The 144,179-nt window shown below is 41.9% G+C and overlaps 5 protein-coding genes and 1 long non-coding RNA gene across 11 annotated transcripts in view; 2 read left to right on the forward strand and 4 right to left on the reverse strand.

Annotated features, from left to right (window-relative positions):
* Positions 1–2,160: 2,160 nt before the first annotated feature.
* On the reverse strand, positions 2,161–11,620 carry usp38 (ubiquitin specific peptidase 38). Of its 3 annotated transcripts, none has more exons than XM_034534490.1 (11): positions 11,430–11,620; positions 8,772–9,462; positions 7,502–7,637; positions 7,283–7,412; positions 6,997–7,098; positions 6,444–6,602; positions 6,101–6,294; positions 5,889–5,982; positions 5,673–5,779; positions 4,059–5,403; positions 2,161–3,423 (listed from the first exon to the last, which is right to left on the reverse strand). In XM_034534490.1, exons 2-11 carry the CDS (start codon positions 9,451–9,453, stop codon positions 3,259–3,261), a joined length of 3,114 nt encoding a protein of 1,037 aa, XP_034390381.1. In that variant the 5' UTR covers positions 9,454–9,462; positions 11,430–11,620; the 3' UTR covers positions 2,161–3,258. The 3 variants fall into 3 exon arrangements, with proteins under 3 accessions (XP_034390381.1, XP_034390399.1, XP_034390392.1); XM_034534508.1 differs by lacking the exon at positions 11,430–11,620 and adding an exon at positions 8,084–8,256 and having other exon boundaries at positions 8,772–8,882; XM_034534501.1 differs by lacking the exons at positions 8,772–9,462; positions 11,430–11,620 and adding an exon at positions 8,084–8,765.
* Positions 11,621–13,023: 1,403 nt separating this feature from the next.
* Positions 13,024–21,233, forward strand: smarca5 (SWI/SNF related, matrix associated, actin dependent regulator of chromatin, subfamily a, member 5). Its single transcript, XM_034531937.1, is given in 26 exon segments — positions 13,024–13,308; positions 14,536–14,643; positions 14,734–14,829; positions 14,831–14,901; positions 14,993–15,093; positions 15,190–15,290; positions 15,411–15,512; positions 15,514–15,591; positions 15,999–16,154; positions 16,251–16,382; positions 16,534–16,602; positions 16,709–16,818; positions 16,943–17,169; positions 17,645–17,766; positions 17,907–18,059; positions 18,202–18,334; positions 18,462–18,610; positions 18,709–18,831; positions 18,922–19,029; positions 19,164–19,277; positions 19,389–19,511; positions 19,642–19,774; positions 19,873–19,991; positions 20,184–20,396; positions 20,481–20,594; positions 20,752–21,233. Coding segments are annotated over 26 exon segments (3,093 nt in total). The 5' UTR covers positions 13,024–13,236; the 3' UTR covers positions 20,818–21,233.
* Positions 21,234–21,273: 40 nt separating this feature from the next.
* Positions 21,274–50,376, reverse strand: frem3 (Fras1 related extracellular matrix 3). The gene is given in 27 exon segments (XM_034531923.1): positions 21,274–22,758; positions 22,847–22,993; positions 23,090–23,277; positions 23,396–23,522; positions 23,773–23,907; positions 24,003–24,130; positions 24,461–24,565; positions 24,654–24,846; positions 25,047–25,378; positions 25,473–25,604; positions 25,689–25,992; positions 26,087–26,245; positions 26,737–26,867; positions 26,962–27,144; positions 27,567–27,731; positions 27,818–28,015; positions 28,386–28,595; positions 28,678–28,827; positions 32,189–32,440; positions 32,780–32,905; positions 33,046–33,276; positions 33,911–34,057; positions 44,381–44,470; positions 45,351–49,298; positions 49,301–50,233; positions 50,236–50,250; positions 50,253–50,376. Coding segments are annotated over 27 exon segments (9,423 nt in total). The 3' UTR covers positions 21,274–22,188.
* Positions 50,377–56,595: 6,219 nt separating this feature from the next.
* Positions 56,596–70,513, reverse strand: LOC117747697. 3 transcript variants are annotated; one of them, XM_034557137.1, is made up of 10 exons: positions 70,308–70,512; positions 69,639–69,842; positions 69,378–69,461; positions 68,730–68,774; positions 68,489–68,568; positions 67,881–67,977; positions 67,635–67,712; positions 64,992–65,210; positions 64,719–64,814; positions 56,596–57,040 (listed from the first exon to the last, which is right to left on the reverse strand). In XM_034557137.1, exons 1-9 carry the CDS (start codon positions 70,414–70,416, stop codon positions 64,762–64,764), a joined length of 969 nt encoding a protein of 322 aa, XP_034413028.1. In that variant the 5' UTR covers positions 70,417–70,512; the 3' UTR covers positions 56,596–57,040; positions 64,719–64,761. The 3 variants fall into 3 exon arrangements, with proteins under 3 accessions (XP_034413028.1, XP_034413192.1, XP_034413106.1); XM_034557215.1 differs by lacking the exon at positions 56,596–57,040 and adding an exon at positions 61,723–62,387; XM_034557301.1 differs by lacking the exon at positions 69,378–69,461 and having other exon boundaries at positions 70,308–70,513.
* A 37,141-nt stretch (positions 70,514–107,654) lies between these two features.
* hhip (hedgehog interacting protein) lies at positions 107,655–139,554 on the forward strand. Of its 2 annotated transcripts, none has more exons than XM_034544328.1 (13): positions 107,655–108,487; positions 112,459–112,651; positions 116,755–116,884; positions 118,301–118,502; positions 124,354–124,505; positions 125,831–126,004; positions 126,413–126,556; positions 126,747–126,865; positions 128,039–128,162; positions 129,250–129,395; positions 130,617–130,698; positions 136,632–136,780; positions 137,020–139,554. In XM_034544328.1, exons 1-13 carry the CDS (start codon positions 108,218–108,220, stop codon positions 137,214–137,216), a joined length of 2,082 nt encoding a protein of 693 aa, XP_034400219.1. In that variant the 5' UTR covers positions 107,655–108,217; the 3' UTR covers positions 137,217–139,554. The 2 variants fall into 2 exon arrangements, with proteins under 2 accessions (XP_034400219.1, XP_034400228.1); XM_034544337.1 differs by lacking the exon at positions 107,655–108,487 and adding an exon at positions 109,088–109,185.
* Positions 112,447–144,179, reverse strand: part of LOC117738053 — a 33,924-nt gene continuing 2,191 nt past the window's right edge. The window contains exons 2-3 of the long non-coding RNA XR_004610072.1: positions 118,278–118,403; positions 112,447–112,631 (exon numbers count right to left, since the gene is read on the reverse strand). This is a non-coding gene — a long non-coding RNA (uncharacterized LOC117738053). The remainder of the gene's footprint in view (positions 112,632–118,277; positions 118,404–144,179) is intronic.

The raw sequence follows: 144,179 nt of genomic DNA on the forward strand, positions 1-144,179 counted from the left end.
TAGTTATGTTTAGAAAGCAAAAAGCACACAAAACATATTCCTTCAACGTTGTCCCTCAACGTTGGGAGATTTGTTTTGAAAATTACTACCGGATGTCACGTTTTTGTAGCTCTGCTCGCTTAATTACTTTAGAGGACGAAATGGGGATGCGGCGGCGTGCAGTGAAAACTATAAAGATTCAACCATGGGACATGTAGTTCAACTATCGTTTGTTTTCTGTCCAAAAACACAACACATGACTATAGGGCGGTGTGATGGAACATGATGTAATAGAGCCACATGCACCTCTGGGTAATTACAGAAAGTGGACCAAGACAGTTGCAGGGAAGACAAAGAAAGGACCCACCTCCGTCTGAGACGAAACGTCCCAAGGAATCATTGCAAGTCTAAACTACATTATCCATAATGCGTGTTTATTCCGTAAAGAAAAATCGTTATAAAATCATGTAAGGAAGGAAGGAACAATGTACTCATTTACGTACCTCGTCTAAGGTGTCAAATAATGGCATCTTCTGTGGTATTAATCTTCATTGGTGTACATACAGTTTAAATCAATATCAAATATTTCTTTATATTAAATGTCTTTTTTTACATTTGTTGTGACTTCTGTTAACAATGCTTTGAAACTACAATTTATAACAGAGATATCTGTTGTCAGCATGTGATTCTTTTTTTAACTGGATTATAAAATAGATAGATCACTAGTTTTCTAGGCAGCTATCCAACACCACAATGGTAGATAAGTAGGAATATTGATTTGGTTTACTCTATCTGATCATTATACCGGACTAAGCATCCACAACTAGTCTAATTCACTTGCAAAGACCCTGTAGACTCAGAATGGTGCCTGATGAATCATATTGGAATGCCATTGTAATGGTAAACACTTCCCCCAAAGGATGTTTCTTGTGAGTCCATGATTAATGACTTTGCCATTGTACATTACCTCTTTCAACAGCCACTGCGGTATTGATGAAGAAATAGGGAACAATTGAAGGATGTAGACACAATATACCAATTCTAGTTAATGAATACTTATCCATATATAGCCTCCCATATATTTAGCACTGCAGTCTTCTTGTTACAACAACAAATAGCTTGTGTACAACGTTCTTGATGCATCATGCTTCATTAATTCAGCATTTGTGTCTGTGAAGCTGTCTTAAGTGTTGTCTCTTGTTGCTGTGCTTTACAGGTGCATACATCTTCAGTTGTTGTCTGCAGTGCATAAGTAAATTGTAATAACACCAGATGAACAGACCGGGCTCACTTTTCAGTACATGCAACATTATATACAACATTTTCTTCCGATTATGACATCCGAATATGACATGAAATTGAACAGAATATTTATCATACCATAAATGGTGAGGTGTCATGCTTTGGTTGATAATAGTCGAGAAACATTTATTCTCCCCCCAATGCCCTTTGAAAGATGTTGTACTACTACAACGTTTTTCTTTCCATATCAATTGCTAATTAGTAATAAATGGCAGCTTTGTAAATCCTTCGCTGTTGCTACATTACAACTGTCATTGGTCCTTTGTCCGTGGGTATATTAAGTGATTGCATGTGATTTCCCAGTTCCTTTTTCAGACACTGCTTGGTCTCAACTCACTTCCATTTATGCAACAAATACTTTGCAGTCAAAGCAAAAAGAAGATACATGTGCTTGTTTTGATGAATTGTGCAACAATGTACACATCGTTTTTTCTTTTTTTTAAATCAACAAAGTTGCTTACACAATAAAAAGCTGCATGCTCTAGAGTGGGGTTATTGGTTAGTATTATCAATAACACACTGAATTTAACTTTATAATTTTGTTATTATTTGCAAATCCATATTGTTACTTAGATCTAGAAGAAAACTGTCTATAGGGTTAAACATGTGTATACATAATGCAAGAAAGTATTATAAATGATGTACAATGGGAGATTATCCCATACAAAAAAGAACACAAGGTTTCAAGAAACCATCTGCTGCTTTGTCTTGCATAGCTCAATTGAGTATTCAATAATCGCCTTTCATATTCATCATTTTTTTTTTTAATACATTTGTATTGTCACGTTAGCCATTACATTTATAGTTAAATCCCCAACTTCTGCCCATCTCTTTTCCAACATACCTCTTTAAATAACATAAATTAAGTAAGACAATATCCAACATACACAGGGTTGTTTTTTACTGTAGGGACAGGTGAAGCCATGATGAATATTAACACAGTACAGCTGAGGCGTGTATCCTGACAAATTCCTCTTCAAAAATCTGCATTAAATATATCAAAAAGGCACATAAAATCAGCATGAACACAAAAGTCTCCCTGAATGATCAACTCAGAGGAATACATTAAAATATGCTGTCAAACAGTTAACTATTAAATATGTTTAAACACAACCCATCAGTCAGCATCAAATATTCATGTTGAAAATGCCTTTATCGTGCAGATTACCCAAATGTAGTATTCGATTTTCTACACAGTTTTGTATTCCATGATTATGATATTTTAAGTCATATTTACATTTATTGCATGGGATATGAAACCTGTAAAACACAGCAACGCACATATCAAAAAAGATCCAAATATCATTCAAATCAGAGAACAGCTCGTGAAGAAAAGCTGCATGCAAATCAGAAGAATACACAAAGGTTGTGAGATGTATGTTCAGAAATATGACAAATCAAAAAAGTCTGTTTATCTTACAGTTGAATGCTTCCTTCTGTACTGTGCACTGCACATGCATGTATTTGCACATGCGTGTGTGTGTGTGGTAATATTATAAACACTGCAACAAGCCAGATAACATGAGCATGTTAGCGACTCAACCAGTATGACATATCTATCAATGTACGCAATGGATTATTGTTATTGTTGTCGCTTTGTTTATTCAAGGGAGAGAATACAGTCGCACCAATACGTTTTTTTTATCTGTTTCAAGATTTGGAAATTTGGAAGTTCAATGAAAGAATGAATGAATGTTGAGATCACAAATAAATAATCTCAATAAATAAAATACAATCAAATAATGAGTGAAACAGTGGTATTCAAAATATTTTAGAAAGAACAAAAATCAACTGTAGTTTCAGAATCTGCACAGACACCGTGTGTGTGTGTGTGTGTGTGTGTGTGTGTGTGTGTGTGTGTGTGTTGTTAGATAATTTCAGTGCTCTTTTCATGAGGTTATATGCACATCTATGGTATGATCAGTTCTCGACTCTCTTAGTGCCCCTTCGTCTGGTTTCCTGCAGCATATTTTTCCTTCAGAAGACCAGTCTACTAATGGTATTGAAGCCACCCCCCCCTCCACCTCCGCCAGATGGGCCGCAGCTCCCCGGTGGGTTATTGTCATCTGAACCGTTGGGCCTGAAAGAGCACGAGGATGACGGGGCCTGGAGAGCCTGGGTCCGAGCATTGAGCTCCTGTTCCTATTGGCAGCATGGAGGAAAGAGAGATGTGTCGCGTTAGATCACTTTTTACGAGTGAAAGGGACTAAATTATATGAGGTGAATTTACCACTGATGGAGTTCAATTTGAGAGTTATTCAGAGTTGTCACTTAACATTATTACAGCACCCTCTAGAGGTGGTTTACTTTACTCGCTTATACAAGTGCACGAGAAAGTCAACTACAACGCAGTTCAATGACTCGTGAAATTACACCTCGCGTCTTGTAACAGGACAGTTCGGATTTGGCTTCACGTTCAGTCAAAAAAATCCAATATTCTCATCGTCTTCTGTAAAAGTATGGTCTGTTTTCACTCAGCCTCTTTCCACATGAGAAAATCTTTTATAGCCCTCGACTTTGGTAATAGCTTCAAGGGGTTAGTGGTTATGATGTAATGTGTCGAATGCATGTAAAGCATGAAAAATAAGCACAGTGGTTTCACCCAAAATATCCAGTGAACCTCTTAGCAGCAGATTAAATACGTGTTCCAAGGCTAATCACTTCCCACTTGGCTAGCATTTATTGGTATAATTTATAGGGAGGGATTTTAAACGGGTAACACAATGCATGTATGTGGGAGAAGTAGTTTTTATTTTTTTGGGTTCACCCCCACATACCTGTAAATACAGCTTGTTGTCCTTGATTATAGCATCCAGTAGTTCTTTCTGCAGGGGAGGCTCAACACTCAATTTCATTCCGTTTGCCAATAGTCCCCCGTTTATGTTCGGCCCTGGTAGCTCCTGCTTCCTGTACATGAGCACATACGCCGTGTCCTTGGGGAAGCGGTTTGTAATGTTCTGCACTGATTGGAAGGACGTGAATGTCACTCTGCTATCATTGAAAAGCAGCCAATCCTTTGCCTCCTGGCCACTATTCGGGAGCGTGTTTCCTTGTACGGGTGCGATTGAGAGAGCCGAGCAAGTGGAGAGGCTGCACTCAGGGTGGCCATTCCCCAAATCATCCTTGAGGTCAAAGTGGTCGGCTGGATGCTGTGCTCCATCTGCTCCATTAATGTTATGACCGTAGGAATAGTAGTGGCCACTCTCCGACGATATCCCAGAATGCATCACCACCGAGCTGAGGACATAGGGCACCGACTGGACTGACATCTCGCCTCCTCTATTGATCTGCTCTGCTCCAACTATTCTCTCCTTCTCCTCTTCCTCCTCGTCTTTTTGAGATGGTTTGAGCTTCTTCGCCAGATTCTCACTGCTCTCAGGAGAATCCACTTGCAGAGGAGAAGAGGTACAAGAGGAACATTGTGACGGCATTAAAGGGGCGTGAACAGGAAGTCTCATGAGTGGCGGGATGGTGACGTTGTCCAATATCTTCCTCCGGACATGGCATTTGGCATCATATGAGAATCGCAGCAGGGTGAGGATCAAGTATTCAGGTGCCGACACCACTTTCATGGTCCTCTCTGCCCGCTGGAGGGAGCTACACTTCTCACAGAAATAGGCATTCTCTTCATCTAGGATCTCTGGAGCCAGGAAATAGTTCACCAAGTCAGGCACAGACAGAGGAGGCTCATTAGTCACTGGCACAAAATGGACATTGCTAGCTTGTGCTTTGGCCGAGCCTGGCTCAGGAATTTCACTGCCGCCATTGACGGATCCCTGACAGAGGACCTTGGGTTCCTCAGAGGGCCCCTCTGGCTGAGAGCTGCCCTGAGAGGCAGAAGGACAGAAAGCCAAAGAGAGGTCTGTAAAAGGCTCCTCTTTCTCAGAGATGCAGTTGCACTGCATACAGCGAATCCCTGTGATCAGCTTCCCACCAAACGCCCTTTCTATCAAAGTCCTCCCGTCATTCTCAGGTTTGATTTCTGCTGGAGTCAAAGACGACTCCTCGCCGTTCTCTGGAGAAGTCCGACCTGTTGGGTCTTTGCTCTTTGTGTCAACGGGGGGGGGAACCTTTGGCTTAACCGACTCCAGGACCTGAAGTGTTTTCTCCTCTTCATGTAACCTTGAGATCAGGAGACAAGGGGCACTCACATTACAGGAGAACTTTTTTTTAAAATTTGTGCCACTAAAAGCGTTATTAATAGCAAAAGCTTTTTTCAACATCAACATCTTTTCCATATGGGGACATAAAAATATGCATTTACTTTTCCTTATTGTTCCGCATGGCAAAGGGGAACAATAAAAGAAAAGTCATTTTGTATTTGAAATGGACACACTAACTGGACACAATCCAATTATGATTCACCTAATCTGATTGGAGCATGACCGTACCTGTCTAGAAGAAATCGGAGGTACTCAGAACAGTCCTGCTGTGAGCCGACATTAAACCAGGGAGGCCGAGATGCTTCCAAGAAGTTTTTGGGAGCATATGCTGCCCTCTGCAGGAAACAGACATAAACCACAGAGTCGCTGTGTCATCAACTGTTGTTTGTAATACTACTCTGGTACATCTATTGTGTATTATCTATTACAGAGGTCAACACTAACCTGAGTGTGTGCAAGGAAAGCAAAGAGCAGCTGGAGCTTTTTCATTAGCGTGTTGGAACCATTTAGATGTAATGACAAAACATGCCGCCTGAAACTGTGAAAAAACAAAAAGGTTAACTACACTCAAGACTGTCCATATTCAATGTATGTTTCAGTATACAAATATTTAAAAAATGAACAAGTGTGCGTGTGTCTTTGCATCCACAACTCACTCTGTGGCCATGAAGAGAGTCTGGATGATGCTGTTCAGGAAGCAGGTGTTCCCCAGGTTGGCCAGGCCAGTCTTGCCGGTCTCAGACTTTCCAACTTGCCTCAAAGGACCTGAGGCGAATGAGTTGGATTGGGACGTCCAGGCACTTTGATTCAACACCAGCTTGATCTTCTCTTCTCCGGGTTTGGGGAGATCCTAAGAAGAGACATTTTAATCATTAGATAAAGTCTAAAAGCTTTTGATTATGTATGCAATGTAAATGTAATCACCATCTAAGTCAACTGGTTAGCAACATTTTCCTGAATAAATATAGACACAAGAACATATTTAGCATACTCTTTTACCTTGATGGCCTCTAGTATGTGGTCATAGAGGTCAGGGAAGCCGGAGTACTGGTACATCATGCAGTGTATGAGCTCAGTGAACTGCAGCAAGAAAGCTTTGCTGGTGGGAAGACCGTCTGTCCTCAAAGACCGGACAAGATGCACCACGTGTGGAACAACCTGGAACGGTGAGGGGTAAAGATAAGAGAAAACCGGTAAGGACACCTGGTGCTGGAATAGTGCTAATATTAAATCATAGAAATACGCAGCACGGTCAGCCAGAGGGCAGTTGCAATTTAGGAACCCCACGGAGGATTCAGTCTCATTTGCTGACTCTTCTTGAGAATATTCACATTTTTAGATACTAATGAATTTGTCCAACGAAAGGACCATTGCTCAACATTTAAGTGCTTCACACATCATTAGCGGGAGAGTGCCGTCGAGCCCGGAGTTCGGGGAAAAGAAGTCTGTGCAGCTTTGATGTCAATTAAGCCAGAAAAGAAGAAGAGGAGAAAACCAATAAAGTGGCTGTATGAGAGGGAAATGGGCTGTGAGGAGGCAGGAGATCCCATACCAGATGGAAGGCTTCAGGAGAGTGCTGGAAACTCAGCAGCATGTGGGAGAGCACCGCTAGCGCTCCCTGCCGCACAATGGGGTACCACAGACGACTGAATACCTATGGATAAAAAACATCTTTATGTCATTAATACATTTATACAGCCCTGGGTAATATAACTTAATGAAACGAAATGCTGCAATCCAGCAACATTATCACTGCAGTTTAACATCTGTGTAGCTTTTTAAAATGCAATTTCGGACATGGATTCCATAAATCAAAATGAGGAGTTTCAACTACAAACCAGTTCAATTTTAAGCAGAGTGACGTCGATGAGGATAGTGAACTTCTGAACTGCAGCCAGTCCCTTCAGTAGAGCAATGACCCAGGTATCAACATGTTGGGCCAGAGGCCAAGAAAGCCAGTCAATCATCCTGGAAAGGGAGAAGTATATGGAGTTAAAAAATAATGTGCAAACATGGTGGTTAACATTGATCCGGGATGATTCAATGTGAGAGCTAACCTGCAGAGTGCTTTAGTCATGTTTGCATCTTTGACATTGTGGTCCGTGGTGAGACTCTTGATGAGCACCGTGATCATCTGGACGGGGATGTGCTGCACCAGGCTGGCCAGAGCAATGGAAGGGTCAAAGGAGGGGTCTGCAAAAGATGAATCACAGTAGGAATAGTACAGAGACACAATGTCAACTTTTCTTTCGGTATCAGTGGAGAGTAGTAGTGTGCGTTTCAAGTGTCAAGTGTTTACTAATGTGAATATTTTAACTTTCGATATAATGTATAGCAACACTACCACTAACTAAGGCTTTATATGTAAGATATTCCTGTTGTTTTGTCCATCTCCTGTAACTTGGAATGAAATCAAGATTTGTTTTGGTTATCTGCTGATATTAAGTAAAATACCTATTTCTCTGGACATAATACAGCTGCACAGAACACACTTAAACTAAAGTAGGCCTATATTGCTCTGCAGCCGAATAGCTTTGCATCAACAAAATATATCATGCATCGCAGCTTTCAGTGTGTGAATCTGCTGAGTTGTTATTGAGACAGGGTTTTGACACCAGCTTTTTAGAAGCACAGCTCACCTGAAAACTGCAACTGAAAATGAGGCGGTGACCTTTTAACCCAAAGCGGCTCTGCTCGCATCGCTCACTGACGCATGCAGTCAGTGTGTCTATATAATTGAAACTGCTGCCTGCTGTTTGTTATTTTGTGCTGCTCACTCGCAACACTTCACAGTCGGCTCAGGAGGACATGCCTAAAAATATACCATCAACAAATGAACGGCAGCTTGAAGTATTCTGAACTACATCATCACAGCAATGTTGTGTGTAAAGTGAGGCCACTACATCGAAAATGAACATAATCTGTGTGCCAAAAATAACGAATGGATGAAGATCCGCCAACCTATACAAATGAGAGAACTAAGCCACCGGGTCAAAGTCAGCTTTTGGCAGGGCCCTGAAAAAACTAAATGAACTGTTCCTAGATGTCCAATCATGTGCAAACAACCCTGGTATTACTGCCAAGATGTATGGACAGAGAGTTATAAGTCATGGTCCCATTGCCAAATACTATTTATTTCATTACTGGTAGAGACATTTATAAATCTAAGAATAAATCAAAATGTGTTCATAACGTAAGCTTCTTAAGAACATCTGTACCTAATTCCAGGTGTCCCTGAACGTACCCTCCAGAAAAGTAATGGTTGTTTTTGCTCAATTTATTATAGAGGATTTAGAAGGAAGAAAGAAAAGACAGAAGTGGCCTTACCTGTAGAAGAGATAATAGCAAACACTTCCTGCAGTGAGGGAAGCAGTGTGGCCGGATCAGCCTTCCAGATGTTTTGCAGCAGTGTGCTAACCTTTGTCACCTGACCTACATACTCCCTCAGCTCCCGTTCTTGGCTGGCAAAGCAGTGGAAGTAACTGATGGTCCTCACCAGCTGCTGGCAGAACAAAATGCCTGACTTCTCCCTCGGGATGCACTGCACAAAGTCTGACAGCAAAGTGCTTAGGTGGGCACAAAGAGCCGGCTCAGGACGCTCACACACCATCCTTAAAACCTCCACCTGAACAACGCTGAAGATCTCAAGCACAGAGGGGCAGCTGATAAGCAGCCGCAGGCAGCAGTGAATGTAGTCTATTATGGCTGGGTCTTTGCGGTCCAGCTGGCCATAGCCCTGCTGGAGAAGACCGAGGACAAAGTCTTTACTGAAGAAACGCTCAAACTCTGGGCGGTGGTAACGTGCGTAGGCTTCCAAAACCTGGAAGCCGATCTGCCTCTGAAAGGCATCTTCACCAAGCAAGATGAGGCGGGTGGTAAGAGTAAACAATGCCTGACACTGCTCCTCGGTCACCTCTTTCTCCGCTGCTTCCACTACCTTCTTCACAATGGCCCTCTTCACAGGAACAGAGTGATCGGAGCTCACAAGGCCCTCCAAAATCTTGTCCATGATGACAGTCTGCAGAAAACATACGAGGAAATGATTAGCTGACACCTAAAAAAGGGTCACACAACTTCTGCACTGAACGGACATAACTGTAAAATAAATGATCGGGCCTCATGTAATAATCACAGTTTGCACTATAGTTCTAATGACTTTACAAATCAAGAGTCCTGTCCGAGGCCTTTTTCCACACAGGATATTTTGATATGTCACAGTAGGAAAAGGAGAGATTAAAATAAAATGAGCTATGGCTGAATTCTATTTAGCTGCTCCAGTTTCAGAGTCCTGGTATTAAAGATGTAGGCGCACTGTCACGGCATAAAGAGGTATTTGATTGGCATTATGATGTCTTTTGTAAAAATAAAGCCTATAAGGGCTTTCTACCAGTCTAGAGTCCACACATTGTCCGCATTCATTGAGGGCAGACTGCGAGCATTCAAAAAGGTAGACAGTGTACTCAGCGTTAATGTGTTGCAACTGAAATGTAGAGCCCGTAGCCTTTACTGGGACGTGACTATTGTCGACGATTTTAAAGTATCAGACAACATAATTGCAGGTTTTTGTGTACAGCTTGCAGAAGACAAGGACATTTTTTAAAGTTCAATACTAGAACGACAACTAATTTTGACTACGAAATAATTAGAAACTAAAAGACCATTTTCTTGTTTTCAAATTAATTTTACACACAGCAACATAGTTTTACAGACCTCCAAGTAGTATTTTTTGTTTTTTATTATTCAGCCACCACACACACACACATACATATTTATATACAATCTAGTATACAATATGACTGAAAAGCCATAGGTAAAAGCATATTAGTTGTTTATGCCTATCCTACATTCTTATCAATAAGGCTACCCTCAAGAAAAGAAAATGTATTTTTTAAAGATAGAAATAAATATATTTAATGAACTTGTAACCCTAAAAATAGCTTTATAAACAATCCTTTTGAAAACCAAAAAATGAGTCAGATTCTTACATTTATGTCAGTATTATTACATAATTTAACCCCAACAATAGAAAAACATCTCCTTTTAATACCTTTGTAGCTATTTGTACAGGGAACTTTAGTTAGTAGTGTTTAAAATCCTATTTACACTTTTGTATTGAATAAAATTTGGTCTGGCAGAGACTTTGTTTTAACATTATTTTATAATATACCAAATCCTTAAAATTCATGACATGATATTTTACAAACAATGGATTTGTGTCATACAGTAACCAGCCTGTCTTCATATCACGTATAACACGTAATTAGTTTTTGTAACAAGACTGTTTACAAATGTGTCATAGGTTGGCCTCCATACCTCCACACAATAACAAATGTAAGGAAGTATGAGTGAGCAATAAATGATATGCTCGGCCTTACAAGTAAATACAGCTCAAGATGTATAACTACAGTATTGCTATTGATAAATTGTACCATGAATATAGCAAATATATTGTCTCCATGTTATTGTATGATCGATAACAGCCATGATCATCGTTTTCTTTTTAACAGAGGTAGCATATAATACGTTTTATTTTTCCTTTCTTTATTTATGTCCTCAGTCCAAAATCCATTCGCCATCTGCCGTAAAACCATTAACGTTATACCACACATAGCGAACATTAAATCACTTCACATCTGATGTTTTTCCTTCTTTCTCGCCGTTTCGGGAGAAAAGCGACCAACCGCTATCTGTGCTCCTTGTGTGGCTACAGGCGGCTAGCTTGCTCCGGCTAGCTGAAACGCTAACGGTTATGTATTTGTGCCCGCCACTTAAAACGTGTCACGACCAGTTCCATGTAAATAGTCGGAGCCCGTTCTGCCCCTCGATAGCAGCAGTTGTTACTAAAAAGCCTTCGACGACAACAAAAAAACCGAACAAAGCAGCCAAACAGGCCTAAACGTTAGCTGGTAGCGTTCGGTTAGTCTGACTTAGCATAAATACGGTCGCTTATTCTCGCGATACGGAAGCCTTGCGATCTGTACTTACCCAAATAAAGCATGTCAACAATGTCCAACCCGAATGTCTTCAGTTGTCGATAGGTGTTAACCGTCTTTTGACAGATAAAACCATATTATTTTGGTTCATTTGATCGCTCAGAATCAGCTGATTACCCTTTCAACGACGTCATTCCTATGGACAGAGAAGTCCGTAGGACCCTCGTGTGAAGCAATTTTCGTCTTAACGTTGCCTGTAACGCCGTTGGTGAATTTTGAGTGGTACAATAATTCGTGGTTCGTGGTGTTGAATCACATATACTATTTTTGTCAAATTCTCTTTCAGAAATGCGGGCACATCTGAACCGTTTCTGTCCAGTTTTCATGTTGCCATCAACTACCCCTCGTCAACCTGAGGTGACAGGCCAAATTGGATTTGCGTCTCAAATGTCTTTCAAATAAGCGCTGCAGTATTTCTTTTGTTGTCCCCGTGTGAGATTGACACTGTCTTTTTCCCCTGAAACATTACTGACTTTTCAGTAATGAATCAGAATAAAAAACGGTTGATTTCCAAACTTACACAAGCAATACATTTAGCTTAGTGATTCGTGCATAACAATAAACACAGTGCAATTCTAAGACATACTTTAAATATATAAAATGTGAACAATTACAATAAAATATGGTAAGATTAATATGTAAAGTATGTGATGTGTATGTATGCATACATGTATGCATATGATCAAGCAGAACATACAATTGATGTACAATTGATCTACCACTTTAACATAATTAGTTTCGTGTTTCCTTTGGTTTAGTTGTAAGTGAAAAAAAGGAAAGTTGTGCACTTCCATTATATAATCATCTAAATATATTTTTTATAGGACATACTGGATGTAATATGTAGGCTTGAAAGACTTGATTTAGAGTATATACATTGTATCCAGAGTAGTGGGCGTTTATGTAAAATAACCAAAAGAGAAGTTGGGATAACATAAGGGAACATAAGATTATTTGGGATATCCCTCCTCATTAAATATGCATATATCAACCTGACAATCAAACATTTGGACGTATCTTCATGACCAGTTTACAGACTGACAATATCCAAAAGGAGAATGGGTTTGAGGTTAATGAATATCTTTATAAAATCAAAGCAGTGTGTTTTGTAATTATTTACAACATTTTTATTATTATACTATTCAAATGTCCTTAGAAAAAAAACGTTATTGGGTAATCACAAGAATACAAAAAGGGAGCCACTCCCTTCGGTATGAGTCAATATACTGTAGCAACTTTGTATGGAAAGGAAACATATCTGTACAATGTATGCAAAAAGTGTAAATGAATGTATTAAAAACAAACATGCTTATTAATTCAGCTGAGGCACGAACAGCAGTACTTTGGATCTAAATGAACCTTCTTGCATGAGATTAATTTGATGATTTATGGAACGGATTTTTTTAAATTTATTTTACATTAGATTGACAATGTGGTCTGGGTTTAATCAAACCAAAGGGTTTTATGTGGTCCACCGGCGATCGAGCAAGCTTTATTTGAAGCTGTAAATAAATCAACTGAGACAAACTTTTACCAGCCACTAAAGGCAGCATGACGAAGTCTCGCGATAGTTACGGGCACAGCGGGTTTTCGCTGTATGAACGCGGGTACCCGACTAAAAGCTTGCTAGCGGGAACGTGCTGCCTGCAACCAACCGGTGTGTCTTTCATATAAACAACAGGATACTTCTCATTTACTGCCAACAAAAAGTTGGGGAAATCGTCAACGTCTCTCATAGCCGATCATTTAAGGCACAACATACGAATATTTCTGAATCGAGGTGGAAATTCGATAAAAACATGTCCGAGATCCTGAGCTCCATGGAACAGCGGGAAGAGCAGACCGAAGTTGAAGAAGCCGGAGGAACCGAGGTAAGACGGTTTAAAAGGGGCAACTGTTTCCTCTCAGCACGGCGTACGTCTCTCACAAACCCGCACGTCTTAAACTCTGAAACAACCCGTGTTTTGCCAACTAGACCGCCAAGTTCGTCTATTTTAACTTGCACGTTGTTAATGGTACCATGGGTGGTTTGAGCTAGTTAGCTCACTCGTTAGCCGTTAGCTCGCCACAACAACAGCTCGGTCCCGTTCACTCTGGACGGAAGCTAACGTTACAGCAACAAGGCCAACCTGTCCCGTAAACGCTCACATAGCTAGCTCAGTCCCGCTAGCAGCCCGTCGATCACGACATTAAAAGCACCAGTGTGTGTTTTTGCCATTTACTCCCAGTCCAGGTTCACTCAGCTCGTGAGATGAACGAGCTGTCCTGCCTTCGTCTTTGTTTTCGGGAGGACGGTGCAGCCACGGCTTTTGTAACCGAGGGGGATGCTGCTGGTGCGCTGCGTGCCCGCACCGTACCCCCCGCTGCACTTTGTGTTAAACTCCTTCAAAAAGATTTCCTTATTCAGGTGTGCGTTACAACATAAAACAAAATGAGATCAAATGAAACACACTTTGTTAATCCCACACTGGGAATCTGCGTGTCGCAGCAATCGAAGTACAGGAACAGAGGAATAGTATAAATAATTGAGTACCGTGGCCAGTTACTGTCACTTAGTTATACTCCGGTAATTACATTGTAGCAACACATTATGAGCACATATACTAAAATGCACTATGCATATCGTCATCAAAGGGCGATACACAGTATATTTAGCATTAATAGTAAATGCAATGTGTATTGAGAATGATGTATTGACAAATAAGGAACAAATAATACACTAAATACAAATATTGCTCTTGAGTGAATCAAATTGATTGGTGGGTGAAGTGTCTTGCTTTGGCAAATAGCAGTGTTGACAGTATGAAAATCAGTTTTTAAAAAAAAATTGTGAACTAAAAATGTGTCTAATACAAAGACCGCATTTCAGCAGCGAGGACAAAAGAGGTCGTGTTCCTTCGAACACAGGGAGTTGCCTCGAGTGTTTACGGTTTCATGTCGGGGAGGTTGGGAGTCCATGATGGCAAGGAGCTTTTCCATCAGATGTCTCTCCTGCTTCCTCTGTGGGGTCCAGAGAGCATCCCAGATTGTTCTCTATTGTTGAACAAATCAGAGGATTGCCAGTAAACAAGACTGTTGGTGTTTTGTTTTTTGCTCAGGAGAAGTCTGAGTCTTCAGATGCTGGAAAAGAGTCATCGTCAGATGTGGGGGCCGATGGACAAGATGCTTCATCATCCACAACAGCTCCGGGATATGAGGAGAAAGTGGTAAGAAACCTTTTAACTATAGTTTTCACCTTGATGCGCACCACTCTGTTTTTGCACAAGTTAACAAGACTGTCTTTCTGTGTATTCTAGCAAACAGACCGGACCAACCGATTCGAGTACCTGTTGAAGCAAACAGAGTTGTTTGCTCATTTCATCCAACCAGCCGCACAAAAGACCCCCACCTCGCACTCTGAAGATGAAGCCGGGGCGTCCTCGCATGAAGAACGATGAGAAACAGAACCTGCTGTCTGCCGGAGAGTGAGTACACGTCCGCTCATATTTATTTCATTTTAGGAAGGTTACTCCCGTTGTGATCATAAATCATTGTTTCTTTTCTGTGCTTTAACAGCAACCGACATCGTCGCACAGAGCAAGAGGAGGATGAAGAGCTTCTGAACGAGAGCACCAAGACAACGAATGTCTGCACTCGCTTTGATGACTCTCCCTCCTGTAAGCAATGGCCTGTTTTTTATTTTGGCTTGAGAGAAAGGTATATTGCAAATGTATATGATGAGCAGAAGTAACGATAATGCGTTTCTCATTTAGATGTCAAATCTGGGAAAATGAGAGACTATCAGGTCCGTGGACTGAACTGGCTCATCTCTTTGTATGAGAATGGCATCAACGGCATCCTTGCTGATGAGATGGTCAGTACTTTCTCAGTCAAACAGTTTACCTCTACATTTAAAATGGTGTGATATATATATATATATATAATATATTTATATTTATTAGTTTTTTACTTACACATTCTGCTGCTTTTTTAGGGTTTGGGGAAGACTCTGCAGACTATTTCCCTGCTGGGTTATATGAAGCACTACAGAACATCCCCTGGTCCCCACATGGTGCTGGTGCCCAAGTCCACCCTCCTACAACTGTATGAATGAGTTTAAGAGATGGGTGCCTTCACTCCGGGCCGTCTGCCTGATCGGAGACAGAGAAGAGAGGGTAGGCCGCGTCTGAATATTATTATTATTATTGTCTGAAAAGCGAAAATACTTGCCATGATTTGATATTTTACTCTGTAATGCTTCCTATTTGATTTTAATGTCCTCGTTTTTAAATGGGAATTAGTTTTTGGCCCCCATACAACATCTTGAATAGTGGTCCTAGTTTTATCCTGAAGTGTAATTGTAAGCATTATTTATAGACACGGTAAATTATTTCATTGGTTTCCCTGATGAAACAAAGTGAGTATATTAAACAAACAGATTTTACGGACTGTGTGTGGGGGTAAGAATGTAGAGCGTGGAGTTATCAACAGCATGCACAAGAGTTCTTTTCATGGAAAGGCAATCTGAAAATAACTTGAGTCTACAATTATATATGGCTGAATGATTTTGCATCAATTTCAGAATGCCCTGGTCAGAGATGTGCTGCTGCCTGGAGAATGGGATGTGTGCGTCACATCCTACGAGATACTCATCATTGAGAAGGCAGTGTTCAAGAAGTTCAACTGGCGGTACCTGGTCATTGACGAAGCTCACAGAATCAAGAATGAGAAATCAAAGGTCAGGCAGCCACTGAAACAAACTGTACATTTTACATATGCCAGAGCCACTTAGCGTTTTTCAAGATTTCCTAACAGCATTTTTTTTATGCCATAGCTATCAGAGATTGTGCGAGAATTTAAAACCACCAATCGTTTGTTGCTGACTGGAACACCCCTTCAAAACAACCTTCACGAGCTGTGGGCTCTTCTGAACTTCCTGCTGCCTGATGTCTTTAACTCAGCTACGGTAATAATTACCTAGAAATGAACAAGATCAACGGGGACTTTCACTAGAAGATAAATGTTCCTTCAAGCGGGAATCCCTAGTTGCACTGATGTGGTTGTGGCCCGTTATTTAAAAGAAAACTGGTACTAATTACATTTTTTTTTTCCCAAAGGACTTTGATTCCTGGTTTGACACAAACAACTGTTTGGGTGACACAAAGTTGGTCGAACGTCTTCACACTGTAAGTATTGACTTTTCCTTATGTCATCTATCTGTACATTTTAGGATGTGTTCCATTTTTATTTGGGTTAAAGCACTCCTTTTGACCTGCCATTTTTTTTGTATAGGTTCTGCGTCCTTTCTTGCTTCGTCGTATAAAAGCCGACGTAGAGAAGACTCTGCTGCCGAAGAAAGAAATCAAGATGTATGTGGGTCTGAGTAAGATGCAGCGAGAGTGGTAAGCATCCTGAGTCCATCTTTTATTTGTCCGTAGCATTTTTTTCAGCTTGAATTAAGTTGCATACTGATATTAAATAGTTGTAGACTTTTATGTAATATTAACTCGTGTCACAAACCATCAGGTACACAAAGATCCTGATGAAGGACATAGACATTCTGAACTCAGCGGGTCGGATGGATAAGATGCGTCTCCTGAACGTTCTCATGCAGCTGAGGAAATGCTGCAACCATCCGTACCTGTTCGATGGCGCCGAGCCCGGCCCCCCATACACAACTGACCTTCACCTGGCGGTGAACAGCGGCAAGATGGTGGTGCTGGAAAAGCTGCTCCCCAAGATGAAGCAGCAGGGTATGTCGATGCCCATGCTGTCATTTCACGAGAATTTCTTGTTTTCATCTCCTAGATGAAGTATTTCTATTACAGAATCTAGAATATTAAGATGCGAAGAGAAGAAGAGCTGCGTTAACCCGTAAAGTGGTGGAAGTAGTACTCTGTTTGACGTATAAATACCGTAAAATATTCCATTCCATAACTCGAGTCAAATCCTACTGTATTCAAAGGTGTATTTATTTTGTGGACTCTTCTCTAACCTTTGCCTTTTATTGTGAAATATATGAATTCTGTACTTACTTTTCGCCACTATCATACACTCAACACAAGTGTTTGGCTAATCTTTTGCATCACTTAGATCAGACTGAATGGAGGAATCACATCTGTAGGACATGCAGCACATTACCATAGTAGATTATTTCAAACTGTGTGAAAGGACGGCTTTTTTTCCGACATTACTTTGACTGATTCTGTCATCTTTCCTCCTTTCCAGGTTCTCGTGTGCTCATCTTCAGTCAGATGACCAGAGTGCTGGACATCTTGGAGGACTACTGCATGTGGAGGAACTACGCCTACTGCCGCCTGGATGGCCAGACGCCGCACGAGGAGAGACAGGTGTGATGCTCGGATCTTGTATAGGAATATGTCATATAAGAGATTTACGTAAATCGTTTACCATGTGTCTTTTTCAGTAAACTATAAGATGTGTTTAATAAAATGCATGCCATTTTTCATGCATCTTTGTGTGGTTTCAGATCTCTATCAACGCATTCAATGAGCCCAACAGTTCCAAGTTCCTCTTCATGTTGAGCACCAGAGCTGGAGGACTGGGTATCAACCTGGCTACAGCAGATGTGGTCATCCTGTACGACTCCGACTGGAACCCCCAAGTTGACCTTCAGGCCATGGTTAGTAATGAACAGCACATTCCTTGTTCAGTAGCAAGGAGTTACAAGATCAGATTTTCTTGTATCTGAAAATAAGAGACAATGCTGTATAAGTTTAATTTCTGATGTAGAGAAATGACTAGTTTTACGTTTTCAATTTCAGGACCGAGCGCACAGGATTGGTCAGCAGAAACAGGTCCGCGTCTTTCGCTTCATCACCGAAAACACGGTGGAGGAGAGGATTGTGGAGAGGGCCGAGATGAAACTGCGCCTGGACTCCATTGTCATCCAGCAAGGTAACTCCTTCTTCCCTGTCTTATTGGAACAGAAAGGATCTCTGAGAAATTGGTACAATACAGAACACGGCAATAGGAGATTAGAGATTTGAGTGAGCCACTAAATTGTCTTCTATTTGTTTCACAGGAAGACTGGTTGACCCAAGCGCAAACAAACTGGGTAAGGATGAAATGCTGTCCATCATCCGACACGGAGCCACGCATGTGTTTGCTTCCAAAGAGAGCGAGATCACAGATGATGACATTGACGCAATCCTGGAGAGAGGTGAACGGAAGGTGAGTCTGGATGCAGTACAGACAAATGCTTCTTCTTTTTTGGTTTCTAGTTTTTAAACTCGTTATAAAATGAACACTCTAATATTGTCATTTGCTAGACTATGGAGATGAAGGAGAAGATGTCTTCTCTGGGTGAGAGCACTCTAAGAAACTTCACCATGGACACAGAGAACAGCAGTGTGTACAAATTTGAAGGAGAAGATTACAGAGAGAAGAAAAAGGTAAAAACACTCAAGGGCTTCGGTCTTTAATTCCAACAACATGAACCTTTTGGGTATTTACCTTGTTTCCGCTCTTGCTTCTTCATTCAGGTCATTACCAACTGGATCGAGCCACCCAAGAGGGAAAGGAAAGCCAATTACGCTGTGGACGCGTACTTCAGAGAGGCTCTGCGAGTCAGTGAGCCCAAAGCACCCAAGGTAGGGAAGGATCACTCTAGAAACACACTGAGGATATCCGGCCTTAATGCAACAGGATATGTATTTAAACTCTATGGATGGCATGTTGCCCTGTTTGAGACATAACATTTGTTTGTTTTGACTACAATTCCCAGGCTCCTCGTCCTCCAAAGCAGCCAAATGTCCAGGACTTCCAGTTTTTCCCTCCACGGCTTTTCGAGCTTCTAGAAAAGGAAATTCTGTTTTACAGGAAAACCATCGGCTACAAGGTACAGAAATGTTTATTTTGATGAAAATGTGATTATTAGTACACATCTGCATTGAGGAGGAAGGTCTTTAGAAATGTCCCTAATTCAGTCTGTGGCTGTGTCTCTTTTTAGGTTCCACGTAATCCAGAAATACCAAATTCGGCTCAGCTCCAGAAAGAAGAGCAGACTAAGATCGATGAGGCCGAGGCTCTCGCAGAGGAGGAACTGGAGGAGAAGGAGAACCTGCTGCAACAGGTGCGGATTTTTCTCCCCAAATGCAATCAATTTATGGATAATATGCTGCAAGTCCTAATTAAACGTGTTATGTTTAGTTCTAGATATATTGTCCATATTTTGATCAACTGTCTCTTTTTGTTTATTGCAGGGATTTACTATCTGGAACAAACGCGACTTCAACCAGTTCATCAAAGCCAACGAGAAGTGGGGAAGAGATGATATTGAGAACATTGCCAGAGAGGTTGAGGGGAAAACGCCAGAGGAAGTCATGGAATATTCTGGTAATGACAACTTTTGTTTTTTATCCTCCATCTATCTCACTGGCAAACTTTAGGTTTCTTTGCATACCGAGTGAATTTGTGCCTGTTTGTTCCTTCAGCTGTATTCTGGGAGCGCTGCAACGAGCTGCAGGATATCGAGAAGATCATGGCCCAGATAGAGAGAGGAGAAGCCAGGATCCAGAGAAGGATTAGCATCAAGAAAGCACTGGACTCAAAGGTAGCTGACTGTCAACCATGCGGCTAATCCTTTGTTGAACAAACTACCTAATTCGCTTCATCTCGTTAAGCGTTGTGTTAAAACACTTTAACTCTTGCTTGGATTCATTGGATGTCTCTTTATCACATTATTGTCTCTTTCTGTTTTTCATTCATTAACAATCCCCTTATTGTTTCTCATCTCCTTGCCCAGATCGGTCGCTATAAAGCTCCCTTCCACCAGCTGCGTATCTCCTATGGCACCAACAAAGGCAAGAACTACACCGAGGAGGAGGACCGCTTCCTTATCTGTATGCTACACAAGCTGGGCTTCGACAAGGAGAGCGTGTATGACGAGCTGCGTCAGTGCATCCGCAACTCGCCTCAGTTCCGCTTCGACTGGTTCCTCAAATCCAGGACTGCCATGGTAAATGTTGGCTTAAAAAAAATCTCTTTTGTTCTTCAGCACTTAGAAATGTTGCTTAAAAATGATGTTCGGTGCTGTGTTTAGGAGCTGCAGAGGCGATGCAACACCCTGATTACACTGATAGAGAGAGAGAACATGGAGCTGGAGGAGAGAGAGAAGGCTGAGAAGAAGAAACGCGGCCCAAAGAATGCTACCTCTGTAAGTTTTAAATCCCATCTCGTATTAAAGGAAGCGAGCCACTTGATGATTGATGCCAACAGTTCACTGAGTCGTCACTTCCCTGACCTCTTAGTCTGGACGGCATTGATGTCACGGCTCTTGGAATCTTTTCTAATAATCTTCTCCTCCTATCCAGGCCCAGAAACGGAAGTCGGAGGCAACCCCAGACGGTCGCGGACGCAGGAAAAAGCTCAAGTTGTGAAGCTGAACTTAAAGCTACTGAGTACAGTGTCAGAACTCGAGGGCGACAGCCAGCTCCGGTATCATTAGTCCTAGTGTCTGTGTTTGTCTGGCGGGCTGTGATAACGTACGGTGTGAAACCCCGATGGACGGATGTCGTTGTATTAGGCTCTAGGAAGTGCTCCTTCACAAGCCTGCCTTGTCACTTGCCTAAACACTGCAGCTGTGCTGGTTTAGCCTTTTGGTTTGCTAGTTATTTTTTTACTAGCACTTAATTGAAATAAATGTATTTATGCCTGTTGGTTGTACCACATTCCATTGCTTCAGGCGATTATGTATCCTTTTTATTTTTAAGAAAACATTAGTTTCTTTTATCTTCCTATGTGAAGTAGAAAATGTCTTTTTGAACATAACGAATAAACTTCCTGTTTTTTTACATATGTGTGTACTCTGGTAAATAAAACACTGGTTCAAAAAAAAAAAAAAGGACATTTATATTTGGCAGTTTAAGTGTACATACATCCAAACTCTTGAAATTGACAAAATCAATAAGCCATTGAAGTTTGCTAACTGGCACATTGAAATATATATGTTCAGAAGAATAATTAAAACTTTTAAACTGCACTTATTTTTTAAGGACTTGACCGACAAACCAGAGACGTATAGTTTATAATTTTTCAAGTTTCACCAGGGTGTAGTAATACCTTTTTTTTTTTTCATAGTCCTACATTGATATGTACACAGATAGTTTTGCCTCTGAATTTGGCCACATTGACCTGAAAAAAATTAAAGAAAACATTTACAATCCCTTTCAATGACACCATATTGGTATTGTTACTCAGCAGTGGGCAGGTATACTGCAGGCTTTTTAAAGCACAACAGGTAAATACCAATACTAAAAATCACTTATCACATCATTCATTAAGGTCAGCTTCAACTAACATTCAGTCCATTTTGCTCTACTCTCCACAAAACCAACACAGTAAATAATAATAAAAAAAATTTAAACAAGTTTGCCTTTTTACTTGTGAAATAGTTGCATTTACTAAATTGGCATGTTCATGCATATATGCAAACGCTGGATAAACAAGATATTTTACAACCAATGAAGCAGATGAATCCTTTTTTGGCGGGGGCTTCTTCGTACATCCGTTATTCAAAATAGGCTGCAAAATCCTGCTGTACATGACAGCCAGAACTAACCATCATCAGAGATCAATAAGTCCTTGAAAACTCATTCTGCATTGTAAACCCCAATCACTGATTTACTGCTAGTCCACAGGTTGCACTGGGCTCTATTCAGTGCTACAAGAGTTGGGCTGTAAAGGCACAATGGTGGAGGAGACTATCATAGTCTTTTTAATAAAAGGCAGGTGTTTGAGGTGGAACACATCTAGACCTCAGAGTTGTCTGAGCTGCTCCACATGCCCGCTGGGCCTTTGCTGTAGCCATTGTAGGCAGAAGAAGAGGAGGTGGTGTAAGGAGGGAACTGGGCCTTCTTCTCACTCTTTTTGCGCCGCAGCAACAGAATGACAACGGTGGCTATGAGGCAGATGAGAAGGATTAGACCCGCAAGGCCCACTAACATCGACAGGGTGGACGTGTCAGCCAGTTCTCTGCCAGAGCTCTCCAGCAGGGGGCGCTCCAGTAGGGGGTCACGGTTAGGGGACCAGGGCTGGCGCTGGCTGACCACCATGCGATCTGCTCGGTCCAGAGCGATGTGTTGGATGTTGGTGCCTCGGTTGTTTTCAACACCGATGTCTTGGGCCACGCCAGGGTCAGAGAAAGCCGGGGCGGCGCGGCGGTGCCGGCGGCCGGCCAGGTCGGAGGTCTCAGGATGTTCAACAGAGGACATGCTGTGTTGCAGGTACTCCACACTGCGCTTGCCAATGTTGCGGTTGGCATTTTCTCGGGAGCGGACTGTGTAAATTGTGTGGATGAACCATTCTCGACCAGCAGCCATCTGCCGGAGAAAACACATATTTCCATCTTTATCTATGTACGTGTTGATACAATGCATGAATGTAATGTATTTGGAAAACTAGACAGACCTGGAAAAGTGGAGATGAGGAGAGTGAGAAGCCATCTGATCCCGGTTGTCTGACCAAAGGCAGACCTCCAGGTGTATCTTGAGCCAGTGTGGCCTTAAAAGCAACATCACCAAATGCTGAAGCCTGAGTCTCTGGCTGTGCCTTGTCCTGCAGAACAACACACACAGAAATAAGACATGACCTCTACTTCTTTTGGCTCCACACTCCCTAAAGTATTGTCCTTGTGGTTTCATTTCATCTTACCAGGATCTTGAATCTGTAAAGCAGAGAGGGAGCGTCTGCCAGGCAGCCATACTCCTTGTTGGTGGGGTTGTACTTGGGAACGTAGCCGTCTGCTCCAGTGCAGAGGAAGACTTTTTCAATGCTGCAGGAGAAGGAGTCGCCCAGGTTCTGGACTGGGTCCACCATCACACGACCGTAGATCATGGAGCCTGAAGCAAAGATGACAGATGAAATGGAAGGTGGGACTATAACATGGGGTTCTCAGAGAGTTAATGGTCCTCAGCTGTAATGTTGACTAAACTCCACTAGGCTACAGTGTTGTGGTACCGTCTGAAAAAGCAGCATCAGTCCCTTCTCCAAAGCCCATGGAGCCGTCAGACAACCACATCTCCCTCTTGGACAGCAGGAACATCTGAGTGTTGAGGCTGAACTCAGCTGCAACCGGGTCACTCACCTGGAGCACAAAACAAGAGTTACCGTACACAAAACAGATTCTAGGTGTGATTGAAGCCATTCTAAACAATACATGTTTGTAGTATTGTTAACTTTTACAGACCAATGTAGTCTTGGAAACTATCAAGTCATTAAAATCTGTGTTTTTTTTGTAGTGTTATCTTTAAATTGGTATTCTTGCTTTGGACCTGACCGTAAAAGATCTAGAACTAAATAACGTTGGGTATTTTTGTCAGGATATCAAGACCAACCTGCTGGAAGCGAATGTCCATGTCGAATGTCAGCGGCTCTCTTGGGTGGCAGATAGGAGGGATGCTGAACTCCCCGTTGGGCGATGCAATGCAGGCGGTCAACTTCACTGTGTAAGTCCCGGAGTAGTCTCGCACCTAGAGGTGACGCAGAAAGACAGAAACAAGCTTAAGACGGTCTCTGAAGTTTATTTCACCACAGCTGGCAACATTTTGATTGCATATCGACTCACAGCAAAGTCAGAGACAAAACTCCACTGCTGCATGGGCTGGTTGTAAGTAGGCTCAGTCCTGACCAGGGCGAGAGTGAATGTCAGCCCGGGGTGGTCCGCACACATCACCATGGATGACACGCTGGTTCCTGAAAACAAAACACATAGACGGTCATAAATCTTTTCATCCAAAACACAACTAGCAACAGTGTCTACGTTTTAAAATGTATTTAAAGAGTGACCGTCTACATTGTTTGTGCCACTTGCTTCATAACTGTAAATGCTGAAGGGTCATTTTGACATTTGCTGAAATGACCTCTGGCAATTTCTCACAGGAAGGACCTCCAATGTGGAAATCCAGCAATAGATGAAGAGAGGATGTCAACCACAGGGTAATCCAATAGGAGGTTGCTGTATAGAATAACCGCACTGGATGGTTTTAGGGTATGCGTGTGTGTGTGTGGTCGCAACGCTCTTACCTGGATGAGACATAACAAACTGTCCCCTGAAGCGAGCCTCCGTCTTGAAGTTAACCACCAGACGTCCCTCCTCATTTATACGCATACTGGTTGGGTACATGGCTCCTATGAGAACAGAGATCAGAGTTTGACAGTGCTTTCCCACGTGGACCAGCAGCACCAGCAGGGAGCAGCATCGGTCTGAGAAACATACCTTGTAGCTCAGCCTCAGGTGGGCTGCCGATGCCGTCCTGCCACAGAATAGCTGTGTCGTACACAAAGGTGAGTTTGAGCTCTGACTGCAGGTCAAAGTGCTGCCAGCCTCCCACAGCCACCGGAGAGTGGAAGACGTAGGACACAAACAGAGGGACGCGCACGGTGACATAGGACTGGACCAGGTTCAGCACCTAAGTCAGAGATAAATCCGTCAATATCAAGGATGATATTTATATTCCAACAGAGGAGTTCAAATAAATGTGAATGATGCAACACAGCTAACAAGCTACAATAGTTTTACTCTCACTGTCAAACTTGGCGTGGATAACATGGGAGTGAATCCATTAATCAATCAATTCTGGTGTTTTTTTCCCCTCTGTGCAAGTCCTACCTGTCCATCGGTGCCTATGGAGCCTCCGCAGTCATTCAGCAGCTCTGACATGTCGTAGTAGCTGGTGAACTCCCAGAGGCAGGCCTCCAGGTTGAGGTTCCTGTAGAAGCGCAGAGAGTTGGCTGAGCGCATGAGCGGGCTGTACTGGTACGGTGAAGTCTCGCCGATGATTTCAGGGTTCTTTGTTGCATCGGTGATGAAGCCGTGGCCTGTTTGGATCTCATTGAAGTCCAGCAAGTTGGAGCACCGGTGGTTGCCCACACGGGTGCCGTCTGGACTCAGGGTGAGCTCAAAGTTGGACAGAGGTCTGGTGGAGATCACTGGTAACATGCCTGTTGACATTGAAAAGCGTTTTAATATTCTGGGTCAAGATTACTAAACATAAAAACGACATATCATTGGTTGAAACAACCGTTCACTGCTCACCATCCATGTGAGGCATGTTGATAGTGAGTTTAATGAGGTTGGGGAAGTCGGGGTCATCGGGACCGGTGTAGCGGATCTTAGCAGAGAAAGGTTCAGCTCCAACAGTGCCTTGGACACGAGGCTGACACATACCTGCAACGATTTAGAAGTCAGTAAAAAACAATGACGGATTTACTCAGTATATATTTGCATCTGTCCAATCAGTGCTTCACTCACCCTCCTCCTTGCTCATCACAGCAATAGGGCTGGACAGCTCCAGACCGGCATCTCCATTGGCATTGAAGGCTCTTGCTGCACATTGAACCCTTGAGCCGGTCTGGAAGTAGATAGAATCCAAAGTGACGGACTTGGTGTTGGTGAAGAAAGTATTAGTGTCCACCTCTCTCATGGGGCTGGTCACTCCATCTGACCCGGTGGGGGCGCTGACCAGCCAGCGATACTGAGTGAGAGTGTCGTTGATGTTCTCCGCAGAGCATATCGAGCCGGTTTTGTCAAAGTCGTGGTACTTTGGGTTGCAAGCCTGCAAGAGATGACAAGACATATGGCAAATTAAAAATGAAAGAACCCTGGAGGTATGTGTACCTGTTAGAAGCAGCAGGAGCATTTACACTCACCGTCACACACACAACCGGGTATCCATTGGGCGGGTGGGGCTTGTCTTTGGTTTTAGCTGTGTCATCATACATGAGCAGGGAAACCACTTGGGGCACGGCAGGGAAGGTAACATCCGCCACGCTGTCCATCTCCTCAATGTACACAATGGCCTTGTTCATCTAGCAAGAAGAAGAAAAGCACCGTTAGCTGGTTGTCAACTTCTGACTTTAAATTGGCCCATCTCAACCTTCATTCACGACTTCTGCCAAAATATAGCATCATTTCACCATTCCTCCAACACATTCCATCCTATCTTGCTCAAATATAGGTTCGTAACATATCTGGACTTGTGACGTGAGCAGAGCACGCCCGATCTAGAGTATATGGGTAGAATGTCGCAGATCTGTTTATAGGTTTGCCTACTGTTTGGCTCTGCTGGGACGTTCCCCTCTGCATCTCATTCCAGAGGGAAAAGCTTTTTATAAGACTCTGTGGTTCAGGCGCCGCTGACAGCAATGCCAGCTGCTGCCCGGCTATTTTAACACAGGCTGACATGACGGGGGAGCATGCTCACATGTGTAGATATGCAGCACTGTACGTGTGCACATGTAGGACTTGTAGGACTACTGGTTTACATTTATTTGTGTGTGCTGTGTAACCTTTGTGTCACCTGTAGTTCAGCCACCATGTTGTCATCAGGCTTCATGTGTACAATGAAGGCCTCTCTCATCTCTCTCTGACCGTCATACAGGATCTCAATCTCCACAAAGTGTTCCGATTCACCCGCCTTGAACTCAACATCTTAGAAAGAGACACAGCGAAGTGATTAAAAAAGACATTATTTAAGAGATGGCACTGTTCAAGTTACTGCATGGCCAATACACCATGTCCTTACCCTCTGACAGTGGGTTGTAGTCTTCTCCAGAGGTTGCAGAGCCGTCCTTGGTGTGCACTCTCACCACTGACACCTTTGAGGTGTCTCCAACACGCAGGATGGGAATTTTCACCACAGCCACGTTACCTTTGACCTGAGGTTCACGCACACTGTACTTGATCTCAGAGAAACGGATGATGGGCTCTAGAACGGGAAGAAAATCCGAATGACCAATATTATTATCATTATGAGCCCAAAAAAAACCAGTCATATTTCTTTTCTCAAACAAACCAGTAGTAGTTTACCAGAACGGGGAACAAATAAAACATTTTAAAATAAATGTTGATACCTTTTGGCCACAGAAAAGACAATGCTGTCTTAACTTAGTCGGTTTCTATGATGTATAAATGTAAATTAAATTTGCATTTATTTGCAGCAACATCCATCCTTCATATTAATAGCATGCCTGGTACAAGTTACACAGTTAGGAGTGAAGTGCTTTACTCCTAACTGTATTTTCTCCACCCACTTAAAAAAGAAATATCATTGTTTTCATCTACTATATGCTACCTACAGAATATTTTGCCTATTTGTGTTTCAATATTTCTTTATTCTGAAGTACGCACTATCTTTTCCATCCGTGACTGTGACCAGCGCCTCCTTCTGCTCCCCAATCGAAGCTCCATACGGTGACTTGCTCTTGGGAGTTCCCAGGACGAAGCGGAACTCCTCGTCCTCTTCGTGGACGGAGTCGTCCATCAGGCTGACCACACACGGCTTCTCTGTTTCACCTGGAGAAAAACGGTCAATAAACTCAAGTATGTGCTTGCTGAATGTTAGAGGAACTGAGAGATTAAGAGGGAGAGGGAGGTCTCACCTGGTAGGAAAGTGATGATGGAGGCGTCAGTGTTGGGTCTTTCACTGTAGTCCATCATGACCTGAGCAGAGGCTTGGCGAGTGTAACAGCGCACCGTGGACCTAACACTGATGTCGCCACTGCGGTACACTATGGCTGTGACCTCCCCATCAGACTCATCCACCTTGTAGCTTCCTTCCTTAAACTGAACCTTCGGCACTGTGAAGACAGTCAACTGTTATGTTATATATATATATATATATATATATATATATATATACAAATATATACAAATATCCTTATTTACTCTAACAAACTACATTATTGTGTGTTTCAATTAATTAATTGTTTCTGTACTAATGTTGGATATACATGCTTAATAGGGGGATACAATGAAAGTGTTTTTAAAAAAAAAAAATTACTTATAAATGATAACATTATAAAAATAATATTGTAATTATTATAATTCAGTGTATTGATTTGAAAAGATTGGCAAAAATCATAAAACTTGCATCATCTCGTAGAGAATATACTGTAAAGCTACTGTCGGCTTGGACATACATACATTATAAGGTTGCTTGACACTCACCGTCGGTGACTGTATCATTGATGGTTATGGTGGTCTTGCTCGGTTCTCCCAGCACAGCGTTCATGGGCATCCGTAAGACGAGGTCAAAGTTCTCAGGCCCCTCCAGCTCCGGCTGACCCAGATCATCCAGGATGGTCACTCTGAATGTCTGCATTGTCACTCCGGGAGCAAAGTCTAGGTTGCGACTGATGCCGACGTAGTCTAGTCCAGCTGGCCAGATAGAGGGAGGACCATGAACTGACACTGTAATGCAAGACCATGACTGAACGCCGTGGCGGACCGCTGAGTTTACCTTCTGCAGAGACGGGCTCACTCTTCCTGGAGCGGACGGTGACAGTAGCCGTCTTGGACAGGTCGGTCCCTGTCCTCCAGACCTTCACTTCAACATAGCCTGAACTCTCCTCCACGACATACTCGGGTTCCCCAAAATACAACGAGGGCTCTGTGAGATATTTTGGAATCATAGGAAAGTACAATAGTGATGAATGATTAGGTTTCAAAAGTCCCAAATGGTTTTAAGCGTTGTGCCAAAGTAAAACAGCACATGACATACATTAATCATCAGGACATCTTGTCTTAATATTGTATTTTCTTCAGTTCTGCTGTTTGTTGGAACAAGATCTTCTTGTGAGAGAGAAATAGCAACGTAAGCTTTTAATCAAGCCGTGTTCAGGGACAAATTGGCATGCATAGCCAAGCAAACTCCCTAATTTTTGACTGAGCACAGGAAGAGAGCTGTCATCCCTCTTATCATGTTCTCCTTCAAACTTCCTCCCCCACTTATCTAAATCCAGACAGCTCTGTCTGAACTCAACGCCAATGAGCCGAGGATACACCTGAAGAATAAGGCGTGTGCTTGTGTGTGCGCGACTGAAGGGATGTTCCCAGTTTCTGATGACAGAGCAGCTGATAAGCGGTATAGTGAGAGGCCACCGTCCACTTTGGAAAGGCCGAGGGCAAGAATTCAGAACGCATTGTCAATTCATCTGTCCTCACTTCTGTATAAGGGTGTATAGGGTGTTTTCATCACACTCTGGCCGGCCCGTGCACTTAGAGATCAACTGATAGAGGCTCAAACTCAGGCCGTAGGATTCTGTTGAAAATTAACTAAGGTAAAAAAATATAAAGGAAAGACAACATTTCAGTGAAAAAGCAATTACTAAAAGTAACTGTTGGCCTCATTATTTCTTAGTAAATTATCTACAAATGCTTTATAGGTCAGCCATAAAACTATCAACTACTACAACATTCGGGGTGCCAGGGTAAGCAAGGGTTTTTTCACAACTTGGCAAACCCCACGTTGTCCACATTAATGGCTTGTAATTAAATTATTAGCATGATTAACCCAAGATTAGGTACAACTTATAAACCCTTTATCAAGGTGGTACCAGTCATGTCCTGCATCTCCTGTATGAAGTGAACAGAAGTGAAGAAATAAAACATTCATTCTCTTACAAATAAAAAGTGGAATTCATAAGCAATAAAATGTATCCTTGGCAAAGTCAAACTACCAGGGTTTTTGTTGCTACCGCCTCACTCAATCCAGTAGAATGACCCGTAGTTTATTAATCTGATGTTAGCTATAATATATTGTTGGGTGACTGATGGTATCATTTTGCTGACACTCTGGGTCTTCTTTACTTGTAATGCAAAACTAAGTTTGAGCTTTTACTGTTATATCATGTCACATGTGTCCGGAGAGGCTACTACTTTGACACTGAAGCCTTTTGGCCCCTCGGCCTTTTTCAGGGACATCTAACAAACAAAAAACATATAAAATCCAACTAACGTGGCAGTGGGGTATTCAAACATACATATACATACATGTAGCAATGAATGAGTTTGGGATATGGTCATGTAACCAATAAAATACAGATACATTTCCTTTGGTCTATTCATTTCACAAGATGGTTGCTCTCAGTTATTGGTGCGTGAACGGAATTGGAAAATCTTATTTAGAATTTGGCTGCAACAGACAACTGATGCTCAAGGAAGGATATCTGGCAGACTTTAAATGCCTCTCAGTCTCCGAGACAGCTATTTAGTACCAGGGAGGATGAGAAGGGGCGTTGTATGAGGGAATGAGTGCCAACATCGCAACCTTAAATATAAGTGGGAGGAAGAGCCAGACAAATACAGTAACAATGGAGACTCGATGTTGGCGAGAATCCAAACCACAAGTTTACACAGACAGGCAGATGGTTTTACACACACACACACACACACACACACACACACACACACACACACACACACGCACGCACACACACACACACACACACACACACACACGCACGCACGCGCACACACACACACACACACACACACACACACACACACACACACACACACACACAAACACTCTCAACCAGATTTATGATGGGGTGTTACTTCAGGACCCACCAAGAAGTAGAACCACAATAGAGGTTTACACTGAGGAGTCTTCTCTTGTCTGGGAATGCACACTGATTATTTCTACATAAAGTTCTATTGTACTTCTGTCGCAAACTGGTTAGGAGGGATACTTTCTCTGCGAGCACGTGTGTCACTACAACAGGCAAGTCCAGGAATCGGCTTTGGTGAAAGGTTGGAGATAAGGAGGAGAAATGCGAGGAAGACAAATTGACTCTGGTTAGTACTTGTCGCAAAAAAAAGACAAGACGGGGCTCATGGGTTTTAAGAATTTGGGGACAGCAATTTGTCAAATGAAACCAATAATGTATTTGTGATGTATAGCTTTAAAAACAACAGCATTCCTTCTGCTGAATTCCATCAAGCAGGGAGTAAAAACATGCCAGTCATTTGGACTCCCTTGCACAATAGTCCCTCTCTCTCCACCACCTGCCTTTGGGTCCATGCAGACAAAGGGATGCCCTCTGTTTCTCCTGAGCTCCTCTGAATGTCAATGAGGACTGGGGGTCGCTCGAGGAGCACAGTGAGGTTTAAAGCTCTTTTATCTGTCAGACAGGCCATAGTGTACATGGCATAACATCCACTGAGGCCGCCATTCTGCCTCTCAACACCTGTCTATTGTTATCTTGTTTCTAGAGACAGACACGGGCAGACAGAATATGGTGGATAAATGAGGCAGAGTGTGTAAACAAAGCAGTTAGACCGAGACACAGGAATGGTAATGGACCTGCATATATATATATATTTAAAGCCATTAAGGCAAGTACAGTATCCAGGGCTTTTGCGACTGTGGTTATTGTAACGCCTGTGTACTTTAGGTGGATTAATAGTGTCCAGATACCGAAATGGCGAAATAGAGCATCAAAGGGGCAATGAGCAACCGGATCACCCACAGCTGCCACCGTGATGCCACTCTACCTCAACCTTTAGCAAAGCAATGTGTTTCGGCCTCCATGCTTTTTGTCAGGCAGCTTTTGTGATATTTCTCTGTGAGGGATTTTGTTTGGATATTAGTCTTGCTGTACTGATATGGGTATGATTCTGATTTATAGCTTACAAACCAAAAATAGAAGAAAGATATGTGTCCCAGAGATCAGAAAGTAAAAATATGATTTCATCAAATACCAATGCTCTTGTCTCATGTTGCAATGTTGCATAATGGCGGTGTAATCTGATGTTAAATGAGCTCATTGCTCACTTTCATGGCCTGGTCGGCGCCTTTATAGCCTGCTACATTGGTAAACGTTAAGACACGATGCAGTTCTTTGACTTGTAAATCTGTAAATGTATATGTATAATGTGTATTCATCCATCCATCCATCCACTTAACTCTGAAAAGTGGCAATGTTAAAAATAAGAACAAGCCCATCCAACTCCGACTCTTTACTCACCATCATCGCTGTCAGCCAAGATGGTGATCTTGGCGGTTGGGAAGTTGGCGCCCAACTGGCCGCCCATGGGCATGCTGAGACTGACGTTGAAGCTCTCTTCCTCCTCATACAGGGAGTCATCAATGATGATGATGCGACAGAGTTTCTCTCGCTCATCCTTGTCAAACCGCAGTACACTGTTGTGGTCCTCTGGTCGGGTGATGTAGTCCGAGTAGGACAGCACAGTGCTGGGTATGGTGCCAGTGGCCGTGGCTGAGGAGTTATGGGAAATTAAAACAAATTAAAATGTTGGTTGCTGGCAGCGTGAAGTCATAGGATTCAAAGGTGAAAAGGTAACACAATACATACATATAGGATATATAGCTAAGAATAGAAAGTGAAAATAGGAATCAATGCAGTGGAGTACAATAGCACAACTGTTTTAGTATTCAGACAATGGAAAATGGACATGTAAGAAAAAGTAAGTTACTGCGCTCCCACATTTACTATATTACCTACATTTCAATTACCATTCACTGAAAGTCTCATAGTTTTACAAGTAAACGTGAAGTTAACGTAAAAAACACAAAACAAACAGCAGGTTAATCTCACCTTGCTGAGTGAAACAAACAACCATGAGTTCCTGGCTGGCATCTCCTGATCGCCGCACCGGCACTAACAGCTCTCCAACATCCTCCTCAATCTTGAACTCGGCTTGAGGAATGTAGACAGTCGATTCTATTTTGGAAGAGAAACACAGACGCTGAGTATGAGAACTGATTTCATTCAATGATACATCTATTTAAGTCTTTTCATTTTAAATGCAGCATTTATGGTGGTAAGACTTTGTTCAAACTAATTGATTATTAGATTCCTACCATCTCCAGGATCCACAATCTCGACTGTTGCGGTGTCTGGAAACTCCAGCACAGCCATGACTGGCTCTGACAGCTGTATCTGGAAAGTCTCTGAGGTCTCAAACTCCTGATCTGTGAAGATCTTCACCTTCCAGGTTGCCGTAGTCTGACCGGGGTTGAACTGGACCTGCTTCTGTGATTTGCCACGGAAGTCTTTGTCCTTCTCAGCTGTTCCATCCTTCGTGTCAATACCTGAGGGAGAGGTTTGAATTAAATTAAATGAATATGTCAATTGGATTCTCTCTGATGTCAAAACCACAGAAGTCAATGTACATTAATTATTTTTACAACCAATTTCTTGCGTTTATAAAACCTGTTATGTTATTTATGATTTAGTGTTTGTTCCTTTAAAATCTTCTTCTTCAAAGACAGACGCTTATACTTGAGTATATGTTGTCATAAATCCGTTGCATGCAAGTGTGAGGCAGGCAAACGGAGCAGCATGTTGACATTTCCTTGTGACCGTTACGATGAAAGGTTACTCTGTATGTGCTTTCAATCGGGCCTCTTTAACACAAGGGAGGAAATGGAGCACCAGGCAAACAGGAGCACAATAGATTTACACCTTTAGGGACAAAATGTTGTTGTTAGTGTTGAAGTGTTGTAATAAATTGAGTACATTCTGCAGCTTAACACAAATCTGCTGATATTTTAAGACTGGCCCTTTAAGTGGCACATCAATTCCCCAACACAACAGGGACAATACTTCTTTAAAACAAAATAATTCTTTGTTAGATTTGTTAAATTGGAAATGCTATGCTGATTCTTAACAGGAAACAAAAGGGAAAAGTAAGACACAGCAAACATAAAGACTGTCAACACTTACTGACGAAGGAGGTTTCTCCCAGGTATCCTCTGCGTTTGAGTGTCACCTCCAGGAATTTTGCGTCCTCGTCCACTAAATAGGATTCTCTTTCCAGAGAGATCCAGGCCCAGTTAAGCCTGAATGGCTGAGGCTTTAGTTTGTTTCCACCTAAAGACAGAAAAAAAACTTGTTGCACTAATACTTCATTTAGCAGACCTCCTCCACGGCACAGCACAATGAAAAAACAATCTATTTTGTTCACATTTGAAACCACTGAGGCACATAAACTGCAATCTGCTCTGGGCTCAAGGATAAAAGGAATCAAGGGGGCATTTTAATTTTGGCAAGGGAAACATGATAACTTAATTCCAGGGCTTCCCTAAACTTCACTTCACTTGGCATCAAGAAGAGTTGCCTTACTTCTCATTTCCTCTGATTCTCATCCACCTCTACCTAATGCTGTTTGGTATTCTTGATCCTAAACAGGGCACCTAGAAACATATATATACATAAAAACATATATATACATACAAACATATATATGGTCTGCTTCTAGAAATATTCTGTCACAGTTTGGTGACCGCAAATTTTGCCAAATAAACTTAATTCGGACCAACACCTTTTGACCATGATTTAGTGTCTCTTTATCATGTGAAATAAGCTTTCTTCATAAAAGACAAATCTGAACAAAACACTCTAAGTACAGAGTCACCTGCCGCTGATCCACAACTTTAGACCCAATCCTGTTCTTAATCCATACTATCTCATGACTCATGTAATCCCTCAAACTGTCAACTCAGTTTTGTCTGCTATATAATCTGATTGTTTTTTTAGCAGCAGCGAAAGGCCCTAATGGCTTATCCTCCAATGAGAAGAGCTTGGTGACCTGTGACTTTTGATGTGAAATGGGTCAAGCTCTGTGGGTTCTTTGGATCAGGGAGGTTAGTCAGGCTGTCTCTCTTTAGTCTTGCACGGCTGGTTACAATGGCAGCGGCCCTGCTGACCTAACCCTGCTTAAGACGCTTAAAAGTGTTAGGGAACTTCATTGGGTCAGAATAAACATTCAGCAGTTTGGTGGAACAGCATTCAATCTTAAAAAACAAATGTGATTTATCCAATGTGATACACGTTTCAGAAATGATCAAACAAACGGTGACCAAAACATCGTTCCAGCTTGAATAAAAAAGTAAACAGAGGACAATGGTAAGGAGCGCCTGCCTGTCCACACAATAAACCACCACTGAGCTCAGATTTGCCTCAGTGACGAAGAAAGAGGCTGCGTTTTTATGCTATGTGGCTGGGGACAATGAAAAAAGAGCAGGTTGAGAGTATTCACAATGGTAAGGGGGCCACTTCCTCCAGCCCACATGACCAGATGTCTAACCAGATGTCTATCCAGACTGGGTCACAACTGAGGCAAACCACACTCACTCACAGATGTTCAGATGATCCTGATCGCAACATGTGGAATTACTGGGACAATGACACTACTCCATCACATCTCGATTGATTGTTATGAATTGGCTGTAGATGGCTGTAAGATGAATTAAATAACTTTAAGGGATAGTGTAGTGCCCAACCAGGTGTTCATTATGAGGTATTCATTAACGATGTCCGCCTCAGACGGTTACCTCCGCGAAGCCATGGTCACTTGTCAAAGAAGAAAATTAAGATTTTACAGGCGACAACTTGGTTTCCCTTACTTTAAACACCAGTTTGTTTGCTAATACCTGGAACAATCCCGACCATGTGACGGAAACCTTAGATACGACTTTGTAGCGGGAGATATTTCTTGTTCACTTAACGTTAGCTCATAGGACCTTCTGGTTCAGCTATGAACCAGAAAGCTAACATTAAGCTAGCAAGATTTCACAGTTAGCAACATTGCGCTCGATTAACAAACTAAAGTAAATGTAAAGTAAATTATGTTTGACAACAAGACTAGCTGAGGTTAGCTATCCGGCAAAAAACACTGCCCAAATCAGTATCGAGATTTTAACGAAATCTTTATTAGCATAAAGCTAACGTTATGCTAGTCAAAAACTATTGACTGTTGACAACCGGTAAATATAATGTCTTTTACAAGAAGACTAGCTAGCTTTCCAGCCATGCCACGGTCCCAAGACTGCAGAGAGGTTGGCATTCAGCTGCATGACAGAGATGTGTGTGTGTGTGGGGGCGGTTTATGAGAGCCGTGCCAGGTGAGTTGATTGATATGGCTGGTGCTCAGTTGTCTAATCCGTCCCTCCATAAAAGTTGTACGGTCTGTGAAACACAGCTTACTGTTGCAGTGGTCTTTGTGTCGGGGAACTAATAGGTGTGCTACACAGATATTCAGGGTCTTTTTTTGTAGACAGTGCATTATAACAGCTAGCAGGCAGTTTAACTCATATTAAGTAGTAGGTGTTAATTTTCAAGAATTAACAAACACCCTGCAGCCAATGAGAATCGAGTCTTCACCGACCTACTTATTCTGCCACCTTCCACACACAGGCAGTCACACGAATGCACGAGCTCCAATGGGGAAGCCCACGTCCGGGTAAAGGCAGGCAACATGGAGCGGCAGAGCCCAGTGAGCACAGCTAACATCCACTAGGCTTCATGCTCAAGTTTCCAACAGTCATGGCTAAAAATACTGGAAATATGTATCAAGTCTGTTTTTTCGCTTGCCCCAGATTCTTAAGTTGTTTATACAGTACATGCGTAAAATAACAAATAAAAGAAAACATACATTATGACTTCGTAGACTTCACATATTAACTGTATTCTGGTAAATACATATGACTGAAACAATTTATGCTCAATCTGCACTGCTTCACATGTTCTGAACTTGTCAAACCAAGAAGAAATCAAATCCTCATCTTGTTTGGGAAACTCTGTGTTTTTTGGAACTGATGTACAGTTTCAAATGAAAAAGAATAAAGTCTTTGACAAACTTCAATTATCAGATTGTTTCTGTGCCGGAGAAAGTTTGTCCTGGCAGCCGGCCCTATGTGGAGCTGATACGAGGAGAAGCTTAGTCAGTGGCTATCAACGAGGATTATCAAATGAACACGGCAGAGACAAAAAGCTGCCTCTGTTTAGCTTTAGGTTTCTGAATCGCAACAAAGAGTAAAACAATGGAGTTTTTATGAATGAGAAAAGTACACCGTATTTACAACTGTTATTTGTCTGTTATTTGTGCTGAATAACAAATAAATAACAGAGCAAACAATACTGTAGTATAGTCGTTTTTCATTGTTATGTTGATGTACATGTTTTGTCCTCCTAAAACTATTTTTAGTTGTAGTTTTTTTTATTGTAAAGAGTCAAAAATATTGTCCAGAATAATATGAACACCGACCAAATTGACTCAGGTAGTGAACTGCTGACTCTAAAAAGTGCTACCTGATATGTGCATGCGGACTGGAGGCACAGGTGTAACATGACATATGTGCAATGCTGAAAAGGGATTGCACAAATGGCCACCGTATGAGACATTTAATTGTTTGGAATTTATGCGTAATAAAGAAAGAAGACATGTTATAAGCACGGTGTCTCTTACTGAAAATGTTCCTGAGCTTTTACAATCTCAAATATTGTTTCCTGTTTAAGTTAATACGCGAATAATCTTCAGATCTGAATAAATGCCCAAACCATATTTTAGCCAACAAGACTGAGGAGACAGGTGAATAAATAACATCTGCCATTCCCCATGAACTGGGTTTATTACGCTGTGTGTTCAACAAGTGCTGTTTCTTTGCTGTACAAGCGGTACACGTATATTGTCCAGAATAACCACTGCAGTGATCAAAACATCAGTTTCATATCCTTCCTCAGTTCCTCTTCAACCTTCCCAATGAATGTATTGTATTCACTGTTACCTCAAACAAAGGCACACAGTAACATAAACTCAGATGGCGTCGAAACTATTTGAACAGTTTTCTGGCTCAAGCAAAGATCTCACTCTGTCTCGCTGTCTTTGTCCGTCTATCTGTCTCCCTCTTCCTTCCCGCCAGACTCCCAGATTATGTGGAGCAGAGTGACAGCTGTACTCCACGAACCCCCCCCCCCCACACCTTCCCCTTCCTCCCTGTGTCGGCTTTGTTCGCTGAGGGGACGGCCAACGGAGAGGGACAGCAGGCCACAGTCTGGGTGGGCCAGATCTACCACCATGGCATGCCTCCCTGCCTGCATCCACATTGTTCACACCAGTGTTAGAGAGGGGAAGCTCCTTTTCTCTGACTTCTTTTGTACATGCTGTCAGACACTGAGGCTGAAACTGGCATGAGCCTCAAGAAAATCAAAGAAATAACCAAGAAGCCAGACTTCCCAGCAGGGTTATCCATTTAGGAGAACAGCAAGAGCAAAAAGACAGAGTGCTTCGGACGGAAATGAACATGGCTTCAATGTGCTCAAAATAGATTAGGTAAAAAGCCTGTGAAAAAACATAAAACATAAAAGTCAATCAGATTTTGGACATGATGGCCTAATTTATGACATTGTTTATGACACATACGAGTGTTCTTCAAGAGTGTTCTTCATAAAATGTCAAGGATCCAATATCCTGCCTCACCAACAAACAAAAATAACTTCAAGTCATACACAGGACATTATAGCCTGAGATTTCCCCTGCACCTGTGTCTTTTAACAGCACATTCTTCATCAGCTCATATTTACACAGCGGTGTTGCCTGCGCCATACATAGATGCAGCGGGAGAGTCGGTCAGGCTGGAGATATCTCCAGACAGGAAGGTCAATATGAGGCTTTAAGGTTCACCAGCATGATGCAAGGAGGAGCAATCGTCTAAGAATATCCTCATCAGGTGACAAGCATCGCCATTATTACATTTCCTCATTAATCATCCTGTTGGTATAAATACTGGGGAGGTTCCAGTCAGCTATGCTGGGTATTTAAATATCACTATATTTTTAAGTATACAGTCTATTAGATGGAGATGGATTCAGATGAGTGTTTCTTTATTTTGATTCTTTAACATTTTAAGAAGTGTAGTAGAATACATTTTTCAAATAGTGAAAGCTATAGCTTCCTCTCTGCTTTCCAAGGAATACATGTTAGGAATGCTGCATGATTATATGTATTAATAACTCTTATCATTCCTTCTGTACAGCGGCAACATGTGCTGTAAATCGACACATCACAGTGGCTCGATTGCTGCTTCACTTCATGACAGTGAATTTATCTTCACAGGATGTTACAAATCATAATTTGACGGGGCCTGAGAGACACACCTTTGACCCTTGCTTGCCATATACTTGACATGGTGACACAGATGCTTGCAACCCTTTGGAGAAATCTAATCAAAGAACAGATGTGGTACTGGGAATATATACCGCTTTGGTCAAACTATGATGTGCAGAACGATGAACAAGGATGCAAGAAAAGCAGCTTTGGGCTAAACGTCAGCATGTTAACATGCTCCTATTGATATTACTAACATGCTGATGTTCGCAGGTGTTCCCCATCTTAGTTATGTGTATTACCATGCTGACATCCAAGTACCTACAACTTTAGTTATGGTAGTATTACCACTTCAAGTTATTGAAGTTAATATTTACTCCTTCTGAAAAGTTAAGAAATTACCAAAAATATTATAAATCATTATGTCATAACAATCCATCTACCGGTAATAGTTGTTGAAGGCATTTCAGTCAAAACCGCAAATGTCAACCTCGTGGTGGCGGAAGACCAAAATCAGCGAGATGCGTCTTCCTGTCATTATGGATGTCTGTACAAAATCGAACAGACAATCTGTCAGAACGACATTGCCGCTAGCATGGCTAAAAAGAAAAGCTCAAGGAAAGGCGTACGAGTCAACGACAGCTTGGCTGGGGAGAGCGACAGCATTGCCATATGAGAGCAGATAAGAATAACTGCAGTAGCCATAGATCATAACTCCCCACCCTTCCAGCCCCCTAAGCACCATCAATCAAGGCTGAAGAAAAAGGACGAAAAGAGAAAGAAAAGCAGTGAACAAGTTGATACCATGGCTCATTGAAAGGGATATGGGGGGAAAACCTGAGGGGAAAGAAAGGGGAAAGAAATAGAGAAGAGGTCAAGAAGATGAACACGATATAGAAAAAGAATAGTAATACCATGAAGGGGTCTTAGAGGAGGGGGCCCCCGACCATTAGCCAGTAAATCTCCTGGTGACTGTTGACACGGGTGACATGTAGGATCCCAAAACACAGTTACGAACACGCTCGGTCAGCATGCCGTCCTGAGTAAAACCACTGTACGGAGGAAAATTCACCAGACGGACATATGCACATTTTGTAGCTCGTTTTCCTTAATTTTTCCTTTCTCTGTATTGTTGCACCCTCTGGGGAAGTGCCCCTCCGGATCAGGCACCTCTGCAGTGGAAGTCTGCAGGTTATCGGGCTATCTGCGATTGGGTTGGATTTCTGCGGCGCTGAGAGTGGGGTGACGGAGGGCTTTGAAAGGGGATCCCTCTGGAGCCTTTCCTCTCACGTACACACACCTGTCTGCTCGGGATACCACTTCACTTCCAGCCTTTGCTCTGTCTGTGGCCCTGGAGTCTGGAGTCTCCAAGGAAGTGCATTCCTCTCCCGGCACTGAATGATCACATGATACTCAACCCACTCGGGTCTTTGATTTCTCTCCAGGGCTGGAAGACTACATTGTTGTTATTGGAAAAAGCACATAGGCCTAGTCAACTTATCTGAATGAAGAGGCTCTGTCCTTTCTTTATTCTCATCTGTCCATCTGTTTGATTAGTACTGCTATGAAATCTGAGGCGATCTTGCACCTATAAGATTGGCAAGCAGAGGCAGTATTTCTGATGACCGATACACTACAAAGTCTAAAGATCTGACATAAGTATTATCCGAGGCCAAAGACTAAGAGGTTAACAGAGACCCACAGACGTCTCCACACGTCTGACAGTAAATAAGAGTTTCTTCTCTTAGCCAGTGGCTCACTGGGCCCATGCGTGATGGACAAGGGTAAATGTGAGCTGAGTATCCACTTGTAAAAACAAGTATTTATTGCCTCAGCGTCTCACACTTTGAATGGCTGTAGGGGGTTTCTGACCTGCTCACTTGTAGGTTATTGCTTTGCTAATAGAAATTCCCGGCAGATAAAAAGAATGACCCAAGTTGAACTGCAGTTCGTGTTTGAGGTCATTGCCACAGGACAAGACAGTTACATTTGTTTTCAGAATTGTTTTGAGAGAATCCATCTGCTTTTCTATCTTGTGAATCATTTAGTAAAAGTATGCAGCTTGTTTTGGTCATTGTTGAAAATCACATCTCCAGACGAATGAAGACAACGCAACAAGATTCTGCTTTACAGGATGAAATTATGAACTTTTCATAGAAGGTTGCATTATAAGTCCTCAAAATCAAAATCTCTGCTCCCAACATAATGCTTAGGTTGTTGCAAGTTATGATACAATAAATCTATTTAAGGATCTTTGAATGGATAGTTTATTCATTCTATATAGACTGTTTCATACAGTATATTCCAGTGCACTAATTTTGTCGTACACAACAAATATGTGAGCACACATCGCATTCCGCATTTCAGTTTCCTCCAGTTCACGCATTGCTTCTCTGCTTTTGTTGCGTGAATGATTTATGCACCTCCGACACATTTCTTTAAAGTGGTGACAGGCCAAAAAGCCTACTTGACTTGATTAGAGCCACACTGACTTTCTCCCCAGAGTCTGGAATTTAACTGCTGACCAGCAGGTCTCTTGATGCGACACTGAATGTCCACTCCTGACCTCTCACTAGGATACACTTCAGTTGTGCTTGGTCAAATCCACACACATTCACACACGATTGCTTCTTCTTCAGACACAGCACATTTTTAAGCCTCTAAGGTTAAGATCTTAAAGTATCTGCTTATACATATACACAGTTGCCGAAACAGACACGTAACATGCTACATTTGAGCCTTATAAGGTATGCCAAAGTGCAACACTACTCCATGACGATGTGTCAATGATCTGGACTGTGTTTATTTGTGTGTGTATTCTTGACTTGTGAAGAAGCATCAGTGCAGTGCATGTAGTGGCAGGTACCTTTTAAAAGGCTGCTAAGACCATTAAGCAGCTGTCCATGCACCTCAGGGGAATTTCCTAACGCGAGGTCTCACTCAAACTGTTAAATACAAGAACGTATTTCGCTGGATAGTTTTGAAAATGCTAAATGTCAAGGAAACAAAATGATTTAAAACATGACTGTGTATGGGGGAGGTTTACATCACATAAGATCATTTTGGACAAGTTTACTCTTCTGTCTCTTTTTGTTGAGTGTGTTTTCCAAAAGATCCTGAACAATGGAGAAATCGCCAAAGAATTAGTTGTTTTTTGGATTCATTCCAAACTTTTGAATTTTATCCGAGTGTTTGAGCAAACAATTCTGTTCAACTTTGAAAGATAAGTAATTCAGTTCCATTTAAATGTTAAGATTGGGAAAGGGTGTGCTGACAGAGACACATTTCAGGGATAATCTCGGGTGCAAATCTCTAATGACCGGGAGGTTTGCTTCCCACACAAACAGCTCACCTACTTAGATTTATGAGCAGATAGTCTGACCATCAGCGTGCTCTCCACCTGCATGTCCCTACATGTCCAGAATAACGCCCACCACCCCCAGGAGTCCCCCCTCAACACTTCACATTAGTGATCCACCGGTTGGCTTAAATCACTTTTATCTGTTATTCGATCTTTTTCCGGGTGTGCCTGCATGTTTGTTTGTGCGTGTGTAACCACGTATGTGCGTGTGTAACCACGTATGTGCGTGGTGTTGAGTGTGCTGCTGAGCACTTGATAACCAGTTTAACTATTATGATGAATTATATTTGTGTATGCTAGTAATTACATGAATGTTTGTGGCGTAAGCTGTCTGTAGCCTTTACATGTGAACTGTGGTCATGCAGAAATATGTCACATCCTGCACCGCTGTACCTGGTTCAGCTGAGTTGGCTGGAAGCTTAAACATTGTATGGAAGCAAACAGAAAAAGGACAGTTGAGCTAATTGAAGACTTTGCGTTTCCTTCCTGTGGTTAAACCTCCACTTAAAGACAGAAAAGCTAACCAGCTTTGCTTCAGGCAGATTAATAGCTCACAAATGTGAGTATAGAGAAACATTAATAACACTACTGATGAACAGCATGGAACAAAGAATAATAATGGCTGTGTTAAATCAATGTGAGAAGTACTGACCCTCAATAAATTATCACCTACTTTGCTTAAAGTCTGGCGGAAAAAGTTAATTACTGGGAACCAGTTGAGGCTAATAAGAGGCTTCACTTTGCTGACAAAAAGACAGCAATTTGACAAAAAAGAAACATCCTCCCAGTTCGGCCTTCTCAATGGCCCTGATGGTGATGGTGGTATTGTCAACAACACAGCCCTCAATCCAGCATAATTATAGACTAAACTTTCCCTGCTGCGTTGATTACATTTCCAAATCTTGCTTTGTGTTTTATAGCTGATACTTAACGCAAAAGCCACCTGTTGCATTTGCTAAACGTATAATGCTGTTCATGTAAATCTAAGTAAAAGGTGGTGTCAGGCCACACAGGTTATGCATTATATCGTTATGTCGGTTCCATGCATATCTGGTTCATTTAAGATAATTCTGTGGGTTTAACAGGATGAGAACATGTTCACAGATGTGTTAAATGAGAAGACACCTAGACTGTCATGTTATAACTGTAGACATTAATACTATTCTAAAATAAGGCTTATATAACTGGGGGGTATGAGGAAATATAATGTTTGGGTAATACAATAGTTAATGAAAATCAAAGTTTATGAGTGGAGGGCCTGAGTTAGATGGGCAATGGAATTTGAAATGTAAAGTTCCCTATTGAATGTTGTTGGCTTATTAAAGCAAAACATAGAGACAAGAACACAGCATCTCTTCATTCTATTAAATGCATTGAATGGATTATACAGAAATTCCCAGGATTCCAATAATACAATAATCAACACACACAAAATATTGTTGCGTTTTCAAGGCCAAACCGAAACAGACAAATTCCAGTAAGAAAATCTAAACTGCAAAGCTCATCATGCAAACCTTTACACATTTCACAATGTCACTTCAAGAACAGGATCAAAGGGGGAGATTTGAAAACTAAGAAAAGTGCCCTGGGGAAAAGGATCCCATTGTTCCTTAACAATAAAGTTTAGAGCATGAGGTAGTCCCACCTCTTTCACTTTTACCAACCCACAGTGTTTGGCTGAAGTCCCCTTTGACCCCTGTCCTTTAAACCTGCGACCCATTTCCAGTGAGGCTTACAGAGATGGCGGCACTATACTGGGTCAGTCACGGCCAACTGCCTTAAGTCTTTGTGATGCAAACAGTTGGGAGATTGACGGAGAGCCGGAAATATACATTTTAAGAAGCTATTAAAAGACAGACAAAGTCTGAAGACAGCCCAGATCAAGGGCAGGCAAATGGTTCCTCAGTAATGAAGTATAAATAAGGATGAAATATGAAAGAATTCCTACCATTGTCTTCAACAGTGAAGTAGAAGATATCACTTGTGGCGTTGCTCCCATCCAACAGCACGTAACAGATCTTCATGTCATCAATATCAGCTGTTGGTATGACAAATATAGTGTTAGCTGAAAATGTTAGGAAATATATCTGTGACGACTTACAAAGTTTAAGTTACAACTCAGGCTGCAATTAAAGTGATATGGGCCACAGGAGACGTGTTTTGAAGCATTTGTTTTAATCAAAGTTTAAATATTTTATTAATTATAAATATGTATTACAGAAATACAATCATTATAAATAGAGTTATTATATATATATATTATTATGATTATTAGTATTACTATTATTTATTTTAGTTGTATTAGTATCATTATGAGTAGTAGAATACAAATTATACAACCAATTGTTAATTTGTTTAATTACAATATCTTCACTTATTTATTGCTCCATAGTTATCTATAATTTACACTTATATTGTTCATCAATAATTCATTATTTTGTATTGTGACAAAAAAAGATGACTCCATACTTGGCTTACATGATAATGAAGCTTGAACAATATTAAATGATTATTTTGGCATAGATAACATTGACATTATAACCTAATAATTCTAATTTAGCAAACAGTTGCCCACCTACACATGAGTATCATGAGTAAAGCTCATAACATAATCTAGCATTTAGCAGCTAAAGAGTCAGATATTTCAGGAGTTGGTGGAGACCAAAACAGAGCTATAAAGACAGAGAATACTGAAACATGACTCCAAGTAAAAGCTAATGTTGCTTTGTTTATGCAGTAAGAGTGAACCAAAACAGCGGACTATGAAACCAAAACATTGAGTGAAAAAGGCTTTGTAGAAGTTAGGGTTACGGCAGAGTCAGGTCATAATTGACATATTTAATATTACATATGGTCATTTAATCCATTGCATATTAGATTCTAAAACTTTGAGATGAAATAGTGTTACATTGTCTTACCTTGTGAGAAAGTCTTGATGCTGTCGTTGCCCAGGGCAGTGTTCATGATGAAGCCATGCAGAGGAGCCTCAGACACAATGTATTGCAGGACCTTCTGGGAACTGTCCCGGTCTTCTGATCGAAGGGCCTTGTTGGTGATCACGAAGCCCAGGTGGCTTGTTTGAAGGACCTTCAGTGAGGCAGCAGCTTTGTTAACCACAATCTGGGGCACACCGTTATCCACAGTGTGGATGTGAATGGTCATCATCTGAGGCTTACGTGTCTCATATACCGTGTCAGGAAAGACGTAAAAATCATTATGAGTGCCATCTGTGACAGTGAAGGAGAAGCTGTCTTCGTTGGTCTCAGTGCCATCGTGCGTATAGCTGATGAGGTTCTCGTTTAGGTCCTGCTTGGAAAAGGCTGTGATTGGTTTGGTATTGTTGAAAAGCAGCTGCCCGTGCACTGGCACCTGGGTGACTATGAATCGCAATAGGTTGTCTGGGGTGTCCCGATCCTCAGCTGTCAACTCAAACGGTGTGATGAGCTTGTTTTCTCCCTCCTCCACAAACAGTTTACTTATCGTCAAGACAGGTTTCTTATTATCTACATCAGTGATGGACACTCTGAACGTACGGAAGACAGGATTGTAACCATCTGTCACCTCAAACTCAAAGCTGTCCATTTTCATCTCATCATCAGAGGTGTGGATGTAGTAGATCTTGTTGCCAGCAAGCTGCAGTTGGGTGAAGGTGGAAATGGGAACACCCGGGTGGTCAGTGCTCTCTAAGTGCCCTCGACTAGGTGCTCTTGTGATACTAAAGCTGAGGAATTCATCAGGGCTGTTAATGTCAGTAGTGCTGAGGAGGTCAGTGGTAAGAGTTACTCTCCCTCCTTCTTTCAGAGTCACACCTTTGTTGATAACATCTGGAAAGACCATGTCAATGCTTCCAATGTTGATGTAAAAGTAACGGTCAATAAGGGGATTGATGCCATCTGTGACGTCAAACTTCAGCAGGTCACGGATTCCCTCCTGGCCTGTGTGCACATACTGGATGAGTTGTTTGTCAATTTCGTCCTGTGTGAAGTTCATGCCGAAGGTGATATTACCTAAAACATTCCCAAACTTGCTGATACGCTGAAGGTAGCCTTGACCCGGGCCGTAACGCACAACATATGTTAGCTCTTTGTCTTCAGAGTCAAGATCTGTGGCTTTCATAACCCGGTTGCTGATGACTTTTGTCTCTCCAATCTCAACATCAAGGCCATCATTTATAGTCATCCTTGGTGTCTCATCATCAAGAGGAATAACCATGATAAGAACTGTTTTCTCCACAGTATATTTGCCGTCAGAGAGTCTGATCTCAAAGCTGTCCTCCTTGGTCTCTGAGTCATCGTGTTCATAGACAATGTTGGAAGCCTCTTTGATCTGTTCCAAGTTGAATCTTTCCACAGGGATGGTGCCAGTGCTGAGCTGCTGAACTATTGTACCGTGTTTGGGTTTTTTGATGATCTCAAAGTGCAGCTCATCCCCAGGGATGTCAGCATCAGCTGCGTTCAGAATTGGTGTGTCAATGATCAAACTCATGCCCTCCATTACCAAAAACTCGCGGATGAAAATCTCTGGCTTCTCGTCATTGGCTGGAATGATGACTATAGGGAAGAAATGGCGTTCAGAGAAGTTAATACCATCTGAGCAACGGAAGGTGAAACGATCTTCCACGGGTTCAACTCCTTTATGGATGCTTTGGACATAGAAGATATGGCCGAGGGCAATGTCTTTAATACTAAAGGCAGTGATGGCTGTCCCAGCCCTGGATTTTTCAGAGCCTGCAGCTGGAGACATGTTCTCCACATAACCAGATGTTGGTTGGACGATGATGGTGCAAAGGATATCATCATTGTCAGTGTCGATATCCTCAGTTTGGATGTGGTCCAGGGTAATGACATTCTTCTCCCCTTCCAGTCCAACAAACTGCTCTCCAACACTGACACTAGGTGGTATGCTGTCAACAGGAAGGATGGTGACGTGAACTGTCACTCCTTGGACCTTGTTTCCACCAACAACCCACTGCTCCGACAAATCAGACAGAGTAAGGTTGAAGGAGTCGTATTCTTTGACTGGTCCGATTTCACCGGATGTGTGTGCATACACCACTGCCCCATTGATGATGTCTTCCTGTGTGAATCTCTCAGCGGGAGCACCATTAACTAAGATTTCACCCAGCGTGGGAGGCTTCTCAACAATGAAAGTAAGGATCAGGTCATCTGTGTCTTCATCACGGCCCTGAATGACATTACTTGTAATCTCTGTGGCACCGTTCTCTAGTACATCGATAGCTGACCCGAGCAGACCGCCTGGAAGCATAATCGTGGGGGTTTCGTCATCAACTGGCTCAACTGTGACCTTAATGATGATGGGTACCTCATGAAAACCGTCACTGACATCAATCTTTATAACATCACTGAGGAATTCCTCTCCACCATGGATGTAAGTTAGGCGACTATTTGCAATGTCTTCAAGAACAAATGTTTCTCCATTTGTCATGTCGATCCCCAGATACTGCAGCAACCCGTACCGAGGAATCTGGGTCACGGTGAAGATGATATTTTCATCATCTGTATCTGTGTCTGTGGCATGTAGCTCTTTTCTAGTGATGATATATGTACTTCTTTCCATAACAGTGAACCCTGTGTTGGTTATAAATGGGGGTTTGTTGTCCACTGGCTGTAGGAAAATGGTGAATAGTCCATCTAATGTGTTACCAGCGGTGTCTTCTACAATGAAGGTGAACTGAGCCACTTTTGGAGTGATGCCCAGCTCCTGGTCTGGAGGCTTGTATGATACTTTGTGGTGATTAACCTGGGCCTGTGTGAACTCTATAATAACAGTGTCTGGGCTGTCAGTCAGCACAATTTCACCTAAGGGGGCTGGATTGTTCTCATCTGTGTCAGTTGGGGGCTTAATGATGGTGTACTTCAGGTCCCTGTCATCTGAATCTAAATCAGTGTAACACAAGAAGTTCTTCTTGAAGTGTGTTAGCTCGTATTCCTGGACCGTCATGTGAAGGGTGGTGCCCGGAAAAAGCTCTGGGGCAAGGTCATCCACAGGATGGATTTTGATGGTGAACATGTGTTCGCCAGATTGATTAGGAGGGTCATTGTCATCTTGGACCCGGAACACAAACTGATCAATCACAGTGGTAATGCTATGGGGACCGACGTGACGGTAGAACAGTTTTCCATCCAGAATATCCTGCTGAAAACATTCAGTTACCACCTGCTCAAACATCTCATCTGTCTCGCTGAACTTCCATAGAGACGGGTCAGAGGGAGGCTCCACTTGTCTCAGCAGGAGCTCCCCTACAGTTGAGTAGGGCTCCTCCAAGATGAACTTAATGGTGGAGTCTTCTGAATCAATATCTGTGGCGCTCAGGATGAAGGGAGAAATCTGCATGACTTCGTTCTTAAATAGCACCAGACCGGTGTTAGCGTTGATAATAGGTGGCTCATCATCAGTGGGAGCAATAGTGATAGGGAACAAAAACTCCACATTATTACTGCCATCAGTCATTCTAAAAATAATGTTGTCGCTATAGGTATCGCTGCCGTCATGCTGGTACACCACAATGCCGGCGTCTAGATCGGCAGGTGTAAAAAACTTCCTGCGAGCTCCGAGCACAGTTAGGTCTCCATGCTTTAAGCCGTCAACAACAGTTATTCTCACATCTTCCAGATTGTCCTCGTCACTAATCTCTAAATTCTGGGAGCTGGAGAGAACTCTGGACTGCCCTTCAAACAATAGCTGCCCTGTATTTTTAGTCGCCACAGGAGCCAAGGTATTCATAGGCTTCACCACAATCATAAAAGCAAATGTATCAGACACAGCACCATCCGCGTCTACAATTTCAAACTCTAGCTGGAAAATCCTCTCTACTTCTGAGTCCTCTGAAGGTGGCTTATATGCTATTTCAGATCTTTGATGTCTCTCTGATAGAAAGAGGTGATAGGCAGGTTCTGATCATCTGTGCTGATGATATAGCCCTGCTGAGGGCTCAGCGGTGTAGTAATGTTAAAGATTAAATCATCCAGGTCAGATTCAACATCTTCAGCAGCCAGCATGTCATTTGTAATAGCTGTCATCACAAACTGATCAACTTCCATCATCATCATGGCTACAAAGCTGGGTTTAGGAGCAGTATTCTCTGCACCCTCTCTGATTCTAACCATTATTTGGAAATGCTCTTGCATTATGGTGTTGCCTTTGTTATCCTGCAGCTCTACCATCATTGGAATATAGTCTCTGTTTGGTGAGTCGGTTTTAGCTGTGTGTTTGTAGCGAATGCTTTGTTTCACAAACTCATCACAGTCAACCATTTGGCCATTTGAGGGGTTATTCAAAAGAGTGCCATACCTGGGAAGACCTCCAGCGCCGACCAGAGTGGCAATCTTACACTGTGTGACATCGTCCTCAAAGGAAAACTCCAGACCCTTTTTGTCAATAGGGTTGCTGTCGCCACTGAGCTTTTCAACATTAAGGGGCATGTTCCTGGTGAGGATCTCAAGCTGCTGGAAAACCACTTCCACTTCCAGCATTAAAGGAATGACAACAGTGTCCGTCTGGGAGTCATAACGAAGATGCAGCTTCACGCGATCCTTGCTGGGGCTCCGAGATCCAAAATGAGTGTATTTCACTTCATCTGGTCCGAATGAACAGGGGAACTTTTTCGGGGTCAACATCCCAGGTTTCTGAGCCAGTTGGTCATTGTCCAAAACTGTGATATGGCAGCGGTCACCAGGCTGCACTTCTGTTACCAGGTCATTCACAGGGTCAAGGAGCACAGACCTCCCGAAAGGCACCCTGATCCCATTGTTAGCAATAATGATGTTGTCTTCATTAGGTCAGATCTGTGGTGATAAAGTGAGCTTGGTCAAACGGCTCTGCATCTATTGAGGCGAAACAGAAGCTGAGAGAAAATGTCACAAGCAGGCATCTCAAAACTGCCCACTTTTGACAAAGTGGGGAACTTTGCAGACAACCAGCCATATCCACTGCTAGTTGCCTTGCAATTTATCTTACAAGTTAGCAGTAGCAGGCTGTCCCAAGTTGGAAAAGGCATAAAAAAAGAAAACCTCTCCGCGTTGGTTTGGGCCTTGGAGTGTGTCCTCTGTGTCTCGCTCTGTTTTCTATGTGGCCACACAGAGACACAAGTGTGGTGAATGTCTGCAAGGCTGTGCAGGTAATAATGAAACAGGAGACAGTGACAGGCGCAGGCCCCTCCTTCTGTCAGCGCAGGGAGGGAGCCTCCTGCCCCCATGGCTAATTTAAGAAAGACCATTGGACAAGACTGTGAAAGTGCTCCCTCCAACCAACACCCACCCTTCTCCCCTTCTCTCACCGAAAAAGGTGGGGGATTAAATCCAGTCAAAAAACGAACCTAATTCAGTGGAGTTTGTGTGATCAAATTCATCGTCACTTCCTGCATTTTCTTTTTAAGTTTGAACAAATATGACAATTTATAATCATGTGTTATAGATTTAGGCTACAGTTATGCTTTTGTAGTATATGCCTATTCTCCACCTACTTCCTTTCTAAATAAATCTAAATATGTCAACTGATAGTTGATGAAGTTCCTTGATTCTTTTCAAGGTTGCTTTCGGAAATTATTGTTTACATAGGAATTTAATTGTACAGAAAACATATGTTGGATTTATTTGGAATGCATCTGGTCCTATGCCCTCTAATGGGTAAATGCTATGCACTTAAGATGAATAAATTAAGCAATACATTGCCATTGATTCTGGTCAAGTATTTCCAGTGGTTTTGATTCTCTGATGTATCATCATTGACCTGTATGATTTCACACATTTCATAGGGTGATGAAGGGAGTGGGAACTATGTGAATGACCAATCACTAATTACAATAACATCAAAGTCTTGAAGTCAAGTTCAAATCTCGCATTCCCAGCACTATGCAAGATTTAGGTATACTATATCAGGGTAATCATTCTGCACCGCACAACTAAACCTCTCTCAATTTGTAATTTAACTGATGGGAAATATTTGTTCCTGTTTTTTTTCTGTATCATAAAAGAAGTTGAATATAAATAATGAAATATATTGGGTATTTGAGTTATCCCTAGGCTTGAATAAACCAACAAATGCAAGGATTATTATCACCATCAGCATAATCTGTCAATGCACATGACCTGTGTGAAATGATCCTCCAAAGGTTTTTGTCTTCTGACTCTGAGGTCGAGTCGGTGGGACAGCCCGGCACCACAGTGGCCATTAGTTCACAGAGGGACAATAACTTGACATCAGCTGGCAGGACAGGTGTATGGACACTATTTGGTCTCACACACACAGAGAAAGGACAACACAGCTCAAATACTTGCTCACTTGAGGTATACAAGTTCTCTATCGACAAGTCCACATTGGTCCCTGGCAGTAAGGCCATCACTTATTAAAAGAGCTAAACCCTGCAGTGTCCAAGCTCAGATATCCCAGAAAAATCCTATTCAATGTAATATTGAATAGGATTTTACTGCAGCGCTACTGACACCACTCAGTATGGAGAAATCAAGCAGTCATACTGGATGCATTGAGAATGTGAGAATGTGTACTCAGTACGGTGCACAAGGTCATGTTAAGATAAAAATACCTAGTAGCCTTTTATGGATCATCTTTTGAGTTGGGCCTGAAACTTGATGAAGTGATCCGTATGCATTGCTCGAAGATTTCTTTCAAACACATTTTTTGAAACTTTTATCGTCACGTATGTCAGTGAGAGTACATCTTATATCCAGTTACATTTTTTAATGGTTGAATATGTGCTTCTGATCAATTAATATCTAAACATTGAAAATATGTTTTGAGAAAATATTTGGAAGGACAGCTTTAAGCACACAATTAATACAAGAAGTCCAATTTGAGACATTATTCTGTGAAAGTTCCTCTGTTTATTGGACATGGTAATGCTTTGAGGACAACCCTGTGAACACTCAGCAACCTTCCCTGAAGCGTGGGCCAAATAGCAGAGATGCCATATGCATCCAGGCATTCTGTATCACACTTTTCATTGCATCCCCTAAATAAATCTTGCCCTCCTCACTTGACTCCTCACTCCTCGCCAAGAATAAAAACAGGGACACACACACACACACACACACCGCAGTGTGTAACTATAGAAACAAACACACCAAGCTTTTTATACTCTGTTACTCTGGGGTTTCACTCACATTCATTCAATATTGAAGAAGTGTTTTGCAAAAAGTCAGATATGGATCGCAAATGAAAAATCGTTTTTTAAAAGAGAAAAGGCAAATATTGATTCCTGAATGTTTGATAAATTAATCTACCTCCCCAGCTGTAGCTGATTGTTGATATGGAAAAGAAAACAGCTAATAAATGCATCTGTTCTCGAGCTGCTGGCTTTCATTAAGCCATTAGTTTGACTTTGTCCTGTTTAGATATCAAAGAGTCAACATGCCTTTAATGAGTCTAAGGTAAACAGAGAGTGAAGTTGGGTCAAAGCCAAGTCCCGCTGCCCATGGATCAACTCTTCATCCAGGGGGCAGCCAATGATGACAGCAGGCAGTAACAACCTCATGATGGATGGAAAACAAAGCCCAAGTGGATCCCATCCCTCTATGCCTAACATTCGTTCTTGGTGCAGTTGTTACGTCTGTCAAGATTAAGCCACATTCAGATGCAGATCTCTATAATTTACAGCACGGAGGTTCGTCAAATTGTCCCAAAATGCAATATATTTGTGTCGCTAAGCACCAAAAATATTATTCGTGGTGGAGACACAAATTAAATGCATTCCCGTGAATAAGCAACAGTAACATACTTAATAATATCCAAAAAAGACTATTATAGGTGGGTGGGTGGGAGACAAAGTGGATGGGTCCAACCAGCAGGACTGTCAACCAGGAGACAGGGTGTTCGACACTGTGTTTTGGATTTATGGTCATGGATTTGTTGCCTAAGAGTTGTCATTAGTCATTACAAAAAGATAGTTGTGCCGAGGGGGATGAAAACCCCCTCCTCCCCCCCAAAAAACAGACAATTTGTGTCCCTGAACACAAAAACAATAGATTTTATTTTGTGACTATTCCTTAATCTCCTGTAATGAAACAAGTATCACAATAGTGAACTTCATCAGGAGTTAAATTAGCAAAATGTGACGGTATGTCCACAGTCAAGCGCACAACGTGGCATAATAGTCAGCTGCACGATCATAAAACATGAACAATGCTTGATGCATTCACTCCTGACTAGTCACCACAGATCCCTATCTATCAACTCGGCATAACTAGAGTAAAATCAATGTGAAGTCTTACCTCCAACCTGAGCCTCAGTAGTCACATTACTGATCTAAAACAACCCCCTTTATATTGGATGCAGTTCAGATTGTGCACAAGGTGTTTTCTGCATCAAGATAGAGGGGGAGGTCTGAACCCTGGGGTATCTTTTGGTGTCTTGGTTACTGGTTGAAATGTATTTAGCAGTTATTTTCCTATGAGCTCGCAATAATTAATATGTCATCTTATTGATCTGTATGTGAGGGTAGCAGGTATGTGTGTGTCCGGTAGAGTAGCTCTGTATTGTCTCCAGGGACAAACACACACACGCTAACAGTGACACATATCAAGTGCCCATAATGTGAAGAATGAGGATTAAAACTGTTTTCCTTTTTAACCATGCAGAGAACATCCATTGAAGTCAGTGTGCTAAATTGAGGAATGTTGTAAGGATTTAAGTTTACTAAGTCATATTTCCTCACCGATTGCATCAACTAAATTGATTGAAGTTAATTTAAATAATTTCATATTTTATATTTTTGTGGTATTTATTTTATTATTGAGCCTTTGATGTTAAGACAACTCTGGTGATAAATAATGACAGTTATCCAGTGTCCGTAGCCTATAAATGTTGTCTAATCTAGGTAAGACTGTTTTGACTGTATAACTGATATGGTTTGTTTGGTTTTAGATGGATGGATATATAGATAGATAAATACAAACATCAGCATGCCAGGCTAACATTCTCATAAGGACAATGCCAGTTGCCTAGGGCAACAGCTTTGGTCCAAGTTGACTACCTGTTAGGTTCCTCGCCAGCTACCAAACATTGAAACAGGGAATACAAAGGGACCCAGAATGTTTATAATGTCAAGTTTGACGGGTCTATAATGTTTAGCCTATCATGTTCACCGTCTCAGTCTTGAATGTTAACATGCTAACTTCAGCAAATAAACACAAAGTAAAGCTTATGAATGCATATATTTATTTAAGTACTTTATTTAAAGATATTTCTACAGAGCTTAACATTATTAATGTGACACTCCACAAAAAATGTGTCCTGCATTGGAAGCAACAAGAAGAGAACGATATGCTTTTCTTTTTATACACACACTCTGTTATGTGCGCAGCTGCAGGACACTGGACCGCCGTCAATACTGGAAAAGGCAACTTTATTGCTCAACAGGATTCAAAACAAACAAAACAGGCTCACACACATGATCTTCAGCGATCAACACAAGACGAACCGATAAAGGGGAATGACACGAACAGGACTTAAATACAGAGGGCTGGTGCAGGTGATCGGGACACAGGAGGAAACAATCAGGGACAGGGCAGACAATCACAGGGACAGAAGTGCAGAGAAACAGAGGACACGAGAGACAAGGACTTCAAAATAAAACAGGAAACACGACACAACACTACAGATCCTGACACACTCTTTTTGGAATTTTTCCATTTCTCCTCAACTTAAAACTATTTGCTCGGTTGGATCTCAACACAAGCCTCCCACTACTTTGCATAACCTACGGTAGATATAATGAAATACATAGTAGGTACAGAAATATTGGTGGGCTGCTGTTTGTGTATGTGCATTGACTTGATTCTCTTTGCTTCTTTCCTTTTTCTCCTCTCTTGAGATAGAGATCTCAATTTCTCTGAGAAATTTTTCATTTGATTATCTGTTTTCTTTTTAAAGGATCACCTGCAGAATGTGTGAAGTAGCTCAGATAAGTAGCTCTGACAGCTTCTTTGAAAACAAGAAATTACATCAGCAAGGTGCCTCATCCCTGATAAACTGCATGACTCCTTAGAATAGCCTCCACATTCTCTTCATTACTCGCTAGCATCCTAATCATCCGGCCTGTTGTAAATATACACAGCGTATAAATAGGGGATACTGAGACCTGAGACATTTGGATCCAGTTCCGAGGAGGAACAGGTTTGTGTTCTGCTGCACTGGATGATTTGGTGCTGGGTGTCCATGACTGCGGTCAGGTTTGAGGGGTACGCGCACACAATTTAGACCCGCTTCTGCCGTCACTGCTGCACCGCAGGCTCAGTGCAACATTTCATCCGCTTAATAGTGGATTAAAGCATCCTGCGAGCAGATTGATATAGGTCGGTGCTTCCACTCGTCTTTAAAGGAGAGCGGAAAGCCCATGGAAACAGGCTGGATATAGCAGCTGGATCGGAACCAAACACTGGGGCAACACATCACTGTAGATGGAAATTATAAAAATATTATTTGGCTCGTGAAATTAAACTGGAATCTAGATCCATATTTATACATGCAGGCAAGTCCTCCAGTGATGAGCTAAAACCCCACACAGCAATTAATTGTCCTTTATTGTGTGTTGAATAGCAGATCATTGTTTTATCTTAAATGATACATGTTAGCACCAATAATGACCATTACAATATGTCTACTATTTGACACCAGTACCAAAATCAGAAAGCCAGCTACTGACCCAGGAACATATACAGCACATTGATGGGGGATTCCACTCCATGAGTTTGCACTTACAGTAAAATAAGGTTGGGGGCGATCTAAAAGAACAGTTGGTGAAAGTCAGCAGGAGAGAAGCAGAGGTTCAGTATGGTGGACGGAACAAATGAGTTGACCGAATCTGTATTTTCTGAGTTTAAAGACGCACAAGAAAAGTGATGTCAATTTCTTTGTGGGTGCAGGTATATACGGTTTATTTATCTATATCAGGAACTTGTGAATAACGTTTGTGAATAAAGTTCTGCATTATTGAAGGTTACACGGTGTTATATAATGTTAATCAAGTTATTTTTATTTAGGTTTCTAAATAAAAAAGAATGATTTGTAATATCTGGTAAAAATAAAAGAAGAAGCTTGGTTGATATCTTTTATCATCAATGATTAAGATTGATCAAAACCTCAACATTTTAAATACATCATTTATAATGTAAATAATTGTAAAAAACATTTAGGAAATAGTTAGAACACCTTTATTTAATACATTTATGTCATTCACAGCAATATTTTTTTTAGCATAAGGGAAACTTAAATACGACTGAATGGGAACAGCATGGAAAAGCAAAATGCAGGATCTACAAAAACATTGCATCCTTAATTGAAACAAGAGCACTGTTTATGCATGCTCAATGGAGGGTATAATCTAAAGTGTAGTACTGTACTGTAGTACCAAAAGTAATAACATTTAGTATATAAACCAAGTAAATTGTGACCTTTTGTAAAACACAAATTCAGTTAAATCAGTAATAATGCTTAAACCTTAGTTCAGCTGACGTTTAACTTTGGAAAAGCTGCTGTGTTAGAATACATTTGTTTCCAACAAGGAGGAAACAGCCCACTAGATTCCTCACGTATGAACAGACGTGTCCTTCTCCCCTGAGGTCACTTCTTTAATCTGAAAGACAGTAACAAAAGGCACAGCATGATGAAAACAATCTATCCTGTCCCACAGTCACACGTCCTGCAATCAGCTGCTTTTTTCCACTTGTAACTTCTGCTTTGACCAAGTTTATGTGACCTTTGACCTCTATGGAGAAAACATCTGTTTGAGGGAGAGGATAGGTAAGATAATCCTACTCCACATCTATTGATGTGATTTATGCTTAACCAATAAGGGACTGCCAAAAAACAGTGTAGTCTCTGAGCGTTATGTAACAGTGGCACAGGGAGGGTTAATGTTGCGATTTATATTTGCTTAAATAAATACAAAATGAAACATTTCTATTACGCTTTACACTTTACAGCCTTCAATTAAAACACAGTGGATACTTTCAACAGGCTCAAGGGCCAACTGGTCTATTGCAGTTTGACAATCATTCAAACCCAATCGTTTATTTCAAAGTGGTCATTTGCTCTCTCAGATTTGTCACAGGTTAATCTGAACTGCATCCAATATAAAGGGGGTTGTTTTAGATCAGTAATGTGACTACTGAGGCTCAGGTTGCAGGTAAGACGTCACATTGATCTTAGTCTAGTGATGCCGAGTTGATAGATAGGGATCTGTGGAGACTAGTCAGTGGCTGGAGTGAAACCTGGCTGCTGAAAGATTGGGAATTCCAAGGGGGATTTAGTTGTGTGGAAGAAAATGCTCAACTGAATCCCATGCAAAGATGTTCATCCTTTTCAGTCACCCACAAATAGAAAAACCCCAAATGCCATCCAGGTAAAACACTAACCGTTTGTGAAAACGATTTTTGAGGTTAAGTAAGTTTGTTTTGTCTTCTACTTAATTTGGCATCTGAAGCAAACAAGACAACTTCTAAGATTTTAATTTCATTTAATTCTCCGGAGCTGAAATTGCGTCATGTGTCACTGATTTGAAATTGTATGTATTTCCTGAAGTGATGAATGTCTTTGGAACAACAACAAGGGACGTGCACAAAAACAGAAGTAGAAACAACTAGAGCAATACAATGCATCCGACCTGACGGATTGATTACTTTAAGATTAAGTTTCCTGAACCAGAATGAGTGATGTTGTTCACAGCATCACTCAAAACAGCTGTAAATTATCTGAATATTAGTTTAAAGAATTCTGCCGAAGTAAACATGTAAGAAACAAAATCCTAAATGTATTCAAGTAATACAGAAATATAAATCATACTCATATTAATTCAGTGAACATAACACGTTTGAGTTTAAGATGGGACTCACAATAGTGTAAAATATTGAAAAAGGGTCAGGATCAAGTTTGAATTAGAGTAGAAAAAATGGTCTAAAAAAACGGTCAAAAAATGTAGGTTTGGTCTAAGGTCAGGGTTAAGGGCAGGTCACACCACACTTTTGCAAAATCAATGAATTATAATGCAGTTTGTTGTGATAAGTATATTTACTCGTAGGGGCAAAGTTAATCCATATATTTGCTTATATTGAGTTCAACTTTGGTGAACTTTGACACATGGATTTGTGCCGCTGACCGATAGAAAGACACCGTGACAGTTTGACCTTGGAGGAAATGAAGTGCTTGAGAGGCAAACATGACGAAAATGAAGTTATTAGCTTTGTTTGAATTGCATTAACTTAAGTCAAGTCAAGTAAATCAAGCTGAATGTCACAAATCACAAATTTGCCTCAAGGAGGTTTTGCAATCTGTAAAGCTAACGACAGCCTGTGTATTCTATTCCTCGTTGCGGATAAGAAAAAAAACCTTACTGTTACATTAGCAACCAAGCTTAGCACGTTAGCTAGCCTTGTATAACTACACGAAATGAAAGAAATCCTGAGAATAAAAAGCCAGAGAGAGTAAATGGCCCAGAACCATGAAAATAGAAAGAAGCTTGTAAAGCTGTTTTGACTGACTAGTGTCATCATGCTCTCAGCTGGCCAGCCTGTTAGAGGTTAACTCGCCAGTTACAATAATTGACCAACTACCCCAGTCACTACATCACAAAGTCCCAGAGGATGAGCTGAATCTGATGAATTTCGCTGCACCACTTCCTGGGGTTCCCTATCAAATATAGAGTATCGAATTGGAGAATTATTTTGGATGTAAAGGATGTGAGACAGAGATGTAATAAAAGCCCCGGTGTGACTCTTGACAGTTTGACACTGCCTGAGGAATGCGGAGTCGATGCCGCAGGCGATACCAGCAGGTGAATGAATGTCCGTCTGTCAGCAGGCCTCCTGATCACAGCAGACCTGCCAACTGCCCAAAGCCCGGCCAGGAATGTCTAAAGCAGCCTGGGGAGGACAACAGAAGAGGAAACTGTCCCTGCAACTATAGACCTCATGGGGTTTGGAGTCGTAGGTCATTGAAGAGTCAGCTGCGTTGGGATCTGGGCGCATTGACATGAAAGCGGGCTCATCTTCATGCTATGTTCATCTTTTTAGAGCCAACTTCAACTAGCTAGCTTCTTGACAATTATCGGATGGTAAATTTAGTACAGATATTCAAGGTACCCCGAGGGGGAATTTCAGTGACTTTGGTTCCCTGATTTTCCATGGACATTGTCACTGTGAGCATGCTGGCATATTTACCCAAACCCTGCTGTCCTACCAGCGTGATGGTTTACTTTCACAGAAGGTTTGATGATTTCAATCATGACAAATACGTTAGTTTACTCAGAACTGTTAATGCACATCCACATTTACAACCCGATAAGATCTGACATTTTTTGTGTGACGATTGAACAGGAGATAAGTGATTCCTTTATTCTCTGCAACATAATGTTAACACTGATCCAATACTGTCCCCGGGAAATCAGCAACACAAACAAGTCTTCAAAGACATGTGCACCGGGAATCATGACTACAGTAAGCTGTCATTACTTCATCCTTAACTAGACAGATGTTTCCTCTTTATAGAAGACGAGTTGCAAAAAAAGAACAGAGCCATGGTAACTAGGCAGAGTAAAGGCAAATGCCAAGGGTGTGATTGTTCACAACTAACCCCCTGTGACTCGACATCGTGTGACTGGAGTGCTGACTCTAGAAGTTGTTTTCACTATTTATCCCCCCGCCCTTCCATTCCTTCTTTGAGAGACCTGCACTGTGGTGTAAAGAAGTGAAACATGCACTACAGACTTGAGCCCTTTAAATATTTCGCGGGCCACCTGCCAAAGTATGGACTGCAGTACAAAGGAAGAATCTAGAAAATGTGACACTAGTTGTAAAATGTCTATAGTGTGAATAGGAAAGGTCAAGGCCTGGCATAATTGGACATCTCTTAAAATAAGAGGATGTAGGTCAGGGAAAGTAGGAGTACGTTTTAAATTGTCCGCTGTTTTTACATTGCTTCCTGCGTCAGTAAAGAAATAAACTTGAATTAAAAATGACAACATTGCATGCTTGAATATAAAATATAAAAGTATTGGGTGAATAGCGGAGAAAGAATTCTCTACTTTACGGTGACATAGAGGCCAACTAGTAAGCCATTTTTCATGTCTCCGTCCACATTTCTCACAAATATTGTTTTTCATTTTTTTCAGGTTCTGTTATATTGGCATTTGTTAAAATGCATCTTGGTTTGCGCCACACATCACAGCAGCCGCTGTGCATCCAATTCTGCAGAGACTTGCTCAATGACAGGCAAAGAATGTGAGCCGGTTGACTCTAGCGTTAAGGCCACATTATTCTCCTGCAGTCACTGTGTACCCTTTAATTAGGATTATCTGACCTATGACCTTTGGAAAGGACTTCAACCCAGAAACCTCTCCAGGTCGAGGAAGAGCTCCCGTAGTTGGTTTTGATAAAAAGACACAAGACAGGAAGCTAACCTGAGAGACTAAAATACAGTAATTGTTCAGACACACACTGGTGTTCGTGTCTAATGACATTACGCTGAAAGTTTTCCTCTATACAAAAGCACGCCATGACCTCACAAGGGGCTCAGTTTCACAACAAACTCAACTAAATTGTTTGGGAAATAACATCTCGTCTTAAAAGTGAAAGTTCAGAGCATTTAAGTGCAGTACATAACTCCTTGTAACACCGCAGCTTTTGTCTGCTGTCAGTCTTGATGCTAAGCTAAGCTAGCTGGCTACTGACTTCCACTTCAAATTTATTGTACACAAAAGAGAGTGGTATCAATCATCTCATTTAACTTTAAAAAAGTATGTAACTATTGCTTCCATGCAGACAGTACATCTTTCAGTAGAAGCTAGCTGCCGTCATAATTGGTGTGCAAGCTACTGCTGATAATGACCCCGATGAAGACCCATGTCGGTCACAATGCCTTGAACTATTGCCATTTAAAATAAGACATTCTAGATTGGCTCAAACCCTACAGTGTGCCTTGGATTCTGATTCTTTTTCAATTTTCTAATTCACCCATGCAATGAGCCATTTACAAGATTGCATAAGGCTCCAAAGGGCAGCTGTATGTGATCACCACAAAGGCTCAGCAGTGCCTTGACCACATTGTCCACACAACATTGAGCTTTCTTTTGACTTTTTTTTCCTGTGACTGTGACTAGAATAACTCGTTTTACTTATACATACGGTATACTTCGCAGTATATCATCTAACAAAGCTTTGCTAAAACAAATCAAATCTTTTCATGAAAGGCTGCTGTTGTGTGTGCCAGGATGAGGCTGTATCACTGTGTGTCCCAAAACACTGACGAGAAGGAACCAAATGCTATGAGGTGATGCTTTTATTCATGAAACTAGTGATTATCAAATTATTGAGCATTCCTCTTGGATATAACTTACCAGCTCTTATTTACTTCACATTTACACAATAAGTATGCTGAAGAAAACTACGCCCACGGTGGTCTTACCAATCCTTTTCTCCTAATGCTGAATAACATTATTATGCTTTCAACACTAACACAACATGAAGTGCTGTGTTGCTTTAAACTGCAAGTGCATAGTTTTATATTACCTTGTATGTAAGAACAAATATATAGTTGCACACTCACACAGAATTATAATTTTTTTGTAATCCCTGTACCAACAACATTTCTCCATCCATACTGTAGCCAACTGTAAAATCCTTTAAGTTCATGTCAGAACATGAACATTGCCAACATCTTCATATGAAAAAAGTGACACACACAATTGTCTGCCTCAAAACTGCATGTACAGTACAACAGGATGTAGGCTACAGTCCTTTAATGATGTAAGTCTAATAGTTATCTTCACAACTTTGCAATTAAAAGTTTTTCGAATTCTTGCCCAAAGCTAGATGGTAAGAAGTCATGAGAGGAAGGGGAAGAACCAGCCTCCACCAGCTGTTTTTCTTCAGTCTGCGTTTTCCGACAGTCCCTCCTTCCTGAAGAGTTGCCCAGGTGTAATGGTCGACCTGCCAGTTTTAACCACATCAGACCACAGACGCAGGAAGCTTCCCATCACTGTTATTACTGAGATAAAGATCCTGCATTCACCACATGCACACTTGTCATCATGCACACGATAAATCTGTGTTTACACCTGTTGTATATCGGCCAAGGAAATTGTGACTTTTGCTACAACCAGAAAGCAGAAAAAGGAGACAGATTGCTAAAAAGGTCAAACGAGTCAATTCATTCATAAACTCTTGTTTAACCTCAGCAATGAAAGGACATAAAGTATACACACTCATTTATGATCATACGGTCACACACAAAGACTTTTGAGCAACAAACAAAAACCTATTGTTCAGCTTTATATCCTTGACCCTCCTCGGCTCCATGACCTGTCTCTGAACCAAAACTTCACAAAAAGAGCCTCTGCAAATAAAACAAGCTACTTCAAACTAACGACTAACTTAGTTTTTCTCACATGGTTAAATCTTACTTTGCCTCCTACTCGCTGTGAAATATTCATCCCAGGCGGTTCAGACAGTTTCCTCCAACATTAACCATCAAACATGAAAGCTGAGTTCTGACCGGAAAATAACACAGTGAAGTCCCAGGTCTAATTATGCTGGTTTAGTTTACGACCTGTCAGCTCATATCCATTATCCACAACTGCTGAATGGTGAGCAGCCTTTTAACTTTAGTTTCCAGCCTGCTCATCACTTCTCAGACCAGGTGGGAATGAGTGTTCACTTTTTCCTTTTCTCTTCACAGTCTCTCACAGTCTACTAGGGACAGGATTGGCATTTTCTTTAATGTCTAATTATGACCTACAGACAAATACATTTCAATTTAAAATTGCATCTAGAACCACAGGTTTTCAGCTTTTTGGTTCCAAGAGACTGAGAACTGTTCCATCAATAGCATGTTTAAGTTTTATACAACTGCTATGTATCATGCTACAGGTCATATTATAGACCACAAATGTAAAAAAGGTCAAACAAAAAATATGTAATTGCTTTCCATAACCTTGGACCATGTTTTGTGATAACTGTTTTGAGATCACGCAATCTATATCATTGTATGTGGTGAAGACACCTTAATGATGACTTCTGACATCATGGGTCCTCCCCCATCGTTAATTTAATTAGACGCGCCTGTGATTTTCCTACCAGGACACATCTGCAGTGCATGCTGGCCCACTGTCACGGCTTATTTAGGCGCTTCAATACAACTGATCCGTCACTAATGTTATCAGAAACACGTGCGCGTTTCCTACAAAGACAAGTCAAAAATGTCTGCTGTGAAAAGGGTGACGTGTTTGTCGCGCGAAAATCACGTCACAGATACAACGATAATATTAATTCAAATCTCATTAGATGTGATGGTTATCCTTTAATTCATCTTGAAGACCCACAGAATGCCTCTGAGTGCCTCCGCTGATACAGAGATGCTTGGGATTTGTGAAGCTGGTGTTTTTTGTGGGAACGGAGATGATCCGTGACTGCTAACGCGGAGCATCCGAGAGCGGTTAGCCCCTCAGATGTGAGCTTATCATCAGCTGTTAAGAGCGGTGCGAATTCCTCGGGGCCTCAGGCTTCGGCCCCAAGTGTTTCTGAGCAGATAGGAAGAGAGAGCGAGCGCAGGTGCAGATGCGAGCCTCACATCCTGCAGCACATGATGATTAGACTGAGAGGGCCCATGTTAGCACTGGTGTGAGAGGAATCTCAGCCCTCAGTGGCAGATAGAGCATGGGGGAACCAGAAGGAGAAAGGAATGATGCCAAGTGTGGTTTACATAGAAATGTAGCAGAAGAGACGTGCTTTAGACGTGGAGTGAGTTGCTCGTCATGACCTAAGAGTGGTCACATCAAAATGGAGATAGAGACTGTGAACCGCAGTTAATATATTGGGAAAAAGGCAAAAAAAAGGGGATCTTGATGTATTATTATTGCTGACAGAGATAGCTACTTAACACAAAAAATGCCATAAAAAGAATACATTTATAATGCAGTCAAAATTAAAGTAGCAACACTTTGAATGATATACTGTGAAACAGACTTTTTCAATGGCCAGAGAGAATACGTTTTATGGGTGCAGCTTCCAGTGAATATTTATAAACTACTGGACGTCAGACTGTCAATATGATTTACAATATTGGGGACAAGCACACTATATAATTTTAGATTGAATGGTTATGACTTCTCTATTTTTAATATTTGAATTCAGGACGAGAAGCTGTAACACAGCACTCCCAGTGGTCATTCATGAAGTCTGTGGTGGTGGGGGTTGTTTCCCTCTTTACTAACACTTGAGCTGGCTGAGCAGCGAAGCAGTAGAACGTCCCGGTGGTCTTACCAAGTTCCTGAAGAACGGCACAGGAGCAGATCGCCAAAATGTCTCACACTGGGCAATTGAGAGGAACGTCCCAGAAGTTGATGATCCTCTTCATGTCTGTTTAAAAGAAGTGTTGAAATGCGACATGTTGCAGGATGTTGGAACTGAAATATGAGTCATTCTGTCATTATTCAGCCAAGTGGTTGACCACTTTGCTGTTAATCTTAGTGTGACTGAAATAATGAATATTTCAACTACTATAAGGAATAACAATGACAATGGTTAAATACCAACCTCTTGTCTGACTGAAGTCAACATTGTTGCTGTTGTTCTCATTCGCCTCCTTCAGCGACTCGACAGAGGTCTCGTTGGAGACGACGCCTTCGTCATCAGTTTTCTCCTCCACAGGTGCGGGGGGACTCTGCTCGACGACGTCCTCTTTGGGCTTGTCCTCAGAGCTGTCCGGGGTTGGCGTCGGAACAGCAGACTCAACAACAGATGTATCAGCCTCAGCTGTGAAGGACAACAAAAGCAAACCACATTGAAGTTTCATTAATACCGTTTTTCCTACTCTGAATCCAGTTAAAATTGTGACACATGGAACAATACGTGGAGGAATTAAAACAACGCACAGCTTAAGTCATAATGGAATAAACTGGAAAAACCCAACATGTATGTCATGCCTTTTTAATAGGAAGTGAGACTGTTGCAATAAATTCATTGTGTAACGTCATTGAGACATAATTTTAATTTATATGACTTTGTAGATTTGCAATTCCCATTCTGTACTCAGCACCCACATAATAACAGTATTTCCACCCATATAGCCTCAAGCGGTTCCACCCTCTCTAACAGTCGATGGGGGGGGGATTTCTCTCTGGCAAAGGCATTTCAGGGGGCCACCATTTTGTTAATGAGGCGGCTGATTACTGACCAGTTCCTAATGAGCCACAGCCATGCAGCTGTTGGAGGCTGTGGGAAAGTAGGGCGGCCCCATCATTATCTGACCCAGGGTTAGGTGGAGGGAAAGCGGAGATGAAGGTGACCGTTGTTCTAGACATAATTCGGCCATGAGTAAGATGGCTCTTCGAAACGACTTTTCAACCGTCAGAGAATCATCAAGTCTGTCTGGTTTACAGCGGATGACTAGGCGCTTTATCACAGGTGGACTCTGGACCTGACTGGCAGCTTTACATTATGCTTTCGTATTAGAACAGACATTATATCTGTAGTTGCTACTTTGTGTTATTTTAAGTTAAACCATTGAACTCCCTCTGATATTTCTCAACAACTATCAGATGGATTGCCTTGTATGTATTTAAATCTAAATGTGAATAGTGTTGACTTAAAAAAATAAATGAGAAGAAAAAGAAGAAGAAGAAGAAGAAGAAGAAGAAGAAGAAGAAGAAGAAGAAGAAGAAGAAGAAGAAGAAGAAGAAGAAGAAGAAGAAGAAGAAGAAGTCGATGCATTGGACCCACAGGAAGTGACAAATCAGACTGCTGGTGAAATATGTTTTACCTGCTCCACTCAATTCTGACAAAAGTTGAGACATTGATGTGTTTTGTCACTTTCGTATCCTTTTGGTATGAAATAACACAGACCAGCCATGGTGTATTGAACTTTGGGGGATAATCACAATAATTCACAATTTGCCAAGTGCCTGGCTGATTTCTTCAGCATTCACTTCACCTCATTCAAACACTTGAGAAAGAACAAGTGAGTTTGAGTGCACTGGACAAGCAGTCCTCTTCAGCCAAATCAGCTTATTCTTCCTCTTCTTGCCACCCAGCAAGATGGCAGCCCACCTGCACCGATTGCTCACAGTTTCACTTCTTTTTTTCCGATGAGAGGAAGAGAACCCTTTGAAAGGTGGCTGGTTGTCAAAGCGGCCGTCAGCACTGTCCATTTCCACAGAGTGGCCCAGGGCAGGGAGGCAAGCCCGGACATGAGATGTACATTTTTACCTTTTCTTATTCAGCCTGGGAAGACCTCTGAGTAAAACAGGAACACCTCATTCATTCAGAACAATAAGACACAAATAAGAACTTGTGCTTTCATACATATTACACAATATGACGTTAAATGTATAGATAAAGATTTGTCATCAAAGCATACATTATAGTGTAAGTTATCTTGAATTCACAAATATCTACTGTACATATGGATTTAAAAACGATCTGACTTGCTGCATATGAAGACAAAGACTTTTGTATGTTTTTTTTCATTGAAATTATACTGGAAAAACATAAGCAAAAATATGGCAAAAATAACCACATGCTCAATAACACTGAAGGAGATGTGAGTTGTCGGCTGCAGTTAAGGCAAACTGAACAAGCTTGTAATTTGTTAACTTGGCTTCCATTTCCACCATGTGGTCGACATGAGTACTGCAGGGCACATTTTTCAGCCTGTCTCTTCTCAAAGTAAGGAACTGTTGAGTTTTCAAGACACACTTGAAGTCAAAGTGCTTAACTGATCTGCAACAAAGTTGTTTTTCAAGTCAAGAAAATTCACACCAACTGTGCTCACAATCAATTAATAAACATGCTGTGGTTTGACAAAGTTGGATGACATGCTGTAAAGATTTAACATGATTTTAGTTAATATTTGTAAGACTAACACATTAATGCCTCGAGGGGAGCACACCATATTTTCTAGAAGAATGAAATATGCTGTATGCCTGCAGGACATTTACACTATCTCACAGTATCTCCGTATTTTTAGAGTGTAGAGGGGGAGACACAAAAGGTACTTCCTTTTATTTAGTTTAACTGATCTTGTGAAAGAGGAAGGAAGATGGCACACCATTGGCCCAAAAAACACATACGAATTCACAACTTGATTTGCAAAAAGAAGAAATCTTATCCTGGTTCTCTGAGCTCCATCGATACAACAACACAATACATAATGCTGATCAGTCAGAGGTTTGTTCATACCTTTCGGCTCCTCCTGTATTTCAGGTTTGGCCTCCGGTTCTTGCGGCTCTTTTTCTGTACTTTCAAAGGTTTGCAGTCCTGAAAAGCACACATGGATCAGGATTTATAATAGTTCTGCAACAACAGGTACAAATGTGTTTAATTTTGAAGGGTAATTCTTTTCTTTCATATAAATGTGACATCTTCTCTGTAACATTGCTGTTGATACATAGTTAATAAACAATAATGATGGTGTGTTGGACTGACCGTTCTGAGGTACAGCATCAATCGGCAACTCGGGCTCCACAGTGCTGAGAGGGATGTTGGCTTCATCCTGTCTGGAGGTGAAGTCGACCGAGGCACGCTGTACAAAGAGGGGATTCAGAAACACACACATTAGTGACAGAAATGGAGGAAATGGTTTGACATTTGTGGAAATGAGAGGATTGATAACATATTCATATCTGTGGACTAAAAAGTTGTCTGTTCCTTTTTGAGTCTTCATTCTAATCTAAATGTACGTTAGCTTGATTCTGTTCAAAGGTAAAATAATCTGTAACATTACCAATCAACAGCTTAAAAAAAGAAAAAGACATGTTTTTTGTGTGCGGATTAAACAAACTAGAATGTATTATTAATTAGCTGTTTCCCCGTTTCCAGTCTTTATGCTAAGCTATGCTAACGAGCTGTTGGTGGTAGCTTCTTCGAAAACAAATGTGAGTGTGGTATCAATTGTGTCCTCTTGTTCTCGGAAAGTAGATTAATAATCACGTTTCAAAAAATATCAAACAATTTATTATTTGGTAAGTTAGTGGAAGCAAACGGCTAACGTTACTCAAATGGCTAACGTTACTCAAACGGCTAACGTTACTCACCCTTCCTCTTTTTCGTATGAAGAAGCAGGCAACTCCAAATCCAAGGGCTACGAGGATGATCACAACAACGACGACAATGCCTGACGGAGGTAATAACGCTTGTAGTAATGTTTACAAAGACAAACACATTTGCTCAAATCGTGGCTATGTCATGTGGCCCTTACGACATAACGTACATCTACTGTTTATGGTTTGATATCACTTGATATCTTGTTCTGGAGCACATTTAAATGTAACTCACCGGTGTTGTCGACTGCTGTCGACTTTGTTGGCTTAAGTGTGGTTCCTGTAAAAAAATTAAAAATAGTTTATTATTCAAAAGAGAAAAACAAATCAAACAATGACTTTCAACATGAAGTTAGTCTGTCAGAATAAACATGCTAATGATTAGTCAAATGTCACCTTCTGCTCATAATACAGTCAGAAGGGAAAGCTGCTTTCAAATTTAATTGTCAGTTTCATTAAAGTTGCATTAACAGATTTTTTTGGGCCACTTGGGGGCAGCAAAACAAGCTGAAAACACAACAGTGACATTAATGCAGCTATAAAGTATTGTCAGCATCGATATTATTCATTACTGTATCTGAGATATTTATTTTTCTCCATCATTTAACATGTTGATTTCTACAATTATCTAGTTCTAGCACAAAATGATGATGTGGTCGATGCGCAAGATACATATTATTTGAGCTGTTTCATTTATACCTATTCCAGGCTATGCAGCTGTATATTATACCTGGCATATGTGTTTCAGTTTTGCTGTTATTGTACAAAATATATATATTCCCGCAGTTTCACAATGTTTGGTAATGTAAAACGGTCAAATCAGACTAATTAAGGAGCACCCAATTGTTGAATATAGTTTATTTAATCAGCAGTCTCAACTCACTTTTGTTCTTAATTGTTTTGGTGGTTGTTGTGCTTTTGGATAGCTTATTAGATTTGGTAGTGGTGATTGTAGAGCTCGCCCCACCTGAATCAGAGGATCATGTCAGGCACAAACAAACAGTGATTCAGAAAGGAACGATCATAAAACAAAACAAGACATCGCGATGAATCGGCTGGCTGTTAGAATCCAAAGCATTATTTTTGAGTAATCCAACATGTATGGGTGCTGTACATGCACAAGGCAACATGAATATGCGCTCACCTTGCTGCATTGTTGTGAAGGGTAAGATGGTGCTGCTGCCCATGGTGCTGTTCATGGTATCATTGGCATTGCCATTGTTGGTGCTGGAGGCTGTGGTGACGCTGAGGGGTGTTACACTGGGGGAAAGATTGACAGTACTGGAAGCTCTGGTAAACCCGTTCCCTGTTGATGTTTCAATTGCTGTGACAGAAACAACAACCGCACCTGCAGGAAAATATACACAACCTTTTTAAAACTATCCAACTGGTGAACACAAAAATGATTGAAGCCTGAGCATAACACCTTCACAAGATCAGATTCAAGACACTTTTTTAATTTGATTGTGTCTTTGAATGACATAAAATAAAGAATTTATCACATTAATCACACTAAAGGGAACCAGCTATGTGAGTACTGTATATTGAGGTGTTGCCCTGCTTGTCTTATGATTTCTTCCTCAGAAACTCTGGCTTCAGGCATTTAATTTGATTAAAGTCAGCATTAAATATAAGTTTCATTGCATTTTTACCATCTACAAATAATTACTTAAAACAAACACAGAACATCATACCAGGTTCTCAGAAAAAAAACTTTTATATGGACAACAAAACTTTGATAGCAATAAATACATTGATGTACAGCTTATTCAGGTGCTTTAAAAAAAATAGAGACAAATATAAAGAGCCTTACCCAGAAAAAAGAAGGAAAGACCGATGGAGGGCATTGTAAGTTTGTTTGATGGTAGCAGCAGGTTGGGGTAGTCTAGATACACAGAATACATATGCATATATGCTTTCATATGCTACTTTCCTTCCTCAATGCCTCACAGCGTTGCATGCTTATCAAGAACCCCAAAAAGAGGATCAACGCCTCTCACCACAGGATGCATCAAAGAACAATGTTGCTCAAACGGTGTAAGTGAGAGGAAACATACTGTTGGTACGTTGCTTCAGAGTCAACGATATGAGAACTCGTCTATTTTGGTTCACTGTAAATCCAAAGTAAATTCATTAATTGAACAATATGGCATGTTCGTGCCAGCTGTAACACCTGTGAGGGCAAATATTTCATCTAATATTGACCTCTTCGTGTTTGATGGATTAACTTTTAAATTAATTTCCACGAAGCAATACAATCGTTAAGTTATAGCACAACGGTTTGTCTTTTTCTTGTGAAACTTACAGTGTTGCAAAACAGGTTTACTTGGTGCAATTGTTCCACTGTTGTCAGTAAATGTTCTGCTCACTAGATGTCACTGTGACAAAAGGAAAAACACCAGATGGGGTTAAGACAGTTGCCCTCTTTTCTTTTGCTGAAGGTACATTTAACTTGAACTAAATCGATGTTCCCTCTCTCATGTACGTGAATGAATGAGGTAAAAAAAAAGGTCACAAAACGTAAAGGAATCTTGTATTTCATTTGTATGACAGTTTAAAAGATAAAAGATGAATAACAATATGTCGAGGCATTTGTTGTGGAGGCTGAGGAAGATATGACGATAGTGAGGAAGCAAATAGAGATCAAACTATCAGTCGATTAATCATCAACAGAATCTGCAACTAATTTGATAACCGCTTTATTTATTTATCTAGCGATAATGCAACAATGCCACATTTTTACTGCTTGCGGCTTCTCAAACATGAGGTGTGGTGGTTTTCTTTGTCGGATATAAATGTCTTTGGGTTTTGGACTGTTGGTCGAAATACACAAACCATCTGAATACACTTCTTTCATTTCAAGTATTTGTCACTGTTTTCGGGCCTTTTTACAGATGTGTTATTTGCTGTAATGCTGCTGCTTTTTAATGTTCATAAATGTGTGTGTGTGTGTCGTTGAACAAGTGTGTCAGCATTACTTGTCCTGTGTGGGTGGAGTTGTTGTCAGGGTGTATGTGTGCTCAGCCTTGTAGGTTCATTTATTACTGTTTATTTCCCCATGCCAGTGGTAATCAGCAGCAGGATTAGTGTTAACTGCCACCCAGTCACTGGCGGGCTCCACGTGGGCCACCGCAGGCCCCTCCTGCCGACTGGCCTGACCGGGTCTCTCCGGGACCAGCTCGCTGTGACGAGAAACTGGGAGTCCGCTAATCCTGAAGAAAGACTGTCCGTCTGGCTTCCTCTCTGGGCCACCTATCACCACATCACAGAGCCCAGGCACCAGCACCAGCACCAGGCCCGGCCCGGTGGATGAGCTAATCACTGAGAGGAGAGCAGAGTGTGTTTCAATGTGTGTGAGAGACACACAGAGAGGGGAGAGAGCTGGACCACCCACCCGGAGGATTCAGAGGCACAGGATTCACAGCCCATTCTGTTGACCTGCCACACCGCCCCAGCTCTGGGCAAGGCCCTCCCCAATTGTTCCGCCTGCTAACATGAGGAGGGGGGTTACACAAGGGGGATGGGGGGTGGACGAGCAGTAAACAGTGGGCTGAGCTTCTCTCCTTCAGCGCACAAAGGGGCTGAATTGTATCGGGACTGGAGCACTTTTTAGAGTGGCCCTGCCATGGGGCCTGAATGAAACATCTGTGGAGGCTGAGCCCGAGGGAGAAAATGCTATTTTGCTGTTCAACCACACTGACAACCTGTTTTCTCTTTCTTTACCTCCCCCCCACCCCCATCCCACACATCCACCATCACCACCTCCCCTCACTGTTATTTCTCACTTGGCCTTGTAAAACTATTCAAACTGTATACTCACATTTGCCAAGCAAGTAACAGAGAAGCAACAGTAAATGAGGGAGAGAGAGAGCGAGAGAGAGAGAGAGATGACTTGAAGGTTTGAATGAGGAAACACTTAACTGGAAACTGGATTTTTATTTAAAGAATTCCGCATCCATATGAACCTGCACAAGATTTTCTTTTCAGTTCAATTGAATTCAACAAATGCAAAAATTCATACTCATCATACTGTATATTGAAACATATTCACATGGATTGCCCAGATTTCAGTTTCCATTTGAACATTTGAAATATAACTTTTAGAACTTATGTAACTGACAATAAAAATGTTGAGTTAACAAGAGTTAAGTTAACATTTTGCATGAAGACCCTGAACAGCATCCAGAGATAAAGAAAAACAATCTCAACGTTGTGATGTTGCCACATTTCCAGACACAAGCAATTAACTTGGTGAGTATGTTACAAAAAGCATTTCTGTCAAAGAAGTGACCATTTATTTTAAAGCAAATGGTTACAGAGTTAAATGTGACGGGAAAAGCTCCGCTCGTTGAAGTAGCTCTCAACAAAACCCAAACGACCACAAGGATTAAACTGGACAACTAAACCCCTTTAACAAACATGTATGAATGTTTAATCTTAATTACGAAACACCACATAAGGAGTAGGGAGCTGTTGCAATAAATGCTGTTGGCAGATCAGCAGTTTGTTTTATAACGTCGGCACTGTACACCTGCTGGGAATGAACTAAGAATGCTGAAGCTTATAGAAGCCAATGTGACTTCAGTGCTCTGCCTTAACTTACTTCACTGATGCCCAAAACTAGGACAATAAATTGTTACACACTGGAACTATCCTTTAATTCATTAGAGTGTGCGAGCTGCAGACAGCTAGCGTCCTTTAATCAAACGAAGACAGTGGCTGGCGTATGGAGGCTATCATGGGTGTTGAGTCCCTCCATCCATCAACATCAACTCCCCTCTTCCAGAAGGAACCCCCACACTGTCGACCCTCTTCCCCTAAAGTCCTGCTCCACCCCACGCAGCTCAAAGAGCGACATTTTAGTTTAATTGAAGGGGAAACAAAGATCCCTGCTTACTTCCTGGTCACCCATTTTCTTTAATCAATTTCCTCCCTTTGGTCCTATATCATCTGTAATTACTTTCCCTTTCCCGCCCCTCGCGGTTTCCTTCTGGAGCAAAGGTCCAAATGCACACATAATAAGAACACACACACACACAAACACACACACAATTATTGCTAACCCCTACCGTTAAGCAGGCAATACCTTTGGCATCAATACTCGTTGCCCCCCTTTGGCTCCTCCAGCTTGAACAATAGAGAAGGCCCACTGGCTCCAGAACCCCACCAAGCAACCCCTGACCCTGCCCACCTACTCCACTAAACCCCCTACACACACACACACACACACACACACACACACACACACACACACACCACACACACACACACACACACACACAGGTTTCATTGGTATGTACTCTGATATTCACGTCGTAGACATTGTCACACACAGCTCACACGAGTCTGCAGTTGAAAGGGGTGGGGGGGGGGGGGGGGGGGGGGGGGGGGGGTGGGGGGGGGGGGGGGGGAGGGGGGGGGGGGGGGGGGGGGGGGGGGGGGGGGGGGGGGGGGGGTAAAAGGATGAGGGGGAGGGAGTAGGGCCACTTTAAATACCCAGCTCAGCTTGTAATCACTGGAGTTTGAACTCCGAAGACTTCTTACGCTAAGAGGTCAAGAAGCCAGAACACTCATTCGCTCCTTTCTTTCTTCCCTGCTGCCCTCTGTCACTCACTCCTCTCAGCGGGCCTCTCTGATCCGTAAGCTGGTTGGGTTGTGTACAGTGAAAACAACGCTGATGTCCTGAGGAAATCTTCCAGCAAAAACAATGAGTGCGTTGTCTTCCAAGCACACAATTCATCGTGGCACAAACGTTGACTTCCTCCTGTGCTCGAGTAACATTGTAAGTGAATTTTTGGAAGAACTGAGGTTTATTTGCCAACAGATCCAAAAGGGAATTCATTACATTTGGCTAACCTGCCAAAGGGAATATGAAGACAGTGCCTGTAAATATAATTATTATAGTGTTGGACCCGCTGCTTACCTCAGAACATTTTGTGTACATCTGGTAGAGGCTAGATGAAAATGGACCTCTAAATTATACACCTTTATTGGACTTCACATTTCCAAAATATGACCACCCAGAGTACGCAGCCCATACCACCCACACACTATTCAGTGGATTTATCACTCAGCTGATGCCAGTGTGCTTGATGAAAGAAAGCGGCTTACAGTATTGGCATCATTGCCTTGTTTGATGGGGAAGCGAAACATCAGACACTCCTATATAAATAGGCGTACGCCATGAGAGGGAAAGGTGTTGCCTGCAGCCAGCAATCACTATGTAAAATGAAAGAAAAGTGCAGGTGCAATATTGTACATTTTCTTTTAAATAAAGCTGAGGAGGAAATGTTTGTATGTGGTAAAGACAGGTATAAAATTGGCCTTCAGTTAGTCAGCCGTGCAGTGGGATACAGATAGGAGGTAAACAGCGATGTCAGCCAGAGGACAGTGCTGCAAATAACGATTATTTTTAATGCCACTTAATCTTTCGATTATTTCGTAATAGAATTGTCAGAAAATACAGAAAATAACCAGAGCCAAAGGTGAAGTCCAAAACCCAAAGATTTTCAATTTACTATTATTTAAAACAGAAGAAAAAACTAAAATCATCACATATGAGAAGTGGAAACCAACATTGCCCGTTATTTATTATTATTATTATTATTATTATTATTATTATTATTATTATTGACATTACCTTGAATAATTGATTTTATAAATGGTTCTCAATACGTAACATTTAAGCCAACATGGATAAGCACTGTTCTGAGAACTATGCTGTAGTTATGTCCTGTGCTGATGAGGACAGCATGATATGGTTGAAAAGCTCCAGAAACAAAAGCGAGTATGTCGACCATTAGTGGAATTGTTTTTGTCAACTGGCAGTTTATCCACAGGAGTCGAAGGTCACTAGTTTTCATAATTGATTATTCATTTGAGCCACGTAACATTTATGGGTACGGCATCACAATCAGTTAAGATTCGTTGTTATTTTTATGATTTATATGACTGTAAATTGCACATCTTTGAGTTTTAATTGCCGTTCAGACCAAAAAACATGCCTTCGTTAAAGAAATGCAAAGGCCTGCATTGATGGTTGTGTTTTTGTTTCAGGTCAACTAATTTAAAGACATCACTATATGGACGCCTATATTTGTGATGATATTTTATAGACTCAATGAATTGTAGAAATAGGCAGAATAATGAAAAATGTGGATTAAGACGGAAACTCTTTCTCAGTGCAGTTACCAACCAGCTGTAACTAAATTCAGGCCCACTGGCACGACTCCAGCACATTCAGCATCCCATCACCTGGGCAGCAGACACACACACACACAGACACACACGCACACACCGCACACACACACACACACACTTGATAGTCCATTGATGTGGGCCTTCTTGTGTGGGATTGAAGAAAGAAGACAGCAGGAAGGAGAGGACAAGACATACTTTGGCCCCAGAATTTCTGGAGTATTTTCAAAAGTCTAATGTGCAAATGATAACGGCGGTTCATCCAAACAGTGTGTGTGGTCAGATGTTGACGCACACGCAAGCATGTTCACACACACAGCATTGCGCACACACATACTGTATGCACACAAACACACACACACACACACTCACACACACACACACACACGACTCAATGATTGGAGCCTTTGGTCTTCATCAGGTCAATCAGTGGAACCGTGAGACCTGGAGGCTTTGAGGCTGGATGTCCTTCTGCTTCCAGACTTCAATGTGGCCTGTTCCAGTAACTCCTGAGCAAATACAGACCATCAGTGTGTGTGTGTGTGTGTGTGTGAGAGAGAGAGTTGAATAGTGGGCAAGAGGAGGAATTGTAATAGAAGGAGCTGGGAACAAGCTCTGTGTGGGGTACGAAATAGAAATTAGAGGCTATGACCTCATTGTCATTTACTGTAACACACATTACACGTTATCCATCCAGGTCATTAGCACAGCTGTCAGCTCTGAGGCACCCACAATGGTCATCGGGGACGTGATATCACGTCCAGGTGTTGTGGTGGATGTGATCAGTAGTTGGGAGTATGCTCTGAATGGAGTTTGTTCATTAAAGAGTAAAACACGCTTGTTGTTGCTATCACATTTGGGGGCCCACCTGCGGCCGCCTGTGAGCATGTGCGTGTATCATGCGTATCAGCTTGCTTCATACTCACAAAGCAAAGCCCACCACAGGCAGAGCCCACCACAGAAGGTGCACAGATGTGCCGCTGGCTACAAGCAGAGGTAGGTCTTGCATTTAGAAGTGAGCTCTCATATGGCGTACGGCAGTAATAGTGAAATCTGACATCACTTCCATCACAGCCAGAGAAGGAAGACAGATTGCGAAGCAATTTGGTGGAGAAGGAATATTCATGATCTTTCTTTCAAATGAAGTTATGTGTGGACACTGATAAGGAAAGCGTGTAATCACTGCGTTCCACTTCACTGGTGGTTTATGTGACAGCGGGTGATTGATTTTGTTTGTGTTGGGGATGTCTGAAAAATATATGTTTAGCCTGAATTCAGAACCACATCAGTAGGAAGACCACCAGCTCCTTCCTCTACTTGAAGGTTAACACAATTGTTAACGCATGAATCAAGAGCTTCATGACGGCACATTAAAGGATTGGTTTCGCTCCAAACAATTTAACAATACAATACAACGGAGGTGACTTGGAATTGTGTTTGTGGTGACAACAGACTAGATTAATTAATTACATTTAAATTAGACAAAGAGTCTACAGCCATAACAGCAGCTCTGTGAGGTTCAGGCATACTGGTGGTTTGAGCCTAAATACTGTTGGTAAAATGCTAATATTTAGGTATAAAATGTACCTTGTTAACGATCTTAGTTATAGTTTTAATAATGCATTTTATTTAATGGTGACTTTCATGGCACTCAAGGCCACCTTACATCACATAACATTAATAATAAAAAATACAATAAACAACAAGTTTACTGTGTTATTCATGCTTAGCTAATTGTGCTATGGCTTATTTAGCACAAAAACTGAGTCTGATCAGATTAACTCTGGTTTGCTCATAAGCCAAGAAGTTGGACCAATGAAGGGATTGATAGAACATGTTTTTAGAGACAATTGGGATTAGTATTAATCAAGGAGATGATAACTGATATTAAGAACCAATATAAGTATGTTTAAGAAATGTAAATATACAAAAAAAAGTAGAATAAACAAACTCCAACAACAAAACATTGTTTACATGCTTTAAGCACATGTTTCAATAGATGTTGCAATAGAGAACTTTTTAACCATAATCTTACAAAAAAGAGCCATTGCTCTTTCAACGCTGACACCTTCCTTGCACGTATGGCTGCCTTCCTTGGCTTTGGTCGTGTGTAATACTCCTATACATATGTGATGTGATATTCCAGTGAAGGGTTTTTGAATTACACTCTACTTATAGTGACAAATAGAGTGACGTCATGAATGGGTCCATGTGATATTTGTCTGTTGTATGAAGGTCTGTATCGTCAGTGCCCTGCGTCTTTATAAACTATGATAATCTGGTCATGATTTACATTTCTGATTTTCCTGAGGAGTTCTCATACAACTGAAGTTACATCCAGTTACTACTATCAGCCCACTGAGAACGTTCCCAGCAGACTACTTTATCGTATTGGATTGTGACGTTTGATCCATCTTCAATAATATCTGCTGCCACATGGCTCTGCTCGCTCACTGGCAGCAGTTCCCAGTCTGTGGTCGTCTTTGCCCATCTGTGGTACAGCAGCCTGATTGACTATTACTCATACCTGTAACCAATCGGATAGTGCTGTGCTGGGACATGGAGTGAGACTACAGAGTGTTTTCTACAGTTACAGACAGAGACAGGTGGCTGCATCAGAGACAAAGTAGCACATTTATTTGATCTGCTATCATATCAAAAATATGATGATTCTGATCATCATAAAAATGGTGTACCGATTATTGTCAATCCCAAGTGTGGTTAGCTGAACCAAATTTCACGTCAATTCATTTTTGATAGTTGTTGAGTTTTTGGATAGTGGACCACAGCAGAATATGACACTAATATGGTCTTTGTAGAGGCTTCCACTCTGGACAATTCACAAAACACTTTGGAACTATTTATATTGGTAGAAAATACTCAAAGTACTCCGAAGTGAAAACAGTTGTTTTCTCATGTTGTGAACACCACAAACGAATTAGGGGTATGGTATAAATCCGAAAACCTAAAAGGTAAAAACTTGGCCAAATAAAACTCAAACTTATATTTATGGCAAGAAGAAGGTAAGTGAGAAAACATGTTTTTTTATTAGCGTTCCTTGTATTCTACCAGCAAACGCAGTGAAGTGAATTAATACCAAATGGCTTTCAGACATATCCCTGCCAAGTGCCAGAGTCGGGATTGCCCCTTTTTCGTCAAGAAACCACAAATGTAGCAGATTAAAGTTATACCACCACCCAGCCTGCCAATACCAACAGCTTCATCTTACCATTTAAAGACTTCTAATCCATCATTAGCAGAAAGTTAGGTCTGCGCTTGCACAAGCTTTTCTCTGCATTGTGAGTGAAATCTGCTCTGACTTGCTGCCGCCAGGTTCGATAGTTGCAATGAAACACGTGTGTGTACACACACATCATGGAAATTGTCTCACTTCCTGACAACAGCATGCCCCTCTCTCCAACTCGTAAAACTTGTTTATCTCATTTTAAGTTCCTTCAATAAAAATAATTTTTTATAGCAAGTCTCCCTGCTTGTTTATTCCCAACAACTTCCTTTTGATCCGGTCCCACAAGTGTCACGCTGAGGGCACGGTGTCAGTCTTACTGTAAATCAGGAACCCAGTTCTTTCCCCGAGTACCATGACACACGGCACAACCGGTAATGACCACGGGGAGGGTCGTGGTGAAATTGGGGGTGAAGTGGGAGCAGAGCAGGGGTGTCCAGCAATGCGTCACCAATCCCCTGAGTGCTTTCATCTCTTCTGATAAGTGCCATACCTAATCAGGTTAAAGCAGCGCATGCCACGGAAGGAGAGGAAATTCCAGCCAAAACGGTAACGTATCTGTTCCGCTCTCATGCGTCGCATTCCTCCAGCTAATTAGGAGTAAATATCTGACCCCGGAGAGAAAACGTCCACATTAGTCCAACCAGTCAGTCGGTGTGGTCCATCTGCACTCTCTCTTTTACTCCCCCCCCCCTCTTTCCTTTCCCCTCTCCCCCTAATTTGGCCCACAGATGACAAAAAACATAGGGGAGTTCTCAGTAGGTTTCTTCTTTCTTCTACGGCTCCCCTCCTTTTCTTCTCCAGCGTTAGGCCCCATCATTACTGACAGGCTATCAGTTGTTCTCATACCAGATTATCTACTGCCAATGACCTCCAGGTCGTGGCAGCGTGCTCTCTGCCACTTTCTCTCTTTGCTTTGCCTTTGTCTGTCCCCAGATACACTTCAATGAGTTTTAAGGCCTTGCTGACTCCAAATCAAAGATACTATTGATTGTGGCTCCAATATAGTTGATAGTTTGGGTTAAGGTGAAGCCTAAACAGCATAGTGCGTTATTCCTAAAATCACCTCCTGATTAAATCAAATTTATAGGAGATAGTCATCACTGATGAGAGAAAAACAAGGCTTTGTCTACACTGTTTCTTGTGCTGTTTTATTGATAGACAAATATTGTGTTTGTGCGTTTTGTTGTCTCACTCTCTTCACTCTAGACAGCAACTGATTTCAAGTTGCCATGACAATTCTTATGGCAGAAAAGCCAAACTATCATCTGCCAGTGAAAATGATATAAAGATCTGCAGCCAGAAGAAGTTGAGAGCCGGATCTAACTTATCTTTTCATCAAAATTTCAGTCAGGAAAACAGAACTTTCCATCCCAGTGTGATAGTAATTTGTCTTTGAAATAGCTCACAAGTACATCAAATGATTAATTAAAATAAAGTAAACATAAAACGTTTATTTGTGTAGTCTCATCCCAACCCTTTCTTAAAATCACGTTTCCATACAAACAAGCATGCTTTCTCAATTACACATTGAAGGAAACATAATTTCTCCCAGATTACAGTTGTAGTTTTAATCATGTGGTTAACTTTGTAAATTTAAATATAACCCCAAAAAAACACAAGAAAGTGACTTGGTTAGATTTGGTAAAACATTGGTTTGGCTGAAACTTTGTTATGTTTTTTAGGTTAAAAATGTGTCAATGTTGACTTTTGGTTGCACACGAGACACAAACAGCGGTCTCCTGGGTGTCCTGTTTGATTTGTGCACACCTGGTCAGAGTCTCAAAGCTCTAGCATTCATGATGTTGTTTTGCTTTTCATGAGATGATGACGAGTTTCACTGACTGGCAGTGTGTTTGAGGTGGGATCATGCCGTTTTATTTGGTATATGAGCGAAATGACCTCTCTTCCTATTTCTGTCTGAGGTGTTACTGCTGACCTCAGTTAAACTGATCATCAGACTGCATTGCCATTTAATTTCACATCATTAATTTATATATTTAAATCAATTACCAAATTAGACATGTGGATGGCAATTTCATGTGGAGATGTAAACATTCTTGAAGAAATAGGGGTAAAAGTGCACATTTTCAGGTTTATCCTGGAATGCATTATTAGAGTTGTACACACGGTTGAAAAAATACCAAAAATACCATTAATAGCGTAAGAAATGACAAAAGAGAGGAAGATTTAGAGGCGTTAGATAAGTTGAAAAACGTCAGATTCTCACCTCCACACATCTGGCCAATCACTGTGAAGTGGGTGTGAATGTGTCTTTGTGGGTGGAGTTAGCAAACCTTTTTCTTTGACCAATCCGAAACAGTTCTAAGGATTCTGACAATTAGCAGAAAGTTGTGCGCTTGCCACAAGCTTTTCTCGGCACCGGAGTGCAACCACGAAATCTGCTTGGCATCAGGTTCGACACTTGCACTCAAACACGTGCGTACACGCACCATGGAAATTGTCTCACTTCATGGCAACAGCATGCCACGCCCCTTAGCTGCCGGTAGCTCCGCACAGAACGCTGATCGGTCGGTAACGCAAGCGTATTAATAGAAATCTGACAAAATGGATTTTGTGTGACATGTGATCTCGCGATTCTCACGTGATCTTCTGAAATCCAAAGAATCCAGCTACCGTGCAACCTAATTACAGTATCCTACATAATCTTGTTGTTGCACTTTGTTTGTTTGATAGCTTAATGCTGGAGACACAGGAGCAAAATGCAGGCAACGCTTCTCATTGAGTTTCCTCGGCTGACTTTGGTGTGTGGTGTGTAACAAAGTGTGCCAAACACCACCGCTATTTATTGACTTAGCCTTTCATGCTTTGAATATAAAAAGGAAACAAGCAAGGATGAAATCTAATGAAGCCTGAGGTCCATTTGTATCTGACAAACATTGTTCCTAACAGAACTTTTGTGCTTTGTTGATTTCATCAATCTCCAGGGAAAACGTGTTGCAATACATGTTCAACCCTGGCGTCCACGTCCAAAGAAACAGCAACATATCCCAAAATGATTTTCATGTCATTGTCAGCTTCATGTCATAATCAATTTCTGCAAGATTTTCCACACCGCAATCCGACAAATCAAAACAGTCCGTGGTAATTTGGCTGCTTCCATTCACGGTCCATGTATTTATAACTACGCAAACAGACTCACTTTATGTCTCATCAGCTGACGTACGCAGCATGCCACACACATAGCAGCAGGAAGCAGCCCAGTGTAATACACTTGGAGCTGTTTACATTGCATTACAGGGAGAGGAAGGTGCTTCGAGAGGCACATCATCATCCTGACCCATGATCCTGACCTGTGTGCAAGTGGATGTCAAGCCGCAGTCCACATGTTCCAAACTGGACCGCGGTCAAGAGCAACATTAGCAGGGGTTTGGCAGGAAACTTCAAGATTGTGATAGAACTACATTGTGTGTGTGTGTGTGTGTGTGTGTGTGCTCTCACCAACTCCTTTATGCAACACTGCACTTGCGTGTTATGAAGCATAAAGTTAAGCTCTGTAACAGCAAACATGATGTACAAATCATATGGAGCACAGGACTCGTGTAGGAGTGACACATGTTTGCAAGACCGATGACAGATCTCTACGCATTCAGAAGCTGTCATGATCCCTGATTGTAGAGACGGTGTAAAGCACCAAAAAAGGCTGCGTTCAACTAGGCATTCGTCAAACAAGGAGGGGAGGACTGAGTGGCGATGATGATATTGCTGGGTTATGTATTGGCAGCAGCATTATGAACACTAGAGTGTAGTAACCCACATAAAGTGCTCTCACACACCACTTTGACTTCATAAAGCATCTGAAGACCACATTCGTGTGCAGCAGCTAGCATTTACACCCGGGTGGCTCACAATATATCTTTTTACTCATATTTACTCTGTGGAAAGGTAATTAGCGTGCTGATCAGAAACCATATTTATTCCCTTGTGGTCAACCATAGCACTTTTTCCACTTTGAAGTGTTTGCTGAGCAAAAACAACAACATCTAAATGTTTCCAGATAATGAGACAAGAACTATTCTCAGCATGATGTGACTTTTGTTGAGTGCTGGTTCTTTTGAGTGGGTGGAAATTATGGCTGACTGAAATAAAGTAATTCATATGTACACATGTTCTATATATATACACATTATAAGGTCTACAATATGGACAAATACCACCTCTGTGGTGTTCCACTCTATTCATTTTCTATACTCCTCTGTGGTTATAACCAATTATGGCCATAGCTGTTCATTATGTGAAACATTACTCAGTGTAGAAACACACTAAATGTTATGATTTAGATGGGAACATTTTTTGTGCGTCTGCACCAAATAAATAATTACACATTAGATTATTACACATTTTTAAGTTTCGGAGCTCCTCTGTGAAGCCCTCTTTCAGTGAATGTCTCTCAAAGCTGCAATAACGGACTTTTTTGACATGTGGAAACAAGTTATGAACACAACATCGACTTATCAGCGTTTAAGTTTATATACCGAACATTTTTGCGTACAGTTGTTTATTTACACATCTAGCAGCTACAGAGCAACTTTTCAGTTTTCATTTATTTGGAGTTGTGCTTATGGAGTATAGTTTGCTATGCTAACATGCTACTCATGTCTATATTCAGCAAAATACAAATGTGTACTACCTTGCCTTAAGATACTTTTCACTGCCCTGAGACAAATTCCTTTACTGTCTGCAAGAGTATGTCTGTTTTATGATATATATAGAAATATTTTAAGAGTGCTGCAAAGATTGTATTTATATATCAAATTATACTATGTCTTTCGTCTTTCTTAGATTTTAATTTGTTGTGCTTCTACTAAATTCATTCAACTATTTATTGAACAATCTCACCTCAAAGTCCATTAAGTAGCTGTTCTGGAGCTTTCAAACACTCCCTATGATCTTCATCAGCATATAAGTGCGACCTGTGGTCACGTTTTCTTTTTTTTCTGAGCACTTAAAGTAGTTCTTGTCTATTTTGTCAAACTAATTGAGTCCATTCTTGAGCTTGAAAACAGAAGTTGACAAAACAATCTCACCTCAAGGTCCATTAAGTAGCTGTTCTGGAGATTTCGATCATATCACATGCTCTTGATCAGCAAGATGAATTTGGGTTTGAGTTTAAACTAAAAGTGTGTCTTCATCCACTGCATCCATTAAGCACAAGACTTAAAACACGCTGATAGGCAAATAGGAACATATGACTTATAAAAATCAGAGTTTACTAATAATCCAACAAACACACAAACATACACAAGTGGTTTGTGGTTTGAGCCTCGTTGTAGTCAGACAGCATGATGAAGTGTGTAGAGACCAGAAGAGAAAGAAAAGTGCTTCCTGTGCAGTGATGTGTGACAGGAGATATCAGAGAACTGGTGCAGGGTCAACCGTCGCTGACAGCCACCACACCTCTTGACATCCACCCGAGACCCCGGGAGTTGTGCTCCGCAGATATGGGTCAGTGGAGGCTGGCGATGTGCGGCTTCATCACTTCAGTGTGTGACCGTCGTTTAGTTTTTGTGTCTCTGCGAACTCTTTTTGTGTCCCTCCGCTTGTATCCACGCTATCTGATTCCCCTCGGAGCAGCACCGACTACATAGGTGGTCCTGAGCCGCGAGGAGAAGAGGCAGTGAGCAGGTAACCTAAACCTTCAGACCCCCTGCCTGCAGCTGCCTGATCTCCTCCCTCAGGAACCGGGCCTTCTTTTTCTCTGCGCTTTGTTCTCCACCCTAAAGAACATTAGCACCACAATGACCTCAACAGAGAAACCTGAGTCCCTAAAAACCTAATGGAGTAGGATGAAGGAGGCAGGCTGAGAGGGCGGGTAGCTGACCAAAAAAAGAAGGATGCCACATTTTTTGTCAGGTTTATACTCCGCTAAATTCCTGAACTAGAATTACTGCCTCGTGGTTGTCTGTCTCCGCCAAACAGTCAGGTTGCAGTTTACGTCTACGTCTGTCCAAAATGTCATTGTGTTATCCTCTTAGACATTTGTATGACAATTGACATGATTAGACATAAATCTTGATTTATAACCAGAAATGTGTTTTGTAGGTCATAACGAGCTATAACCTCCAAAATCAAGTTTATCCCTGAGTCCAGGTTTTTAGACGTTTGAGAAACATTTGAAGAAATCTGCACACGGCGTACCTGAGCTATCGTGTTAACGATAATGGGTCAGACGTGAGGTCACAATAACCTTCCCCTTTGACCTTTGATCGCCAAAGTCTAATCAGTTCATCCTTGAGTTCAGGTAGACGTTTGTGCCAAATTGGACGTAAATCCCTCAAGGTGTTCCTGAGTTGTCGCGTTCACGGGAATGGACATTCTAAAACAAAATGCCTCTGGTTCGGCTATGGCTGGGTCTTTGTAGGATCTTTGTGGCACTGATTTGGACCTTGCCGGAGGTGGGTTGTTTATAAGTAGCAACTGCAGTTTTTCGATTTGGGCTCAATCATTTTTCAAAAGTATCCCCCTATCAATGGTGAGGCAGGGGGAGAGAGGAGGGGACAGCCATGGCATGAAATAATGGCCTGTCATTTTTCATCAACATTCCCGACAATGTATGACCCAGACTGGAGCCAGAACACACACTTAGGGAGCTGACACACTGCACAGAAATACATCACTTGGGTCAGAGGGTCGGCCAGCCTCATTTACTGGGACCATGAGACCCTGCATGTGTGTGTGTGTGTGTGTGTGTGTGTGTGTGAGTGTGTGTGTGCGCGTGTGTGTGTGTGTGTGCGTAGAGTTGGGGGTAAAGTCCTCTAGGCTGGCAGTTAAAGACAGGGGCTTCATCTGGAGGAAAAAGAAAGCAGAGAGAGGACATAGGGCTTCCCCTATTCATCCCCATGTCTGCATGTCGTTCTTGTACTTTTATTCGTACCATCAGGATGCATTTCTTGAGAGAAAGTCAAGCACACAAGCCCTTGAGCTGAGGGCCCTCTGGGAGAGGATGGCTGCGCCACACAGACCCCCACACCCCGAACCCCTCTCTTAGCCCCCTTCTCAAATTAGATCTCAGGTCTAATCAGAGACAGCTTGGCGTTGTGGGTGGAAACTAGCCACAAACCTCATCTTCAAACGACCGTTGGTTGCTGTGAGAGGCCCCCCTGTTCTGTTGACTGGGCAGGATGGAGCACTGTAAGCGGCGCTCTCAATTCTCTTGACCACACAATGGAAAATGGGAGAGAGACCACACAACAATGAGTGATTTCCAACACAGCGGTTGACCCACACCGAGTTTCAGAGAGCAAACCTACTGGAATAATACAAAAAAATATATATTTGTAATGTCTTTGACAGGTCAGGATGTAAAAGACCAAGGTAGGAGAAAAGGTTGACTATGGTTGGACAAAGTGAGCAAAAAGTGCTTTTTTATTTTCCGATTAGAACTAACGATGGCTCGCGGGAATATCAATCGTTTTGCTGATATTTGGTCATAACCAAAGTATTAGATAAATCCAAGATTCGAGCTGAGAGTGGTTCTACATGACAAGTTAGAAAGTTTATTCCTGGAGGGGGAGGAACAACATTTCATGGCCATCCATCCGATAGTTCCACCTTAATGTGATGCCAGACAAAAGTCAGGGAATCATTAAAGTCATTATGATACATTGTCTAAGAACATTTATAGCAAAATTGAATGGTCCAATCTACCCAGTAGTTGTTGAGATATTTCAGTCTGGACCAAAGTGGCGGAGCAATCAACCGAATGGCCACACATCTCGCATGGCTAAAACTCACTTGGTTGGGACATTATTTTAGCTGAAAATCAAATAGAGCCATAAGGAAACAAAAGTAGCTGACATGCTCATTAAAAACTACAAATATAGTACGTACAGCGATGTGACTTAAGGAGACTCAGCAGTTGTCGAGGCCAGCACTAAATTAGACAGCAATCAGCCAAGGATGAGCCCTCCTAACCCACTGGAAGAAAAAGGAGAAAAAGAAAGCGGTAGTGAATTTCTGGCAACCCTCTCCTTTGGCAAGCCCTCGTGATTATCACTTTGTGTGGAAGCATTCATTTTGCTCTCAATTGTAAGACAGAAAAAAGTCCATTCCCCTTATTACACTGGTAATGATAGATTGCTCTGGCTGAGAGCACATGCCCGGTCAGCCGGCCCGCTGCGTTGCCACCTACACCACTGATACCAGAGCAAATGGGTCCTTATTTAAATCTTGTCAAGGGTAAAATTGGGGCCGTAGCTAGTCATTACAAAGTGGCACATGCAGTCTAATTTGGGTCAGGCTGTGGTGGCCTAAAAGCAGTGCGAGTACACTTTTATTACTCCCTATGTGTCTTTGTGGAAATTAAACAAATGTGCTTCTATCCACCAGTGACAAATGGAAATGTGTAAATGCACTCTCTCTCTAAGGATGGTTTTCCTATTATCGCACCAATAAAAATTAAGAAACAGAAAACTCCCACCAGTCAGATGACTCCTGGTGGATGTGGATATTTTCATAAAAGTGAATTCTGTGGACAAAATTGTGATAGACATGACACTGTTCCACATATCCTCCATGAAGCAGCATCTGCTTTGGAAGGAGAGAATATTCAGAAGAAGTAGTGATGGAGAAAATGTCACGATCTAAATTATTTCTTTAATTACTAAAGACTCAATCTATAGCCAATCTCTCTTTCTCCATAGTGAAGTTATTAATGTTGAGTGCTCATTACAGCTGTTCAAACACTGGACAGCGGCCAAAAGACCTACGCTCTAGGAAAATACGGCAATCTGCTCTGGCAAAGTAATTTTAAAGGGAGCATAATATCGTTTGTCATAACTCATAGGATACTGAGGACCCGGTGAGAGAGGCCTTCAAACCCAAACACGGTGTGTATGAATGTTTGTGTGTATGACACAAACCAAAACAGGCAGCTGTTCACACCAGGCCAGCAAAGAGAGGAGCGGATCCAGTGATGGAGGCCCTCCTCAAAAGCGCTTGTTTCATCTGTTGAGGAGGTCCAGAGATCAGAGGGACAGACAGGGGTAGGCACGGAGGGAAAAGTCTCTTATGGGCCGATGTCAGGGGACGAAAATAGCGGCGAATGCCTCTCTCTCGGTCTCCCCCCCCCCCCCCCGTGACTCATCTGGAGCGCGTTAATTAGCAAGAAACAGTTCGCCACCATCATGGTTGGAACCACACGGAGCGAGGTGGTGACAAGGCCCAAAACAAACTCTCCTTAAAGAGGGACAGGGTGGCAGGGGGGGTGGGGGGCGAGCCGGAGAGCAGTAGAGTGAGGATATGTCACACTTGGAAACGATTGGTATTACCAAATCCTTCCAAGGACCAGGAAGAGGCGAGAAGGATGGTGGGAGGGAGGAAAGCAGCACAACAAGAGGTGAGGCCGAGAAAAAGTGGAGACGAACAAGAGCTCGCTCATTGCGAGGATTATCATCCCTTCCACATCCCCCCCCTCTGGACTTTCCACTTATAATTGAAGAGAGTTTAAAAGTGGAACTTACTTTTCTCCCGAACCTGTGCTGCATTTTCTCTCGATGGCACGCACTAATGGAGGTCTGTTCAGCAACGAACCCCCAGGAGCTACAACAGGAGAAATCCCCAGTTGACTATAATGGGCTCAACAGGCCTTTGGACATTAAATTACGCTGCCTGCACATCAATTAATTCACCTCCGTTTTCTCCGCAAACAAAATGGCCCATTCACATATCATCGCAGACCCTGCTGAGCAAATAAATGCCTTCATCATGTCCGTATGTTTTGGATCAATGTTTTCTTTGCATTTTGAGTCATATTGATTTATGTCTGGACCTCGTAACCTCTGCGTGTGTGTGTGTGTGTGTGCGTGTGTGTGTGTGTGTGTGTGTTTGTGTGTGCGTGTGTGTGTGTGTGTGTGATAGAAAAATAGAGAGATACAGCAAGAGGAGAGAGAGAGAGAGACAAGCAGACAGGGAGTAGGTACTCTGTGTACATGTGTGCGTTTACTTTAGACCCATGAGATGCCACTGGAAATAAGCCATTAAACCTTACATAGCTTGCCATATAAAAAAAAAACACGTAATATGTTTTGTGGGAGGGATTGTTGGGGATCAAAGACAGAGCAGCAGATATGAGTTTCTGTTCCTGGCTAGTCGAGGAGGGGGGGTTGTCATACCAGACATGGTGAGCACATACATTTCCTTGGGCCCCGGGCGTGTGCTGAGGTTCTGTTGGGTGGACTCATTACTCACTGGGAGCCCAGAGCCCGGGGTCGACGGAGAAGCCAGTGTCACACCCACTACGTACTGACCGTTGTGTAATCCCTCCCGGGGTTCTGGAATGAGCTTGTAATGAGGACTGGTTTTGATACGGCTTCACCCTCTGACACACGCAGAGATGCTCGGGAGGCACCCAAGCAAACACAGACCAAAACCTGCTGCAATGTAAGCGATACTACCCAGCAAGAGCTTCTGTCCAAAGCAGGAAGCCCTTAATAGAAGTTCACATGCTCAAAAAGTCCCTAAAGCATTGAAAACTGACATCCGCAAAATCAATAAATTACAATGGAATGCAGTGATCAGTGGATTCGCAGGCACGGGAGGAAGTAAATCTGCATTTATCTTTTGCAACAACTGAACTCGAGCCATTGATCAATAGAGTTTGAGGGAGAGTTGTAGACGGAGAACCTGACCGTAGCTCATTATTTCAGCCATGTGTAAGCCTGAGGGAGATTATGTGTTTGCTTGCACGTGTGTGTGTGTGTGTGTGTGTGAGTGCGTCAGTGACTGAGTGAGTGTGCACCTCTGTGTCTGTCCACGGCTAAACTTGCATTCTGCTGCAGCAAACTGCACAATATTTTGGCGGCCCGGTTACGTAAATTATTTGAATATGTATATCTGTGCTCCTAATGTGACTGTTCAGTGTCAAAACGTCTCCAGTAAAAAAAAAAAAAGAAGCAATCATTCAGAAATTCCACCGGTAGCACTATCAGCTTCCATAAACTGTTGTTCACAGATTCCTATAAAAACGTATTTTAATGCAGAGACATTTTCATTTTGAACCAAGCCAACAGCGGTATAGAGCTCTCTGACCTACTGCATAATTGGCCTCACCCCTGTGATTTTGTCTCTTTATCAAGAATGTTCATGAATCCCTGTGGATGACATCATCTTATTCTGGCGAGTTGTAGCCAAACAGACAGAGAGAGAAGCAGCACCAAGCGTAGCATCCCGATCCAAGCCCTCAGCAGGCACTCTCTTGAGCCAGCAGACCTGGACACCAGGCAAGAGAAATCCCCCCCCCCCCCCCACACACACACACACACGCACACACACCCTATTATTTCTGCCTCTCTCCCTGTTCTTGAAAGCTTGATTACATCATCCTCAGTGTGCACATTTCAATAATGCCTCTGAAATCTCCCACTGGCTACAAGACTCAGAGTGGGGGGTGGGGGACTAGGATGGAGAAAGAAAAATAGCAGAATGTGTGATAAAGAACGATAAAGAACGATGAGGAATCGCCGAGCATTCGTTGAAAGACACGAGTTTAAAACGTTTGGAACACGCCGATCGGATGTAGCTTTCTGTCTGTCCTCTTCCCTCGTAATCCCTCCAAGTAGATGTGTAGTGGTAAGCGTTTGTATTGACTCAGGCTGGTCAGCCGAGCTCTCTTTTCAACCTCCCTCCACCCTCCACCCACCCCCCCACCCCCCCCCACCATTCAGCCAGTGGGGGGGCTCCGAGCTCCATGCAAACCCAGCCATAGCGGACATTTTTGTGGTGAAATCATTAAACCCACGTGCAGCTCTCTCTCTGTGGTCACTGGGGGTCGTGCTCCTCTGCCTTTAGCTGAATAAATCATAAAGTTTGCCGGGGGACCACACAAGAAGCCAGCACAGTGCAGCCAGCCCATCTCGTCTATGCAGCCAGCGCAAAACACATGCAAACGCACAGCCCCAGACCTTGTTATTTTTCAGAAAAACACCAGCAGCGAGACGGAGACAGAGGAAGCGAGACAGAGAGAGGCAAGGAGGCAAAACTGTTGAGGCACGAAAAAACAATGGAGAAGACTATTGCTTGACAAATAATGTCCAAGAGATGATAAAAATGTGTAAAGTTAACATGTCTGTGTTTTGTAAAACAAAACAAAAAAGATAAACTTGCACGTACAGCAAGGTGGAAATAAACAGACAGAAAGGGAAAGATCCAAAAAGACTACGGTGAAGGGAGGAAACTGAAGCTAATGCACACAAAAAAAACACTGAAGAATCTAAAAAAAGATGTCAACAACATTTGCTAGTAACATCAGGTCGGTAGCATCAGGTCGGATGGAACTGAGCGGGCTCAGGAGCATCATAAAGGAGAGAGATCCTCTCTCCCTCTCTGTCTCTGTTTGGATGACCTCGCCAGACTGATCCTTCAGACAAGACTAGAGGAGGAAGCACTGTCCTGTCTGAGGATCACATACTGTCTGGGGAACACTTAAATAGGTCCGGCTGAGAATGTGTGTGTGTGTGTGTGTGTGTGTGTGTGCGTGTGTGTGTGTGTGTGTGTGTGTGTGTGTGTGTGTGTATTTGCAAGTAAGTTGCACCAATTAATACTATAAATTACAAAACTGTCACTGTGATTTTAGAGAAAAACCTGTGGGCACTTCAGTCACATTTCCATGTGAGATTGTACAAGAAGAACAGCACTCGATGTCTTTGCTTCAGTGTTCAGAACTTTTATTTTGAAGGCGCGGTAATCAATGTTTTTATATTAACAGTGACATTTACTGGCACAATTTGATATTGTGTCTTATATATGACATGAATAAATAAATGAGACCTGAGCTGATTATTCCTGAATCCCAAATGTCGTCTGTTTGCGAATACGTTAATCAAATGAAGATGATAGATGCTCTGCCTCAAGTGGCCAAAATCTCTTATTGCAGGTTTAAGTTACAATAAGTATTATTACAAAAATGTAAACGTTTTTGTATTGTTAACTTATTGTATTTGACATGAGAGAAAAATTTAACTTTAACTGTTACTTTATAAAATGTGGTTTAAAACATCGGTGTTTAACAATGGCACATTTTACATGATGGTCATCGGTTGTGTAGGTTATTTGCACAGTAAAATTGTAGTAAAGGGTAAAAAAACAAAACATGAAAAGGAAATACGAGGGTAAAGTACCTCATAATTGTACCTACAGTATTTGAGATGTTGTACTTAGAGTCCACCACTGCTTCACTCCTAATGTACAAACTAGTCATTTGATGTGTGAACCATGAAAGTATACCATTAAACCATCAACACACTTGCTCCCACATTAAAGTCATTCATCAATTTTTCCAAAAACCCTTTTGTAAAGGTTTGCGACAGACTTAAATTTGTGGACAAATGTAAACCACCAAACCACTCTTGTTCTGTTGTTTAACATCCTGCTTTTTTGTTCCCTCTTTCTTCACCTCCATCCAGCGTCTGTCACCTGACTAAAAGGTGGGGGTCGTCACGCGTGTCATAGTGAGAAATGTAAGTGGCAGAGCAGCCTGGAGAAAGAGGAGAGGACGAGGGTGGAGGTTGAAACTCTACCCTCGCCGTTAACGGAGGCCATACCACCTCTCGACCCCAGGCCACACATTTCTGAGTGAACTTTGGCCCTGTGACCACACCAGTGGTGCTGAGTACCTCCTCGAGTCATATATACACATACATACACACAGTATATCCTCAGACACCCTCTGGCTTGCAGGCAGGCAGCCATTACCTGGAGATTGTATCAGTGTCAGTGTGTGGGGGATTCTTGCTCCCTTGGGGTAAAGCACAGAGGGCAGGCGCCTGCTCTCTCCGTGAAATGTTAATGTGGAACAAAACAGGCTGAACTTTGAGTGTAGCAATGTGTGGAGGCGAGCTCATAGGTTAAAGCAAATCACCCGGCCAAATACAAATTATTAAAAATTCGCCAAATATGTAAAAATTAGGTTTAAAAAAAATCGTGAAACAATAAACGGTATTCTCTGCTCTGAAATGCTGGCACCACCAGTGTGTTCACAGCTGTGCGTTGAAGACGCGTGAGTTTTAAAAGTATCATACTGTCCGTCGCTGATGTGTCATAGTTTCATCCTGTTGCTTTCCAAAGATCAGATGCAGATCTGATTGTAAATCCTGACATCTAGGGAATATGCATTCGTGGAAAGTACAACGAAGTCATAGCTGGCTAACTGCAGGCTGTGGTAAGTATGTACGTTGTGTTGTAACTCGACTATTGAGCTGCAGAACCACTGACGCTATGTGCTCTAGTTATTGGTTAGTGTTTTTGAATCTTCAACTCAAAAATGATGAAGAACAGTCCAACTCCACAATTCAGTACAAAATATATATTTTTTTTACATGTTTAATAATATGACAACATTATTATAAATCTCAGATTTGACTTCAACCACACATTAGAAACTCTATCCCCTTCTGCATTAAATGGCATGTGACCAATCAGACGGCTTTGAGTGCTTTGCAAAGCTTTCTAAGCACACATCGATGGTTCCACAGTCAGATCTCTTACTTGCATGCTTTACAGTATATCTTCAGTGCACTGCCTTCATTAGACTGAGACAAACATCTCCCATTCAAGCTACAGTTGGAGTTTTCATTAGCACTGGTATTTCAATTTTGAAGACCGTAAATTGGCCAAGGAATGCAGCTTGTTCCTTATCAAAGTCTGGAAGTCAGGGATCTGGAAATGCCTTGCTTTGTTGAGCGTTTAGTTTATCTGTCCCGTAATTGCACATTGTAAAACTGTCTTTCTGGGCTTCTTGCAATCCCCAGTGGCCAATGTAACCATCTGGCCCTCGCAAAGATCTGAGCAGGAAGTTATGTGAGACGTAAGAGGATAGGAACTCTGATAATGGATGTTTAGCCTCACATAAAGTCGGCTGATTCTTCAGCAATCCCGTCATTGTCTGAAGTACCTGTCACCGCGTGTTTGACTACCTTGCCAAAGTCGTCAATCTTAACGGTGCTGCAGTAAGGCGCTCAACAGGACGTTAACAAGCTTTTCACGTTTGCTTTTTTGCACAACGCACTCTACATTGGGTGTGCAGGTGGATAAGCATGCAGACCACTATGTTACTCGACCTGGCATAAATGGTTCATTGAATCAGAAATTCTGGCATCTCTTTACCTAAGTGCAGGTGGATGGAGCACACAGCCAAGTCTTTGTGCAAACTAGCATTGCAGTATCACCATGGGGAGCACCTGCTGTGTTCCTCCACAAATATGTCTATTATGAGTCTATGTGTCAACATGACAGTGATAAAAAAAACTTTTTTCATTATGTTACCTTTTATATTCTACCTAATATCCTGTCATTTTTAGGGCTTGTAAGGTTATGAAGACACATGTTCGGTGTCTATCTTCATCCTGTTTGAACAATAAATCACTCTGTTAACACATAGAAGCAGGTGGCTGGCAGCCTCCGACCAGCTATGTCACACAGTCCGATTGTGTAGGATGAGAGAGAGAGCGTGTACGTCCAGCATCCCTACTTATCCAGAGGGTTTCAGAACTCTGGAGACGGACACCGTGATATTAAGACAAGGAGGTCCGAGGAGAGTCAACCCTCTCAGGGCACCCTCTGTGCACAGATCCCTCTTTATGCTCCTGTTTATTATGGTCCCAAGTAATCCATGCCTTGTGCACTACACCAGAGCTGCCATATGTCAACATCTTGCTGGTGGTTTGCAGGGTTCCAAACAACAGATAGGGTGCACTGAACCTACCATGTAAACTTTATAAAACACATTCAGCCGAACTGTAATTATTTACAAAACCAGAGCATGGGAATATTTTTAGTAGAGGAAGGGGGGAAGTTTGTTGCCCACGGCCTTTGTTATTAAAAAAAAAAAAAAAAAAACATTATTAAGAATGATATTTTACAAGCACTTTGTTATGACACCTTCAAAGCAACAAACGAGTTTGAAATCAACACTCTTATTTACCAAAGGACTACAGAATGCTGTATCGTATATGATTTATTATGATTTGCGTAGCTTTCCCAGCATGGCTAGCACACAGGTTTGTGTGTGTGTGTAAACATTTCACCTTCAGTGCCTTCACGGTCTAATGGAGGGTTCTGCAAAATGTAGTCCACCTTTCCGTGGAGCAGGCGTGGCAAAAAACTGTGGGGAGAGGGGTAGTTGGTGAGGAGCGAGGGGGGGGGGGGGTATTTTTGTGAGCACCCCTACAATGCTCCACCTGTGCCTCAGCCATACCCCAGAGGACCACCCACTTAGGGAGAGAGAGGGCAGTCGAGAATCCCTATAACCTCTTTGGGTGGGCAATAAGGCCTTGCGCTGAAGTAGAGTGTTTGAGACAAGTGAAAGACTCAGGAGGAAGGACTCTCAGCGAATACTATCACACCACCAGCGAAGAATAGCAAGTGCTGGTGTGAATCAAAGAGGTGCTACATCAGGGCAGCCTTTGTGTGTGTGTGTGTGTGTGTGTGTGTGTGTGTGTGTGTGTGTTAGTAGTAGCCGGAATAGTAGTAGTAGTGGTAAATGCATATCCATATGTGTGCATTGTGTGAAGTAGAGTAAGAATGAGAAAACCTGACTTTATTTATCTGTATGGGAATTATATAACGGATTTACAAACCTGTGTTCATTTCATCATAGAACTCAGTATAATCAGAAATCACCACGCTAGACATCATGCTATAAATATTAAAGACCCTCCAGACACTTTCATGGTGAATTTCATGCAGATAACCATAAACATTAATAACTGTCAGTTATGACGTCAACATGAAACAGCTAACAGCAGATGAGTAGCAGGCCTCCACTGAGGTCTCAAAGGTCAAAGACACACTTCACCATTACTGACATAATGCTGAGTAGGTTTGGTGCAGAGGGAGTCCTTATGGTAATATGAAAACACCAGGGACGTAGACGGCCATAAGCTGTGATGGGTTTTTATTCTGATAAAATGTCTAATGTGTAAACACACAAATCAGTGTCGTGAGAAAATACACATTCAATAAAAAATTATTTAACGGCAACTCATTTTATATCAACTAATTTTACCGCGATCCTCTTGTTCAGGTTTCCTTCATAAATCAAACATGCATTTAATATAATTTTGTCTCTGACAGGGAATATTGTCCACCCACAGACCCTGCTTTATCCATTAGTGGCCCTTTCCCAAGTAGGCTAGATATGGCAATGAACATTAAAGAGGGTCTGGCCTGATATAAGAGACATAAACCTCCCTATCTGTAAGCGTAAAGCTTGAGGTCAGTGTTGATTACGGCCTTGTTTGAATGCGGGAATTTAAGGTGTCGTTAGACTTCTACTGCAACGCTTGTTGGATGGTCGAAAAGCATCTGAATTACAGTCCTCCAGCATCTTTGGAACAACCAACATGTTCTATCTGGCTGTAAGGTCCACCTCACGCAGCTTGTGGCAGGTGTGGAAGTAAGAGAGTAGACAGGATCTTAAGTAATCTGCGTCCGGCAGACTATTGCGTCTGGTCCCTCTCTATGACGGCAGGCTTTTTGAGTGTGAATGTTGACTATAAACACTTTGCTGTCCGACGTGGTGGGAGGAAAAATCATAAAAAGTAATCGTTTCGAGCATACTCTTTGGCCTTTAAGATTCATTATGTGACAGCCTTTAGCAACAAAAAAAACAGTGTCCATTTTAACAGAATAGAGCAAACATCAAAATATACCACACATCGGTCACTGACACAAGAAACACATGCTGCATCAATCAATGCTCGGGAACCGAAGATCTGGCATGAATAATATACATCACAGTGTCTTTTCATTGTAGGTCATTCTCTGTGGAAGTAAGTGTAAATTACACGTAATGGCAAGGTGTAAGGATGAGCGTCTGGTTGTGTTTGCTTGTATCTATCTTTGCTTATATGAATGTGAGTGATTGATGGCTGAGGAAAGAAGTGAAGGCCTCCTCCCCGGTGGTCTGGCTGGGCTCTTAGCCACTGTGCAATGATCGCTGCTGCTGCTATCCCTGACCCACATCACCACATCATTGACACTAAACCGACCGCCAATCTTCCGTTGGCCTGTTGCCCTTGGCACCGTCTACGCTGGAGCTGTTTGGATTATCACCCCGCTTCATAATGAAGGCTGAACAATAATGAAGAGGAACACTGTATCCACAAATACGAGATGCAGTTTGTTTGTCTATCATTATTGTCAGGCTGACTAATATTTTCCTCTTTAAAAATAAAAAAGAACGCGGTACACACTGCTGCACAGGCCAACCCTGCGGTGCACGTGTTAAGTGGCAAACACAGGGAGGATAAAACAGCTCAGGAACACTATCCCATGTTCAAATAAACAGAGGTGTGTGGGGTCTGAAGGACAAACACACATTCATTAGGTGTCTCGGTGCCCCCAGACCCGTAGTGTTTGCGCAGTGATGCACACACACACACACACACACACACACACACACACACACACACACACACACACACACACACACACACAGGCACATGTCCTTCCACTCTCTTTTTTATCTCTCATTTTCTCAGACACACACACACTCACAGTCCAACCCCCAATTAGACAATCAAACAGCTCCACTGACCCTTAGCTTCTCTGGGATTTGGAGTTTACACCCCGACATGGGCCGCCCATTCCTGTTTACCCAAGAAACCTGACTGATTGATTGTATTGTTTGGCCTTTCGCAGATATAATTGGCTTCGTTGTATAGGTTAAAGCTTGGGATATATTCCGCAGGCCCCAAACATGCCACGCTTGGCCTCAGGGTCAATGACACTCATATCAGTCCAGGGCCCCCTAAATGGTAAAAGGGTCAGTAGTGAACATCACTGGCTCGCTAACGACATCGGTCGGTGGCGATGACTTCACCATCTTACCCCCTTGCTGCTGAACCAGAGACACAAGCTCGGCCAAGCATGCCTTCTAGTCCCCCAGCACCCAGTAAATATTTAGCCAGGACTCCACACTGTGACACACAGCCAGTCCAAACAACCTGCTAAACAATTATCATTGGCATAATCTGTATACTGCCCTGCCTCCTTTATGTATCCATGTGTCAATATAGTATTTGGCTTTAAACCGCCATGTGCTATTTTGTTAACTTGAAATGTCAAATTGTACTGAATGTGTACCGACGATCATTCTGACTCCACAGGTAGAGAAAATATACATTTCAAGCTGGTAAGTCAATGCTGTAAATAATATCCAGGGACTGGGTTCAGTATGTTTCTGCTCTCAATAGCAGCATTGTACCTCAAACACAAGACGGTCAATCCAAAGTTGATAACCATGCATGCAACATGACTAGCGACTGCAAAGACAGTAAACCCAAGATGTCCAAATAGCGGTATAACAGTTCACAGCATTGGGCATAGACGTCGGCTGAGAGGCATCACAACAGCAATCGTACGTATTATTGTATACAGGTTAAGAAACTCTGTCTAAATGTATTATATAACAGATGATTCAGGCTAACCGTTTACACTACGGTGGGAAACCAGCTTCACAAAAAAAAGGTTTAGAGTGTATGCTATGATGGAAAATAATTTAGTTATGTGAATCTACAAGTGTCATTAATGACTATGCCACTGGTTGCTAAGCATTGAACAAAGACAGGTGCAAACACATGACACCTCAGTGTTTGGCCACTGGCGAAGTTGTCACACTTGGTTAAGCAAACATTTGCTAAAATATGGCTTCCGCTCCTCTGCTGCTTGCGAATGAGGCTGCAGGCACAGGGATTTAAGGATGTCCAGCATGTTGCGGTTGCTCTTGGAGACCACGCCATTTCCAATAAATGTGAGGATTTTTCTTCTTCTTTATGTGTTGTAGTTTGTGTTACACTCTGAAGTTTCATTTCTGTCCTCACCGGAGGTCTACAGCGGTGATGAATCAACACGGCGCTTACAGTAACTGAGCTGTAATCCAACAATGATAGACGTTTGTGTAATGTGGCTGTGGCTGCCCATACTGCCAAATACTATTTTGATTTCCAGATAATGCTGCACTGTTTGTGGTGGCCATCCAAAGTTAGCAAGACAGACAATATATTTTGAGCACCAGGTTTGAAGTGAGACAAAGGAAAAGATTGGGCGTTGTCATTGACAGTAGTGATCATTGAAAGGGAAGATGTAATTTAAACTATCCGTATGCAAAAGAAAAGAAAACATGGTTGTTTGGTACATGTGCAAAATAGAGAGTAGAGTATAGAGTTCATTCTCAACTGTCGTACATACTGAAGGCAGGACTGCCAGCAACCTGTATTGAACTCTATGAGACGAGTAATGTAAAGACATCCGTAGAAGAAATGTCTTCCTACATACTCCTGTAGGGTAGCCCTGACCTCCCTTTAAACTATATGGCACCTGTACAGTAATGCCAGTAATTGAAAACACGGAAAGAATTCTACATTTGAGACAAATAAGATGACGAACAGAACAAAAGTCCAAGAGAAAGGTTTGTGATGCAAACTAATCAATTATTCATGAATGGAGTAGATGGATGAGGGATTTCCTTAAATTACAATGAGCAAGACCCCCCCCCCCCCGCACACACACACAAAAAACACCCTTCTGACTCAAAAGTGACCTCTGAAGCAAACAACTTTCCACAAGTTCTTATTCATTTATATTCATCATGCCGCTCATTTAGAGCAGAACAACACAAATCAACATCTCCTCCCTTGATTAACTGCCACATTGTATTCATCTTACGACAAAATAAATGCCAATACTTGAACAGCGCAGTGTAAAACAAGTTCAAGAGTGTTTGAACATCACTAATGGGATTCAACCGCAACAGCTCTGTCCAGTTGACCACACAAATATTTGGAGTACGCAGTGATACTTGGCAGCCTCCTTCTCCTTCAAACAGCATGCAAGCCACAGGTTGTGAAAGACTGGTAGGGGGGAAAAATCCACTTTCCCAAGGAGGGACAAGTGTTGAAATGTATCTGAATGTTACCCTGTAGTGCACAAAAGATTTATGATCAATCCATCCTTTCATTTTCTTGCTGGTTTTCGAGTTTGGTTGTCTCTCCCTTGGATTCAGAACTCACAGAGCTCTTTTGGTGGTCTGAGTGCACCGCAAGAACATAAAGGCTCAGTTCATTTAGCATCTTAATAAAAAACATGCCATATGTCTTGGCCTGTAAAATCATAACAGCCTTACTAATCAAAGACATTGTGTCAAAGGAATACTGATTCCAGTTGTGGCCTAATGTTGGCAAGACACCCTGTTTCTTTCTTCATATTCCTCTGCCAAAGGCTGAATAGAAAAGTCAGTGTTTTACAGGAAATTAGCACAACCTGTACATCTAAGAGTATCGACGTCAAACACCTGCTCATGCAGACCACCATTCGAATAAAAATATTGCTGTTCGCAATTATGCAGAGTATATACCAGATGGAATTGAAAACAGCCCCCTAAATTAAAGGGTCGGTTCACCAAAAGTACAAATAAACATATTTCTCTCACTTGACCCCTTATTGTGTCTAATCTTGCAGATAGTTATGTTTTTTTATCCAAGTTTTGACACATTAGAGTCTAAGATTTACCTCCACCACTTCAATATAATAGAAGTGAATGAAATTCCATTTGCGTTCACAAGAAGAAAACAAGACTATGAGCAATTCATTCAATAATTGTTGCGATAGTTAGGCCAATAACCTCATCCTTAGAGCCTTACTGCTATAGCACAGCTAAATATAATTATAATAATAATAATATATAATTATAATATAATAATAATTAAAACAATTAAACATGAATGTGTCTCTCCAGAAACCAGGAGCAAGTTACTCTTTACTATCCACTGACCTCACGGTGGACAGTTCTCATTGGAACAACATTCTACTGACGACACCGTGTCTCTGAAAAGAGTTGACAGTGTGTTCTGGTCGAATATTCAGAGTAACGGGGCGCTGATGTCATACGTTTTGTGATTAAAATTCACATTGCTTATAGACTTGTTAAATAAAAGACGCCGTCTGACAGACAAAACACTGCTTCTCTGACAGGGAAAGGATGGATAAGCAGCAAAGGGAAACATTTTATCTTTTGTCCATCTCAAGCCATGTAAGTATACTTTAAGTCCTTGGTGGTCCAATACTGCTATCAGCATCTGGAATGCAGCACAGTGGTGACTGCACCCAAGAAGTTCTGCTCTGTATCTTTGCAATTAGCTGGAGATAAACTTGGTGTTTTACACTGACCTGATTTATCCTTTTGTTTCTTAAATTATTTACAAAATGATCTTTCCCACAAGAAAGTACAAACACGGAGCCTGTGTTTATGGTCACTGACTTTGGTTAATTTGTTGTCTGCTTTAAACGGCTATGACGGGAGTATGAAGATAATGATGCAGTGTTTATGTTTTCGAGTGTTTTGTGGTCATAGGCCTGCAACTGTTTGCCTGTTTTGTACTCTTGTGCAGATGAGCTTCCGCACATGGACGGAGGATATCTTGCAGGTTTCAGATGATGTGAGAGACAGCTCGTCTGTCCAAGTGTCAATGTGATGGAGGGTTTGAGGAATGGGAGGGAGACATACAGTGGCAGACAGGGCAGTGACCCCATCCGTCTGAGATAAACCCTTGCTGAGTGAGGTCTGAGGTCGGGGAAGAAACTTCTTAATTACACACACAGTGCGTTTACACGCACTTTGCAAAGCGGTTTATCGTCAGATTTTTTGCGTTAACTTAAAATATCTAAATTTCTGTCAATGAGAAGAGAAACCTGGGTTTCTTGTCCATGTATACATTTACTTGTGTTTTTTTTATACATGCCCATGTGGATGACAGATATTTTAATGCAGCAATGAAAAGAAAGATTGGTACCAGTAGTTGTCCATCCTCGTTTCCGAAATGTTTAATTCCAAAATTCAACTAAAAGTAAAAGTAAAACTGACACTAATACAGATGAGTCTGAATAAGTCAGTCTCCACAGCTGACTGTAACATGTGGGTTAATTTGCACGGCAAGAAGAAACGTCTGCTGCTCACTTTAGAGCCTGTTCCCTTGCGCCATCAATCCAAATGCTCCCACGATAAATTAAAGAGAAAACTTGTTGCGCTGCAGTCGTGTATAACTGACTGATGATACTTAATATGGACGCCAACATATGGTCGACATTACGGAAGAAACCTGATTTCGGCATGTAGCAAATACAGATTTGTCATTAACCATTAACCAGGTATTGCAGTGCATATAAAACCCATTCTGTGATTTCCTCATTGAACTTTAATTCAACCTGCTTTCTTGTGTGCATGGAAAACGTACTGACTGACTCAAACCTGTCTTCACTGGGGGCCAACATGGAGACCACCTTCTGACACAACGCTCACTCGCTGCTAATGAGAACCTTAAGGCCATAAGGAGGTAAAACACATCTGACTAACATGCAGTCGTGCATGACCAATACTGAGACTTTGTAGCCATTAAAGTGTTAGGTGATACATAAAGAGTAATAGCAGGGGCAAGGTGGAAATGCAGCTGGACATAAATAATGAAACATGTCAATGTCACACTGAGTTTAATGCAAGTGAAGCTAACAAAAGCAGTAGCAAAGCTGGCACTTTACAGTTTTCAAGCTGTTGAATTAAAGCTACCACTAAATACCTTCCATGACTGGTATGAACACACAAAGGAGACCACAGTTTGAATTACATTTAGGGAGGCAATATGAAAATGTATACTGTAATAACTGGGTAGTGCTTTCCAGCAGACGCACCTTGGGATAACTGAAAGGGATTAGAACAAAAACATCCTGACAGGAGAGAATGGCACATTACAAAAATGACTCATGCTTTGTAACCAGATCCCAGACAAAGGGGAAGTTTTCACTTTGGCTTTTTTTGATATAAAAGAAGGGCCAGAGGAGGAAATATTACTCTGAAATGAGACCTCAAAACAATTCCCTGGGATAAAAAAAAACAGTGAGTTCCCAAAGAGTGACCTTTGTATGGCGGGATGAAAAAACTCATTCCACACTATGGCAAACTGCCTTCTTTGGAGCGCTTGTTCCATTCGCCTCTTTTCCTTCTGTTGTAAAAAGATCCCAATGTAAAGAGGCTGTGTAAACCAGGATTTCACAATTGACCACAAGTCCTGGGAAAACCATATAATGCCCACTCTTGAGAGAACTCGTACAGCACTGCACTATCATACCAATCATCCCTCCAAACGCAAGCTGAGGACCACCTTGAGAGCTACTTTTCCAAATAATGAAAGTAAAATACTTTCCATTTGCTCAATATAAATAAGGGTGGAATTGATTAATCTGGCTTGTGTCTGTCTGGAGGCTTTTTTGTTTGAATGATAAAAGTTCAACTTACAGTCCGTGGCAGTAAAGCAACACTCAACACTAAACTTTAGAGTTTAGAGTGAGAATTGACGCATTCCATCTCCAACAAGCAATCAAAGTATTTGTCAACTTACTGGCATGGTTCTTAATAATGTCAGATATTGCTTACAAAGGGAAAGATACTGTTTGGATTTGAAACAAAATACACCTGATGAGAAAACAATTTGCATCAGAATGTCATGCCATTCAATATCACCTTCACTTCGTACCTGTCTGTATTTGAAAGGATTACAGAAAAGTAAAGCGAGTGTGTGTGATGTACGCTAAATATTTTCACTTGAGCTGATCTGCCCGAAGGCAACTTGATAGCCAGCTAATGGTGGGTCCTTATTTAGCCAACGTTTTAGATAGTACAACACACACAATGTCTTGCAGGTGCACACACACACACACACACACACACACACACACACACACACACACACACGCACACACACACACCCCTCAACATGACTTATTCGGATGCCATGAGATGAGAGGAGCACTCAATAGCTCGGGCCTACCTGATGGAGAGCCTGAGAGGCCAAGCAGGAACAGATGGGCTGAGGACGGCGGGGGAACTGGGAATGAGGGAGTAAAGGGAGGGAAAGATGGGAGAGAGCATTGAAAGTCAAGGACCACCATCATTGCTGCCCACACCAGACTACACTTACCACCACTTGCCCGCTCTCCCGCCCCCATCACATCCCACCAAATTAATTTGCAGCTCAGTGATTCTAGACTGTAATGAATCTGCAACTTGCACACATATGTACGGTGCCCAACATGGTACTACTTTGGGATCTTTTAACCCCCGATGGAAACATTTACGAACAAGTGGCCGCAAAGAGTCATCAATCGGCACATTAACCTCTTTCTTGCCTTTGGGGGATTGTGCTATACTCTATTATAGGGTTCAGAGAGGACCAAAGAAACTGAAACAGGGAGGAAATGGAAATAGTCCCTTTCAAAGCAGGATAAAGAGGCAATTAGCCGAGCAAAAACAGGACCAAGCTATGGTCACTTCAGTCCTTGTCTTCCTTTTGCTTTCAGATCAGAAAAGACATGATCAAAGGGTACTGAGAGATTTGAGACCCTTGAGAGGTAAAACGACCACTTCTAAGCCTCTAAGCGTCACTGTGCCTACACATCTGGAACGGCATCTATTGGAAGCCAATGCTGCTGTATTTATCTCCCTGGAGCTATGTTGTTGTATTTGTGTGTATTTGTATGCATCAGGCATTGAGTATCGAGTAAACAGCGACGGGACACGACGTCTTCCCGACTTGTGTAACCCGGTATGTGTCTCGTGCCACCGCGCCAGGAAGCCCTGGGTGGCTTCAGTTACTCATGCCATGTGTATACTCTAGCCAAACAAGGCCTAAGGACACTCCAGGGTGGTACAGAGGAAGGAGGGGCGAGGAAGCTAAAGGCGAGGTAGTGTGGTCCGATGGTTGAAGCCAGTGATTTAGGGGCTGTTGATACCGGGCAGACAGCCCAGGCTCAGTCACTGACTCACTGTAGATGACGCTGCATAAGTCACTACACTTAAAATGTCCTCATATGTTTAGAAATGTTCAAGTGGAAATCAGGCGCGCTCACACAGCTGGAAATCGCTACTGGATCTGATTTTCGTGTTTCTCGCTCGCTTTTCCCTGAAGCTTTCATAAACAGATGGCCGAGGCTCATTAAGCTGTTGTCAGGACTATTAATGACATTGTGAACACTTTCCGAGTTCTGTGCGCCTTAGGGCGTGCGATTGCCAAAGCGGGGCCATTAAAGAAGGTGTGAGAATAACACAATGCTGCTGTGTGCTGCAAGGTGAGGGATGGAAGTCATGAAAGAAACATACACACATCCTCGAATGGCTGTTGGCCTGAAGTTAATGATTTCATGTTCGCGGTGAGAAAACCCTACAATGCTACTTTGCATGTTTACACGACGGTCATATATGCCACTAGTACGTTTCTATCACAAACAATGTTATTGTTTTATTAGGCAGGTATAATGCTCACCATGTTCACAATCGTAGGAACATGCTAATTCATTCTGCGAGGAATATGAACATGTGTACAAAATGTCAACATCCAATTGTTGTTGAGGGATTCCACTCAAAGCCATACATGTGAATCCCATGGTGGTGTGAGAGGAAATGTCTGGGGATTACCAAAACAATTAGGATTTATCCTCCGAGGACCATGAATGTACGTACCAAAATTCATGGTAATCATTCAAATTATTATTGAGATATTTCTACCAAAGACAAACAGAAAAACCAACACTGGCATCCAAAAAAAAAACACAGACCAAGGTTACATTTTTTATAAAAACGTATTAAAAACTTGACTTTGTTCAGAAACATCCTTCTTTTCTTGCAGCTACGCGGATGAATTCTTGTGGACCAACAGCTAAGTGCTGGCCCCCCTCTGACGACACCCAGAGACAACTCTAGGTGGACTTGTGAACTGTGAAGTGTGAGGTAGTGGTTTTGCCTGCTCGGAATGGAAAAATGGAGAAAAAAAAGCTCAAATGAAGCCCTGTCATCAGTGCTGTTGTGTATGCTTGTGATTGTGTTAGTGAGTTATGAATCAAACAAAGAAGAAACAGAATGGACAGAGAGAACAGAGTAAAGGTTCAACATCTCCTCAGTCTGGGAAACAGTGGAGCTCCAGACTCATGTTGTTGATCCTCATGTGGTCACACGCAAACCTAACCATCTTCCTCTGGGATATCCTCGCTGAGTGCAGGAGAATTCCCCCACTGACCCTGCAGAAATAAAAAGTACAAAGCAGGTGGTATCTTTTCAGTTTTTTTTCTTCTTCTTTCTGGAAATCAATATTGAGTCACAGGCATGAGCCAAATTAAAGCAAAGTGAGCTTCAGAATTCACCCCCACACCTGAAATGTGATGCAATGAATGTAATACAACCACATTAGTTTTGATAACTGTACGGGACAAGTATTGGAAGAGAAGACAGTTTATACGGCAGTTTGCTTATTTCTTCTTGTGTATGCATGTATGTACTGTGTGTGTGTGTGTGTGTGTGTGTCTGCTCTGAGCCTGTGCCTCACTCGGACTCCGTCAGCTTAAAGCTGTGGTCTGTCAAACTGTGATTCTCTCTAATGGTCTATCTCTCCCAGCAGATGTACTCCTCTTTGCTCCACAGCTGCATCCCACATGTTTTCACGCTGTTCGACAATGCAGTTATACTCTTTCTTCTCTGCATGGGGCTCTAATGTTGGTGGTGGCACATGGTCTTGTCCCTTCCCTCCTTTACATCCAGAACACTGCAGTAGCACTTTGGCTATACTTGGTCCTGAAATGCCTCCAGTTGGGTAACGTAAAGAATGTTGAGGGTGGGGGGGTCAGATCTGGCAGGGTCTGCTATACGGCTTCATAGCACACACAGTCATTTCCATAATTGCCCACAATCAAACCCACCCCTCCTGGATTCCTGTAGATAAGCTGAGCTGGGGCTCTGGTGAGTGCCGGAGACCCCCAAGTAAGAACAGGTGCCGCTAATGTCACTGATTTCAGATTCTCTGTGTATCCAAAGAAAGGGGGGCTTTTTTTTTTTACTCCAGTAATTGCCATGGTTGGACATTCCCTTTCGGATCGCAAGCGTGTGACTTTTCTGATGAGGAGAATGAAAGAGGATTTGTCCCACATTTGATCCGGTATTATCAGGAGAAAAATAAAGATGCCATATATGTGCTACTGTAGGGCAACATCAGGTCCAAGCGAATCATTCACAATGTAGCTGATTCTCCTCTGCCGAACACATGTAATTGAACATTCTGCGGCTAGTAGAATAAACCTTTCGATCATATTTAGAAACAAAGTCAAACCCCCGTGACACAGTTTGTGATGTAACATAATATGCACAATTTTCATAATGTTCCCGTCTTACAGAAATCCCCATGCCTCTTTCATAAACTCAGTTATTTGAGAACAAAAAAAAAGAACGTATGGCTCATTTTTCAAATATTTTTAAAGACTTGGCTCAAGGCCATGACGTTACTCCAACATATGGACAGCAGTGGAATATACGCCATTAGTAAAAGTACTGCTTTCAATATCACAGAAAGTAAAAAGTACAACATATTGTATAAATAGGCTGATGTGAATCATGAGTAATCTATAGGTTACATATTAGCCTACTGTATTGTGAACAGAAACAAAAAACAAGTGGTTATATTTATGAATATTATATTTTAAATCACACATTTAAGGTAGAAACAGACACAAGTAATAATGATCTGGTCGATGGAGCCCAACAGAGCGTCTCCCACTTCTTCCACTCTCCGCCCGCTGCTCCAGCAGGTAACTGTTTATCATCGACGTGGACGCGACTGTGGCCGCATGCGCGCACCCGCGAAGTCATACGTCACCGCGCTCGCTCCTCTTCTCGCGCGCTGGTTAAAAAGAAGGAGGAAAGAGCACGGGAAAACATGTGAGCGGTCTGAGGACTTTAGTGAGAGACAACTTTTAAGTCTTCTATGTTTTTTTTTTGACCCCGTGCATGCACAAACCGCCGTGTTGTGCTTACAAGGATTTACATCTAAAAGGAACGTCTGTTGCAGTTGGGGTTTTGACTTTTTGATTTCATCAGGATAAATTATTATTGTTTTGCTTTTATATCATTTTTATTTCATTTTTATTTCAGAGTTTTACTGTATAGGCGAAGCAGAAGCAACACTCATTTATTTTTAAACAGCTTTCTTTATAGCAGTGAGTCAACATTAGGACACCTGTTCTGATTAACAGCATATTTGTAATTTTCTGGTGCTGCTTTGAGAAATATAACAACAAATAAATAAATACATAGGCTGCATTGCAGACTAACCCCACTCCTATTTTAAAAAAGGGGACCACAACAGTTTTTTTTCCTAGTTTTTATTATATATTTTTCTATAGCATTTTAATTTGTTGTCAATTTTGTGATTTTAAAAATAGTTTATTTTTTTTAAACTATGAAGCATTTGCAATTTGTGCTCGTCCTGTCCATCGCGGTCAGCGTGTGGGAATGTGGGGACGCCAAATTCGGCGAGAGGGGAGAAATTAGCCCCAGGAGAAGAAGATGTTACGACGGAAGCTTGCCCAAGCGGCTGAAGAAAAGGGAGCGAAAAGTGTTGCTTGACGGCAGCAACAGCGGAGAAGTTTGCCACAGGTTGTACCCTCGTGTGTCCTGCTGTCCCACCAGGAGAGCCGCCTATCAGATCCTGCACCGCAGGGATGCCCGGGTAGGTTTACTGTCCATCCACCACGCTGCATTTTCAAATGAAGGGACCGGGTTTTTACAGCTTGAACGCCCCAGGAGATGCATTTCATCCACAGCCCCTTTTTGTATTGTCATTTTAGCTGAATGTGGGGATGGTCAGGGGGAATAGCCTTGGGGTATGCTTCCTCTGAGTGTCCCGGGGAAAAAGTATTGTTTTAACATAGCTAATGTGCGTGTGTGTGTGTGTGTGTGTGTGTGTGGTAGCCTGGCAGGTGACCTCACCATACCGTTGTGTTATTTAATATCACCTAAAGGTTCGCCCTGTAAAATCCCCATTTGTGAAATGCACGTTGTGTCTGTATAGGCTCCTGCTGTGTTATCACGTGTGTAATCTCGTATGATCTCGCTAAATCACTTCAAAATCTTGATCTCAGAATCATTTATTATATTATTATTATGCTCGTATACTGTATCCTTTCTGTCAGGGTTTACCTCCTTTCTTTTAATAGTTTTTAACTTACCTGGTCTGGTCCTGGTTTTGAGGATACATTTTCATTTTGTTTACTGTGTATCTTTCACACGGTGCAACACTGATTTAGCTGTGCAATGCGCTTCGCCGTTACCATGGTAATCATTTGCCGTTTTACGTTACTTCTCGGCCACAGTCGGCTTTAAGTGTCAGGAGAGAGGGGACAGCCTGCTAGACAAACTGTTGCAAAGGTAGGAAGGAGCCCGCCGGTGAACCGTCGACACGTTATTTTTTTGTTTTTACCGCAGCTGACAACGAACTGTTTACCTCTCGTCTGTTTGACAGTCGTTAGTTCTCTGTGGTATTTCGGCGTTAACGTACAGGAAGTTGTTGGGTGACCGTGTGACCGTTGAGGGGGAAACAATCCACGGAATGTAGCGCGCTCGCACTTTTACGACAAAGTCTTGTCCGTTGTGGCAACGACCGGAGCGATCAGATGAACGCTACAATGTCGCGTAAGCAGGAATGTTAAACATTCGCTCAGTTTCCGGTGGGGTTAAAGGCATTAAAAAAAAATGTTAAAAAAAAAGCGACTGTGTGCAGCTGGTTCCGTTGGATTCTCACCGAGACACTTCCATGTAAACCCGTTTCCTCGAATCACTCAGTGGCTGGGTGGTATCTTACTTTGTGCTGCGACAACAACAAAAAAAAAAAGAAGCCATATTGCATCATTTAATTTGCCCAAGTCATGCAAATAAGAGGAGGAGGAGGGGTGAATAGGACAAACTCGACTTCTCCTCCTCCCCATTACACTGCCCACACACGGAGCCCTTTCTGATTATGGCAAAAGAATAACAACCACACCATTGTGTTTGTTGGTTTCACTAATGGGAGAAGCTGGAGAACATCACTCTCCCCCAGTCATCAGCCCTGTCCAATCGTAATGCCTTTGAGAGGGTGTGTGTCCTTCACTATATCCCCCTGCCAACCAACTTACACCTATTCCCTGAGGACAAGTGTTTTGTTAAAGCTTAGCATTGCCCACATCAGCGCTCTCCCCCCTCTCTCCGTCTCAATAACCATATGAGGTTTGCACAGTGTTACTGATTTATTGCATTTGAATGGCGAGTGTTTTTTTTGTGTGTTTTTTTTTTTCCCTCCCCAAGTTCGACATTGCATTTGAATATGTTTGTTCCGGCAATTTCATTGGCAAAAGCATTCATGCAGATGCTATCCTAGAAAGAAGTAATCCTGTAACAGCTGTTCTTCCATGTGACGCCATGCATTGCAGCTTGCCAACTTTAGAGAATGCAATGTAAACATCTGAAATAGCCGGGTAATACCTCAATGACTATTTTAGTTTCTTCCACCATTATTGCTCCATGTTTGTTTGATTACGGCTCTGTTCTTGACTTGCTTTAGCATGTCCTCAGCAAAAGTGCAACAGCTGAGCCTCATTGCCATTTTCTCCCTGCTTTTGAGGAAGGTATTCACTGAGATTCAGCGAAACACAACAAACAAAGGTCCACTTGTTCTGGTTTGGATGATGGCAACATCGGAGCCCATCCCAGCAACATATGGACACAGGGCATGGCTGAGAGCACACAAATGCTACTCTCCATGGACCTTGTGCCAGCCCATGGCACACAGAATCAATGGGCAATCTAGAGCAGGAGGGCAGGCATGCCCGCGACACTGCATGGCATGGGTTTTGAGGGCACAGAGACAGAGGGACACACCACACAGCCTGGAGCTCCCTTTTTCTTTTTCTTCTTTGGAAAACGTCAACAATTAGATACAACATTTAGACCAAAAGTGGGATTCAGATCTGAGTTTAATCATGAAATCTCAGTTTGTCCAGAATTTCTTTTCATCTATAATTCTGTTATACTATGTTTTGTGATTAGAGATTAGTTAGTATATCATCCAGGTGGACCCTCACGTTTTTCGCTAGATGTTCTGCTACCTGTTGGGTAAAGACAGCTCTGAATAACTGCTAAACAGAAAATCTTTTCTCCAGTTGCAGTTTGTTTTGCTGTCAGAGCGAAGTGTACGGCATCCATATGGTGGCCTTGGGTCCGCTGTCCTAATTGACTTCGACAGACTGCTAATTTGTTGATACCAGAGTGGGAATGATGTGCCTGTCTATCTCTAAATTGGTGTTTACACTTGGACCTCACACAGAGCAAAGCACTACCAGCCTGCCTGCCTGCCTGGCTGCCCAAGCAGTGCTGCTCTTGACCTAAAACAGATTACATTGTGTTTTATTACAGCTAATTTGTTATGTAAATATTCCTGCTAATTTCTTTTGAATTAACGCTTTGTGTACTTTTGCCTAATGAGCCCAAGTCAGTCTTTTAGCCTCTTATTTTGCTTCACTCATTTCATGCCCGCGATCTGTCAGACATGGGAATTATAATTTGACTTTAACTGTTTATGAGCTTGGGTAAGTAGGCAGTGAATGAGATTATTTCTTTGTTTATTTCTCCAAACAGACAGGGTGTTCCAACCTCAATGTTTAACAAATTGGTATCAAAGGATATAGAATTGCATAATGCAGAACATGTTGGGATAGACATTTGAACACATCAGTGTGCAGGGCTCAGTTATGATTCAGTTGGTGTAGATTGAGATTGTAAAATCTCTCAAGAGATATTTAAAAGGGAAAATGAGGTAAGAGGCTATACCACTACTACCAGTGGACATGTGGAGTGTCTTTGCAGTGTGAATGGTGTGAACGTTCATGCAGATCGTGGTACTGTAGAGATGCTGCAGACTTTCACACCACGCAAGTGACTGTCTGTGATCCTTCATCAAATGATGCAAGGAAAAAAAGATTATGTGCAAAAAAAACAACAACTGTTCAGCACAATACCATATCAACCCAAACAATAACTATCAACATGTCAAATCTGAAGATCACGTAGAATATATAGAGACTACGTGATGACATTTGGTGTTTAATGTGTGATGTGAGCTAACGGGTTTATTGCGCCTAGTGTTGCCTGACACCTTGTTGCCAACGAGAGTATCTCACTGCACGTGTCTTATGGGGGAAAGATGTTAAGAGAAAGTTGTTTTCTGGATGTGTTGTTCTAGCTTTCGAGTAGTTGTGTTAAGTAGAGATCATTGTCTATCTGTGTGGTAACTGGGGTGAGTTTGGATAATTTATGGCTGTTCAATAGGAAAGTCTGGTGAGGGCTGGAAAGAGTTTTGGCATCTGTGTTCTATTGTCGGAACTTTCTAAATATTTAATCAGAACCATTTATTTAGCACATTACATGGACTGATATATACACAATACAAAATGTAGGTGAATTATTTGAAGGGCTAATATTTCCCTTTTTTAAAATGTATCGGACTCACAGGAATCATTTGGAAACACTTTATTTTGTATCGAGTGATATTTGTAGAAAAAAAAAAAGGAATTTGAAAAAGCACCCTACGTTCAGAATTCAAGAAGTAAAAGTTCACAGCCGAACATTTTAATCAAACATTGGTTCCTTGTTGCGTGTGGTCTCCAGATTTTCTCCACCAACAACACCGAATGTGGACGTCTCCTGGAGGAGATCAAGTGTGCTCGCTGCTCCCCCAATGCCCAGGTGTTGTTCCACTCCTTGGACATGGATAAGATGCCACACAGGGAGCCAGATCTGCCGCGGCTCTGCCAGGACTTCTGCCGTGAGTTCTACTACACCTGCAGGGGACACATACCAGGTAATTATACAGACAATAATGACCATGAATGTGACTTGAATTATAGCCCCTGTGTGGTTACCTGGTGATACCCAAGCAAATATACACACACACACGACATTTCTGTCTCCCATGCACTTGAAATGAAACTGACACTTCTGATTGTGATGAATTAAAATTCATAGCAGGCCACATTTCACATTGAGACACAGCCTGCACATGTAGAACTGGCAGATTTGTTGGACTTATGCAAGAAGTGGTGCGTCAGTAGTCTGGTCTGTGTATATTTATTTATCCAGCTCTTACCTCATCTGACCTCACCTCCATTTGTTGCTGAGCTTGTCTCATCCGTTTGCTTGCTCGCGGCCTCGCTTTACTGTTGCACTTTAATGCATCAGTCAAATGACTTGCGACACACTGCCCATATAGACGCACACCGCTCGTCTGCTGATTAATCTGCAGTCTGACGTTGCACATTTGGTCTTGCAATATTTTAGCCTTTTATGACGCAGTATTCAGTCGAGCTGTGTTTATGGCACCGGGTGCAGAACGTTTTGTTCTCTTGTCTCTGTTTGGTTTGTTTGGATCATGCAAGTTTATTTTAATCGGCATGAATATGCAATCAAGACTTTTTTTCGAAAGACCTTGAATGTAGTAACAATTCATCGATTGGAGGCATTGCCTTTCACGTGAATGGAAAATATTATATTTGGTTGGTGTGAAAACATGCACCAACAAAAGCTGACCCAGCCAGACCAGTGCGTCAGAAAACTAGACTGGAGCAAAATTAACTATTTTATACTACTGTCTGGATACTGCTCACCAGACTCGACTCCTGGGATTAATTCTCTATTCGGCATGCAAAAACACCGAGCTGTGGTGTAGACTTGACTGTCCAGCACTTTGCCTTCCTCAGACACTTAAAAACCTGTGGCTCATGCACGTTTTTATTTGACAAGTAAGTTCACGTGAATCTAAACAGAGCTGAAGTTACTTTATCTCAGACTATGAGCTCTACGCTGAGAACGCAGAGTCCCCAGAAGAGGGAAAAAGCACATTGATGCAACACACGTCCTTGTGATAACGGTACTACTAAATGATAGGAACCCCTTTGCCCCTTGAAAGCATTTGGTCTTCAGAACTTCCTTTTTGAAAGGGTGCAAGATCAGAGGTACCTGTGCCTTCACAGTGCATACCAAACATGATCAAACACTTTCTGACTGTCTTTGCTCCTCCTGCAAAGTCTTCTTCCCAATCTCTGTCGCCACGAACTGATTAGATCTGCTGAGATTTGCAAACAGAGAACAGTTTCAAACACACTTGTCCGCAACCCACCCACATGGTATGCTTCAGCTCAAGTCGAATATCAAACGCATACATTCCATCTGAGTCTGCATCTAATGGCCTGCTCGCATATCTCTGACTGCTGTTGAACTACAGCTGAGGTTGGCGAGTGGGACTCCACAGAGCCCGGAGAGAGGAAAGCAGAGGAAGAAGACTTTGAGTTGACTTGCATTACTCGCTCAGGAGCTGACAGATATATGGGCGCAGCGAGTTAAACCAAAAAAGCTTGAGAGGAATCCAGAGATGAATGCCTGCCCCCCCCCCCCCCCCCCCCTCCCTCCATCCAGCCCTCCACAGATCAGCATATGTGGTGACGAATGACACATTTATTTTTCTACAAAGGTTGTGTGTATGTAAAACTGCTGAAGTGCATCAAGATGTCAAGTACTTTGGGTGGGCCACCCAGGTTGCCTTGGAAGATAACCAGATGGAAGTATAACTTTAGCGCTGGGGAGCCGGGAATATGGACAGAGTTCTGTCTCTCTCTCTCTCTCTCTCTCTCTCTCTCTGTCTCTCTCTCTTTCTCTCTCTTTCCCTCCTGTCTTTTTTTCTTTTGCATGCTCTTCCTCTTTTACTTGGTTCGTGCTTTTTTTTTCTTCTGTGCACACTGTACAATAAAGGTAGAAAGTGCATCAATATATTATAAAGGGATTAATTTGATTGAATCCTAGTGCAGAGATACATCTCTCCATAGAGTTATATACAATAACAATAACAACTATGTTGGCATTTTAGATACAAGATGTTTGATGCAAATATTTGCGGATCTGAATCTTTTCATCAGAGGAAGTTAACAGGGATTATAACCACCAACTCAAACAGACAATATTACGTCCATGACTTTTTAAAATACAAAATCTCTGGCCAAAGGAATTAAAGTGAAACGGTAGCTTTTTACTGCATCCATAACTGTCGTCCTGCTCCCATGAAACTTCCTACCAGCCCTTGATTAGGGCATGTACTTAGCCCCCATTTCTCCATAAAGACATTTACTGCCTTGACTTTCACTTCTGCCTGGAGGCCTCCCACCTTCCTCAAACTCCTCTTCTCTCATATCTTCCTCCCCTCTTCACTCACAACAACCCCCCCCCCCCCCCCTGCACCCGAGGTCCCCAACCAGCATGCTTAAGATAACTGCAGACACAAGTGAGTGGGTGGTATAGCCAGAGCTCTGTGTGTGTGTTTGATCTTCATGTTGTGTTTAGATGTTTGAGGGGATATCCTATCACCTCCAGTATTGGTGCGGTCAGCTCTTGTGGTCGGTGTGTGGCAGGAGAGGGAGATGAAAGGAGGGACGGGGAGAGTCCTGTTTGTGTTTTTATCACTGGTGTATTTGCTCTCCTCTGTCCTCTGAGGGATTGACTACAGGAAACAATATTGCCAAGATTTTTTTGAGGTCGCAAAGGGCCTCTGAGACCCACTGCACACTTTGCTTTTTGCCAGGAATAGTGTTGTGACTGCACAGGCTGCTGTGTTTACGCACATCACTTTTGGCTCGGGCTCTGAAATATTTGTCTCTTTGGGCAGGCCAAAGAGACATGAGAAATGATGAGATGGCAGTTGCACCTTGAATTTACATGCTAACTTAGTAGAATACAATCAGTTATCCAAGTGGCGTCAATTATATTTAGGCCAATCTGTGGAGCTCATGACACCCTCGATCGTTACACCCCCTTGATTCAGAAAAGGAAAAACAAAACTCAGGAACCATTTGGCAACATCACGTCTTTGTGTGGCAATGCAATCTCTCACCCTGAACATTTTCATGCCATATGGTCGACTATTTAATTTTGCATGCAGTGCCCATGTGTTGCTAAGTAATGCAAAACAGTCAGACCTGTTTGAAGCAAAGAACAAGGGATCCGTACTTATTTACTGAAGAACATCTCAAGATGCCTAAGTATTGCCGGAATAATTAACTGCTTTTTCTTTTAATTAATTGAATGGAGAACGTTTTTCACAAGGAAAACCATCTGACTACACTCAAGGGGCCTTTTGACATACTGATTTTGCCAGGCGATAGTAAGAGCTGTGATACGGCGTATCCTTCAACTCGTGTGCGCAGAAAGAATTTACTAATTTAAATGTCCTACAAATTGCCTTATAAAGTGAACTATTATGACGAATAATGACAACAGATGTAACACTCTGTAATCTCTTCGAGTAAATATGAGTGTCACTCAGTCTTTCTGTATCAGTGTTTTCAATTTGGTTCTATAAGCATCACTATGTTGCTGGATAGACTTCGAAGAAAGCCTGTCTCAAAGTTCTTTCATAGGAATCCATTAGGACTAGTCCAAAAGCCTAATCAGAATAATGCCGGTGTAAACTTATATTGAGAATTCAATCTTTATTCCCTCTGGAGGAGGCATAGCTCACAGCAAGGCAAGGCCCTTTCTAATCTGCGATCCATTTGGTTTGGCCCATTTTCTTTTCACTTGTTCATCTCGGCCCAGTCCAGCCAGCATTTGGTTTGGCTCTTCGAGCATAACTCCAACCCTCCCGAACACACAAGCACATCCCATCGGTTCGCTAACTCTTTGTCCTCTCTTGCACATACTCATGCAGGTTGTAACACAGTTATTGTACAGCCCAATGCAACTACAGAAATGTGTACACAGAGAGCTCAAGTACCACTGAAATAATGTTAGCAGAAACCTAATTGGATTTTCCCGGTTTAGCTGTTTGCGTTTGCCCTGTGTATGAAGTCATTCAACCATGCAGTATCTACAGTTGGTGTAAGACCCTCTTTCTATGTCTGTATGTGTTGTGTTTGCTAGAACTGTTCCAGGCCGATGTGGATGAGTTCTGCCAATACTATGGGAGGAGAGATGCCAGTCTGTGCTTTCCAGATTTTCAACGAAAGCAACCGCAAGGGCAAGATTCCAACTACTTGGAAGACGAGAAAAGGTTTGTAGCCTGGCTTTTATCATGTTTTAATCCGTTTGAGGATAGAGTTGCACTAAGGAAGATGAACATATTATTATTTAGAATGAGCTTTGGCTAGTTCTTAAATGTGTTTCAGCCAAATCAACTTTCTGGCTTCATTAGTACTTATGAGTTAAGATTCATGACATTCAGACGTAATCTTTGTGTTGTTATAGAGACATATTCAGGGTTCATGGTCCATTTTGACATGGTCTACACTCTCAGACAGAAATGCCATGCCATCTCCTCTCTAATCCTAAAGTTTGTCCAGACTGCATTTGCTCAGCTTTGCTCACATAATGAAAATGCTTATCCTGCATCATTCTGGTTGCCTCTCTCGCAGCAAAGGTCTATGCATCATAGAGGGCTTTGCCCTTTTGTCCATGGGGGGATGCCTTTCATCTCTGTTTTCCCCGAGGCAAGAGGGCCAAGCAGTATGTGCACCTGAATAGCAACGACCGACATTCAGTCAAATAACTTCCAAAAGTTAGAGAGTCTCATTGGGCACTTTTGCACCTTATCCTCTGAGAGGTCTACTAGGATAAATGAGCAGGACTGTCTTTATTAGAGGCTGGGAGAAATTAAATCACAGTAATGGGCAAGCATTTGGGTTTTTTTGGGATTTAAGATATGCTCCTATGGTCCTCATGTAATCCACAGAGAGTGTGCTGGTGCACTTTTTGGTATTTTCATGGATTGTGATATGTAGCTAACCAGAGCACATAGAACACAGGATAGGACAAGAAATACCATTTATTAATAATAATTTCACTATTATAAATTACCAGCAAGTGTGTCAGTTGATTATGGGCTGTTATCAATTGTGGCCATTCACATCAGCTTCTCTTACCTTCCTCTTATCCGTGTTCTCTGTACCAAAAAAGCGACCATCTACACAGCAGGGAAAGCAATAGGGGTTCTTTTCCCCGTCTCTACAGTTTTGTCAGGTTCCTGCCCAGTGGAGTGTGTACAAGGGAGGGACAGAATTAACCTGCTGGGCTACTTTTGCTCCATCCGTGAGAAGCCCTGGTGAACCTGCTGTTTTTGAGTTAAGATTGAAAGACGTAGGGAGACGATTGGTGGGAACAGTGTTATTTTGCATTTAATTATTGCAGTCTTCTGGTTAAGTATGTCACCAAATTGGTAAACCAGCAAAGCCTTTTCAAAGTGCAACATCTCCCTTCTAAGCCCATGGCATGAGAAGCAGAAAGAGCACACCTGAGACGAATATCAAGTACTTGCATACCTAGACAACAAAGTTATATCTTACCGCTGAATATTGTTTGCTTCCTTCCAAATATTCCTGCTTCAGATTCTATCATGCCCCTTATACCTTTTATAATTGGATTATTCACGGCCTCCGTTGGTCTCTGACCTTTTGTCTCCCTTGTTACCCAGGAAACACAAACACAACTGCTACTGTGCCCAGGAGGTGTTGAGTGGTCTGAGGCAGCCAGTGGCCGTGATGCACTGTGGGGATGGATCCCAGCGGCTCTTTGTCCTGGAGAGAGAGGGAATTGTCAGGATATACAACCATGACCTCGAGCTAATCAAGGAGCCCTTCCTGGACATACACAAGCTGGTGCAAAACGGCCTGAAGGTAGGAATAAGCCCTTCCTTTAGTGTTAACAGTGTTTGCAGATTTCCAGAGGTAATCTGATAATATGGATATCATTTGGCCGCAGACGTAAATAAAAGAGGAAAGGATCTTGGCTGATGCAGTATGTAATATGGTTTGCTACATTGCTAGAGTTAATAATTATGGTGCTAGAGCCTTAACACTAAGCTTTACAACACAACTGTTTGCACCTATGTAAACGTGTGAGGAACATCTACAGCCAAGACAAATCTTCCTTGAAAATGGTGCCTGCTCACTATTAGAATTCAATCATATAATTACACCCAACTAGCAGTCATTCATCAAATGGGATTGTGGCTAATCATTCCGCTATTATCTGCTAATTTACTGTACATACAGCACACATTGTGCATACTGATAATTTTGCTGCCAATTCTCACAAGGCGGGTTAATTGCTTTCTTAATCTCTCCCATACTTCAGCAGTATTCTAATATCCCCCTTGGTTACCCAATACTCCGGGTATATACTCGAATGCCTGTGATATCCTTTCGCTTTCTCTTGCTCTCTTTGTGTAAAATAACGAGGGATTTACTGAGGGGGTTCTTTCTCTCTCTTAGAAGAGCTGAAAAAACGATATGTCTATATTTCTGTCAGAAATTAGGACCAATGTAGGATTCACATTGTCTGCCTGCCAGAGGAGGGGACATGATAGAGGTGTCACAGGGAAAGTACTTCTACTTCTGTTTGGCTTTGAGCTCTCTCTGAAAATAAAATAAACATGGGCAGGGCTGTATAAAAAGAGATACAATTACATGAAGTATCTTTTGTCATTTATCCAAAATATGTTTAAACAAAAACACACACACACACACATACATAATGGTCAGTTGACCTGGCAGGTGCTCTCTTTGGTTTAGTATGTATTTCACGGTGTGTTTCTGTTGTATATTCTTTGTTTGAAGAAAAGTCACATGGTGGTTATTATGTAGATTTTGGCAATTGTTACGTCAATTGTGTCATAGAGTAGATATCTTTCTTCTTTAAATATCTTCTTCGTGACATTGGAAATATTGCAACACATATATTATATATACTGTAGCTCTTAGAAATCTCTATGGATCTCAACTGTAATCTTTAGGGTAATGTCGTGATATTTGTTTTTTTTATCCGTAATCCTTACTTCATCTCAGATTTTGAATTTGAGAATCGTTCGGAAATTGTTGGGATGGCACGAGATGGGTTAGCTGCTATTTTTGTGGGGCACACTCCCGGACAGGAAGTTTATCTATCACGCATGCCTCCTGCTCCTCTACTGACAAGACATTTTGCTTACAAGGAGTCCAACGGAGCGCAGCAAATGAATATGCAACTGCCCCCTGCGGTATGCTCTCGCTGCTCTGCTGTGCTATCTTATCGTCATTCAATCCAAACTGGTTGTGGATAAAGTGATCATTATGACAATTAGACGTGGCTCGATCCCCCGCAGGCCCCAGGAGTCCTATACTGTGATGTTGGCTGCCGTAACGGGCTCCCAGCCACACGGGGTGAACAGAACCAGGGGAGGGCTAAGGTGTTTACTGGCAGCATCAACAGGATGGAGCAGCCTTTATACAGAGAGAGGAACCCAGGCCCCCAGGAGACAGGGCAGATAACAGGTTTATCATCAGCTCCACGCACATGCTTTGATTGTAATGTTCTGTGTTTCCTTCCACGGATCCCCCCGGTGCCAATTAAGCTGAACTGCACAGAAACAATGCTGTGCTGTGGTGGTGTGGGCTCCTAGCTGCGCTGTGGGTGTTCTTCTCCGGAAATGCAATCTCTATATTATAAGAGATTGTGTTGCTTCAGCTTGGAAGCAGTCCAGTTAGTGTCTGTGTGTGTATATAAATACCAACAAAAAAAAAGATATATTATTAATAGAACTTTAAGTGATCAAATAAAACATTAGGTTTCAGCAATATATTATATACAGTACAATGCTTTAAAATAAAGTTATTTAAAACTATCTTCAGGCAAGTTTTCCACAATTAGAGGTTTCTTGTCGGAGCCTGTCCAATACTGTAATTTGAATTTCTAAGTCTCATGGACTTGAGGACACAGTAGCGCCGCTTCATTCTATATGTGCCACATCGTTGGATAGCAGTGCTTCGAGCCTACAAGAGTTACATAAAGCTTTATAAAGAAGTTAATGACAAAACTTTGAACCGAATTACAATTATCCTTGAACTTGTTTATAGTAGCTCTCAGGGCAACCTGAGAGCTACAATCCCAAAACCATTATATTTGCCATATATATATATATATATATATATATATATATATATATATATATATATATATATATATATACATAATATTTGTGTGGACTTTGATGGTAAACTTTAGCCTCTGCTCATACAATGACAGCCCATTGCACTGTACAACTTCAGAAAAGACACTTGAGACTTGCAAGTGTAATAGTAACAGTGAGTTTTATAAATGCAGACATCTGTGAGTAGCATCCCAAAACTGACAGTCCACTGACATGTAGCCTGTGTATAATAGGCAATAAAGTATTTCACTGTTAAAACAAATAAGTCACAACATGTTATTCTTTCTTTCCCTGCTACGCTGACAGCTGCTCTGCTTTCTCAGTGGCCATCAGAGGCCCAGGGCTGATCTCATACCAACTGAAATAAGTGGCCTCATCTTCACTATAACTCATAATGATCTCACAATTATCCTCAAGCACGGAGCTGCCTGCTGGTGAAAGATGTTAATAAATATAGCAGTTACAGTAGCAACAGAATAGAGTCTCTTTTATGGCCCAGTTGATGGATTATATCTTATTCTTGATTGGTGGCAGGATTAATGTACTGTGAAATTGTCACAGGATGTATGGATAAAGAGGTGGAGGAGTTGCAGTGGAAATTATTATTGTACAAAGGAAAAGCAGCTAACACTACACATTGTCTGTGTGTGAGCGTAGATGCTGCAGGTAGTCTTTGAGTGAAGGGCGTAGACATTGCTTTGCTCCAATCAACTCATGTGGAATATCTTTTGGCGGAGGAATGCCCACGAGCCAATGAGGAAGGATCAAAAGGTTTCAGGGTAACAATGCATGAACCAACAGGTGCGTCACTAGGACTCGAGGACAGCTGCCCATGCAGAATTGGAAATCGTAGCGTTGTGCGCCTCCGCCACTCAGAAAGGACCGGCATTCAACGTAATGCACCGTGAGATGTGAGATAACAACCGCTTCTCATCCCTGCACCATAATACTTTCCCAGCTTTCTGTGGAGTGACGCCAACACTTTGACAGCGCCAAAGCCAGAGCCCCAGAGAACACTTGGAGGGAAAAGAGGAATGCAGAGGCAGGTGTTTGTGAAAAATGAAGAGATAATACCTCACGAGAGATTCAATCAGAGCCCCCCTGCCTGACTTGCGAAGAATGATGGCAGTCATAAAAAAACACAAAGACGTTCAAGGGAGAAATCGGGGGGGATGGGATTTAACAGTCATTTGTACAGTTTGAGGTTTGGAGATCGCAGGCATTATAATCAGCAACATCAACCTCTGTTGGTAAGACAATATGGAGGTTATTTATTATTAACATAAGGGTTAACGTTCTTGTTATAAAACAAATAATGTTGCAGCTTACCCCTAATTTGTCCCTCATCCTCATCCATATCTACTCAAGGTGAAAAGTATACCGCGCAACACAGCACGGGATCAAAGTGCACGCATTGTCCTGTTCTGTTGTACTCGTTAAAAATACACTCTGACACAACTGCTGAATCTAATCAGGGCTCTAAATTAGCTTGTTTGTACTGGATATTGATTTTTGAACTCTGCCAAGGTTATCCTGCCTATTGCAATTCTGGCATATCAATATTGAGCACTTACTCTTCTTTTAATCAAGGTATCTCGTTGGATTGACTGCAGTGAACGGCTTTCTAATGCAACGTTTTGTTTCTTGTGGCTCCGGTGCCAGCTCTGCTGTCCGCCTGATGCTGAGGGAGCCAGTAATTAGCAAGGCAGATAATATTCGAGCCCTTTTTAACTACTGTGTATCATGGTGGTCCTCCCTTGACTCCGGATCTAGGCCTCTTTGGAATTGTGGTCTTTGACCCACTCCCTATGGAGAGTTTATTTGGGGATGCGAGTCACTGCGTCCCCAAAATCATGAATCCAGCATTTCAAAGTGGGGTTGAGAATTTCTCTCCGTCAGATGGAACCTTTTGACATTTTCTTGTGCAGTCACTTCTGCTCTCACTCGCATCCAGCTGCGCAGTGTGCTGCATCCAGTGCCACATAACTCTTTTTTAATTTGACTTCAGTGATCTGACATTTAGTAGTACTCGTAAATTTGGTGTGGAGGAACTCTGCCTATTTGTGGTGGAGATTTATTTGTCAACTTTTACAAGATTTCACTTTATATTCAGATTGATAGAACCCCTGTGGCTTATCGTGTGGGCCTCTGTTGTTGCTCATTTGCGCTTCAAGTACATTTCTTTGTAGAGAGTCATCTCTTGTTCATACACATGTGGCCTATGTCACTGCTGCATTTGACTGGGCCAAGTCTAACGCAGTCCAAACAGAACTACAAGACTCAGTACACCAATTTATGATGTGTTTTACTTGGCCTGTGACAGAGACTACACCTATCCAGAGCCTGCCACTTGTGTTCAAATCAATACCCATGTTTTGATCTGAATTCCAATATTTTACTATTTTTGAGAGGGAATACCTTAAGGATGAGACAGCTGTGTTAATTGCAGACATGATACTAGTTTGCTTGCCATGAGTTAGATCATTTCTCTGCATGACGCTCACGTTAGATTCTTTCTTTCTTTTTTTTTTAAAGAATCAAGCTGTTTTAGAGAGCAACAACCACACAGGGGTTACTTTATAAACATTATTCACACCTAAGCCTCGCATTCTGTCCATTCTTTTGTCAAGAAGAAATAGTGAGGGAGAGTACAACATAAAAAAGGGGCGACCTGGCTAGTCTTGCCGGGGGAATGAAACGCTGTAGCTGATTATTACAGCTAACTATGATGGGAGGACCACCAGGGTAGTGACAACTGATGTAGCTGCCTCCGGGGTGAGAAAAAGGTTTACATATTACACAAGCAATTTAGATGTTTTCTAAACATGTTGCCAAGACAGTGGGAGTTGGCAGCTCTTTGCACCCCCCCCCCCCATCCCCCCTCCTCTTCTCCCCTCAACCCCTCCAAGCCTTGAATTTTGCATGGATTTTGTGTAAACCAGGAAAGAGCGAGGGGACGGGGAGCAAAAAGCACGGACTGAAGCACTCTGCACTTTTGTGCTCTCTATGAACTGTGAGTGAGCTAATAAATTCTTTTAGCCACTCAGCGTAGCATTCACGGATATCCCCCAAAGATTACACACACAAATCACTGCACAATGGAGGCCACCGGGAGGGCCTGGGCGTCACAGGGGCCCCCCGACCCTGTGGACAAGCGCACATAACCAGGCTGCGGAGAGGACTGGGCAAAGGCACGGGGTTTGTAGAGGAGGTGCAGCTCTACCCAGAGTCAAATGCTTTATAATGGTTGGTAATGGTATATTCAAAGAGGTTGGTGAAGGTGTGAAGTGAAACAGGCGAGGGTAGAAAAAGAGAGAATGGGAGAATAGCGGGGGTGTGAAAGGGAATGTGATGGATAAATAAAAAAAAGGGGGGGGGGGATTAGAGAGGTTGAAGAAATAAAGAGGTGGGGGGTGATGGGTGTGTAGGGGTGGCATGTAGTGGTCTTGGTGATGATGAAGATGACCAAGGGGGGTGATTCCGACCCCACAGAGCAGAGCAGGAGCCAAGGAGGGACATAATTAACTGCTGGATCTTTTGTGTTTCTCATCTGACTGCAGGGCGGAGATGAAAGGGGCCTGCTAAGCCTGGCATTCCACCCCAATTACAAGAAGAATGGCAAGCTCTACGTCTCCTACACCACCAACCAAGAGCGCTGGGCCATCGGACCACACGACCACATTCTCCGTGTGGTTGAATACACCGTTTCGAGGTAATGGGAGAAGTGTGTGCCAAATCTACCTTTTTTAAATATGGGCCATTCACTGCCTGAAAGGAAACCCAAACCTCAGCTGCCTCCTAGTCTGCAGAACATTAAACTGACCTATTAACTATTGGGTATTAATATAGCGTGGACACGTGCATTTCTTCATGCAAAGCCCACTTATTTAACCACTGAAAAATACAGGACAGTTTACAATGTGGTAAGTCGTAATTTGTAGCGATGCGATCTGCTTTTCACCTCATGCTCTCTTTTCACTGGTCAAAAAGTCAAATGGTTCGATTTGTAAAAATAGGAAGCTTTTTAAATGCAATAAGAGAATTAAGAATCGGTTGAAATTTAAATTTATTTGATGTTGTGAATAGGGTTGGATGACAAAAACCCTGATGGAAGACATTTTTTGCCAGAAACCATAGTAACCGCAGTAAATATGAAAGCTTCAAGAGCACACAGAGTCATATGGGCGTTAATTTGCAACACTCTTGTTATGATAGCGATGTATGCCTTTTACAATGGCCTGTAATTTAGACAACAATCTTTTCTCACGAACGTATTTAAGTGTTACATTTTAATTTGCATAATCACAGTTATAAGTTTAACTTAATGATCTAATCTTAATTATAGTCTTGGCACGCAGTCTTGGTGACTACAGCGTATAGACCTTAATTTGAGGGTCCAATCGAGAAATGACAGCTAAAGTATTTGATGGTAGTTCAAGTGAGTCATTTTTCTTTCTTTGGCAAGGTGCTTTTTAAAAAATTGCAGAACTACCCAAAATAACACATCATGAAATATTTGTTGCTGATACTGTGAAGCCAAATCCTCACTTTGCAGTCGAACTTGTGCAACATTTAAAATCCTGTGTTACATCTCCACCCACTGTCTTTATCTCACTGAGACACTGCATTAGACTAAATGACTCCAGACAACAAACTATTTAAACTCGTTTATTTCATGTCAGCATTCCTTATCCATGCCGTGGTATCATTTTACACACAAATACAATTATTCCTGAAAGTAATTAGAGAGTACGATTTAAGATTTTTTTAAATCGTGTCTCATGCAATTTATTTGAAACAATGCATTGCATTTCTTCAGTGGCTTTCACCCCAATCAAGAGCCAACTTGGTAGAAAAGCTACTTACCGAGACCCTGATACAGTGTATGAATAATTATGAGACTGTGTGGAAGCATAAAGGTATGGAAATGTTGTTCATACTCCTGATATGTATTAGTTACTTAATAGTTTAGCAACCATCCTGTTTGCACCCTTTGACATTAACCCAGTGACAATGAGGTGTTAACATTTTCCTTAGGAAAAACCCGAACCAGGTGGACACCCGGACTGTCCGGGTGCTGATGGAAGTGGCCGAGCTGCACAGGAAGCACCTTGGTGGTCAACTGCTGTTCAGCCCTGATGGTCTGTTGCACATCGTCCTGGGAGATGGCATGATCACCCTGGACGATATGGAGGAAATGGATGGACTCAGGTGAGCTCAGCGGTCTTACGCTGCATTCACACGACAAGCGACACAGCGACAGACTATTCCCATTGAGGCTGTAGACACAAATCTACACGCATGGCGGCGGGCGTGACGCTCTACAAATAGCTGGTCTTTTTTTCAGCGCTCCAACGTTGCAGTGACGCGTCAATCAATCACATGTTTTTGTTTCACTCTCTATTCCGTTCCATCTAAAACCAATAAAAAAAGACGAGTTCTCAGTGCTATTTAACAGCAATAACGCGGCAGCTGCGTTGCCTTTGTTGTTCGTAGTGTTGCCTGCACCATTAGAATCATACTACAAATGGTCGAGTGCTGGTGTTTGTGCCCCAAGGATAAATCCTGTCTAGCTACCCTCAATCGTGAAGCTGTATTCTTTTGTGTGTTTGAATGCAGTGATTTCACAGGGTCCTTCCTGAGGGTGGATGTGGACACAGACTGCTGTACATCACCTTATTCCATACCGCAGAACAATCCATACTTCAACAGCACCAACCAGCCACCTGAAATCTTTGCTCATGGATTACATGACCCAGGCAGGTGAGTGAAACATTCGATGAGAAACTGCTGTTACTGGCAAAAGAGATCCACTCTTCAAAATACTGTACAACCGACTCCAAAAGTTTTAGCGTACATGTTTAATTACAATTATTCCATGAAAACAGTTCTTATGCCAACTTTCCAATATGTAGTTGGCAGCTTTCTCATTCTCCTGTATTCTGTTCTGTAGGTGTGCAGTGGATCGGCTTCAGACGGACAACGGGAGTCTCCTGATCATCTGTACGGATGCCAGTGGCAAAAACACATCAGCAGGAAGAATACTGGAGATTACTAAAGGGAAAGATTATGGTGAGTTAGAATTTCCATACGATCCCCCCCCCCAAAAAAATTTTTTTAGAATATTTATCCTTTTTAAATATTTATCCTTTTTTTAAAAAAGTTTTGAAGGAGTTAATCATTTTTAATATAGCTCCTGATAAAAATTATTGATTGTTTTTGTTTAATGGCATTAGAAAGAAATGTAAATACATTAACTTCTTAACTTCGGCTGAAAATAACATCTGTTTTTACGAATGTCTTTCATTTAGTAAGAACATGGTGTTTTGGCAACGCGTTCAGAAAACACCCCGGGTTGAGTGCAGAGACACTGAAGGTTGAATGTAAAAATGATGTGATCTAGAAAGATTCCCCCCTTGTGGAGTGTGGATTTGCCAAGGGAATGTGAAATTGTGTCCATGAGTACGATTTAAAGCCGTCAACAAAAATAACCGTCTCGATGATGGTTTAGCATAGCCTTGCTCCTTTCACATTGAGATAATAATCAATAACAGCAGCACCTTCACAATGCTAGTTCTCTTCTCACAAAAAAAAAAGAAAGAAAAAAACTGCTGTTTGTTCCAAATTGGACTCTTTGCCACAATGAGTTGTTGCTTTGGCAACCGCAATTATTCCCTCAACCGTGATTTCTCACTCCAATTCAAAGTGCCGGTTTATGCCACAGCCGAGTTACCCAACCTCTAAAACGAGTACAGTTGGAAAATGAGCACACAAAGTCTTGGATCATACATTTGTAAAGACGGCAAACCTCCATTCATATTTCCCTCTGCCAAGACGACTACAATACAGAAAACATGCCATATTGTCTCAACATCACCTTCATAAAGATGAGTGCATGCTGTTCCAGTTTTGATAAAGCAGTCCAAGTTGTCTGCCAAGGAAGAAATAAAATGTATTGCTCTCTAGATAAACTCTTTTTTCTCATTGAACTACGTTTCCCTAATAGAAACCACACAACCATTAGACGACTGACACAATTAAGTAAACATTGCAAACACAAACTTTATTAAAAAATGTATAATAACTTTGAGTAAATTAGTAGACTGTAACCCCTAGGATGCAGATTGATGGATGACTTGGTTAATACAGAGATTAGATTGCCTCTATCATAAACCGTTGTTTACTGGTGTTGCATGAAGGCACCAGGGCCTAAAGCCGACCTTTTGCCTTCTTGTCCGCCCCCAGAAAATGAGCCTTCTGTCTACGACCTGCAGTCCAGTGGAGGAGCGCCGCCTGTGGGGGGCTTCATCTACAGAGGCTGTCAGTCTAGAAGGCTCTATGGCAGCTATGTGTTTGGAGATAAAAATGGGTAAGAATGAAAAAGGACTGACTGTAGACCTTTTCACAGCGGACATGTCATTGTAGGAAAAGCAGAAGGTGTATTTGATAACATTAACGATGGCTGCATTCCACTTAGGGGAGGTATTGTGCTTTCTGGCTCACTGGCATAGCTTACTGGGACACTTCATGTAACTGAGCCATCGACAATGTTATCATGTTGTTATCAATTTCAGCTGTGCTTTTCATACTATGACACGTGAAAATATCTGCTGTTCTATATGAAACATTGCTGATGAACTGAAAATGATGTTGCTCCGTGTTGTGAAATCTAGATCGACTCCCCCGCACACTTGTTGACTGGCTTTATTTTAAAGACATAGTAGTGGCCTTATCCTGTTGGCGTTAAAGTGCACTTGATTTCTAAGTTATCAGACAAACATCTTAAGCCCCACTGAGATCCACATGACACGTTCTTCTCTTCTCGAACGGAAAATCTGTTCCCTGCGTCGGCATGTGCCAAAGTAAACACAAAGTTCCATCCACGTGGGGGAAAACAAGTTCTATGTTACTGTCACCACTTCGTCACGGCCCATTCAGTGTAAATGGAGATTAGACATCCTGCTCTGTGCTGTTCACACTTTTCTTTGGTTTGTAATTCATCCTACTTTGCTGATGTCGAACACTGACGCTTGAGTAAACAAAGGAAGTAAATAGCAGGGGGCGAGTACACTATCAGGAGTTGGCACTGTGTTTAGAACAATGTGTGGTCGGTTAATTTTGGGCCTTATACAATTTAAGCGCATACTGTTGTGGCTAAGTGAAGGCTCCGGCATGATGTTTGTTTTGAAACTAAAAGCTGAGGTCTTAAATAACACCATGTGAGACACGAGGTGGAAAAAACTGATGGGTCAATGAACCATGTTACATGAAGTAAAAGTTGTCCCCGTGTGGGATCTCAGCTGTAATGTGTCTAATACAGCAGGCAAATGAATAGTTTTGTATTTCTCACTCTATTATGAGTGTAAGAAATGTGCATGTCGTGTATCTGGGGGAGATAAACTGACAACGTAATGAATGCAGTGATTCACCTACTCTGTGTGTTTTGTTTGTCTCAGTAACCTGCGGATCCTCCAGAAGTCTGCATTGCCAACATCCGCAAGTGGGGAACAGTGGCAGGAGAAAGCTCTGTGTCTGGGCTCAGCGGGCTCATGTGGCTCCATGCTCCTGGGACACATCTTGGGTTTCGGAGAGGATGAACTAGGTCAGTGGGGCAATGATAAGAAAACTGGCACAGTAATGCAGATGTTTTCTCTCTTTTTTTCTCATCTCTCTCTCTCTGTCTCCCTTTGTTTTGTTCTTCATCCCGACATCTCCATTTAGTGACGGTTATGTGGTAACATATTTTCTGAAATCCCTTGTGGTGTTTTTTTAACATGAACCCCTGAAGGCTTGTTGGCCTCTAATGACGGATGGAAAAAATCATGGCTTAGTTATTTTGTTGTATATTTATCAATGGTGCACATGTTGAGGAATTTTCCAGTTGGTTATTCAACAATGTGTTTGTAATGTTTTGCACAAACACAGTGGGATGAATAAGAACATGATTTAAAATCTGTACAAAATTGCAACACCTATCCAACACAGAGTAACACTCAAAACTACAGGGGAACTAATAGCGTTCTTACCTCTATGGCACATTCCCAACAGGATATTAAAGAGTGTGTACTTCCTTTTGGATTAATTGTCATTTCCATAAGATAGCAATGCTACTCCAAAAGACCTACTTATGAGCTGTGTTTAGGGCCACCCACAATGCAATGTTTTGCATGGGTAGAGGAGATGTGTTACTGTTTACCTGGGGGGAAGGATGGAGGGGGGGCTGCAGCATTAAGATAAGGTAGGGTGAGCTGAGGTGAGCAGACTAATATGATACAGAACATTTTTAGCAGCTGCACCCCCACCTGACACAAACAGAATTATTAACTGCCAGCTCTGGTGTTTCTGATTAGCATGAACACATGATGTGGCTCACGCCATCAGAAATGTTTAATCACAATTCTTGCAAAGGCTTGAGAGAGTTATTATTTGACGAGATTTTTAAAGATTCCTGAATTTGATTATGAGTTGTGCAAGAATCATCGATGTATGGGCCCCACAGACACATGTTTACAATTTGTCCACTTACGGAATTTTCTTGTTGGCTTGTTCCTCATTAAATTATCTGCTTGGTTCCCAGTCATGATATCCAATTGCCCAGTTAAACTCTTTCTTATAGTCCTTTGGCAAATGTAGCAATGCAGAAGCTGTAGCCACACTCATTCTCCTCATGCCCTCTCCCTTTGTCCTCTTGTCTCCTCCTCGTTTTGGCACAGGCATTGCATAAATTGGAGAAAGATTGACATGTGACATATGCTGCACTTTGAGAATCTGTAATGCAAACAGTGCTGATGGCCCGTTTCCATGTGACTGTTCCTATTTGCAGGTGAAGTCTACATACTGGCAAGCAGTAAAAGCATGGCGCAGTCACACAGTGGGAAACTCTACAAGCTGGTTGACCCTAAAAGGTACATTTAGAACATTTTCTTTATCTCAGGGGATGGTTTGCTTCACATTTGGAAAGGGGCTTCTAGTGAACCATATTCTTTCAGCCATCAATTGTTTGTAAACTGTTGCGGTATATAGTTTGGTCTCACTTTAATAATAAGTAAGTGAACCCTCATGCAATCTAAACAGACTCCAGCAAACCAGCCCGCCATCCCTAATTCCATGCTGGTTTTGTTTTATGGTGGGACTACGACGATTCCACATACAGTATATCATACAAGACACTCATGCAACTGACTCTCATGGAACCATGGATCTGTAGTTATTCACATTTCACTGCAGGGACGTCTTTTCCTCACTACCTAACACACGTCCTCTCCACACACACTAAACATATCGCTGTCGCCAGGACTTTTATGCCCTTTAACAAATCATCACATGATCACCTTCCTGAGCCAAAACAAATGCTGAGCAGTAAGTGGAGAACAAGCATAGCATTTCAAAATGTTATTGTAAAGTATTGCTAACAGAAACACTGACTAGCTGGCTGTGTGTCACCTTAGTAACTATTGCGTGCTGGTTATTTTCACAGTATTTGACAGTAGAGTTTATTCTGCTGAGAGGAAGGAAAACACAAAGGCACCTGTCGTCAAGCACAGAGACTTCTCACACAAGCTCATGCATATATTTTATTTGTCATTTTGTGGACAAGGTTTTTTAAAATCCAGCACACACACACACACACACAACTTAACTTTGAGTGGGGCAATCCACTCCGTGCAGACTAATGCTTAATGAGTTGATGTTAAACAACTGGAATGTGTGGGCAGTGCTTCATAATTCAAATATGTGTGTGTGTGTGTGTGTGTGTGCGTGTCACTATGCCATAATCCTAACCATATGCAGTCAGTATTATGAATTATTCTGATAGGGATGGATCTATAAACTATTTGTGCAAAGCCAAGTACATGTTAAAAACATTTGTCACTCGAGATGAGAACATATGCAGATGGAGCATGAATTCCTCCCACATGATACAGTAGGGAAGTATACGCATATGTGTCTGATATACTACCCTTTGAATGAAATTCCTGCAAACATAAACATACTTTGTAATTCAAACTAATTGCATATTCATTTTCAAGCTGAATCCCCCCCACCATGTTTCTGCCTATCTTCTTATCAATAAGTTCCTGCGTGGTTGGGCCCATCTGCTCAGGTCAGTGAGTGGGTCGAGTCCAACTTTAAACATATTGAATGCACAAGAAAAGTCCTAAATTCAAAACATTTCTTTAGGTGCGATTTGATTAAGAGTGGCAGATAAAGTAGGAGAGGCAGACTCCAAGAGAGAGAGAATTAGCATTCTGGTGGCTCACTCCATATTTCTGCTTTCTGGCGTGACTGCTGGATGCATTTCTCCCAAAGAACAATTCTTTCCAGCATCAAGTGGACTTGTTTAGTCTGTGTGCACCCTGCGGTGTTGGAGTCTTGACTCCTAATACACTCTGGCTTGGTTATTTTGATCTTGTTACAGCGAGGATGGAGAGGGGAGACGGGGGAGTAACTGGGGTAGCTAACATGTCTGACCTCAGTGCGTTATCAAGTCTGGTGGTCCTCCCCTTTTTTCCTTTTCCATACTACCCTAAAGCCCTCTCATAAAGAGGTTTGTTTTAGAGTATGGTGGTTTTTGTGGTCCAGTATAGCATCTAGCGCTGTGTTTGGGAACATAGAGGGAAAAAGAGGAACTGTTAGGGAGGGCGGCAAAGGCTTACAGGGAAACATCAGCCATGAAATCCCTCAGCAGTGTTTGTGTAAACATGTCCTGGCCAGATGACTTCATTTCTAGGTATTTGTTTGTCAGTTGGAGTACCCCTCCAATAATAAATAGGCCACCATGCATTTTGAAACATGCTGAATGTGTGTGGCGTGAGGGTGTATGTGGGTGAGAGAAAGAGAGGCAGAGGGCAAGACGGGGCTTGTTTGTGGTATAACAGTTGGATAGAAATATTTCCAACAATATCGTCTCTATATTGTGGCCGTGACATGTAGTTGAAAGCTCTGAATCAATAGTAACTGGACCTTTTGAATTTAGATTCTCTTCACCGTACCCCGATCCTAAAGGTTAAATATAGGCATCTTTTAAAGTATATTTGTAGAGCGCCTTTCAACAACGTGGTTCAAAATACTTTAGATATAAACAAGGTGTTGAGATGTAAAAGAAAACAAAAGATGCATATGAATTAGATTTTCTTTTACGTAAAATGTGTATGTATGTCATATCTGAATGAGACAAAATATAATATTATTTTCTTTTGCTTTTCAACAATACTACTTACTATATTAAACCTAAACAGACAGTAGTTGAGCAAAGCAGAGGCCCTTAGACAGAATGATACTTTAGTTCGACTGTGTTTACTCTGCGCACACGTACTGTAAGCAGGTATTCATGATGCAGTTTAGCTACTTTACAGTCCCATTGAGTCTGCATTTAATAACATGATTGTTTATATAGCGAGAGCATTATTCCAATGCCAGGAACAAATAATGCTCGAAAGAAAACAGAAAGAACCTAACAAAGAACTATATTATGATAGAGCACAAAACCAGGATTTGTTTGAGCCCTGCTGTGTTTACTCAATAAGTCATGGGATTCATATAGCAAAGCTACGTGTTTATCATATAAAAATTTAAAAAGCAGATGTTGCACTTAATCCATGCAGTTGGACAGAAACAGCTCTGCTCTTACAGTTGGTCCTCGGCAATAGCTTAATTGTAACACGCAGTATAGAGCCAGACCTCCTGCTGATTTCTGGTGTAAAATGCAATTTGCCTTTCTATTTGTCCATCCACAGAGTAGAAGGGAAAGCAGTATTATGAAAGAGTTTTCACACATTCAGATGTTGTCAGCTGCAGGCTGGACTGATTGAATTACAGTGAGCAGAGACCTTAAAAAGACACAGCAAACGTCCAATAGGGTCCTGAGACCTCCTTTATGGACTGCATTAGCCATGGAAGTCACAAATCACTGGAGGTACAGGGGGAGGGAGACAGCGGGTGCTGGTTTGTGGATATGTTTATCTGTATGTGTTTTTTTGTGTGTGTGTACAGATATACACTGTGTGGGTGGTGCGTACACGCGAACATGCACATCTGTGAGCCTGTGTGAGCGTGCGGTACGCTAGCTCCCAGCACGCTGCAAAAAAAAAAGAGCCTTTTCTTTATTTTCCTATCCCTCCTAAATCTTCCTACATCTCTGCTGTGGTCCTCCCCTTGACAAAGCTGCTTGCCAGTCGCACTGAATAGCCCTAGCTCCTACAATACACAGTAAATTTCTTGCACAATTAAAACAAGGAATGAAGCTACAAAAGAAGCCCCCAAACAATGGAGTCAGATGACAAAACAGCAAAAGAGACCACACTGGGCCGTTTGATTAAGCCATTGTTAGGGCGCACAATGTACACCACTCCACAGCCCTTTTCTCACATATACCTCATGTCAATCAAACAGGCCCTGCGAGCCAACAAGCTAAACACACACACACACACACACACACACACACAGACTGACACACAATAATTAAACCGATCAGGAACAAATCTGAGGCAGAGCATTCCCACTGCTCTGATGGCGCAGGCTTGAATGAATGTCAGTGTTATGATACGTTAGTGTTCAGCTTGGACATAAGGGACGGCTTCTTTTTTTTTTTTTTTACAGAAAACACCTGCATTAATCTTCCTGATTCTTATCTTTACAGCTGTGCATTCATTCCAGAACTCGTATGCCTTGCTCACTTTCTACTCTATTATCATTTCAATTATGACATAATTCTGATTTGTATCAGTCATCATCCTCTCTCTCTCTCTCTCTCTCTCTCTCTCTCTCTCTCTCTGTCCGTCCCTGTAACTACCTCATGTGTGAGCACTGTCGCCCTTCTCCCACTCCCTTGCTCTCACACATACACCACCCCTCCCAAAGTTGATAAATTCCCACAGTGGCTGTTGACCCAGCTGCCTTTGTCAAGTGGCGCTACCAGCAGGTGCTGTTTTCACAGCCACCCTGGCAGCCGTACAGACTGTTTAGTAGCGCTGCTGACCCCTGCCTGCTATTAACAGTGTTAGCTACACACCCCCCAATCCTCCAGGGACTCTTACTCTTTCTCTCTCTCCCTCTCTTTCTGTTTGCTTCCCTCCTTCGCTCTTTTTTTTTTTAACTGCATGCAGCCTGCAACAACAAAAGCCAGCACGGATGGAGTCTGGAGTTGGGTGCTGATGGGAGCATGGGAATCAACCCCCCCACCCCCTCCGCCCTCCATCATCCAAATTTAAAGCAACTTAAACTCACAGTATTGTCACTGCACAGTGCCGTTGGCCAGTGTGTCTGTCAGAACATTTGCAACACATTCTTTAAGCCAGGAAGTAAACACTGTTCAATACAAATCAATACCGTTATCACCACACAACATTGTAGTTGCAGTCATTTAACTAACAACTGACTGACTGAAAAGCTAAAACGTGTGTCTTCCCACAGAGTAATTCCTGTACAATAGGTAAAACAAATATTATATTTTCCCAACCACTTAAGGTCAGAACAGGTGTGACTCAACACACTTGATACAAATTCCCCGACTGCAGAATACTGAGAGTGAATGCACAGTTAGCTATTAGCTATGTGTGTAGTAATACAGTACGTTTTAAACATAACTGAGTTCAGATTTAATATCTGAAATTAACTCAAAAGGTACGTTCTGAACTCCATTTAGTTTTGGTTGCTACTGCTAATTGACCATTTGCTCTCCAGCCATGATTTGCTCTCCCATGGATGAAGCATTGCATACACACTGACCTCACTCCTTATGCTCTTCAGCCCTCATAGCAGCACCAGTTACCAAACCTGTGTGGTCTTCAGTGTCAGCAAATTGTGTTGCCTCATTAGCCTTTTACGTCAGTGCAGCAGAACTGTTCAGACATCTGTAGTCTCTCTGTTACAAATGCACACGCAGACACGTGTGTGTGTGTGTGTGGGCAGTGGGCACTAACAGACGCATCACATTTAAACATTATTAGGCACTGTATTATTTCCAGACTTGTAGAGTGTGATATGAAATAAATCAGTTTCAGCCCATTTGCTGATGTGCGCAGTCTGGATGTTTGTCTTCATATGGATTAATCACAAGATGTCTCTTTTGTGTTCAGACTTGATGCATATGGTGTGGAGATGTTTGTGTTTGTGAGCCCTTTTCATTTTCCAAATCATGTGTATACCTCTGAGAGCGCTGTGTTATAACCCTACATGTATGCTGTGTTTTGTTCTTCATGTATGGAGGTAAGTATTAGTCCCGCTGTACAATTTAAATCCATCTTCGACAGTGGATTCACAAATTGACCGTCTACAGAAAAGCAGCTATTGGATGAGACATAGAAATAGATATTTAACTTGCTACAGAAGTTAAATGCATACTTGTGGTATCCCAGTTGTTTTATCCCACCGTGGCTACATATCAACAAAAGCTGAAGGCCCTGCCTATCATCTGAGATCATAGACGCAACATATGATGGCAGATGTGTTGATCCTTCCTGTTGTAACATTACAAAATAGCTTTACAATAAACTAATTGCTACTGCTTTCATTATACATCAAAATGAAGTGTTAGATGTTTAAACGGAACATTATACATAGTCAAACCAATCTCATGACATCAAATCATCCAAACATGGAGTTAATAGTATACCTGCACACCTGGACAACGCACTTTGCTTGGACCCTTTTTTATATATATATATATATATATATATATATATATATATATATATATATATAATTAGAATTATTTTTAGAACAGACATTATTATTGGATGCATATGTTGCTCAACTGCATTTCGTTGTCCCAGTACTCTGTCCCAGTGCCACGTGACACTTGTGTCCCCCACATATTGACTTCTAACAACTGTTACAGGCCTCATGCCCCGAAAGAGTGCCAGCGTCAGGTGGAGCCCCCGGAGCTGCTGATGACAGCTTGTTCCAGACACTGTAAGAATGGACACTGCACTCCTACGGGCAAGTGCTGCTGCAGCCCCGGCTGGGAGGGACCCTTCTGCCGAGTTGGTTAGTGCCTTTTTAAGTAGATTTGCATCTTGCTGCTTTCAGAGCAGCATCATCTGAACAAACATCCATGTGTTGTTACTTTCCAGATGTTGAAGTGAGGTTCATTAATGCACAACATGCCTGCCGCAATATACAAAAACATATTTGAACTTAAATCCAGAGCACCGGCTTCTGTTTCTCCTCATCTTTTCTGACTTACCTTTTGACCACTGTTTTCTGTTCTCTCTCTGTGGCCACAGCCAAGTGTGAACCAGCCTGCCGCAACGGAGGAGTGTGCATGGAGCCCAACAAGTGCCTGTGTAAGAGCGGCTACTCCGGGGCCCAGTGTGAGAAGAGTGAGCAGGGCATGCCCAACGACCAGGAGAAAGACGGCATACTCGACCACATCATTGACATGACCTCGTACCTCCTCGACCTGACCAGCTATATCGTATAGGGGTGCGCAGAGGGGGGGCTGCTCCTCGCTGTCATCCTCACGTTGACGCAAATCTACCTACCACCACCAGCAGACTCTAACGAGGTGTCCTAAATATGGCCTCTTAATCTCCTACACACACACACACACACACACACACACACACACACACACACACACACACACACACACACACACACACTGCTTGTTATCCTCGTCCTCATCACCATACCAGACTCATCCTCTTTTGCCTATAAACTACATGCTCTTGAGCACCAGGCCTGGCATCCAAGCCGTGTTCACACTTTGGAGAGACCTGCAGAGGAGGTGATTGGTAAGCATGGCCAAGTTATGGAAAATCCACTATGAAGTTTCCTGTCTCGCTCAGAAGAATGCTCACTCGCGGCTGACTCCACAGGAACAGACCATTTTTAACCCAAGACTTTGGATCTCTTCAGGGGCTATCTGTTGTATTATTATGACCCCCTCGATAAAAGGGAGTTTGAGGCGTTTCAGTGGAGACGGTTGATTGTTCAGGGGTTCTTTAAGGATAAATAATTGTCAGGAGCAGCGTGGCTCCAGATCCAATTTATGCTCATGGTCCATTCAAAATATATGTCCACATACACAGACTTTGAAGGAACATTCTGCATCTCTGACGTCTATGAGAGTCGTGGGTCCTATAGAGCCTGCAGTGCTATACTATTCTAAAGGCACTAATACAGGAGAGATGAACCGTGTCGTCTCACTTCAGATGTTGTATTTAGTTTGTGGGCACATTGTCATAAAAAAAGCTATAATAGTATACAGTGTGTATACTTTGTTTTTGCAACATTCACTTGCTATCAATGTACAGAATGGATCAACAACACAGGACTGTCACCGACAGAAATAGGAACGACTAAGTGAGAACGTTTGGTCAAAGCCAGTTTCACACGATCTGAACAGAGTTTCTGGCTCTCATGCACTGTATTCATTTTTTGTTTCATTCACTTTATTATTCAAAATGAATTAAAACATTTATTAAAATCGCAATGAGAGTAGTTTAACATTCACATGTACACACCACACTATCACAGTTATCATTTATCAAACTCCTTTTGTGCGTCGCACACTGAAATTGAACCCAAACTCAAAACTATAAAGGGAAGAGATAGCGCAGTGATGTATATTTCCAATAGAGCTTACCTAAGTACTACTTAGCATTGCAAAAAAAAAAAAAAAAAAAAAACTATAGCATTACTATTGTTATCATAGAGGAGGGTTTATTTTTTTAAGCGTAATAATATATGGGAGAGAATGGTGTTTATAGAAGGCAGTTTTACACTAAGCTTGTCAGTTCATGTCATTTCATGTTCTCGTACTTATACAAATGCAGCTTTTTCCTCTGTTAAGAAAGACACGTGAGGACAAGTATTTTTAATTTTTTTTATACCCCCCCCCCCCCCCCCCCCCCGCCCTTACTGTAAAAGTAATGCATGTCTGTGCCTGCAGAGAGTAATTTGGAGCAGTTGGCTGAGTCCATCCAATTCATCTGGTTTCACTACCACTGTCAGAAATGTGTCTCTGTTGTCAGATGATCAAACGTTTGGTCAGGCCACCAAGTCTTGGCAGATCTTCTCCGTGGAGAGCAGATTTAAGATTAAACTAATGATCCGTCTCACGGAGATAATGCCGACTGAACGTCTAATGAACATCTGACTCTTACTTGTAGTCAGAAAACAGTTGAAGTCAGACTGGGAGGGTCTGGAGCCACATTCACGTGTTGTGTCTTTTCAGATGCCAGACAGAAGTTAATACAGATGCAGCACATATACATTCTTGCCCATATTCTCCATAAACTCCACCTTTTGATCTTTTGTCATTCGAAATTATAATAGGAGTCTCGACAGGACTATCAGTTATTGGGTTTCACATTTTTGAAGGCAAACATTTGCAGTTTTGCTCTACCCCCAACTTTCACTTTGAAAAACAAGTTTCCAAGGGTCATAGTTATTTGAAGTTCAGTGTCCGTTAAAAATATGTATTTGTTCCTCATCTCCCGTCTCGCTTGTGTTTGCTGAAATAAATACTACCTGGTCAAAATGGAATTCATGCTGTAAAATGGAAAATTATCATTTCTTTTAGCACTTAATGTGAAAGTTGCATTGTAGCTGCTGAGACGGCGTGGTGTGAATAGAATAACCATTTTCATTATTTAAGTAGTTACACAAATAAAATAATTATTTAAGTTCTTCTATGTTGTTTTTACCATTGTACTGTTTGTGACAATTTTTTTGTATTCCTGTATTGTAAATAAAACTAGGGATAACTTTGTTTCTCTACAGAAATATCAATATGTCTATTAAAATTTATAGCATGTCTGAAATATTTGTCTCTCTTTTGTTTCATGCTAATGTTCAGATTTCCTAATTTCGGATGCAATTTAGTACTACTTTAATTATTGGAAAAATAGACATTTTCTTGGGAAAAAAAAAAGTGAATTAATATAACATTTCTTCATGTACTGTAGAGAATTGTTAACAAAACAATCGCACCACAAGTCCTTCATCCTTCATCAGCAGTTGGAGTTGCCCAGCTGTGCTGGAAATGTAGAATAAAAGATTATTCATTCTTTTATGTGCACTAATCTTGACTCGGCCACATCTATATCTGCTAAGGAAGATCATGTGATATGATCAAAAACCTGCATAACCGCTAATAGTGCAGCTCGTGGCAAGATTCATTTGTCAACGCAAAATTCAAGGCAAAGAATCATCTTCAGTCCCACATTTTATATCAACATTAAGTAAAAGTCCATGAGTAAAAATTAGCTCACCATTTTGGGAAATGTGCTATTTTGCTTTCTCACAGAATGTAAGATGATAAGATTAATACCACTCTTAGCTTAGCATCAAGACTTATTTTGTTCTCTTTCCAAAGGTTTAAAACAATTCTATGAACAAAATCTGCCTACTAAGACCTCTAAAGCTCATCGATTAACATGTTGTATCTAATTAGTTTCCTTCGGTAACGAGAGGATGCCTCAGGAAGTTACTGCTTCCAGCCAAGAAATAGTCTAGAACATAACACAATTTGTCATTTTTACACAAATTATAGTGTATTAGTATTATATAATGTTACATGTTTATTATTGAGCTTTGAAAGCACTGGGGTGGATTATTTTTTTTGTAGTCGTGATCAGGTCCTGGCTAGCCGTTTACCCCCGTTTGCCGTCATTTTGAGGGAAGCTAAACGGTCGCTAGAGTACGATGTATATTTACAGATGGCAGAATAGTATTGGTCTCCTCATCTAACTCTTAGCAAGAAAGCAAAAAAAGTGTATCATCCAAACTGCTCCTTTGAAACGTGTTTGTTTTTTCATCCGGCAACCGTTGTTAGACCTGTCTGTCTCTATACTCTCACTATTTTATACATACATAAAGAAGGGCAACACAAAAAAAAAGTTTTCTCTATCTTAACTATTAGGAAAGTATTGCGAAATGACGCACCCAAAAAATGAAGCTTGACCTAAAACTTTAGTCCTGTCTTTATGGGATGGTCATTTAATGTATAAGAACCCTGTTTTTGGTTGCGGCCTCATTTCTGGTAAGTCAGCTGCAACATTTCCACTGATGGTTTGTCCTCCAGCCAGGTAAAAAAGAGTGGAGAGAAGGATGTTGAGAAAAAATGTTTAAGTTAAACTCGGGCCAACGTGGCAACAGGCCGCGGCGGCTTTTCCTTTGACTCCCGCTCGAATGGAAACGCTGCCTGCGGAGTCGACGGCAGACGAGAGAGCGGAGATGGCTGCTGTGTCGTCATGCAGCGTCATGGCATCGCTCAAAGTTCAGCCTGACAAAAATGTTCCCTCATTTGAAGTGGAAATTCTGCCCTCTGTTTTTTTTTTTTTCTTTCAGAAGTATACGCAGAAGACGCTGGTGCACGGAGGCACACACGCAAGAGCCACTGCTGATGGCAATATTAATTTCCTTCCCAAAATACCAATGAGGCTCCGTGTTGTATACTGATAGTGAGTGGAGACCACCCAGCTCACTCCGGTCTCACTCGCACATACACACAAGTGCACACGCTGCCATATTTAGAGTAATGCAATACTAAGTTGTCTATGCACTGTTCAGATCCAATCAAAATTGCATAAAGTGGAACTGTCCAATAGTGCTGCGAGGTCCAGCGTATATTTGAGTTCATACACTATCTGTGGCATGAATCATTACTTTTCATTTGGAATAGTTTTCCTTTTCCTTCCCAAAGGGCTCTTGTCTGGCTATCTTTCCCAAACAGTGTAACCCAGTACTTTGAATAAACATGAGCAGCCTGTATACCAAATATTTGTAGGACTGAGATGGCTGGAAGTGCATGCTATAATATTGTATACATGAGTGAAAGAGTCAGCACAAGCAATACTTATAGGGTAACAGGAGGAGACGGGGAAAAAAAACAATACCCCTGGGATTAAAAAGAGACACGTCATTCATTTTCTGCTCATCCAGACGAAAGTAAACAATTTGTTTTTCTGTATTCACTCTGTGTTTTAATTCTGTGGTGATGTATTTGATCCTGAGGGGGGGATTCAATATGCAACAGGCGCTTTGTTTCGGGACGACAGGCTTTCGCAAATAAAATACAGAAATAGCTAATTGATAAAAGATTATCTTAAACTTCACAAATATTATGGATGCATAATGTAGAGCAGACAGTGATAGTTACTGGAACACATGTGACTCCACATGTATTAAATGCCTGCCGGCCACATGATCGAAGTAGAGCTGCGAAGTGGGAAGAGCTGCTTGTTTCGCAAGTATTTTTCCCGAAAGGGAACAAAACGTGGCACCATATTTGCTGAATGAATCTAGAATTTCAGCTGCAGATTGTTAGTTTTCTCAACAGTATAATCTCTTCTTTCAGCCAGCCACTTTTTAACCTAAGCGTTCGGTGGGAGTCGCTGTTAACTTTTGACTTATGATATTTAATGCATCTGTTAATCTTTTCTACAAATTATTCATACAGGAGATATCTATTGAATCTTTGAATCAAATGTGAGTCATCTAACATTGTATTTAGAGAAAATGAATGGACTCACAACTAGTACAATACACTCCGTCATCTGACAACAGTTTGCCTTCGCAATTAACTTGGAGAGTACAATCATATTATTAAATATTAGGCAAAAACGACAAGAATCTGATCCAAGTTAAATTTTTTGAATTTTGTTATATATATATATATATATATATATATATATATTCAGAGTAACTTTACCAAAGATATCTACCAATTATAACATAATGTTATGAATGATCCTGTAATTTGGACCCTGATCCTGTAGCTTGAACCCTTTTACAAGATTGTACCGTCATTGCGTCGCAAAGTTTAAAATGTTCACTTTACCGTGCGGAGTGCTGAGTTCACGTTTAGGCGCCAGTATTATAGTACCTTTTTTCATTGCAGTCGTATCCAGGTGGAGCACTGTTTGTGTAGGAGAGGACTGTGAGTTCAACAGCATTAAATGAATATGTATGTGTGACTGTGAGATTTATGTCCAAACTGCACGTGCACATGGAGGTAAAACACAACACAGTGCAGGTACAGTACTGTGACTTGTGCAGTGGAAAAACATATATATATATATATATATATCTACTTGAGAGGTCTGGAGTCGATGTGAAACATGTTTTTTAATGACCTAATTGCTTAATGGCATTTTAAAAGTTTTATAAATATATAATTGGTTGTAAATCATTTTGCAGAATGAAAGGCTGGTCATTTTCATAAAACTGGTATAGATCAAAATGAATTTACACCATCATGCTTTAAGGTATTCTCTTTAACTGCATAAACAAACCGACTTTTCCCTGAAGGCACTGCTCCTTCATTAAAGCCACATTATAATCCATAATTCTGACTATTGACTCCGAGGACTTGATTTTTCTGTTACCACCCATGTGGTATCAGTCTTTTTTTGACTCTCCCAGCACCATGAATAACTGTTACCACTTCTCCACCACACCACGACATCACGGTTAAATGTACAGCATGTTGTACATGTGGCTGAGCTCAATGACGGGGAAAGATCCTCGCTGCGCTGATTATTGTTGTGCATTAACATCTGTGTTTGTCCACATTGGCACTGGGTCTCCTGTGATTTTGAGTATAAATCGTGGCCTCCAAGATGCAACATATTGATTCATGTGAGCATATTGGATCTGGATTGTGTAAACATGTATGCCGGTTGTTTTCCTGAGTCCATACCTGCAAGTGTACATGTGTGTAAATGTAAAATCCCCCGGTTGTATATCTGGTTTTGTCACACCCCTAATTGCATAGTGTATTCTGTGACCTCATGTGTTTACTCTTGGCTGACTCGGTGAGTACTACTGCTGAAACGCATGACTGAGGCAGCTGAAATCTCATATTCCCTGGCCCCGATCACTTACTGATGAAGACACACTTTCCGAACAGCCTGCTGCTGCCTTTTCCTTCTGCCTCACTTAACTCTCGGCTTATCACATAACAAAACAAACCTCGCTTGACGACCACCTTGGAGGAGGTTTGGGTGGTTTTGCAAGGCTGTTGCTTTTTGTGGGTTTTTCGTTATTAGCTGAAAGATTTTTTTCTTTTGCCTTCTTGACACCTCCACTATCTCACATTTCGATCTCAGTAATTTACACCAATATCCAATCCTGAAGCACCGCCTCTTCTTCTTTATACCAGCTCTGGTATTCATACTCCTCGTTCATCTCTCCATCACCCTTCCATCACTCCTCCTTCTCCCCCCCCCCCCCCCCCCCCCCCCCCCCCCCCCCCCCCCCCCCCCCCTCTCGCTGCTCCTGCATTCAGAGCTTGTTTACTCTCCCGGAGCACAGCACTGACTCGCATCCATGAAATGATGCAATTAAGGTTCCCACTGGGGCTCAATCTGTCATGTTAACACATGCTGAACCCCGACAGAGGGCTGAGAGCAGCTCCGAGTGTTGGGAGACAGGT

This window comes from Cyclopterus lumpus, chromosome 1 (genome assembly GCF_009769545.1).
Source record: "Cyclopterus lumpus isolate fCycLum1 chromosome 1, fCycLum1.pri, whole genome shotgun sequence".
NCBI lineage: Eukaryota > Metazoa > Chordata > Actinopteri > Perciformes > Cyclopteridae > Cyclopterus > Cyclopterus lumpus.

Coding starts and splice junctions, on each gene's coding strand:
- usp38 (XM_034534490.1), bottom strand. CDS start 9,453: ATGGACAAGATTTTGGAGGGCCTTGTGAGCTCCGATCACTCTGTTCCT. Junction 7,638..8,771: donor TGCTATTATCTCTTCTACAG/GTAAGGCCACTT, acceptor CATCTTTTGCAG/ACCCCTCCTTTGACCCTTCC. Junction 7,099..7,282: donor CTCTGCTTAAAATTGAACTG/GTTTGTAGTTGA, acceptor TTTTATCCATAG/GTATTCAGTCGTCTGTGGTA.
- LOC117747697 (XM_034557137.1), bottom strand. CDS start 70,416: ATGAAAGCATATATGCATATGTATTCTGTGTATCTAGACTACCCCAAC. Junction 68,569..68,729: donor GACAGCAGTCGACAACACCG/GTGAGTTACATT, acceptor TACCTCCGTCAG/GCATTGTCGTCGTTGTTGTG. Junction 67,978..68,488: donor TCATACGAAAAAGAGGAAGG/GTGAGTAACGTT, acceptor CTCTTTGTACAG/CGTGCCTCGGTCGACTTCAC.
- hhip (XM_034544328.1), top strand. CDS start 108,218: ATGAAGCATTTGCAATTTGTGCTCGTCCTGTCCATCGCGGTCAGCGTG. Junction 108,488..112,458: donor TGCACCGCAGGGATGCCCGG/GTAGGTTTACTG, acceptor TGTGGTCTCCAG/ATTTTCTCCACCAACAACAC. Junction 130,699..136,631: donor AAGCTGGTTGACCCTAAAAG/GTACATTTAGAA, acceptor CAACTGTTACAG/GCCTCATGCCCCGAAAGAGT.